At 34.4% G+C, this 121,896-nt stretch overlaps 2 protein-coding genes across 6 annotated transcripts; both read right to left on the bottom strand.

Annotated features, from left to right (window-relative positions):
• Positions 1–78,888: 78,888 nt before the first annotated feature.
• Positions 78,889–98,445, bottom strand: LOC129253703 (probable RNA-binding protein 19). Of its 5 annotated transcripts, none has more exons than XM_064106629.1 (15): positions 98,273–98,389; positions 97,834–97,986; positions 91,073–91,203; positions 90,568–90,683; positions 89,892–89,988; positions 89,262–89,372; positions 88,547–88,747; positions 87,842–87,998; positions 87,392–87,480; positions 86,235–86,301; positions 85,005–85,143; positions 84,365–84,481; positions 82,450–82,555; positions 82,094–82,217; positions 78,889–81,241 (listed from the first exon to the last, which is right to left on the bottom strand). In XM_064106629.1, exons 3-15 carry the CDS (start codon positions 91,127–91,129, stop codon positions 81,174–81,176), a joined length of 1,449 nt encoding a protein of 482 aa, XP_063962699.1. In that variant the 5' UTR covers positions 91,130–91,203; positions 97,834–97,986; positions 98,273–98,389; the 3' UTR covers positions 78,889–81,173. The 5 variants fall into 5 exon arrangements, with proteins under 5 accessions (XP_063962699.1, XP_063962705.1, XP_063962719.1 ...); XM_064106635.1 differs by having other exon boundaries at positions 97,834–97,911; positions 98,273–98,371; XM_064106649.1 differs by having other exon boundaries at positions 97,834–97,876; positions 98,273–98,368.
• Positions 98,446–102,434: 3,989 nt separating this feature from the next.
• LOC135153330 (probable RNA-binding protein 19) lies at positions 102,435–113,193 on the bottom strand. Its single transcript, XM_064095891.1, has 13 exons — positions 113,130–113,193; positions 111,727–111,938; positions 111,029–111,172; positions 110,673–110,726; positions 110,217–110,367; positions 109,830–109,975; positions 108,273–108,479; positions 106,916–107,008; positions 106,638–106,716; positions 106,254–106,325; positions 104,942–105,030; positions 104,271–104,309; positions 102,435–103,810 (listed from the first exon to the last, which is right to left on the bottom strand). The coding sequence occupies exons 1-13, from the start codon at positions 113,191–113,193 to the stop codon at positions 103,688–103,690; spliced, it is 1,473 nt and encodes a 490-aa protein (XP_063951961.1). The 3' UTR covers positions 102,435–103,687.
• Between the last annotated feature and the right edge of the window lie 8,703 nt (positions 113,194–121,896).

Here is a 121,896-nt window from a genome sequence, read left to right on the forward strand (position 1 = left end):
CACTCATAGCACACACAACCTGTGTGGTGTACCAATGAGAGAGCGATGATACCATACACTCATCAAATATGTGGATTCCCTTAAGCATGTTATTGGCATCATAAATCACCAGAAATTTGAAATATTCCAAATATGAAATTGTGTGACATTGACTCTTTTCTTGCATATCAGGTCTTTTAATTCACAGAACTCTTCTGTAAAACTCAGTGAAACCTAAGCATATTAAGTTCAATCATTTCCTTATTTATACTGATTTTCTGTTTTCGATGAAAGTGTCATCGTTTTACTTCGAATATTATTTCGATCGAATCAGTTTGCTTCTGGATGGAAAAAATTGGATGGCTAAAAAGTATAACAAAGTTATAAAGTATATAAAGTTGAAATTCATCAACATATTAAGATTCACTTTTGAAGGAATATCTGATGTGACAGCAATGACGTATCATAAAATACTGGAACCAACTCTCACATAATGTTGTGATGACATCAAGAATCTTTTAAAGATGTGATAACTTGAAAACAATAAAGAGGAAGAAAGAAAGCAGAAAAGGGGGTATGACTTGAAACATTGAAAGACAGGTGTTATCTTAACTGACCTTTCTTATTCTATTTGCAATAATATTCATTTTATATTATTGTGGGTATCAACAGAATGACAAGACATAATCGTAAATTCATAGTCATACACATCGTTCTGTGTAACGTTCTTCCCTGACCATGATAAATGTGGCGTCTCGGCATTGATCACGTGATATACTATCTCAGCAAATCAAACACGCATATACATGTAGGTACAAAATGAGGGCGTAATCCCAATTCATAGTCCGACTGATAGTGAAAACTAGAAGATATATTTAAAAATATTTCTTTGTTGTCTCAACGTAGAACCAACTGCAAGGAAGAGCCAAAATTACTTTTTAAAGAACAATAGACTTAAAAAGCAACAAAAAGATGATTTAAATGAAAAGAATAAAAATGAAATAAACAAGACGCTGGAAATTTCTTCCCAATTAAATGTAAATTAAGAAAGATAATGACATTTTGAAATTACGCTTATTATTTTCACATACCAGTTATATTCACAACATGGTGATATAGAAATATCTTTTGTTTTACAATGTTTGATCTGTACAATATTTATTTCTTTGCATATTTGATAGTAATGAGACCGTTGATCCAATCGCAATAAGTTACAACGTTTGCAATGCCACACATTCAGCGAGGAATCAAATATTATTATAGAAAGGAAAAAATGAATATTTTTTATTTTCTTGTAATTAAAAAAAAAAGGATAGTGAGTGGCTATTGTCATTGTATCTGTCATTTGTATACCGACCAGGGCTCCGAAACACAAAGTATAACGTTGATCGTACGCTTGATTTTTACGATTGATTGTACATTGTAGTCAATGATCGTGGAAATTTGTTCTACGATCATTGCTAAGCTTTGTGTTACGGCCTTCAGGATGTGCAAATACTACTTTGTGCTGAATCATAACTGCTACCGGTTTTGATAGTTCAGCGTTATGCCGAATGAATTTTTTTTTTCTTCTGATAAAAAACATCTTTTTGTTGGGGTGACTGACTTCACTTTAAAACTTGCAAAGAAGGCAAGACTGATGATAATGAATGTATTTTCCAAGAACTACATTCAGTGAATAAATTTGCATATTTGATACCATGAATTATCCCATCCGTAATACAATACTAGAAATGTCCATGATATTCACCATCCTTTTCATCGTATCTCAATACCATAATCTTCCATTTTATAAAGTCTCAAATTTATGGAATAATCTCCCCATCTCATTTAAATATATATATAGTAAGACACAATATCTCAAACACAGTACAGGCAATATTTTTTATCAAAATAATGCAATTCTTTCAATTCAATTCAATTCTTTATTCCATTTCCATTCAAAACATAATACAAAGTAATATAAAGTAATACAAATCAAGTACAATTTTACAGAAGGGCATTCTTACTTCGTAAAACAAAACAAAAAAGTATAATATTGAGCATAAATGGAAATGAGGGGGATCAAGGGGGATCCACACTTTACAAGCTTTGCTTTTTAGTGGACCCCCCCCCCTCATTTCCATTTATGCTCAAAATAATGCAATGATCTATAAAAAGCATTTTTCTTAAATATTTCATGTTTCCTTCATTCCTTCATTCTATCTTATGTATTTTGTACATTTTGTGCTTTTATTTGTACACGTATTTCCATTTGAATATACCATTAGTTTGATTCAAATTAATTTTATATGTTTGAGAGGATCATTTCCAGCTAGCCTTGTTTGTAGATAATATGTACGTACGTATGTATGAAACGTCGTTTTTAGCTTAAATTGTAAACAAAATAAAATGAAATGATCAAAATTATTAATTTGCTTTCATTCTTTGTAAATTGAATTCCATCCATATTGATTTTTAATTTACGAATCTAAAGAATAATTAATAGTGATCTAGATTTTCCACCATTTTTCATTTTCTAAAATAGTTTTTTGTCTGTTGTCTGTTACTAATTAAATATTCTCTTCCTATAAATAACAGCTTGATTTTAATACACGGCCTTTAAAAATGTGAAAACAACGACACAGACATTTAAAATAATTAAAGTTTCATCAGAATCCGATTTGAAATATACGAAAGGTATGACATTTCAAAGTCGTGAACCTCCTAAAGGCAACGACCGTAGTCTTATATCTATAGCAAAAGATGTAAGAGGTAACATGAACTTGATTGGATGAAACCAGAGGATGGGAATCAAAACAATGAACCCATCCCCCCGTCCCTCCCACATTCTCTCTCTCTCTCTCTCTTAACTCCATTTCCTTGTCCCCTTTTCCTTGAGTAGCTTCAATTTTATCTTATAAAAATCTAATAAGATATAGAAAGGAAGCAGTTTCTTCAATTCAAGCTTTTTTCACATTTCATAACTTGGAAATCTGAAAAGAAGCCCTATAACATGTCAAGTTCATTAACAATTGAAGAATAAAATAGTTAATAGTTTTGGTGGACCATGGCGTATATTTGGACCTAATCGCAAACAATTAAAGCGCTGATTTTTCTTTGATAGCCCATTTTGAAGGGGATTTAACAGTCAATTTACAGGACCAATTTTTAATAAAGGTTTACCCACCAAATAAAGAGAGCCCACAGTGATATGAGAAATACTGACGGGTCTATGGCATCCTCTAAATCCTCTTCACGTGCAATTAAGCATTATTGAAAAATACATATCAAACTCAAATTGGTCTAAATTAGTCGATCTGGGGGAGGTAATGAGGTTTCATTGTCTGTATGTCAAACATTTTTGTCAACAGTTAGATTTATGTCACAAACGAAAATTGAAATCCGAAAAATGTAATAGTTCTGTAAAAAGAAAAACAACAAAGCGAACTATTTATCATATAGCTCCGAATTTTATCGTTGATGCATTCAAAACTCTAATCCGAAGTATTAACTTATAGTACTTCAAACCCAAACCTGTTATTTGACTCAGAATTATTTTCAGAGGTTCTCCCTTCTCTTCTATCATAATAGTATTTTATTTTAGTCTAGAGTTATAGGAAGGCGATATTGTATTTTGAAAATCACAAAAGTTTCCATTAGTCGTAATTGGACGGTCTACAGATTCAAATCAAACTTTGCAACAGATGTGATGAAAAGTGAGACGTGTGCAAAATCTATTTGACTTTGGGACTAGTCGAATTTACTCTTCAAAAGTACGATAACTTTAGATCCTGATTAGTTTGCCTTGTATGACAAATAAGAATTTGAGGAATAATTTGAGGAATGACGAAGTATGGAAATTGCCTGCTTTATGATCTTAATTGCAATTTCTTTGAACAAAATTGCATCTTTCTTTACTATGTTGGAAAGGCAATTTATAGCTGAACGTCACATTGATGAAGATAAATAGATATCTTGTTATTGTTGTACATCTGGTTTAAGCCCTAGTACCGAACAATGTAACCAATCTCTTTATTCTATATCCTTACCCCACCCCTATCGCCACAAAATAGCTTCGAAAACCTTAGAAAATCAGAAATAAAAGTTATAGTCTTCATCTAATTGCATGGGACAATGAAACAAGTATGAGGGAAGTATCAAAACTATAACTTATATCGTCGAATCTTTGAACGTCGACGTTAAGTTGTTCATGTTAATATTGTAAAGTGAGGTTTATAGTTTGATCATTATTTTTTCATCCTATCTTGATATTTCAGTAACGAAATGAAAAATCAAGTTTTGAATGCCTTTTATCATTATATCCTACAAATCAAAGATCAATTTAGGGAGACACTGATATTATGTCAAGCATGGGTTAGAATGGGGGTAATGCTCTACTTGCAGCTGACTTGTGTGTGTATTCCCTGCTCTGATAAAATTTATTTTGGGTCAACGAAAAGTGTTGCTTTAAGTAGAAAAAATGCCTACCTAAAGATCTAGATACAGATTTAGATAAAATAATGCACACCTCAAATCTTAAGTCGCCCCCCCCAAAAAAAAAAAAAATGAAGTTAAATAGGGCACGGGAGTCATTCTGCAGATAATACAGAGCTTGAGAAAACGGAATAGCAAATAAAACCACATGCGCTTAATATTTAATCAACAGTATGTTCTATTTTCAGAATCTGTATTTAATTAGCATTTATCGGTCCATGGCCATGATGGTGTTGTAGCAAACGTCTGTAACCAGTATCAAGTCTTAATGAGGAGAAATGGCTCCCCATTGGGGATGTTTGGCAATCCGATAATCCTAGCAAAGAACCAATTTGTATCAAACCATTGAGTTATATTGGTTTGGGGTACCCCTCACCTGCCTCCTCATTGAATACAAGGCCGACAAAATAAAACTCATAATTCAAAATCTGAACTTGCTATTGAGCAAAAAAAATAGTTTCATATCATGTAGGCGGGCTAGGTTTATTGATAGTAGCTATGTGTTTATTAAAGCTCGTTAGTTATTGTGTCTTTTCGTTGCGCGCAGTTAGTCGCGCATAAGATCGTGTAACGAGTTCTCCACAATATAAACAAAATAGTAGGGGCGGGAGTCTTTGTGTGAATAATTGAAAAGATGATTATATTTTCTCCATTCACTATTTTATCTAAATCGTGCAAAAAGCAGCTCATTTTGTTTTGGGGCTTATTCTCCAAAGTTCATGGAAGTGCATTTCCAAAATGAAAAGACTGTGGCGTAGCCGTCGGAGAAAAGAGGGCTTAGGGACGCCCCTACTCCTTAATTCCCCTCCTCCCAAAAACATTTTTCAAACAATTGGGAAGAAATAAATGAAAGCAAAGTTGCGATAGCAAAATGAGAAGGCAGTTCAGCATACCAGTTCATGCTTTATTCGATATATAAACTAATAAGGTCCGGATGCCCCCCCCCCCACAGTGAACACATGCAATACGCTGGTTTTTCACCCTCTTTCTATCTCTCTTTTATAAAGGAGTGCAGTCTATCTTTCATGGTTAATGATTAAGTAACGGGTGTTGGTGTATAGTATCCACAATGCTCATACATAAGAGGTTATTTTTTGACAACCAAAGGATTCTAATGATTCAGAACCATCGGTTCATTTACGCAGTAAAATAAGATAATCAAAACTCATCATCAATGTAATGAGATTGGGAGGTGATCCAATCTTTCACAAACTTGATTAATATGATATACACACGACATCTGGTAAATAAAATATTGTATACAATTAAAAAATAATTTGCCAAAGTCACTTTTGATATCATCTAAGTACATTATCAAAATCAATGGTGCAACAAGCGTTGTTAAAGAGAGCATTGAAGTTATTTTTCTTTCTCATCATCTGAATCTTGTGTCTTAAAAACTATTTTTATATTCATTTGGATATATTTGTTTGATCACTAAAATATTTAACATATTGAAGGTGGGACGATGAGTTTTAACAATGTTCATTTGATGTCAAAATTTCCAAGCAGGTGCAACCAACACAATAACACAGCTTGAAAGGACAAGAGTTATTCTGCTTTGACAGTTTGGTAAGTAAAATTTGAATTATCTTATACGAAAGGAAAGTAAAGGAAATAAAAAATGTATTGCCATTTTTTTTATACAGAAACAACTATCTGTTGTTTTCTTTACAGCATCATTGTTTTCAAACGATATTTTATCTCACTTAGTTATAGTTGTGGTTATTGTATATATTATATTTCGAATGAAAATTAGAATAACCATTTACAATTGCATACATAAATTTTATTGTCCATTCTCAACATACAATTTACTGTCGAATAATGTTAAACATCGGGTTTTTTTTTACTAAGTTTTGTTTATTTTATTCTATTCAATCATAATATAATTTCTATTTGAAAAAAATAGAAGTATCTTTTCAAAATAAAGAGATAATAATCAATTAAATGGCAAGATCTTTGTCTTTTTTTACAAGAAACTTTCCTTTTTTTAAATAGAATTTATATAAAGTTGCAATCTGAAAAGATCTTGATAGAGACCAAACTAAAGAAGAAGTATTTAGATATGCAATTTCGTAGCATTAAATTCTATTTTATTTAAAGTACTCAGTTGACTGTTTCGAATTTGGAAAGATAATATCTTATGCAAACTTAGGATAATTTGAACCATGCATTATTCAAAGGTGCTTTGTTGTTATCTGTCTATGCTTCGGACTAATTTTAAGCACATCATTTCTGACTACGAAACTGCAGTGGAAAGCCGAAAAATTAAATGAAATGATAATTATTTGATTTTCACAATTTTGTCAATCCACAGTTTGATGACATTGTTATGCCGACTAATTTTCTTTGTTTGCAATTTTCATAATGATGTAAGAAAACTGTAAGCAAACTAGTGCTTTTGCCATTCTGTATGGATAGAAGATGGTCATAATGTATTGTACGACTGACATAAACTAAAACATTCGAATCCTAAATCCAGATCGAAAGAAGAACAAGTACACAAGAATTGGAAGTTTAGACTATAACATTATTAAAGAAAATAATCTTAATTCGAAATTATTTATTGCTCTGATAATTATGTATAAATGTATATTTTAAAGTAAGTTTGGAGTCTTTCTCATTTTGTCTGATTATTTCAAAATATTTACTTTAAGACAAAAAATAATGAAATTACTCTTTCAACGACATTTACATATGCCATATAGTTGTATAGTCTCATATAGCAATCATGGTATATACGTTCGGTATACACTGTTGGATAGATAGGAAGCTTAAATTTAAAATATGGTTTCTTAAAAATTGATAGAAAATGTATTCTGATATTGTTATATCCATGCACACATTGAAATACAGAACCTGCTCATTTTGTTGGCATTTTCATCACAACAAACATTAATTTTGAAGAAAATCACTAGAATTTTGAAATGATTGTGTCAGATAAACCATTAGAATAATTGATTTCTACCTCTCACCCCACTGTACTTTTCTTTCAAAGTTTCTTTTTCTCCTGTAAACGTGTCGGTAAATATTTGATCTTCGTTTCAAAACCCCGTCAGTTTCAATAGCTGTCATAAATCATAGCTTACAATATAATAAACAACTCGTAGTAAACATACGATATAAAGTCAACCAATTGTGGTCCTTTCCCAAGGTGAGAAGGAGGAAAACCGTGCTAAAAATGATACCAGACTTTAGAAGAAAGGCTCACATCATCTGTATGTATTTCTCAAATGATTAATCTTCTAGACGTTTACCCATAAGACATGTTCAAATTGTCTGCGGATTAGAACAAACGGTTGGTGCATACTAGTAATTCTTGTAAATTTGAAACACAATATAGATCACACCTGCGCATATCATGTAAGCGTAGTGATAAATGTTAGCGGGCCTGCCGACGCCGCTGGCGACGATACCAGCTAATATAAGGTAGGCTTCGACGGCACTCGATCTTACAAATACAGACGAATTTACATCTCTAATGTAAAGATTATCATCCTCAATATTCCATTATAAGAAATGGGAACGTGAAGAAATCGTTTCATGAAACGTTTCCCTTAGGAATTTCACGACCAGAGTTCTTTTAGACCATAGGGATCATTATTACTAAACATTAGCAAACCACAGTAAAATGTACATAAACATGGTATAAATAAAAAAGTAAGTTAAGTAGATAGCTTTATTTTGCTATGATGTTTGTGCAGACAGAAATGCCTTCTTATTAAATTATTTGTTATTTTCATGCAAAAACACCAAGAACAGTTCTTTTGTCAAAATGTTGGCATCAATCAAAATAATGTTCAACCAATTATTCCTCCCACAGATGTAATGTTCAGCGATTAATCATTTACATTTCATTTATTTGGTAAATCATCAGTGGTATTTAGCAGATGTTTTTGTTATAATCAATTTGAACTCTAATCATGAAAGGCACGGAGAAGGAATCACAGACATAATGTTGTCATCAATCAAACAATATCATAAGGCGAAACCAGAATATTAGTTGAACTTGAACTCATATTACTGATAGCAATCTTCGACATTGATTGTAATAAATCAGAATTAGCCATTCTAAACAACCCTCTTTTAAAGATTATTATAAGTGGTGAAATATCGAATGCGCGGCAGCATTAAAGATTACATTACTGACAAGTAGAAAGACTTGATTTTTTTTCACGTTTCCTTAATAAAACTGGGTAGTCAACTATTCTTACATGTTCGATCCATACGGTATGCTTGCTTTTCAAAAAGGTCTGGTGTTAAGTCAAATACAATAAAAACCAAATTAAAATCTAAAATATATTACCAATAGTGAAAAAGAACAGGAAAGTTCAAACAGAAACAAAGCACAAATCATGATATTGTTTTGTGAAAACAGGAATAATGATAACAATATTATAGCAAAATCTATAAACCTTCCATGTAATTGTAATTAAAATATGGCATATATAGTAATACGGAATTTCACATGAATCACAAGTAAATTTCACTAAATAGAGAGATTACTATAACTTTACACAATCACTATCAGTGAATGATGAAACATGGAGATAAAGGAATATTATTAATGCCAGGATTAATTTGAGTTTTCTTTCACTGCTGTTCATTTGGTTCCAATATCATTTTGCATGGGCTTTTATTTCGTCATCAAACCTTATATGCATGTAATGTTTATAACAATAGGTGCGCTTTTTAATTTGCATATTAACTCAGAGTACCATTATTGAATAGGCATACTCATACAAACATCGTAAACTGAACTTTTGGTACTTCCTAACAAACTAATAGAATAATTAACAATTAAAACTATTTAATGAAAATATTACTGTATTAAACAAAAATAAGCCTCCAAATTAACTGCAGTTGCACGCAAATATAATATATATATACACACAAAATATCGTAAAATGGATTAAAGATCAGTACAAACCTGATATTATATTGGGAAACCTGGGAAACAGTTGCTAACCTAATGACACGAACTTTGAAGTCTGGTTTAACTTAGACCATGGTAATTCTGTGCTATTATGGGAAACCAAACATGTCAAAAATGTTGTTTACATGTATGTTTACTGTGCTCTTTCATGATGTTATAATGGCAAAGAAAACTCCTTGTTTTATTATTCCCAGGCACTTATAAATGATCTGAATAACCATGGTAACAAATTATTTATAATTATTTTAACGACTTTCCTTCTTTGTTATCAGTGAATATAATCGATATCCATGTATAGATTAGTCAACTTAGAATGCCATACTTATAGACTATTGAAAATTCTGATGATATAGCAAGCAAAACGTGTAAACATTTGATTTTTATTAAACCATTAGAATAAAGAAAGAGAGAGAGAGAGAGAGAGAGAAAGAGAGATCATTTCACACCTGTATCTCAAAGCATAGCGTTAAGAATTACGGTTATACCCCTTTATGGGCCTATAGAGTACAATTTGCGTCGTTTCTGCTCAAAAACAAGTTTAAATTCACACGATTTGAGGAATATTAAGACACAACACCGCCTACTTGACTACTTTCTATGTGCATGACATAAGTGTGAATTCGTAGAACATTAATCATAAACGTGTATCATGAATATGGGCTAAATAAGACGCAGTTTTTTATGTTTTCCAATATTAAGTTGGCAATTTACCAATGATACAGGGTAAAGGGTCAAATTAATACACAGCACATAAGCCTATCACTTCCACCATTGATCATGTTGATAGTCATCAACTGGGATTAATTCATTGATTCTTCTTTCCTAATATTAAGAAGTGAATCTGCATCTCATTCGAAAGGTTGACTTGACTTGCACTCTTGATTGAGTTGAAATCTAATCTTGTTTGGGTAAGCATGGTAGGCATAATGGCGAGATCTTGAATTTGGAATTCTTTTCGCGTATTTGTTTCACTAACTAAACTTACAAATGTCACCCTTCTTTTACTCGAAAGGTGTCGATCCTCTTTAACTTATTTCGAAAAGACGGTAGGCTTGAATACGAAATCTGAAAGTATTTTTCCACCGAGAAATCTCGAAAGAAAAAAAACCCTACCATTATGAGTATCGATAATTATAGGCATGCAGGAAAAAAATATGAACTCAGTGTAATACTGTCTTTATTTTTTTATTTCTTATTTTCTTGTGAGGCGGGTTTAAGTGTAAAATAGCTGCATTTCGATGATTAATCATGTCATGTTAAATATTCCAAATAAGTGAGATAGAAGAGATAGAGGTATATGGCCTGCAGGAATAGGGGTGGGAACGACCCCCTGTAGCAAGGAGGAGCACCCCTATTAGACATCAAAGGTATGGTACCGGTGCGGCCCAATAAAACGATACTAACCATCCTTACAATTCAAAGACCGTGTATCAGTATTAAACACCATTGATCACAACCATAAATCATTTCTATTCATACTATTGTATATCAACGGCCTTGGTGTCATTTATGCGGTTCTTATGTATTAATAGTTATCATTGCACTCTCTTTAAAGACCAACTCCGATCGTGAACGCATCTGAATATTCAAAGAGATGAACACGTCGTTCTAAGCCGGAGTAGTTTATGAAATATTTCTTTTGACGGTTTAGTGCATTGGTCTTAATGTTGCCCTGCGGTATAGAGATGTCCAAAAGGACTGTACTTTAATCTATAATAGCTAGAGAGTTCATCCCTAACGTGACAAGCCACAATCAGACATAAGAAAGAAATATATTAACTTTCAAGTTTCTCTCATCAAAAAATGAGAAAACCACAGCTTCTTTCTAGAATATAAGGTGAAAAGAAAGACATAATAATCTCTTTATATTTTTCACAAGGTTGCCTTTTGATGGTATCACCATTCTTAGTATTACATGCTAAGTTAACAGATAATCCCCTAGCCTGGTTCAGAAACAGAGTTTGAACTCTGTATAACCTATTTCCTCCATTATCATCATTATCATACCCTAAATCAGCATCATCATGTAGCCCTAATTTTAAAATTAGCCAGTATAGGTTTACGTCGTGTCACCCCCCCCCCTTTATTTAGATGCGGCTCCCTCTTAACATTTCACTGAACTGTTGTGAACTGACCTTTTCATCTTTCTCTTGTAAGTGGCTTGGTCAAAGTAACATTTCTTTTAGTTATTACGTGTTTGATCTAATAAAAGTAAAGAATGTTCAAAGTCAAATAATTGATCGGGTAAAACCTACGAAAATTTTTGTTGATTTTTGCATTATTTTTGGTTAGACACACAAACATATTGGCTATTTTTACAAATCCATTTTAAGAGTAGGCCTATATTATGATATTTTTGGGCAAAATGGTGATAACAAGAATCATGCAAGCAGATCACAAGATGAAAACTATGGAACAATTGAAAACACAAGAATGTTAACCCGTAATTTATTACTATTTCTACTATACCCTATACTATGATTGTTGGACTGACGACTACTTTGATCAGTGGTATTCATTATCTGAGTCCCGTTACCATGGTAACACAAAGATTAGCATTTGATGGTTGGATTGATTTTAGTTATTTATAATTACAAACGTAGGCCTATCAATATTTTGAATACGATTCGTCGCTGACACTTGTATTGTATATATGATCCGGCTATGACACACTTGTTTATGTTTAGTTTGAATGTCAGTATCGTAGTTCACACATTAACAGTAAAGTTTGATTTAAACAATAGTCACCTAATCTAATATTATCCATATCCATTTCAAGAAATGTGTAAGTATCATATTTATATTTGTTTGGCGGTCAGTGTAGTGGTAATTGACCATGATGATGTTGTCTGTATTTGTATTCATACTCAGAGTATTGGTAATAGTTAGTAGTTAATCTGAACAACAGTTCACAATCAATATGGTTTTTATTATGATTCATAATTAATTTTTAAAATAATGCAACACATATATTAGTGACTTGTGTGTTTCCATTGGTTCCTGAATAACGACACGACTTCTCAACATCTACATTTCTATTTATATCTACCATGCTCCTGTTTCTCCCCCCCCCCCTCTCATCGCCCTCGTCTCTTCTACTTCAACCCCTCCCTACCTCCATTTTGTCATATATGCTTGTTGACAATATCTCTTTTAGTCCCTCACCCACTCCCCACGCCCCCACCCTCACCCACTCAAAATCCTCACTCCCAATCCCCACCCCTCACCTCCTTCAAATCCACACGCCCCATCCCTCACCACCTTCAAATCCCCACCCCCCCCCACCAAACCTCCTGATTTTCCTTCTCTATATTTTCACTTTCTTTCCTTATATCCATCTCGAGGGGGGGGGGGGGTTGCCCTCGTGTTACTTGCCTGCAGGTCATTAATAATTACGTATTCATAAGAAGAAAAAAAAAGAATTAGCTTATTCAATGCAGTTGTTACAGAGAGGAATATAACATATATATTGAAAATACACTATAAAGATCGCTTGGAAAAATGCGTCTTGGAAACATCTTTTGTAATACATCTTGAATCTTGAATCTTGAAAAAGTACTCTCCCAAAAGCGTACACGCTGTCCTGGAGAGGGTTATACATCGTCTGTATAAAGAAAAATAATCCCTTTTACAGGGGGACATTACAATAGAAATCTAAAAATGCATAACATTACGGGTTCAAAAAGTCTAGTAATTTTTCAAAATATTCTTTTAAGTGTATAGATTAAACTTTTATCGTATTCCTACATATTCATGTCTTAGTTTGCAGTGTTCGGGTAGAATATAGCAGTATCCCTGTTCATAGCAACGTGTATTGCCATAATACAACATTCCAGATGTAAACTTAGAATGTACATATTCATTACTTTGCCTTTATTCTTGCCCTGTAAATTTAGTCGACTGTGCAGTGTGTAAACAGAAGGTACGTTTCTTACTTTCAACAAAGCTCTTTCCAATCTCTTTCTTTCGTCTGCTCTTGAAATACATTTTTACCAAGATTTTCTTGCCAGTCAATAAGCGGTGGTGATCGGTCATGTTCGATTCAGTAAGCTGTCATCGCAAATCCACCGCCTTGGTACGGCCAAACGTCGGGCTCTTATTTAGCCTCGTATGCCGTGCTTGAAACCCGAGCTTCAGAGCGAGATTTCTGCATACAACAAAAATGCTTTGTCGGGATTTAGTTTCGCTATGCTATCTTGATGGATGCAGTAAGATCAGTAGCAATACTATCCATATGATCAATAAAAAAGAGAGTCACAATCACAGTGACCTGAAAAGACTTACGGAAATAGAGATCTCTGAATCTGTAAAAAGAAAAAGAAAAGGAGTTTTGACGGGTATAGGCAGATTGCATCTAAAATAACATTATAGAACATGCTTTGAATATATACTAATCAATCTTTGAATCGAAAAAAAATAATAATCTTGAACGCTATCATCATTATCATAAGGTCATTTTTTACTAAGAAAAAAAAAAACGCTTTGAAGCAAGCCATATGTAAAGCAACACATTCTTGCATCATATCAGGAAAGATGGTTTTACAAATATGAATTTCGGGCAAAAGGGAAAAGTGAGTTGCGATTTTTTTTAAAGAAAATTGTTAAAGCACGGTAAGGTATATATTAGTCTGTTCTTTATTTGTTAGTGCTCTAAGTATTTCTTTCTGACGGGGTGGTCTATGAATGAGATGAATCTCATATTGACATCTCACATACCTTCATGTCACTATCAGCAGACAAGTCATCTTTCCTCACTATCTATTCTTTCTAAAGGTTAGAAAGATGTCTAAATGATGAGACTTTCATGTGGAATTTCAACATTCCTTCACCTTTCATGTCAACGGATTGAGAAAAGGGAGAACGTTGAGTAAATATTTTCATATTTGCATTGTGATCATTTAGGAAAATGAAAAGAATGAAAATATATGTTGATTGAAGCTATGAAACTTTTAATACACCAATACAAATGATACATGTTTACTATAAAATATTTTGAAATTATGTGGAATGTGAACTTGGATTCAATTTTCTAATTGTTCATAATTCATTTTTTTAAATATGAAAATATACGCCCCCCATACAGACTGCCCTAATTTAAGAAAGACACAATACGTAACTACTTCTTACTAAATATTATCATTCGACATGGATTTTGAATATCATTACATAATTAGAAAAAATACGTGTGTGAGCATGAAGTATTCATTCTCTCTTTTTTTTTGCCAATTTCCCATTGAATTTTGTGTTTACGTCTCGACATTTTTAATTATCTGTCAGTATAATATATATATATTGTACTAATATGCTGAGAATAATAACAACAGAGGATGAAAAGCATTTTCTAAAATCGCAACGTTTGCATGGACAAATATTGTATAATCACAGCACAACGTTTCATCTTTAAGTTAAGGTAATCTGAGGTAAGTATAAAGAATCTACCTTTATTACTACTTGGTTATTCTAAATAATTTTCTTACCTCAAGAAATACATAAAATTAAAGAAAAATCCGTAGAAGCATAAGAGTGCTTGTAAGGAAGCCGTATTCTGAGATTTTTTGACGGGTGCAATTTGCCAATTGTAGACAGCTGAAATCCCATCGCGTCAAAGCTAGAAATTATTCCTCATGATGACAAGGAAAATCCTGATAGATTTATAATGGAGCTTAATCTTAGCTATGTCCTCACTCCCTAACGATACATAACATCACGACATTTTATTTCATTCTATTACTCTATAATATCTCATTCCGATAATACATACAAGCATTTGACTACTCAAATTTAGTTAAAGGTTCTTCATACTTCGAAGGAAAAAATAGGGGCAGCGTAAAGCATGTTAAAGGCCGTGAATGTTGTCGAGATATTTACACTTCTCATTTCAAGAACGACAAAATGTTGTATTCTAATTTACATTTATATAATTTTTTTTTTGTCGTACCATGGATTATCAAGACAGAAGAAATCGAAAGAACCTTTGAGTATAAAGAAAATCTTTTAAAGATGTGACCAGTCTGATAAGTATGATAACAGCAGAATCTTAGTATAGAAAATGTATCGCAATCTATATTTCGGTCAATGCATATTTTGAAAATAGTTATCTTATTATTTTGACTTATCCACTGAATTGTAAAAACAGCATGAATATAAAATTGATACAATAAATTCGAAATGAAATATGAAAACAGGCCTTATTGCAAATTATCCATTTTCATGTAACATTTAAAAGCTTAAAGTGAAAATGGGGACAAAAACGAGAAAAGAATTTCAGGAGAATAATCACATTGCATCTTTTCTTTACTTTTCGTTCTGTATCTCTTCATCAAGAAAAAATAAATTGTTTTGATAACCTTTGACACCTAACAACATTACAACTCCATGTTTAGACATTTTGATGTAAGCTTGTGTGTCCAATCACTGCATTGCATGGGATTTAGGTTTTTCAAGGAATATATTTATATATTTTTTTTCTTTATGTTCCATGTTATTTCTTTGCCAGAAATATTACCAAACAAGGGTAATTATGCATCGAGAAAGCATGTTTGAGATATCAATGTAAAAGCATCAACCTCGAAACTACTCAATTTCTTTGTGATTGTCATGATTGTCATCACAAGAAAAATAATAAGATGCTTTATTCCAGCAGGTAAATAGACAGAATCATTAAGTTGTTTTGTTATGAGCAGACTTTTCTGTAGATTATATCCAAGGTAATGATTAAATCCTGACATATCAGATCATACTAATACCAATTAGAAGCAAATAGTCATGCACATACATGGGCATGAACTTGCCTTAAAATTTGGAAACATCATATTTTACTAAAAAGCGAAAGTCATCATGAAAATGAACGATATAAAGATAATCCGAGGAGGAGGAGCAAAACAGGCGACGGAAAAGGCGATGATAGTGGTGATGATGACTATGAAAGTGATGATGATGACGATGTTAAAAATGTTAATGGTTCCTGTGTTACAAATATTTTAATGACTCCACTTTTGCATGCCTTTCTGTGTTCTAATATGTATGATTTATATAATGTTTTTACTTTGTATATTTTTATCACTTGTATATACATGTTTTGTTTTTATGCTTTTAGAGCCCCTTTTGATACCAGCTTTGCTTAAAGGGCATCCTATTGAAATATTGTTTAATACATAAATAAATGACTATGATGGTGATGATGACTATGATGATAATGATGACTATGATGATGATGATCGTGGTGGTGGTGGTGATGATGATGATGATGAGGAGGAGGATGATGAGGAGGATGATGATGATGATGATGATGAATATGATGTTGATGACGATGATGATTATTATGATGATGATGATGATGATTATATGGCGGTATGTCACGTTATTTTTTTTATCGGTGGTATGGTCTAAAATTGCCAAGAACAGTCTTAGTTTTGGCATATAAGTTCTTTAACAGAGACTGTATTGTGAGGCCATTCTATCTTTAAAATGCGACGGAATGCCGGCTTTGCGCACGGCGCGTGTGTGCGAGGGTTGTGTATTTGAGTTTTTCAGACGTGCATCAATCAGATATGATTATTTACGTCTGGAACCCACCTTTAACGTCACCATCCGAAAGATGTGACCAGGGCTCGAACCTCTGCATCAATTTGTAACTTCCCCACAGCTTGGATTACAGGCGCACGCCACAATGACTTAAGACCATACATATATTTTGACCCGATTAAAATGAATGCCATGTTTGCATTAAAAGTTGTTTTCTGGCGAAAACAGTCATTTTTGGAAGAAAAATGAACAAAGTCTTCATTTAGTTGATCTATGTGTATGGATAAAATAAGAAAATAAATATTTAGGCCTTATATCAAAATTGTCGATATGATTAGACGTGTTGTGGATCAGTCTTTGGACTTTCAACCATAAGGTCCGGGGTTCGAATCCCGCTATGGCACTCGCATCCATTGGCAAGATCTTTATCTCCGACAAGATGAACAGTACGCTTCGAAAACATTGTATTAAGCGCTTATATAAATATTCAGTGGCGTACCGTGGGTCACGGCATTGGGAGGGGGGGGGGGCACCAGCAACAATTTTGAGTCATTTAGTGAGCTCGCAAAGCGCGCTGTTACCAGGTATACTGACCTAATAGAGACATTTTAAGGACAGTGCCATTAAACGAATATGTATCTCACTAATCAAATAATGTGAGCGCGAAGCGCGAGCTGAAAATTTTTGATATGTCAGACACAAGAAGGGACATTATAAGCAAATATTTGTAATCATGATCCGTACCTGTCTCGCTAAACAAACAATGCGAGAGCTGAAATTTTTGTATATATTGACCCCACAGGGACATTTTAAGGACTATGTTTTAGGAATCCATTAAAAGTATACATATCTCACCATAGTCATCTATTGCGAGTGCCATGTGCTTGCTGATTTTGTTAGAATTACATCTAAACACATGAAGCAATTGTAATCGTGATTAACAAACGCATCTCACTAATCAAATATTGCGAGCGCGAATTTTATGAAATTCAGACCTGAAGAGGGGCATTTTAAGGCTTGTTTGTAGGAATTCACGAAGACCATACGTATTTCCCCAATCAAATGATGCGAGCGCGAAGCGCGAGCTGAAATTTTTTTATATTCAGATCAGAAAAAGGGACATTTTAAGGACTGATTTTAGGAATTCATGAAGAGCAGTCATATCTCACCAATCCACTAATGCGAACGTAAGCACGGACAGGAAATGTTTTATATTAAGACCTTAAAATGGGGCAATCACTTTAAGTAGTCGTGAAAAAGAAGTAAATGTCACTACATAAAACAATAATAACTAGAAGTGCGAGGAAATATATTTGGTGTATATTGACTTGAAAACGGGAGGTTTTACTACAATTATATAACATGATTATATATCTCGTTAAACAGACAATGTGAGCACCAGGAACAATGGAGACATAGGCAATGAGCAAATAATGTTTCATAAAGTTATGAAACAAATATTTATTATGTTATATAACATAATTATTATATAATATAACATTATAATGAGCAATAATTTCTTCTTTCCCACTACGTTTCTCTTCCTTTCTTCCTCTTTTTCTCCTATTCCCCGTTTTTTTTTTTTTTGGCCAGCCGATTGGGGGGCACGTGCCCCCCCATGCCCCCCCGTAGTTACGCCACTGTAAATATTGCATATTATTATTAGTAGTAGTAGTATTATAAAATATCATAAATATCGATCGTTTATTACATACACATATATTGATCCAAACAGAGGCCTAAACATACAAAGAAGTATAGCGCAAACGAGAAAATCTTGTTTGAACTTTGAAAAACTTTTATGAATGCACAACTCATCTTAAACACAGAATACTATACGATCTTAGGATTCAAGAAGGGTATTCGTCATCAAAACATCTGGAACAAAAACTGACATAGCAATTCTTTATTACGTGTATCGAAACTAAGAGCCAAATTGAAGTAATGGAAATCGGTTTCTCTTTGCACAGAAGTTTATGATTGGTCGAGAGTACGACGCGTTCGCTCATTTTGATATAGAACGTCTCTCTCATTCTCTTTCCCTGGATTTGTAGATGGAGAAAGACGGCTCTTCGCAAATTAGACAATACTTTGCACTTTTCTGACTTTTCGAATGAAACAAAACCAAGCGAACATTGACCTGGGAGGTCGGTAAGAGTGCACATGTCTTGTCATTGTTACAGACTGAAAAAAGGATTTAAATATCAACCTGACCAACTGTCAACCGACTTCAAGTTTAAGAGTTGAGGCGTACTATACTCCATATACTCGAGCCTCCTGCGACTGCCTATACAAGAGTAAAAAAAAATGAATTAGAGTCGTTACGTATAGCTTTGCTGTAATCACGATCAAGTATGACAAGGTCCTTTATGGTAATTTCAAATGTCGTATCTTATATGGTAAAAAACACACACTATGATATCTAACCTTTCGGGAAGTTAGATTCGATTAGGTCATGATCATGTTAGTTACACTTTTACTCTTCATCTCCTTTTTTTAAATCTTTCTTATAAAACATTTTATTCTTGTCTTTTCTTATGGCAAATCAAAAACACAAGTTAAATCACATAATTTGAAAAACCTATTGAGTTATGTTAGAATTTCACGCAGATTTTAAGAATTAGAACTCCGCGAGAGAAAACAAACTCGATTTACTTCTTATTTCCGTGAAAGTGCAAACTGAAATCATAATGGCATGCAATTCAGCTTTAATGGTAATGTAAATTCTTCTGTTTTTCTCCATCTAAATGTTTTATTCTAAAACTTCGATCTAAAAATGAGAGATTGGTGTATTTTTCCGCTAGACTTTAGTTGTAAAGATATATTACAACAGTTTGAATTAGATCATAATGGTACAAGACGTTTTATCCTACTGCTTTTGAGCTTTGAAATATCAATGTATTTTCTGAATCATATCGCCGTTTATGCTTTTAGGAAATTTCCTTCGTTGATTATAATGACTTCCCAAACAAAACATCATTTAAAATTATCAATAGGGATCTATATATTTCATGTATTTCCTGATATTTCATCTCACATATTTAATCATTTTATGTTATTTTTTAATCTGACGGCTTTCTCCGTCTATCAACATGATCGTTCCATTGAATTATTTTTATTTTCCCCTCTGTTAATGGTTGTGAAGTATAACTACTTGGTTTATCTACCATTGGCCTTTGCATGCATCCAATTATTTATAGTTTATACAAAATAACAGGGGTATAGCATGATATTACTATGCATTCAGCATCACCTTTATTTTCGAGGGGCGATCTCCTATCTCGCTATTATTTGAAGTCTTTGTGACACATTGTTATTTTCATATACAGTTTATGTTCACAACATTATGCTAGTAATTACCTAGAGTAAAAGAGGGATGAAACAAATCTTTTTGATTATTCAGTTTCGGTGTCGCCGACAAAGTGATGATTTTACCATCTAGCCTAGAATCTATAGTTATTTATTTTACATTGCCTATGTGACAGAATCTTATTATAGATAGGTAATGGGGCTAATTTCTCTGTGAGAAAAATACACCAAAACATATTTTATTTTGTGTATATTTTTGTGACACAGTTGATGAAAGCTGTTAACTTGAGAGATCAACGAAACGCAGATTACCACACGTTTTCGACGTCATTATATATCATATCATTTCCTGTCACAATGTCAAATGTCAATTTATACATGTAAAAACTAAATTACTATGGTAACTTTGTAATAGTATGCTACCCCCCCCCCCCCCGGTCTACCGCGTTAAAAGGACAAGTTCACCTCAACAGAATGTTGATTTGAATAAAAAGAGAAAATCCAACAAGCATAACACTGAAAATTTCATCAAAATCGGTTGTAAAATAAGAATGTTATGACATTTCGAAGTTTTGCTTAATTTCACAAAACAGTTATATGCACATCCTGCTCAGTATATATGAAAATGAGGAGACTGATGATGTCATCAATCACTATTTCTCTTTTATCTTATTATATGAAATATTCTAATTTTATCCTCATTGTCAAGTGAAACAATAATTAATTCCTCCCTGAACCTGGAAATTCGCATTGTTTAAAACTGTATTATATTCAAATTCAAATTGTTTTATTCTCTCAGTAAAACTTTACATAAAAACAAATATAATACAAAGTTAAAATACATGTATTACAAATCGGTGTAAAAGACAGTCTAAAAATTGCATTATGGTTCAGAATCATACTGGGGGGTAGCAGCCAAAAAGGAAAAAAATCCTTATAATTAGGCCGACCCATTATTAAAACGAAAAGGTGACATAGAAAATGCAATAACAGGGATATAGCAAAAACATTTCTAAAAACAAACAAAATAACTTAAAAATGCACATAAACAATGAATTAAGATATCTAAAAGTGCCATGCCCTAACATAATATTACAATCATTATAATAATACAAGTGCAATACATAATTCATACATCATTCAGCCACTGTATTTCTCAAGAAGGTATCTTTTGAACTTTGTTTTGAATAAATTAAGTGTTTTTGCATTACGTATTTCATCTGTTAGTGAATTCCAAACTACAGAAATTATGGACTACAGGTCAATATGGTTCAGTCAAGGTGGTCCTTATTGTAAAATATGTAAAAAAATGAAATACTCTATAATTCAAACAATAAAAAACAAAAGAAATAGTGAGTGAGTGATATCATCGACTGTCTCATTTGCATGTCACTGAGTTGTGCATATCACTGTTTTGTGAAAAGTAAGCGAAACTTTAAAATGTCATAACTTTCTTATTTTACATCGGATTTTGATGAAATTTTCAGCGTGAAGCTAGTTTGATTTTTCTCTTTTTATTCAAATCAACATTTTCTGGGGTGACTTGACCTAAATAGAAACCAACAAAAATCATGGTTACCATCGCCCATAAGGACAAAGTTACCAGTAGCAATAAGTTTGTTATATAGAGACACACAAATATAAAAGACGAAGGTCACTGCACCTCAGCAAAGAATGTTGGTTGATAGGAACAACGTAAATTTGTATAATAACCCTTTAACAACATTGAAACAACCGCAAACGGAACTTAATGTGTGCAGCTAAACATGATAGATATAAATGTGTCAAAATATTTGTTAATGTTCCCAAACGAATGTTCTCATAAGCGTTCCGAAAACAGCATTGAGAACCTATGACTCATCATCGCTATCATTCATACTCACTGTTTTGTGTGTAATAATGTAGTTGAGGTCAAGAATATTCATGGGGCCCCGTCTTACAAAGAGTTACGATTGATCCAATCAATCATAACTCTATGGAAATCCATCAGTGTCATATTTTTTTCCAAAGGAAATTTGCACAGTGTCCTTTGTAAACAAAGAGAAGCACAGGGAATTTTAAAGAAAACACTGACTGCATGAATATACATCATAGATAGAAAATATTTTGAACAAACATGCATAATAGATGTTGACCTTGCTGGCCGTCCATAGTTGCGACTGATCAGATCAATCGCAACTTTGTAAGACGGGCCCCTGGTATCTTTTCGTATTCATTAAAACGCGGGAGGGGAGGGGCTCAATTAAAGCTCAAATCAATTTTAAGACGTGTGTCCTATCACGTTTCATACAATTATTTCAATCTCACTCAAAATTGATTTTATGGAACTATAAAACATATAAGAATTACTACGCAAGCCGTACGAACGATTTTTTTAAATATCGTTTCGTAAGATTTTCTAAAGAACACTGTTCGAAATCAGCGTTCGCACACCGTTCGCATAGACCGTTGGTAAGTTTGGTTACAGCATAGTCGATGGTCGTGTTTGCTATCTTTTAACGTCGTACGAAAAATTATTTTCGTAATGCGGCCGTACGCACGTTGTAAGAACATCGTAACAGCAACGCAATATTTTGTAGGTTCGAGAGACAATTCAAGAAGCCTTTAATTCTTACAACGATCGTTAGAACATCTGTATGCTATATACGGTCAGAAATACCTTTACGATCACCGTTTGAACCATTTCATACCATATATTGCTCTGTACAACAATTGTCAATAAGGGGATTGTAAAGGTATTTGTGACCGTAGCATAGAACACCTTGCACACATAACAAAGGTTCGTACGGAGCTTTTACGAACGACTCTTGGCCACTGTAAGGCGTGAGTAAGGGACTCGTAATGCGTAGGTACGAATGACTTGAGATTACCGTGAATTGCACGAATGACCATGTTGCGACAACTGAAATCGAAAGATTGCCGTAAGTCTAAGAAAAGAATTACCCGAGGCATTCTTACGAAAAACATAAGAATATCTGTACTGCCATAGCCCTTTCTATCATACCTTTCTCTGTACAAGTTATTAACTTGATCTCCTCTTTACTATATCTGTATAGTTTTCTTTAGACATAACCCTAATATTGATTGAACAGCGGTAATCTATTTTCTTTCCTGGATGAAATCTAAAAACCCTTTTTCAGGAATTGATGATTTTCATCATTTAAAAAAAATCAAGTATACACAGTTAGTTTGCTTTTGCTATTAAGTAAAATAATCACAGATTTCTCTATTCTAATTCAAAAAGACTTCCTTTTTTTTTTTTACTTTGATGGTCCGATTTAATTAGGTTAGAAGCTAAATTTACTAGTTCAAAGGCTGCAAACTAGTACCTGGCTCTAAATCTGTTTCTAATTTATTTTCTTTACGGCTTCCACATGTGATGATTATTAATGAGTTTCGTTTGGTTTCTAGGTTAATGCCTACTAGTATTTATCTTATTGGAGTAAATGGGGCTTCTGGACTCATCCCACTATGGACACAATTACAATTTTAAAAGTTGTTCTTCTATTCATAGAAAGAAAAATCGTAAACCTTATAACAATGGAGGGAGGATGTTTTAATAATCATTTGAGGCGTTTTATATATATTTTTGACAAATTCTGAAGAATCAATACATATGTTTTATTCATCCTTTATTCAAGCCATTGCTTAACATGTTTAATGAAGGATTTTAAACTTCAATTCGGTTTGACTTACATAATTCCTTTTGAGTAAAAGTTCTTTTAAAGCTATTCTATGATTACGGGGAAAATTATTTCACAAATACCACATAACATAACATAAGATAAACCTTATCTATTATACATGATTTCCTCTGATTTCATTAACCCTTCTATTGCCTAGTTTTTCAAAACTGATATAGTGTGTTTTTCTTATTGATATTTACCACAGTTTTCATATTTATTTTTATATTCTTATATAATGTGCCATTGAATAGGCAACTAGACAATCGGAGCCTTATAAATGCTATAGATTTTTATTATTACTTCATATTCATATTACATGTACAACGAAATCATTAAATTACATTGAACTTACTTGTATTTTCAACAATCAACACACTTTTTCCTTCCCCATGTTCCCCCTTATTGAGTCAACTAAGTCTCTTTTGCTTTTTGGCTTTCACATCGAGTGTTCACGAGTGGTTTACTGTCATGATATTATACAACATCTTTGGCAACTCTGTTTTTATATTGTAAGCATAAATGCAAGCACACAACTATAACTATATACAATATATTCATTTTTTTCTACATATTTATGCTTGCTCTCTTTACCCTTACAATCGCTATTCTGCGTTATTTCATTTTGTTCTCAATCCCATTATCTACAGGGAATGGAGTTGCATCGTTATTCAAAACAGGGCAGTAAAAGGCAATCTAAAAATCTCATCTGATAGTAATGAAGGAACCATCTCAATATAGATGGAGAAAACTCACTACCAAAGGACGAGACAAGACAGATATCCCAATAATACATCTTCATTTCCATCTGGCAGCGTAGCCCCATTATTTAACTAAGTTGTCAATTTTGGAGATAGAGAGGGGCCCCGCGTAAGAAAATTAAAGAATGATTTGGTTATGCCACTGGCCAATTTGTGGTATAAATGGGGTTTGATTTTCTCTCATATTTCTTGCAGTAGTGTGTGGTTTGGTCGAGTAAGACTGGCAGCTGTCATACACATTGAAGATGTATGACTTACACGTTAGACTGTTGCAAACCACTCTCCTTGATATTTCGATTTCAAACTTCAATAGGTAAAATAGGCTTAAAAGTATGAAGTAAAAGATATTGGCTGGGCGGGAAATCACCAATACGGATCTACCTTCAGTGTATATTCGAAATTGAAATACGGTAGCGTATAATATTTTGGCGATACAATAAAAATATAATCAGATCAATCTTCTTACAAAAGAGACGTGAAAGGGAAGAGTGATAAATAGGGAGGTAGAAAGAGAAAGAAAGAGAGAGAGGGAAGGGAGAGGGGAGATAGGGATGTAAATGGTGCCTAATACGGTAGACGGCGAGATGATAAATTTCAGCAAGAAATTTATCCACACTGTGCTGCGCTCAACCCAGGTGATGTAGATGGGTACCGGCAGGAAATAATTCCTCAAAAAGCTGTGTGCACCTGAATCGGTAACCTAGCTTAGCCGGGGTAATGATAATAGCAGGGCCGCTGGACGAACAGTTTTCGGAACTATACCCTGGGTAAATATTCCGTTATTATTATTATTATGAAGAGAGAGAAAAAGTAACACGAAAAGCTTTGATATTGCGACTTTTTGCTATCTCGGATTCCGCACCCCCATCTCCCCCTCCCCTCCTCTTGATGTATCTCTTTCGTTGTCCCCCTCTCTCTCCCTCTCTTCACCTTCCTCTTATTCAATTCGAAGTGACATGAACTATCCACAACACGCTGAATCATAAGTATTTGAAACAAACACAAAATTGCTCGACCAAGTGAAGGAAAAAACATGAAATATTACCAAATCAAGGTTATCCAGAAAAGGACTAGAAAAAGAAAGAAGAGGTCTGGTTTGTGAATGTTTTAAGAAGGGCATGTTAGCTACTCACTCAGCCGAGAACGAGGAGGAGCGACCGGCAAGATGCGATGTTCATGCCCCGACGCCTCGGCGGCGACGAGTTTGCTCTGTGCGACCGACCATCTCCCGTTCCAGTTCCCGAAAGGAAAATGCACACTGAAAAAACACATAAATGCCTTGAATTAAGTATTTGTGCATGTTCTGTCACACATACCTTCTATTCCCTCTTCAATGCCACATCTTATGGCAAATTTTCATAATCACTTTTTCAGTGATCTCAGTGATTTTTTTTTAATAGATTTTTGCCATCATCGACAAAATAATATTTCCATTTACCATTCGTACCTGTTACTAAAATTTGTTTTTATCAGAAGAGATAAATACATATGACCTGATATAAAATGAAAGAGAAAATATTTAGTGTTATCATATTTCTATAACTTTTTTTTAGATTTATAATTTAGACGTTTATAATGAAAAGTATTTTACTTTAAAATGAATTAAATCTATAGATTGTCTTTTTTTCAGGAGTGTGCACTAAATAATTATATTTAAATGATATTTGAGTATAAATTCCATGAAAATAAAAGTAAAATAAAGTTTAAAAAATGTATATTAAAGAAGAAAGAAACGGTTTCACGGGGATCCTGATAATAATTCGATTCATGGTTCGTTTTTGACCTAGACTGTGGCTTACTATACCTTCAGTTGATACTCTCATCATTATAGAGCTCACTTTCTTGGTTTCATTCAGTCTTTTGTTAGTCTGACATTCTCTATACTGTTCGTCATTCTAATTATATCATGGATTTCTGTTCAGTCAGTTATCTAAAACCACTGTGCTTCCATCCTAGACTCCGAACAACAAAAGACTAACACAGACGATGGTAAGATGAGATGGCGCCCTACACAATACACACTCCATAGAAAAAACAGAGAGAGAGAGAGAGAAAGGGAGACGGAAAGAATTTTAGGCTTGGAAAAGAAAGACGGAGGAAGAAAAGAGCGCCAAGATTTCCGCCAGAAATTCGATCTAATGTCTCACATGGCAGGCGACATGCAACACAAAAACTACGCCAACTCAAATCTGCCTAAGTCGCGTTGATTTCTGAGCAACGGGGTAACACATCGCTGTCGGGCAGGCTTGGCCAAGGAGAAGGGGCGAAACAGAAGAACCGACAAGACTATTGTCAGAAAAGTCTCACAAAGAAGTCAAGAAAAAATAAAAATAACCCCCTTACCTCCCTCAAATGAGACATTTTTTTTTGTTTCCTTGGGTCGAAATTTCTCTAAAAATGAGAAAGAAGGGAATGTGATCAGCCTCCTCTCCCAATTCTTTTGAATCTTTTTCTTGCATTCCGTCTGATATGGTGTCGTCTACAAGGCAAGGTGGTCTTGTACTGGCGGCATGCATGATGACGTTTAATAGGCGCCAGGGTTACTACAAAACGAGGGTCGAATGTGTTGGGTTTTGGTACACTCCTTGAAGTAACAAAATGTAGACACATAACAATCACAAAAGTGGCAAAGAAATATGTGTGAAGGGGCTAGGATACCTACGATTTGACATTAATTTCAATGTGTGTATATAAGATAATCAAGTTGAAACGTTACTAATTAAATTCGATGTAAAGCACGTTAGCATATATGACTGAAACGTAGAGCTATGAAGAGATATGAGAACAGGCGCACCGGGACCGTCTAATGGGAGGAGGCAAAAATTATGGAGGGGGGGGGGGCGCAATTCTGAGACAGTGTGTGATCTTCAGAAATGGTTGTTGGGCGATACCCTTCTCCCAAGATAGGGACTTTGTGTAAAAATTGAGGACCAAAGACGCGTTCAAAACAACTTACTCTGGAATTAAACATACTTAAAAGTCACTGCGATTAGATAGGTATAAAAATGGTGCAAACGACTTAAATCATAACTTATCAAAACTAATGCTTTTAATTATTTAACGCAAAATAATGTAAACAGGCGCTGGCAGGGGTATGGACAATATGATGGAAGGAGCAATACGAGAATGGGTACTTACTCTTCTGATACTAAATTGGTTGATACTAAATTGGTTGTAAGTGTAAGTGCCCCGTAGGGGACCAAAATTTCTTATTTTTAATTTTATGAAATTGACAATTTTTTAGACTAGAAAAGTACCTACATTGTTTATTTTTGTCTTTAAATGATTAATTACTATTATTATTATTAGTTTTATAGGGGAACATGGAGGTAAATGCCCCATCTGCACCGGTGCCCTTGGATCAGAAATATCTATTTTTCATCTGAGAAACGGTGCCCCTAAAATGGGGATGTGTGAGGGTGTGTGTGTGTTTTTTTTTATATTAAAGTATAAAAGTATTTTTAAGGCATTTCATTCCATCCTTATTTGCTTCAGTTTTAGGAAAATGTTTTTGCATATTCTTGTTGATATAAATTAAGATTTGCAATTCTATTTGTATTTATCTTGAAATTATGTAATCATTTGAATGAAATCCTTAATAAAAACATGTTTAAAAAAAGGTGTGTGTGTGTGTGTGTTAGAGAGAGAGAGAGAGAGAGAGAAACAGAAAGAGAGAGTGAGGGGAAATTTGGAGAGTGAGGGGAAATTTGTAGAGACAGAGGAGAGGGAGAAGGGAAAGAGAGAGTAAGAGAAGAAAATGAAATGAAATAAAAAGAGCTCAAGAGGGGGAGAGAGATGGGGGAGATGAATTTATTTTTCTTGGTCGTGGAATTTATCTGAAGGATAAGTCCACCCCAAAAAAAAGTTGGTTTGAATATAAGGAGGAAAATCAAACAAGCATAACATTAAAAATTTCATCAAAATCGGATGTAAAATAAGAAAGTTATGACATTTTAAATTTCGCTTAATTTCGCAAAACAGGTATATGCACATCCTGATCGGTATGCAAATGAGCAGACTGATGACGTCACCCACTCACTATGACTTTTGTATTTTATTATATGATATATGAAAAGTTATAAGTTTCTCCTCATTGTCATGTGAAACGAATTTCATTTCCCACTAAACATGTAGAATGAGCATCATTTTAACAGTTTATGATAAAGTCAAGTTGATCCTTGTTGTCAAATCTGTAAAAATTGAAATATTGTATAATTCAAACAATAAAAACAAAATAAATAGTGAGTGAGGGACATCATCGACTTTCTCATTTGCATATCACTGAGTTGTGCATATAAATATTTTGTGATAAATAAGCGAAACTCAAAAAATTCATAACTTTCTTATATTTACATCAAATTTTGATGAAATTTTCAGGGTTATGCCTGTTTGATCTTTCTCTATCATTCCAGTCAATAATTTTCTGGGGTGGACTTGACCTTTAATGTTATTTGTATTTTTGGGTAAAGCAAGTACCACAAGCCCCTTCCCCTCTCCCTCTTTACTATGTAACAGACAGAGAAAAAGAATCAGCGAGCGAGAGAGAGCGACAGTATGCCATTTATTTGTGTCTGTATGTGATGTCTCGTTTCATCATGTTAAAAGGTAAAATTTAGTATGCGATTGATAATGATTATTGTTTTTTTCAAATAGACCTTTTGTACTTGTTGGACAAAAAAAAGATGACCATGATTATCTTCCTAAAATAGGTAGAAACCATACGAAATATATTTCTTGGGTTATTTGTAGGTTTTTATACCAAATATTCACCTTTCAGTTAATAGAAAGGAACACGACGAAGAAAGCTTGTGGCTTAGATACGCGTAGATATGTTGATAAAAAAGGTCAATGCAAACTTTTAAGAAAGAAAAATCGATCACATTATTTCTTCAAACACAGAAGAAAAAAAAATATTTTCTGCAAGACTTCAAATACCATATTTTTGGGGTGTGTTTTGTGTGTCTTTATTAACAATTGGACAAAGAAATTTCCTTGTGTGATGAATAAGCAAAATAGGGACGAAACGATAAAAGAATCAGAAATAGAAAAAAAATCTCATCAATTATTGATATCTTTGTCTCATGGACAAGAGCGTTTTGAAGAGCACTCCCGGAAAATGTAAAGCCCGAATCTTGCATCAAAAGCCTGCCAAAATGACTTTCTGGCTACATAAGAGTGGTGGAAACTATAGATTCTGGAGAAAACTGGGAGAAAAATATTGAAAAAAAGAAGAAGAGAGATTTCCATTCGTGCATTGAGAGGTTTGAAAAGGAGAAAACAGTTCTCGAGTGAGTAGCTGGAGGCAGTGGATTAAAAACTATCATTTTACAGACTTATCGAGACTGATTCTATAGGTAAAGCCATGTCACGCCATTGTATCATTCGAAAGGTTCTCCATACACACTGACATCCCATCGACATCGAAACATGAGACCAAATAGAGGCATAGCAAGGGATGTGTGGGGAGGGGTAAATGACATCGAAACAAGAGACTAAAAAGAAGCATGGCAAGGGGTGTAAGGGGGAGGGGTAAAAGACATCGAAACACGAGACTAAAAAGAAGCATAGCAAGGGATGTAAGGGGGAGGGGTAAAAGACATCGAACACGAGACTAAAAAGAAGCATAGCAAGGGATGTAAGGGGGAGGGGTAAAAGACATCGAAACACGAGACTAAAAAGAAGCATAGCAAGGGATGTAAGGGGGAGGGGTAAAAGACATCGAAACACGAGACTAAGAATAAGCATAGCAAGGGATGTAAGGGGGAGGGGTAAAAGACATCGAAACACGAGACTAAAAAGAAGCATAGCAAGGGATGTAAGGGGGAGGGGTAAAAGACATCGAAACACGAGACTAAAAAGAAGCATAGCAAGGGATGTAAGGGGGAGGAGTAAATGAAATCGAAACAAAAGAACAGGAAAGTCATAATAAGGGAAATTAGCAGTGGCGTACCGATTGAGGCGCTTAGAGGTGCTTGGGGGCGCTTGCCCCCTCCCCAAATGTTTTACGACCAAGAAAAAAAAAGAAGAAAATGAAAGAGAGAAGGGTGAAATAATGTGGAATTTTTTTTATGTTATGTCAAATCTATCACAAAATTTGATATTTGTATTACAAATTTCGAGCTTTTTGCTCGCTCGCAGCTTTTTAATAAATTTTGCCCCATACGCCATATCTAGCACGTTCGAAAATTTAGTTCATTATGCGACTGGATATTAGAGAGAATGGGAGTGGTTAAAGAATTTACCATTCTGAAATAATTTTCTGTTACTTTGTTATATAATTCTTTATCTTATTTCAAACAAAATTCAAAATCACAGCAGGTAGATCTTTGTAGACAATATATTTATATTTATATTTATATATATATATATATATATATATATATATATATATATATATATATATATATATATATATATGTGAGAAAACTGGCTCGATAATTCGTTACACAAAACTCTTTGTCTTTCACACTTTCAGCGAAAAATGAACAAATAAAACTGTTACGATTTTGACAATGCACATAAGTTATGATAATAACGGTTATTATCAGCGATATAAGTTCAGAAATTCAGAATATAAAATTTGATACTATATGTGTCGTTTAATATATGACTATGTCAGTGTATGTATTATATATTAATATCACCTGTTAATCTACAACATAATAATGCATGCCAAACGAGAATATTGAATACAGTACGAAACCGTTTATGTAATAGATGTTTTGGATAACCACGAATCATCCTTTAAATTCTCACTGTTCATGATTTAAGCTTGAAAGAAGCAGATAAACTGTGGGAAAATTTCAAAATTTTCTACGCAAAGGATTACTTATGATAAGCCGATTTGAGAAAAGATCGCTTATTTCGCCGACAGCGTTATATCAAGATAGATATGAAAAGCGCTTGTAATCACACATTTACTGACAACTCAAGACAATATTCAAATTTGCAATAGATACTTCACTGGAAGGTCACTTGATATTTAACAAAACAATGCTTAGAATGCAGTAGTACAAAATTACTTATTCTCGTCATTATCTTTCTGTATGATTTATCTATGTTTTACCACAATGCCCTTCTTTACTAAAATCTACTTATTTTGTATGGATTTTTTTCCGTCTGATATTGAACCGAAAAAAAAATCAAAGTCGACTTGTTTTGAAATACGTACATCTTTTTAATTCCTTTACCTATAAAAAGTAAACGATTCTTCTTTACAGGAAGTAACCAAAAAATGGAAAATGCTGTTCAGGTTTAAAAATGAATAAAGAATATAGATACATTAAGATTGTATAGTCATTGAATTCAAAATATAAACAATCATTTTAATATTGAAAGATATCCACTGCATTGAACATGGTTAATAAACGGAAGAACAACAATGCTGAATATAATGAAAATGAGAAATAAAAAAAAACCCACACAATTAATAGTATGTGAATTGTATAAACTACAAAAGTATGACTTATATCCACATTATTTTAATCGTGGTTTAGTAAACAAAATTACTTACTTTCAAAAATTATAATGCTGACTACATTATTATTCCAAAATAATGCCCCAGTGTTACAATACAAAAATACAAAAGGCTATAATATTCTGTCCTTTTGACACCGTTTAAGGGATCGTAATTTCCCTCCGCTAATCCGTCCTCTCAGTTTTGCTTATTTTGGCACTCCTATGCTGAGAGTGAACACCAACATGAGATGACTAGAGGGTGGCAAAATCAAGACCAAGTGTCCCCCTTCTTCCATCATCTTTTTCATTTATCTTAAAGGTTGTCATGGCAACGATAGCACCGATCCACCTGAGACTATCGTGTCGTCTGCACACAACCTACATCTGTTGACTGAAAAAAGAAGATACTAGATCCTCACCAAATTTATCCCGGCTACGGTTGCCCTTTTATCTTCCATTAAAAGAGGGAGAGAGAGGGAGATAGATAGATGGAGGGAGAGGAAGAGAAGGGGGTGTCCATTCATGATGGTGGTTAAGACACAGATGCCATGTTGCGAAACAAGTCTCTTCTAATAAGCTCTTGCTTTGAAGCTACGCTTTTGGATTTTGCGTACATGGTCTCCTCAAGGCATGAACGCATTCATTTTTTTAAGCCGACTTACTAATGGTCGCTAATTACCACCATTACGAGCACACAGCCAGTGCGCCCCTATACAAATTCCCCCGAGCTGTTATATAGAAGTGATAAAATCTTGACATTTATTCGTTCCAGAAAATAATAGAAGAGCGAGAAAGAGAGAAACAGTGTTGTCATTTTCTTAGTGTCCTTTTTAACAAGAAGGAATATATAAACTGATTATTAAGTTTAAAAGAAAAGGCGGATGGGTAGATAGATAGATAGATAAAAGAAAATTAAATTAAGAATACAGCTTTTTCAATGATAAATGATAATCATCATTTTGGATCACACTAAAAAACTCGTTCAGGATATATCCCTTGATGTTGCATTAAAATTAATGATGTACATTTTCCTCTTAAACTCTGAGAAATAAGGTTACAGGATTTGATATAATTTTTGTTTCTTGAACCCCCCCCCCCCCCAAAAAAAAAAAAAAATGTGTATTGATGCATTTTTTTAGGATGATACATTTTCGGACTATAATCTACTTATAGATATAAAGAACATTACCAACATTGTCAAAGAATATCCTATACTGACGTTATAAAAAAATATAACTTAAAATAATCTCTCACCATAACTCATCCCCCCCCCTCCCTCTTTGTCTGTCTCTCTCTCTCATTATATCTTCCTTCATCCCGGTCTCTCACAATCAATCTATTTCTTTCTCTGTATTTTCTTTCTTTCCATATTTTCTTTATTTCTCGCTTCCCCCGTCTCTCTCTCTCTCTCTCCCTACTATTTCCATCCCTGTTTAATCATGTTGGACATTGGAAAGACCAAAAATCAAGATTCTAATTTCTTATGATTTGAATCAAAATAATTAGTCAGTTTGTGGTTTAACCACAATTACCACATTATAAAATCATCATGGAATAAATTATGATACGAGGACATGTCGTTGAGTTCCCTTGCAATGTTTTTAACAAGATATTTATAATTTCATTAGTATTACGTACAAATGAAAATCAGTATATTCTTTACCTCTCGGGTAGTAAACAATAAATCATATTCTGTCTAAACCAATAATATATATGATAGCCTATAATAGACTGATTTAACTCCCGCATGGAGTAAAAAGCACCAATACAAAACCGTGCAGGAGACAATCATGATATACCGTTCACCAACATAACCACGGCAGCGATGAGGTGACAAACACACCTCTTAAGTCCTTTTTAAATCCTTGTTGGTATAATGCCTCGATATTCAACAAAGCAGCTCATTTGGGTCCTAACACTATGAGGGATTTCATCCATCTGTCGTTATTCTTTTTTATATTCATGTTTTAACAAGTTCACACCCAAAACAGAACGTAAACTATATTACGTAATATCATGTGATAAAGCTGGCACTAACTAATTAACAGGCCAACTTGTATGTAGGTGGTCTAAACACGTCATAAAACACATATTCATTTATTTTCACATCTCTTCAAAAATTGGAAGCAAAGAAAACGGATCTCCAAAATAAAGTTTGTCAGATTTTAAATACTGTAAAAAAGAAAATCGACCTTTGAATTTTGTTTCATGAATGATATATATCCCCATGGACCTTGGAAGAGGGGGAGGTGCCTATGTTATACATCATTTAAGAATTAGGTTGCTATGGTAAACTGCAGAGAACTGACCCTAATCTCCTTCATTTTGAACCCCCCCCCCCTCCTTTTTACTTTTTTGTTGTGTTTTTGCTTGTCAATTTTTTTGAGGCGGCGCCAAAACCACCTTTATTTATGAGTGAAACCTTTAAAAAAAAATGGTTCCAAGGCCCCTGATATCCCTCTTTTTATCTACCACCCCCTCCACTTCCCCTCTCTGCCGCGGCCCCCCTCTCTCTATCCATTTTCTTGCTTGAAGAAATTGAATAATAAACTTGATGTGACGAAATGAATATAATGAACGAAAAAAATGCTGGGTGTTATTATATCAAGAGTGATAATGGCAAAACATAATCGTTCACGTTGCCCAGGTAATCTGTATCTCGATAATGAAAAACGCTAATTTATTCACCTAGTTCATAATTACTATATCCTAAAGTAATCAAGAATTTGCTTAAACTGAAATACGTGTAGAAATAGGTTAACATCTAAGGTAGATGACATTTCATCTAACAAATCATAATCTGATCATGTACATAAATAATAAATGCCTAATATAAAGCATTTGAACCTTCAATCTCTGGAAGAAGGAATGAAATTAAGGTCATTTAGTTTAAATGATAAATTGTGCAGTTATATAGGCCTACACAGTCATAATTCATCGATTTAAATGTTTGAACGTCAGCAATGAAATGTGCAAAATGAAATCTTCAAGAAAAGGCCATTCATATTTTGCTCCAATATTTAGGGAAAGGTGTGGACCGGTTTCACTATTTTTAATTCACTAGAATCGAAATATGAATATAATATAATCCTTCGCCAATTCAGATTATCTTTCACATGACTTGGTGGCAAACAAGACCATTTCGTTCGTCAAAACAATCTAATTTCCATGTGACATAAAGGTAAGGCGTATACTAGACGGTTAGGATAACCTTGCAACCATTACATGCCTTGATGTAAATGAGATAAGTTACACGATATGATTGTCTCGAAGCCACCACACCGCCAGTCATCTCTTACCCTGATCATTCCCGCATCATAGTGTCAGCTTGCACCCCAAGCGAAGCAGTCGGGATTGGAAGTGGGACCCGATTAGCACGTAAATTGGGTACAATCGGCAGAGACTTAACGTTCAAACTATATCCTTTATCTTTCTTAGTGCGAGTTTCGGCTCGCCTCAACTCAGATAAATTCCATATTTGCATCACGGGGGCTTAGCATTCGTCTAACCCTTTCATCATATTTCTTACCATTTTCCTCCTCTCTCTATCCATCTCTACCCCTCCATCTCTCTCTCTCTCTCCCATGCATGCTAATACTGCCTAAGGACCCTCTTCTCCTCCTGGTTTCAACATTTCTCCTACTTTAAGAGTCATGATGTTGATACCAGTATCTTAAGTGAGTACGTGCATCACCTTGGAAACGAGTCAAAGGGATGGACGATGAGAATGTCCCAATATAAGCACAGAATAACCAAGAAAATAGAAAAGTAGTATGATAAATGAAAAGATGAAGATCGTAAATGTAGGTGAATTTTTTTCCACGTCGGGTTCATGAGATTAATAACCAGTGCATGGTGTTTCACAAAGAGCTAATCATTGTTGAGTTTACAAATGTTACTTAAAAGAGTGAGAAAAATTGAGTAGGAAAATGGGTGAAGAGATTTGAAAAGGGGGAGGAAGAGGTGAGGATAGAGAAGATAGGGAAGACAAACGAAAATAAGAAAGAATTAATTGATTTGTGGGGTGTGATGAGAAATAGCAATAAGAAGCTTTTTGTGTTTTCATTTATTTTTTGTTTGCATCATCTTTCTATTGTTTACCCGTGAGGTTTCCTTTATTTCATTTAATCATGCAAAAGATATTCATGCTTTTTAACACAAGGATTGGTGTGGGTGAATTTATTCCAAAGGTGTGGCACAAAAAGAATGAAACACAATAAATATACATATCATGAGAGTGGAGTTAGTGACCAAGCTATTTGATAGAACGAAGGAGGGATGGGCCGATAGGAAAATGGAAGTAAACAGATGTGGGATAGAGTAGATATATATATATATATAGTGAGAGAGAGGGGGAGAAAGAAAGAAGATAAGACAGACAGAAAGATAGCAAAAAGAAAGAGAGAGATAGATACAGTAGGTAGACTATGAGGATAGACTATCAGTAGGTGTGAATAATGTATGAGATGATACGAAGTCAGCAGAACCAACGGCAGTAAACGTGTACGTATCATGCGCCTCTAACCCACTAGGGAGATAAGAGTAGGTGTCTTACTACTGCTACTCCAATCCCCTCTATCCGCTGTGCGTGCCTACCAACCCCTTTGATGCTCCGCTACTTTCCACGCCATGGATTCAGGGAGCGCCAACTGGCAGATGTGTTGCTAAATTACCTGGAGGGTGACAAACCTGAAACGTGCCACACGCAACTTGCCTGGCCCACTATTAAGTCTCTCATATTTTACCTTTCTGAATTCCATCCTTTCTCTCTATCTTCTATTTATCATCCTCTTTCAAAGAAGTTTTCATATTTTGCACTCTTATCTCCTGTAACTCTATCATTTTTTCTACATTCCCAAAGAAACCGGTTTCTTTATTAGTCATTTTGTAAACACTCAATTTCAGGCATCCACTACTTCCTATAGCTTCATCACTTCCTTTCCTAAATCACTGAGATTTCCTTTTAAACACCTCATTCAACTTGATATTAATCTCTTTCTTGGTTTATAAGAAAAATCAAAGACTTGCCACAAATCTTCTGTTAAAGTGTTGAGAAAATATCGAAACTCTAAATCAACTGTTCTATCCTCTTATTTTTGTATTAGTCTAATATTTGATACATTCCAATACATTCTTAGAAACTAAAATTGGGGGAAAAATATTCATTTAGTCTTTCCTATTTTCTCTTTTCCCATTTTTACTCAAAATGCACTCTATCAAGCACCAATCTTCTTTACACTTACAAGCTCATTTATATTACTCCTTGGGTGACAATTTAATTTATTTGATATTCTAAAAAGAAATGACACAAAAACGACATGTTAATTCGTCGTAGCCATTGCCTGATATATTATTAATGATATCACATGCATATTTAAGTGTTGTAATATCAAACATTAATTATTCATGTCACACCAAAATACCACAAAGCTCACATATTTTAGGGGAGAAAACAGACATTTCTATTTCTGATACATAATAATGACTGTCATGTTGCCATATTATTACATTTTATAATTTGAATAAAAAATCACTTCCACAAAACAAAATAAAACTCCTGTAGATGTACTCCCTTAGCAATTGTTTAATTAACACAAAGACCACACTCTTATGAAGTGCCAGTTGAAAACTCAAATCCAAAGACCACTTTTATGGAGTGCCAGTTGAAAACTTAATCACAAAGACAAAATGATTATATAACAAATTTCCACATGAATATCAAAGAATGAAGATGAACCAAGTATTTCATAGAACTATGAACTAAAAGCTAGAATATCATCCATGAAGTCCGAGTCATTTCAAATTCTTGAGAAGATTCCACTTGATTACATAATATAATGTGCATTTAATTGTGTTAATGTTTACAATAACAGGGACAACAAATACTATAATTCTCCAATAAAAAACATGCCAAAAGATGTATTACACAAACAAAAATCATGTTTTAGCATACAGAGTTTAGAAAAGGGACATTTACTTGTTTGCTTTCACATGCAATTCTTCCTGATTTAAGGGAGTCTCTTATAATGGGAATAGTGACAAAAATTACTGTTAGTTTCAAGTTGTTTTAATGTCAATCAGAAAAAAGATTATGGTATTATGGTAAAACGTTACAAACAAAAAGAGTTGTTCTTCAGTTACCTTTACATTAAAAATATTACAATAAAAAAACAACAAAACAAAACAAACATTAAAACATCTAGTAAATGCCTTGCAATGCATCTACAAGAATCTAAAAGAATAGTTGTTATATAATGTTCCATTTCTACAGTTCAGTTTGATAGTAATATTAAGGTTGTTAAAATACAGTGTACCTTATTTTCTAGTTCATGAGGTGGTGGTAGTACATATTGCATTTGAAGCTAGTTGATATACAGTCCAGTTTATACTTGATAATCATAATATCTCAGATAGAATGCTTTTAGCTTAACAAGTGTGTTAGTACACCATAAATAAAGAAAGTGAAGAAAAACATTGTAAAATCTACAGGATGAGCTCTAGAGTGACTCTAAAAATCATCTTGGCTTTGTGAGATGGTGAGGAAGAATCACATTTCTGAATTTTGAGAGGTGAACGGTGAAGGATTATGAATAAAAGCATGCATGCAGGAAAGAAAAGTCAATGTTGACTGAAGCATAGGAGGCTAATAACAAGCACTTAATGGCATTGAAAAGAGAGAAACATAGTAAAGTGTGTTTAGCCAAGCAAACAGAAGTAGAGAGTGGGTATGTAGATGGTCCATTCTAGGGTGTAGTCTCCCAAGAGAACAGCTATCACTAGCCCTCCTTTTTCCTATCCTACTTTTGCCATTAACCTTAAACGTCGTCGTTTGCTGAAAAACAAACCCCCTTGCATGCCCCCTGGCTTCCGATCCCAACATCCCATCCGGTCTCCATTCTAGGGCTCTCCTCGTTTGCTAGCCAGCCTTACATCCCCGGGATCCGAGCCTTCAACGCGTGAGTAATGCCCCACAATCCCTTCCAAATTGGGATTTCAATAATTAATGCACTCTGCGTCCATCAAACTGTGTAGTCAGGATTTCTTTCCACCCGATCCCTTCAATCTTCCCCTCTCTCTTTCTCCCTCTCATCCCGCTCAAACCATCAACCATCCCACTTCTCTCCCTCCCCATACTCCCCCGAGACCTTGCGTAACATAGATGGCCGACTAGTCTAATCCACAACGATGTTTATTCTACCCTTCCGTTTTGCTCTCCCTTTTCTCTCCTCCCTTTCCCCCCTCCCGAATGGCTGACGGTTAGGGCACGAGCTCGCTCTCTACCTCAAGCAAACTGGAAGCAGATTACACGCCATTCCTTTGTCGGTCTTAAATGGCTACATTGAATGCACACTATCGCTCGCATGCAAATTGTCATAAGTACCAATTCCCTCTAGAGATGCTGCATCTTCCCACACACAGAAGGGAAGACGATTAAAGGCTTTTGATCAATCTACAATAGAAGCATTCTTTATAATCATTGCCCATTTCAAGCCTGTCCTTCTTGTTTCCTCTCCATCCTCTTGACATGGTGGATGCTTGGTTTGTCTCAAGTAGTCTAAAGTACTTGGTGAACCAATGGAGTCTAAGAGGAGTCTCCTACACCCCACTTCATTCCAAGCTCTCTCAGAACATCCTATAGAGAAAAAGAGAATTACAGAGAGGGTTAATACCAAGATACTCAAACAGGGATATGATACAAATGGCATGTCTGTAAATGATATTCATTTCTATAACAGAATAAATTATTTACATCAAGCTATGCAAGAAATACTGCACTTCACTTTGGATCACATCAGGTTTTATTTGTGTTTCTATATAATCATTACTGATATTTCATCAAAGAAAGAAACCATCATTTACATATTTACCCACTTTGTTAACACTGTGAAAAAGACATCAACATACGAATATAGAAACAATAACATAAATTAATAATTCATGCAATATGTAGTTGACACGCATACAGGAAAGTGAGAGGAATGGTGAACCCAAAATTCCATCTCGGAAATATATCTGTATTGGGTCTTTTAGCAGTGCATTAAAATGCATATTTTGGTCTGCATGACTTGCCAGTGCAGCATCAGAGCATACTGCATGATGCATTGAAATTTGATGAATTTGCATTGGAAAGTATACAAAACTTATTGTGCAATATCATACCATATTCCAAATTTATTAATAATAATAATAATAATATAGGTATATTTACCCAGGGAAGCCGCTTCAGTTCTGAAAACTATTCTCCCAGCGGTCCCTGCTCTTATTGAATAATGGCCATTAAAAATTATGATACTGGATGGCATTTTATTCATGGTATTACAAAAAATATTTCACTTATTTGGGCAAATACTACAATCATCTCCGATTCATGTAATATTCCCTAACCAATGGAATATTTTTGATATATCATTTCTAGCCATCCAATATGATATAAATGTCTACCATCTTCAACATATTCAAGGTAGATTATACATAGAGTATACCATGACCACCAAATATGTCCATGGTAGCAGGTGGCTGGTTGACCTTATACCGGTAGAGAAGGGACACCTACCTACCCCTGTCTGGCACCCCTACTTGTTACAACTACATTTCAAGATGCTCATTAGCATTAATTGACATATTGACCATGAAATATTGACATGTCATCAAGTTGACATTGTTCTACCACCACTTGTCTCAACCAGCATAACCAGTAGCATTAAGAAAAGCAAAAGCAGTCCCGGAAGTGTGTTTAGATTCTAATTTAAAGGCTGAGTTCACCCTAATTAAAAGTTTGCTATATAAACACCCATAAAATTGTAAAAAGTATTGGTGAAGATTTGAGGAAAATCCATCAAACATTAAGAAAGTTATTAGAATTTTTTTTTTAATTCATGACATCATATATGGGCAGCTGATCCATATAATCTAAAATGCACAAATGTCATATTTATTATGGTTCATAACATTTTTTTTTTCAGAAGAAAGTGTGAAATTATTTGTCTGTTGATATACTGAAGGTACAATGAAATGACATTTGATTGACTTCTTTACTACATGATATATGGTCAAGCTGCTTGGATACTCATAAAAAATATTCAAAAAATAAAAATTAGAATTATATTTTTTATTGTTTGATGAATTTTCTTCAAACCTGGACCAAACCTGAGCCAACACCGGTGTGGGGGCTCAGTTGGTAGAGTGTCCGTCTCACAACTGGGAGGTTCAAACCCTGGCCGCGTCAGACCACAAGACGTTAAAAGATGGGAGTTGCTGCTACCCTGTTTGGCGTTCAACGATTAAAGGGATAGAGCCTCGTCGATCTGGCGCTGCACAGCGGCTGCCGGGCCCACAAACAATTGGTCAAAGCAAATTTTTGGAGTATTTCATTTCATGCCTATTTCGAACAATGAAATATGGATTTTCATCCTCATTTTTTTTTCATATTTCTTATCATTTCTTAAGCTAATTTTACCATTAACCTTTTGTCAGGGTGAACTTCCCCTTTAATTCAACCATTTTAGTTCTTGTGGGAGATGCTTTCATTTGGGGTTATACATTACAACTTGAAAACCACTGAAGAAAGTGTAACGTATGGCACACTATTGGGTTTAGCTATATATACAGTAAGCATAAAGAGGTCAATGGTAAGCTTGAATTTTGGTTGTAGTAGTCACCACCACCCCTCCCCCCCCCCCCCCCCGAGTGCCAATACTATCCCAATTGATTACTGATTATATGAATGTGGATGCCGTAAAACTGTATATAATGATGTTCAGGAGTGTTTTATAGATAGATAAATACTGCGATTGTACACAGGCAATTAGTTTTTTGTCAGGTGCCACATCAAAATAAAATATCTGTTTACTTTTTTTTTGGGGGGGGGGTGGGGGATATGTCAACCTATTTTCCACACAATGTCAGGTCTGAATAAATACTGGTGGTGTATGAGGCTATATTGGCATCACCAACATCAACTGCATAATAGAATGGTAAGAAACACAGCTTAGAAAATGAAAGTTTGGAGGAAAAAGCCTTCAATCTACCTCTGCAGTGGTATAACTCCATGAAAAGTGCCAACAATATCATGCTGTTAATGTTTGCTTTACTCTTCATATTATAAACATATCATACCTTGTATCACAGAGTGAATACATCAACACACATGGTCTGGAGGAAGAGAGGGGTTGGATACCCTCTTGAGATCACAGTAGGGGTACATCAACACACCCAGTAGGAAGGACAAGGGTGATGTTTCCTTTACTTCTATCAACAAGATCAATTCAATTCATTTTGATTTTATTAGTCAATATACACATAAACATTTCATCCACTGGAATGCTAATTATGGGCCCCTTCCATGAAAGAAGGGGTAGGATCACTTGTCTTGTTATCCTGTATTGTATCATGATATTTGGTACATTTGTTATTCTTCTTTTCCTTGAAGAAGGGGGGGGGGAAGTAGTGTTAGAAATAGGAGGAAGAGAAGAAGAAGAATAACAAGGCATAAGCGATGTTGTGTCTCGCCCACTTGTGAAAATGACCAGAAAAATCACGATTTGCAACGGCACGCAACAGAATTGTATCAAAAGTTCATTGTGAAATAACTGGGATGAAATGACATTTGTCAAAAGAGAGTCTTGCACGTAAACTTTAACGTTGACCTCAGAATTAATTACCTTTGACCTTACCATGTGACCTCCAATTGCTGCATAACATGCAGGTCTCCTAAGTTCATCTACAACCCAAGTTTGGGTGAAAAGTGACTTATGGTTGCGCAGTTAGGTGTCATAAGAGAGTCTTGCATGTAAACTTTAACATTGACCTGAACGTAAACTTTAACGTTTACCTCAAAATGACCTTTGATCTTACCATGTGACCTGCAACTGCACCATAACTTGCAGGTCCCCTAAGTACATCTATAATCCAAGTTTGGTTGAAAAGTGACTTGTTTCAAAGTAATGTGTCATGTTTGGATCCCTTAGTCTCGCTTCACCTCTGGTGGGCGAGACAAAAAGGAGGAGGGCGGGAGGGTAGGAGAGAGATGGTGAAGAAGAAGAATACAAAGTGGAAGGAGGAGGAAAAGATTAGGATTAAAAAAAAAGAGAATACAAAGAAGTAGGAGAAAAAGATGAACAACAATAAGAATAAGAGGAGGAGGAAGAAGAAGAAGAAAAAAAAAGAAGGAGAAGAAGAAGAAACTTATCATTATTATTATCATTATCACTGTTGTTAGTGTTTTATTGTTGTTGTTGTTATTACACTCATCATTGATATGATATAGTGTTTTTCTTTCATATAATTATTATGCTAATGGTTCAAATTTCATTCCCTCATTCTATATAGAGAGTTTATTTAATTCTTTTTTTATAATTGCAAATTATATTCATTCAATTAAATGAATATCCATCAGTCATTACAATTATCGATAAAAAGGCTAATTATTTTTAGTTTCCTTTAAGAAATTCACTATGCCACTCATAAGTGTGCTTTAATAATATAGAAAATCAAAATATATTAATTGGCTGTCAAAAAGAAATAAGAAAATGAAAAATACTTAGTCTCAATTTCCAAATCTACTGTTGATGTGAAACTAGTACTTGTATACGATATAAAGAGAAATTTGTGATTGGCTTGATAATCTTCACTGTCTTAGATAAATATTGGTTTCAGAAGTTTGAAAGATGGGAAACTTGTAATTATATCTTCACTAATTCAAAATAATCACTGACCTGATTTCATTTATCCTTTTATGCAAATAAAAATATTTCAAAAATAAGATAAATCTACCAGAATACCAGATCAGCTCTTTGAGTTATCCAGTATATTAGTCCACTATCTAGGTTATGGTTTGACTTATATCTATTCAATCATTAAAATTAGTGCCTCTTTCTTTCTGTCTGTCTTTTGCTCTCTCTCTCTTTTCTCCTTTACACTTGTACTTACTCTTAGCTTTTACACTTTGTTCTCATTTCTCTGCATTGGAATAACCCATTCTCTTTCCACAAGAACTGTATATTGATATCTTAAATCAAACACTTTATTTTCTAAATCATTCTTTTCTGTTACTTTGTTTATTCCCTGTCTCCTTTCTTCTGAACTCTTACAATTCTTTCTTTCTATCATATATCATCCCTTCTTTCATCACTCCTATTCATCCATTCAATCATCAGACTTCATTATCAATAATTGCTTTCACATCCAGTACCCATAGTATTAAATTCAATGATCTAAAAACAAACATATTTTCAATCTGAATTTTTTTTTACATTAATCTATCACGCTTTTCCTCCATCTCTATTTTTTTTCTTTCAGAGAGGATATTCTACTCCTCACTCCTCCTTCTCCTTGGTCATCTATATCCCTCCATTCTACATCCCTTCTGTCTTCACATATCTAGTCATGATTGAGTAGCCAGTTGCTGGAATCAACAGACCTTAACCTCGGCTAATGGCCTTATGAATATTCATGACCACCTGGTTATGTAGGTAGGGTATGAAGTCATGTTGGAATACCCCTTCTCTGTCCCGCTACATCACCAAACACCCATATATCAAGTTATAACTACTCCTAAAAACATCATCGTTCTTCTTCTCCTGTCACTGGAAAACCATTAGGATTAGCAATGTATTCACCACAACAGAATAGGAGTTAAAGGATGGAGGTACATTTCCATTCATTGTTAATCTAGCAAAATAATACAGGTACATCATAATTTTGACACTATATCAGTTTTGTATATTTTGTAGTTTCCAAGATAAATATAAATCGATTGCATACTTGATATTTTGTACATAGAAGTTTTGAGGAGAAAATAGAAGCAAACACAAAAAACAAACAAAAAACTGGACATCAACTTTGAAAAATGAATTTCAATGTATGAGCTTCCATTTTAAGAATACAGTACATTGACAGTTTTTATCAGCATATACATAATGCTGATGCATGTATCAAATATATATCTTTTTTATATATCTCAGTGCAGAGTTGATTAATCCTACTACGTTTCCTTGTTATTAGAATAAATAAAAACCCACTGCACTATTCGTAAAAGAGTAGGGGGAAACCCCGGTGTAGTGGTCCACCTGCACTCCCCCCAATCAGTTATATCGGGAGGAGAGACTTGAGGGTCATAGTGATTCAGTTTGCTTTTCGCCTCCCAGGCACAGGTGATGCCAAACAAATAATAATAATAATAATAAAATGCATTTATTTGTACTTGTGCAAGAATGTGACCGCAATCCTTATACATGCAATTGTGTCTTCCCTTCTTGAAAACTGTAACAATCTCTTGTATGGAGCCCAAGACAAGGATATAGCAAAGCTCCAAAGAATTCAAAATTTACCAGCAAGACTTGTTTCCAGGTCCAAGAAACACAACCATATCGCACCAATCCTCACAGAACTTCACTGGCTACCCATGAATATATTTCAAAGTCCTCATAATACTATTCAATGCTATCTTAAGTCTTGCCCCCTTTCTACATACAAGCCCTCAACCTGATAACTTCTCTTCAAGCACCAAGCACTATGACGCAAGTCCTTCACCTATACAGGCCACACCCTTTGGAATTCTCTCCCTAGCACTCTTTGATCCAAAATAATCCTAAACTTTTCAAAACTTAACTTAAGACATATCTCTTTAATGAGGCTTTAATATAATTCCTGTAGTTTAGCTACAATTTACTTGATTATTATTGTTGTTTAATTGTAGAATAAAGTTATGTTCACTTTTGTAATTTTATCATGTATGATTTCAATTTTGTTTATATTTAGCCCATTGACAGTCCTTACAGATCTAAAATGCACCAAATAAAAACATTATTATTTCTATTATTATTATCCAACAACCAACCTATTTATCTATCTATCTATCTGTCTATCTATCTATCTGTCTATCTATCTATCTATCTGTCTATCTATCTATCTGTCTATCTATCTATCTATCTATCTATCTATCTATCTATCTATCTATCTATCTATCTATCTATCTATCTATCTATCTGTCTGTCTGTCTGTCTACCTATATATCTATCTATCTATATATCTATCTATCTATCTGTCTGTCTGTCTGTCTATCTGTCTATCTATCTTTCTATCTATCTATCTTTCTATCTATCTATCTATCTATCTATCTATCTTACTATCTACCTATCTATATTCACATTTCTTTTCACCCTCTCACCTTCAGTGTTTAATGAATGACCACAAGTAAACATCTGATCCCATCCAGCATATAACATACATAAGCTAACCTTACCCTCTCCTCCCCATTCATTCTCTTTCTATCCCTCATACCTATATCTTTAACTAACATATACTCTCATCCATTTCTATTCTCTCTATCTCCATCTTTCCTTTTCTTAATGCCCCTCTTTTTATCTAATTAATACCATTATTCTTACTGCTTTTTTTTAAATCCCCTCTCTCCTCTCTTTCTCTCTCACTATATCTCATTTTACTTCCCTACCTCTCATTCCATCTCTCTTGTCTCTATCTCTTTGGCTTCTTTAATCTACCTGTTACTCCTTATAATTTCATGGTTTACAGCTTAACCAATTTGGTTTAGGTGCTGTTTTAATGGTAATGCCTCCCTAGCAAATGTTAACTTATGCACTGATATAGCACCAGAACTAAATAATTGCAAAACCCATTGAAAGTAATTGTTCTCATTTGTAAGCCCCCCCCCCCCACATCACAGCCACCATATGTGACAGTGCTATGGAGTAAGATTTATCTACAACATACATCATATCTCCCATAGTTTATAATTTCTTGATATATTCTGGTTGATGGTTCCCCTTGAAAACCTATGCATACTGATCAATATGGATTCATCAAAATAGTGTAAGGTATTAAGCCCATCATTCACTAGAGTATATTCAAAGATTGTACGGTATTAACATGAATCTGTTTATTGATCGCATGCATACATATAACGATATAAAAAAGATTAATGATGTTATAATCAAAATGCATGAAAAACCTGCTGGTAGATAAGATGGAATTGGAAGCTTAAGTGTTCATTTAGCAATTATTTGCTCTGACACAATAGTTAATATCAGCCTAATCTGTTTCATGGAAAGAAAAACTATACACCAATGATGAAAATAAAAGACTCAAGATTTACAGAGTTAAATCTCTTTACCAAAACCCACTACTATAACAATACGAAATGAGCATGACATTTTCAGATTCTTCCTTGCTGTCAATATCTTGTCAGATGAGTAAAGCAAGGGAATAGTTTTGGTGAGGAAGGGGTGAAATCACTGAAAATATTTAGGTATTTTGAGATGGTAAGAGGCACTTTAGAGAGTGAGAGCATGCACTCATGAGGGTAACAGATTACAAGTTTTAATTACACCTAGGTTCTCCTTCAAGCCATAGCTGTCCCAAGATGGTTGGATGGTAGAACGGATTGCATCCCCGCGCTGAGCTCACCTAAATGCCTCTCTAAGATGCACTAATTGACACCCCTAACCAAATACCCATTTCAGCTCTCTATTCCTCCTCTCGCTTACCATCCTCACACTCTTCCAATTTCTCACTCATCATCTTTCTCCCTACTACTATCTCTCTTCTAATTGTCATTCTCCAAGATTTTATTCTTCCATGCAAAAACGGGTATCCATAACGTACTCTGTGCTTTTCACCTGTAACAATTCTCCTTCCTCTCACTTCAGGCTCTCACTGGTTTTTTTTTTCTGTCTCTCTATGACATTTTTTCAAAGAACTATTAAACTAATATTTTTTATCTATGCTTTTTATCATTATTCATTTTTTAGGGCATGCATATCACCATAAATTCAAGTAAAACAAAAGGAAAGTGGGTTAGGAAACTTGCCATTTCCTTCTTCTAATTTCAACATTTTCCAACTCTTTTACTTTTCTTAAGAAAACAGTGGAGCGTGACTCTCAGTTCCTAGCACATTTTATATCTTCTAAACAAAACATTCTTTTAAAAAATACCTCCTCCCCTCTCCTCTTTCTCCTACCTCTTTCCCCTTAAACTCTCCCTGAATTCAAATTTGAGTTTTGAATTTATTGGTTTATTTCAGTACTATATCCATTTTTCAACATGCAAATCAGAAATACAGAAATACAAATCAACTATAAACAACAATCTAATACAATGAGCTTACAAACACACATTCTCTCTCTCTATCTTTATGTTTGTAGCATTACTCATTATCATCTCTCCAATCCATACCAAACCTCAACTTTTCTCTCCATCTTCTCTGTCTCTCTCAATTCCTCTCTCTCTTTTGATGTCCAAGTTCTATCATATCATTCTTCCCTCTATCCATTTCCAGTCCTTAATGGGAAAGCTAACACCTTCTACATTGGCCTCGCCCCGTTGAATTATGCCACTCTCATCTTAACACCTCCCTTTCTCTCTTGACTTCCAGCTAAATCCAGCATCTGTTCCATTTCACTGCTTAACCCTCTCCCTCTCATCACCCCACCTCCCAACATACATTACACACTATCAATTGATGCATGGGTGTTACAGACCTCACACTGTCTTATATTGTTTTGCGTACATGTTAAGAAGAGGAAACCTGTCTGCTTTCAAAATCTGACTCTTGAAAGTGTCTTATTGAGCCCTCAAAGGCTTTTAACAGCTCGTCACCTAACATGCCATTAGATGTAATTCTGTCAAAATGCCCCCAACATGGAAACATTGACTGGTATATTACTGCAGTATTGATTAAGATTACAGATTGCGTAAAAATCTGTGTCCAATTACTCTTACTGGTATATTACTCTAACATTGATTAGAATGCATGTTGTTGTTGTTGTTTTTGTTATTGAATACATTACAACATTCTTTACTTCATAAACTACTGATTGAAATTGCTGTTATTCCATTAAGTTGAATGAGTAGGTAACATAAACTTGTAAGCAAGTTTACTTTTTCTATGTAGTTTATTAAATTATCTCCCAATTTATATCAGTTCATATTTTGTAGTTTCATTTTGTGTTCCAAAAGAAAAAAAAATCTAACTGTAAATACTGTTGTTTGACATAAAAAAACAAATGGGTGATGAATACAAGAGGTCACATTCTACGGTTAATAACAAACAATTAAATGGCAATTTCAATTTTCATCAGTGACCTCAAGCTAATGAGGGTAAGAGGAGTGCAATAAACATATTAATGGCATCCATAATAATTACTATCAAGCAATCATTTCACTGTACACATAGATTTCTTCTTAACAAGTGATGGGATAACTGTCATTGTAGTCTATAAATCTGGACTAAAATACACATCAGACGGTCCATTATAAACAACTGATGACAATTATTAGGATAGAGCAGACATACGCTCCAATGACATCCCCAGACTGGTTGAGTAATATGATGAGGGGTAATAAGACGAGGGATGGTAGGATAGTATATGAGGATAACAGTGAGATCCTAAAGCTTTCTACTTCTCTCTACTTTGACATGATACTGACGGTATCTTGTCCTCTTCCTCTCCCCCTTGCACAGTTGCCTTTCTTCATCTTAAAAGAAAAATCCCTTTCTATTCTTCTATTATCTTTAGTTACAGGGCACCTCTTTTAGTCATTTTATTGATGCTAAATTACACAACTGTGAAGAGTAATAAAAATATTTTTGTTGATGTAAATCTAAGACAGAATCAGAAATGATTATAATTTTGGTTTTAATTTCTTGAGTCTGTTATACTTGAAAATACCATCTTGTTTGTGATGTTTTTGTTTTTTTTTCATTTTGTAATACATGCACATTTTTTAATGTTATAAAGGGTCACAGGAATATTCAAATCAATTTAACTATTCATTTTCAGATGAATATAAAATGTATATAGATCAACAAATGAGCAGCACCTCAAGAAGCTTATGCTTGTCGAGCAAGGTTCTCTCTTGCAGAAAACAACAACAAAAAAGTAACATAACAAAATAAGTTAATTGCATAGAAATTAAGACACAGAAGACAATCAATAAAATGCATTAATTGAAATAGTATTTTATGCATTATATAAACCAATTGTATGATAAGAATACATGTCAGTATATGGGAACAAGATGGGCATGAGGATAGATTTCTTGAGGCATTTAAAAAAAATTATTGAGATATGAATGGATTTCCAAATGTTTATATCATTGTTCATTACTTATTAATTCATTAAGAAGTATACTTGAAACATTTAGGTCAGTACTCATTATTTTACCTTGTTTTTTTATGAATTGACCTGCAATATAAATTGGAGTAAAGTAAATGATTATTTGAACAAGTAACAAATAGCAAGAGGAAATATGAAAATACAACAAAAAAAAAACAGAAATATGATAGAGAGAAAGAGAGGTTAGAGAAACACATAATTTTTTTTCTCTCACCTCTCTTTCTCTCCGATGGAGAAATTAGATAAAACATTAGTGCTATTATTAACCCATTGAACAAAAATACTTTTTGTATAAAAACAATATACACAAGAATGGTCCACCCAATACTTAATCTATAAGAAATTATAGGGCATTATGCAATAGTGCATTGATTACATGAATTCCTTTTACTATACTCCAGACATTAAAACCTATAGAGAAGTTTTTTGAAATGCCATCCACAGTCAGCATAGAAGATACAATAGAAGAGTTTAGCAGTCAGACAATCAATGAAAGAGAGTCATGGTTAAACATCATATCCTGAATAAATCTCTCACCAGAACCCAGGGACACACTATGGGAATCAATCACAGCAGGAAGAGGTTACGCATCACTGCTCTCTGTTTAATCATTTAATAACTAAAACTATCAAGACGACCAACAAGGGAACAATAATTGATATCTGATATGAAGGGAGAGGAGTCTGTTTACATTTTGGTGGCAAGAGATGGCCAAGACGCGGTGGTGGTACGAGGGATGCGTAAGATCGGTCAAGCACAGCTTAGCAAAGAGGCTAATGAGAGATAGATGGCAACCATACAGAGAAGAACCTGTGACAGCTGTGACTCCTATACATCCACTGTTTGAAATCAAAATCCAATTCTTCTGAAAAAATCTATTGACATCAATTTTCTACTACTATATAATAAATCATTACATTCAATTCTAGCCCACTCTCATGTTTAAGCAATGGTTTTATCTAACAAATTAATTTGACTAATTGATGAATTTTTTATCTCTAATTACTATTCATTCACGATTAAAATCCCTTCATGGTCTATATTTTGATAATATATCATAATCAACCATCATTCATACTATTGAAACCTGTAAGCAATCAAGATGTTTAAAATATAATAAACAGGACTTGATTGAGTGAATTGATTTTATTTTCAGGTATTTATAACTCAAGAAATACAATGATTGGAGTATTAAATACCTTGGCAGGATAGCCTATAAAATCATCGATGGGTTATATCTAGTTGGGTCATTATACCTAAGTACTAATCATCTTACTAGAAATCTAAAATATAAAAATACCTAGAAAAAAATGTGTTAACATCTTCATTAGATAGCAAGGGTCTATTCAAAGAAGATAATGCTCAATTTATTTGGATTATTTTACTTGATACATAGGATATCAACCTTGATATTTATGGATGCTATGAAGCAGCAAATTGGCCACTAAATCTGACCAATCACGTGACCATTAATCTTAAAATAGGAATCTATTACTTAGCTAATGATAGAATTTCTTATTTAGCTATTGAAAGGATCTCTTATTAAGCCATTGACAGAATTTCTTATTTAGCTATTTAAAGAATCTCTTATTAAGCCATTGACAGAATTTCTTATTTAGCTCATTTACTATCAGTGTGGTAAGAATAATAATATGAATATTGTATATTGAATTCTACTTTATGATATCAAATAACACGATGATTGCTGAAATAAATCACATAACCAACATTGATCATTCGGGTTTAAGTCTATTAGTATGTACACTTGCACCTTCTTACTTATATTATTCAATCAATGATTAATATTATAACATCACATTTTTTTCCTGCTGCTCTATTTTCACTATCCAGTATGAGAGAGAATGCTTCAATGTAAAAAGGAGCTCATAGTGTTGTCAATGAAGCAGTAATGACTACCCAATGGTATGCAGAATGGATGATAACAGAACTCTTTTATTATTCACTATGGGAGGAGAAAGACGTGATTTTCTCGCCTTTCTAGTCAATTCACACTGCTCTCAAAGATCTGGCATATTCAGAATTTCCAGGTAACAGTAAAGTTAAGAACTTAAGAACCTTTATCTGTTATTTTATTCATCATTAAATTTAAGACAATAAATTCTAGTTGGGGTAAGCATTATATTCATTTTGGGAGCAAATTAGTTTCAATGATAAGGGGCTCATAACTGAAATTATATCTACGTTACTTTCACCGAGTGAAAGGTTACTGTCAATAAAGTAAATTTTAAAAGTCTTACATCCAAGCTCTGCCTGTTGTATTGAAAATAATAAAGGCCATTGTAAATACTTGTTGTCAGGAATACAATTAAGGAATTCAAAAATAGAAGAAAAAAATCAGACATGATAAGCCTCCACTGGTTGCCTATAAAGGATTGCATAGTTTTCAAAATTCTACTTCTGGTTTATCATATCATCAATGGATCCGCACCCGATTACAACAAGTCTCTTATACACCACTATCAACCTGCACGCACACTTTGATCATTCCAATCAAGTCTCTTACAAATCCTGGGGTGATCAAACCTTTGTTCATGCTGGACTAGCCCTGTAGAATTCACTACCACAGGAGCTGAAGAACTCAAACTCTGCAACATCCTTTAAGGGCAACCTAAAATTGCATTTGTTCACCAGCAAGTACTAGGTTTAAAGACAGACATTTTTCTTCATTCATAATGTACCTATTGTTGTGTTTCTCTAAGTTCTCTTTACTTTTATGTTTTGCTCTCTTCTAAGCGCCTTGAACATTTAATCAAAATGGAAAAGATGTTATATAAAACCTATATATTATTATTATCATTATTATTAAAATACAAAGTATAATAGTTATTAGATAATATCTAACTTGAATTCTTAGGTTTTGCATATATTTATAATCTTTGCAGGGCTACTATTTCATACAGCATGAGAATGAATGTTCCTGCCATCAGCATGGTAATGAGAATAAGCCTTCCAAGACAAGATTCATCTTTTCTTACCTGGTTTTACTCAAAGTAAAAAATGGATGAGTTGAGGATAATTTATGATCAGTCCTCCATGAGTGATTTGAAGTCTATAGCCCAATGGAGGCAACTGAACACTACCTGTGAGAAAACTAAACTAATATCAACTAGGAAAGCTGGTAGAATACAAACATTGCTTTTTCTTGAGTAATTTGTTTCTGACATGGCTTGATATAAAACAATTTACCATGCCTACATGATTAAAGGGAATTTTGAAGCTTGATTCAGTCACAAATTATAAAATAAGATACTGGACAGGCCAATGCATATATTTAGTGTAATGGGAAACAGTGGACCAATTATGTATTATGTGGAAGACATATATCATCACTGTTACAAGAAATAAGGGTGACTGTTGTCTGTTTACTACTTTTATGGTTCACAGTGACTAAATTGATAAAATGGATGGTTAAACTGTGAGGAACAGAGACGTGCTTAATAGAAAAAATAATTTGGACACTTAAAGATTATGTTCTTTTTATAATAGAATATGCTCCTTTTTATAATAAAGCATATGCATGCTTCATATGTAGTTAAGGGTTTTTATCATATTTATTATGATATAATAATGCCTATGCAAGCTTGCTGGTTCTTGGAGCTATCACAAATGATACAGGAGCCTATACATGTTTTGACCAAATATTTTCTTCTAAGAAAACCAAAACAAATCAGGTCCCCAACCTACAAACAGTTGAAACTGATTTGAATAATCGCAACTATAAAACGCTATCAATGCATCATTTACAATGCATACATCAATACAAAGTGTTGTTTAATATGATGTATACTTACATATCCACCATTGTCTTGACAAGTTGTAGTGTTTTTCATTGTTACTGAAGTGACCATGAGAACATTTATTAGATAAAGAATCATGATTGTGATGAATTTCCATTGTTGAGTTTCATTTGAAACTCTTTGTATACAGGACTCAGTAATTTCACATTCTGACTGAATATTTTCATTATTTTCTCACAAAAAGCCCAACACATCAGGAAAAATTATAAAAAATTAGGATCCTACAAATAGTTGCGATACATAAAATTCAACTAAAATTGCTATTTATCTTAAATCTTTTTAAAGTATTTTAGATTACTTTTAATTTGAGTTTGATTCGAGTCAAATCTATTAAAATTCTTTGTATGATGAGGCCCAGGAGACTTTGGATGAAGAATTATCTAAGACCAATCTACAAATTGCACATATTTACATTGCAAATAAACTTATCTACTTCTATCTCCAATATCACTCCCCAGATTATTGTCATAATACACTTTGTCATTAAGGCTCTTTATTTTCATGAGACTGTTAATGATTTTTATTGAGATAATTCAAGTGTCAAGTTTACTGATAACAGACCTCATCTTAAAAATATCACTACACAAAATTTCAACTAAAGTGTAGATGCACTTTTAGGTCCATGACAATTCATAATTTCTTTTCCCTAGGTTGATGAATATTAAATGCAGGAAATAAAATAGCATCAGCAGACCCTGACTTGGACTTTACATCTCAGAGCAGAGATGCACAACAAAATAAAAAAGTGCAAATATCTGGAATAAAGATGAGGAGAAAGGTGTGAAACCCAGAGGAGAGGATGAGGGTGTCTGGTCTTTTGTCTTTCTACCCCTTTGGGATAGCATCACCAAAAATTATAAAATCATTCATTTCTCGAAGAGATGATGAGTTCTGACCTGCTAATGATTAATCCCTAATGAGGTAGAGAAGGACTGAGAGGGGGGCAGAGAGAGAGAGAGAGAGGGGGGGGGGGGTTAGAATGGGAGAAGGGGAAGAGAAAGCTGTAGAAGAAAGGTGAGTATGAATATTAAACATAAAGGGTTTAACACAATAAAAGAAAATTAAAAAGTTTTTAAAAAGCAAAAGCTAAAGATACAATAAAGTATTAAAATGCATTAATGAGAGAAAGGAAGGGGAACAGAGAGTTTGGGCAATGGGAACTTCTATCAAGTAATACTATAGAGATGAGTTCAACATAAATAAACACTAGAAACATAAAAGGAAAAAACATACAATTAATTTTTAAAATAGTAATTAAATAGGAAAATAGATCGAATATGCAACTATTTTATCATAATTATGTTGTATTTATTTATTTTCTTTCTGTTTTTTTTACTTTCTTTTTCTATTTCTATTTTATTTTATTTATTAATTTTTATTTTTTGTATTTATTTATTATCATTACTTATTTTTTTCTTTAATTATTTATTTATTTATTATTATTATTATTATTATTTTTTTTTTTTTGGGGGGGGGGGCAATCAGTAAAATGCATATACTTAGAGTTCATTTGCTTATGCTGTCTTTCCCATTATCTGTACCTTTATCACTTATAATTGTAAACAGTGGCATAATGAGCCTTTTCACTTTTATGATAATTTTTTTGTTGTTTTTGTTTAGACTTTCCATAATATTTAAAAGTTGATTGAATATTTCACTCTTTCCATTTCTTTCCTTTTCTTCTTTTTTTAAAAATCAGTCGTGAAAGTATTTGGGGCAGCCCCCCCCCCCCATCTGTACACCAGTGCTTGTATATATCACTTAATATTAGAATGTGCTCAGTCTTCTATTTTGATTTACTTGTTCTTTATTTTTCATGAGAATTTGAAATGAATGAACAAAATTTAAAAAAAATCCTGATAATTCATCAATATAAACAAATTAAGCATTCAATTTCCTATCTTTCTCTCATTAGTATAATACGCCCTCATAATTAGTCAATCAATGCTAAATTATAAATACAGTTTATTTTTTAAACTTTATATGCTCACCTCCATGCACACAAGACATCATAAAGTTGTAGTTCTGACTCTGGCATCTCAATATAGGATCATTAGTTCAAATCCCAAGCTAACTTTTTCACCAAATGTATTTATCATTAGTGAGGCCTATATTTAAATGGGTATCTGGAGTGATCATTTCTTCAATGTACTAAAGAGTTTTATACCAGCTGATGGAGCCAAATCCACATGTGATAACCAATTTCTTCGGAATCAAATCATAATGTTATGAAGAATAAAATGTCATTATTCATGTTACCCCTTTTCCTCATCATGCACTTCTCACCAGTGACAAGGGTCTTCTAAACCGCCCATTTCTATCTCTTCCTCTCTCCTCTCCACTCTCTCTCTCTCTCTCTCCCACCCTCTCTTAAATAAGAGTCTTACTTGCTGTTATTTAGAAGCCTACCAGTCATCAGTGATCAAGTTCTTGGCTAGTGGCTCACAAAGTGCAGTTAACACCCTACTTCCATTGATACAGTTGGTCTTCTTCCAGATGTCAACAAGACCAATTAATACTCCACTTTCTTTATTTACTCCCTACACTCAACCAACCTTGAATAGTTATCACCCTGCTTAGAGCTACCTCTTTGCTTTACCCCTACACGCTGTCAAATGCCTTTGCAGAAGCTTCCCGCCCGCCCCAACATAAACACGGCATGCTTTTGCCCCGGACTAAACACAAACTATCCAAAAGTATTCCTTGTGTTTCTTGAGAGAGCCGAGAGTGGGAGGGAGTTAAGCCGAACCATTTAAGACCTTCTAGTAAAGGTTTATCCAGTCTGTCATTGGTCTCTGTGTTGACATTGGTATGTCTGTAACAGGAGAAGACAAGCGTTGGACTACTACATGATAGACACGATCATATCTCATGATCCTCACAAATTTAAGGGATGAATTCTTTTTTTAAGCTGCAAATATTTAAAGAATGACTTTGATATGATTCCTTGAATCATTAATTTATTATACATACAAGGAGATGGAGTAAACAACTTAAAAAGTCCCTGGGGGGGGGGGGCAGTCAAATGCATTGATGAACACATGCGTGACCAAATTATTTCCAAACACCACCTAAACCAGTTTTTCTCTGTGTGCAAAATAACCACCTAAACAAGATTTCACAGGCTTCATTTACACATTTTGGCCCAGAAACAAGTTGTTGACTGGACAGAGAGGTGACAAATTTCATGACCGTTTTCTCGTTTCCCAGGCCCGTTCCGAGGGTTGTTGCTTACAATCGGGAAGAACCCGAACACTTTTCAAAAATGAGGAGGAAAAAGCCCCGGGAAAAAAGCTTGGGGAAAACAAACCCTAAACACGTTTGGCTAGTCTTAAAAAAAAGCTTTGGATAAAAAACATACCCTTAATACGTTTGACCCCACGACTGACCATTGACCCGTCTTTCAAAACCACCCCTTTTTTTGAAAATCTGAGTTTTTGATACCCTTAATGAGTGCACGCCGACCCGCGTCCAAAACTGAAAAACACCCATTTAAACGCGTTTGGTCACGCATGTGTACAGCAATATATTTGACTGGCCCCCCTGGAACAGTCCTTAGAAACATATGAGTTAATGTTTGATTCAATGATTCAATTTTTCCTTATTTTGTTAATACTTTATACAAAAAATCCCCACCTGATTACTCCATAATCATACCAAAATTTTCATAATTTCTACAACATTAAAGCGGATTCTTGTTTTTGATTTTGTAAAATGAACAAACTTGTCGCTTTAAATTTGAAGCAGACACCAATTTTTCAGGGCTCTCTCAAGAAGCAGTTTGTATGTACTGAAGAGACCACCTTGTCTAAAGAAAACAGAAATAAATAAATAAATAAATAAGTTACTACCAATTATTATCCCTAATAACATGAACAATAAAGTGAAATTTTATGTTTCATTGAACTTTAAGGCTTCCTGGCTTTTCTGTTTTCATGTTAAGGCCACAGTGTGATTGTCTGATTTGTAAACTTAAACATTGATTTCACTTTGATTCAAATAATGCTTCATAGGTTTACATCTGAAGACTTAATTCTGGATCCCAAAATGGAAAGGTTTAAAACTGAAAGTATTGGAGTCAGTTCCACAAAGAAGGGGAGGGGTCTACAAAGGCCCACTCTAAGCAAAGAAGGGGAGGGATCTACAAAGACCCACCCTAAACAAAGAAGGGAAGGGGTCTAAAAAGACCCACTCTAAGCAAAGAAGGGGAGGGGTCTACAAAGACCCACTCTAAGCAAAGAAGGGGAGGAGTCTACAAAGACCCACTCTAAGCAAAGAAGGGGAGGGGCCAACAAAGACCCACTCTAAGCAAAGAAGGGGAGGAGTCTACAAAGACCCACTATAAGCAAAGAAGGGGAGGGGCCAACAAAGAACCACTCTAAGCAAAGAAGGGGAGGAGTCTACAAAGACCCACTCTAAGCAAAGAAGGGGAGGGGTCTACAAAGACTAGAACACCACCCATCCATCATGGCATGAGAGTTAATGCTTATCACTTGGCTTGAGAACATCAAAAGCAGTGGATGAAAATTTGTACTCTAAAGATATAAGTTGGTAGAAGCTGATTATCCCCAACTGATTTAAGTGTTGTTGAACTGTTCCAATAAACACTTGTCATACTTGAATTTCAAGATACAGACTAATTCATGATCCAAGTTTATGGTGTACTGACTTATATTTCAAGATTATTAGCATAGGTATTAAGCAAAATACTGAGAACTGAATCATTTCCTGACTATTTCACCTTAAGGTTTGAGAAGTCTTAATTGTAAAAGAAAGATATTATTATTTTTTGACTATTTCAACTTAATATCTGAGAAGACTTTAAAAAAGAGATCTTACTATTTTGTTGCTATCTCATTTTTAAAGTTTGAGCAGTCCAAGTTGTAAAAGAGACATCTATTTTCTGGCTATTTCACCTTTAAAGTTTGAACAATCCGAAATGTAAAAGAAAATCTGTTTCCTGGCTATTTCACTTTTAAAGTTTGAGCTAATGTGAGTTGTAAAAGAGACATCTATTTCCTGGCTATTTCACCTTTAAAGTTTGAGCAGTCCGAGTTGTAAAAGAGAGATCAAAGTCCTTGAACCTGACCAAGATCTTGTGCTAATGCACTTTTTGATGTCATCATGAAGCAGTTGAGAGAGATATCAAAATAGAACAGGAGCTGACTTGAGTTGAACACTCTCTTAGAATATAAAGTCTGTTAATGGCAATTTAAACAGAACCATGTTCACACACCTGCTCTGTGTTTAAACTAGCCAGTCTATATCAATTCTCAGGGGAAAAACATTGTATCACCAATAGAGTATCTCTTTCAACTTTCAGTTGATAAACATTGTAATTTACTCAGTTACAAAAAACAACATCCAATGAATCAGGGTACTTAAATTTCCGCTATATCTTATTGTTATTAGGGCTAGGTAATCAGGACTGATATGAATTAAGATAATGAGTTATGCATTGTAAGCATATAGTAGATATATATATTTTTTTATTTTTTTTGGGGGGGGGGCTCTAACTGCAGAAGAATTAAGACTGTAATAAGAAGAATTTGAGTTGTACGTTTCTTGGCTAAGCTGAAAGATCACAAATCAAATAAACAGATAGCAATAACAACAAGGATCATAACAACAACAACTATCGGCAAATGATTGGAGTCCCTACTAGTATATCAATTTTATTGAAAAATAATTCTTGACTTTAAAATGTGTACTGGCTTAGAATCAAAGGAAGGTGGAAGAAGAATGTTGATAAAGATTTGGGTCATAGGGATCAAGATGAAGTGCTTTAAGGGTCATTTCACACCCTTCAAAGGATGTATTAGATTTCCCTTTCAGGTAGTCAAAATCCTCCCATATCCTTTACAAGACCCCCCAAACAACAATATCTTTCAAGGAATTCAATCATATAATAATTTTAGTAAAAATTCAACAAAACATGAATTGTTATTATATTTGCTATGTTGTGATGTAAATCTAACGAGGATAACATAAAAATAAGTCATCAGAGAAACTGAACATTTTGACAATGTCAACCTCTGGAGAAAATATAGAACATTAAAATTATTTAAATTTACTATGCAGAATAATGTAAAATCCAAAATGGCTGAATATGAAAATGAAAAATACATCAGGATCTGACCACAGTCATTTGCAGTGGTACGGATATCAATATTATGTTCATATAGATTTGGAAAAGAATATATTAGAAGCATTGCAATGTGATATCAACAGGAGCTTTTAGAGATAATCTAAAACTTGACATCTATTAATACTTGTTAATGATGAAAGCAATAATTCTCATTTTCCCAGGGTAGCCACGTCAGCTGAAATGAACTACTCTCTCTGCAGGTTCAGCATATGTCAATTGCCTGACAAGAAGGCAGAAGGTCCCATTTTAGTGTTTGGTAACAATTGGCTAAGGATTGAACCCACAACCTCCCATTCAAGAGGTGGGAGCTCTACCACCGAGTCATCATGTTATTTCATAAAGCCCAATCCGATACAAGAAAATGGTTAGACAAATGAGTTGTAGCTGAATATTCCGAAAATGTCAAATCTGAGCCAATGTTTCATATTACATTTTAACTCTTGGTCTTGTGACACACATTTCCTCATCAGATTTGAAAAAAATAACTTCATTATCAAAGAACTGTGTATATTCATACCAGTTATGGTTTTAAACAACAATATGAATGTCTCAAACTTTAAAAGTAATGAGAAATATTTTCAAATCCTGAAAATGTAGTCCCAATAACACAAAAGTTTGATTGCTAAATGGTAATGACCTATAAAGATCATAGTTACATGCAGAGTTAGGATAAGTAAGAAACCATTCAAAATTGTTCTTTCAGTTTTACTATCCATTGCAAACCTTTCTGAAACAGAGCCAAAACTTAATGTTTGGAAATAATATCTAAAATTCAATTGTTCTAAAAACTATTTTAAATCACTTCTCATATTGATAATATACATTCAACACTTCATATCCAAAGCATTTTGTTATTGTTTGTAGGTTCAAAAATCACTAAATTTGTCCCAGTCATGTACTGTATCTTAGCAATAGCTTTGATCCAGCTGAGGCATGGCGGCTTGTCATTGTTCAAAACTCACCCACACCCGACAAAGGAAATTTAATTGGTGGTGTCAAAGATCTGTTTATCTGACGGTCAATATGATCGGGGTCGCCAGAGTCACTAACCCGTCTATGTGGTCTAGTGGTTAAGGCACTGGTGTTCAAAGCTGGGGGCCTGGGTTTGATTCCCAGCAGAGACATTTTTCAACATCACCAGTTTTTCCAAAGGGCAGATAGGTCTGAGGAACCTTGATTTAAGCTACGCCTACCATTGTTCTCTTCATTCATTTCTTTCACAATATATATATATACAAACAGTGCTTCCCACAAAAAAGGAAACCTGTTTTCAAAGATAGATTTCACAATTATTAAACATGTTTTAACTATAGATTTGATACTCATGGCAAGAGTGGAATCTCATCTCTTATTTGAAACCAAAAGCTTAGCAAATTGTTCACACATGGCAGATTACAAACAATAAATATTGAGGCATATCATAAACGATTTGCGCAGAAACTTATGTGTGAATTTGAATCAACTCTCATTTCAGGGATCAGTGAGAGAAGCTTAACAAAGAATACAAAATTCTAATGAGCCAATCGTCGAATATGCACGGTCGTCATATCATGAACCAATCTTGTCAAATTTTTCTGCGAAACCTGGTTTTGACATTGAAATATCAAACTTGTCTTGCACATTAATGCGTGAAATGTTTGTCTCATATTAGGTATCAAAATAAAGAGGAATAATTGAATTGTAATAATGAAATATCATAATTCATTTGCCTTTGAATTAAAAAAGACATGGGAATCTCGGTTTCCTTTTTTCTGGGACGCACTGTATAGAATGTACGCTACATTTTACATCTTGATTGGGATTTCCTTAAATTGTATGTTCACAATATTCACTTGTGTATTTAAGCCCTTCTTAGAAACAAAGAATAGAACTGAAATACCAAGACAGTTAGGGAAAGATATAGGTCTATGAGATGAACAAACCTTGGTCAGATTAGTTGAGATGTATTCCCTTCTAGGTGCTGATACAAGGTAATTACACAATTTTAGAGCAACACAGACTTGTTATGCTTTCAATCTCCCTGTGGACACCAATCTTTTAAGTCCAATTATTCTACCATCAAAAGAAACAAGAGACAAGATTTTTGCCAACAGCTAATCCATACAATACTTGATCCAACATGCATCCTTCCTCCATCCACCCTTGCATGGATCATATGTAAATGATGTCTTATAACACCTCTGGCAAACCCTCAAAAAGGAAAGATAATACTCTCAAAAATTGATCCAACTATTTTGAAATCATCCCCATCTAGTCTTTTTAGAAAGAGATTAGAAATCAAAATAGGATTTCTTCTTCCCTTCTCAAGATCAGAATATGATACATTTTCTCCAGAAAAATAATTGAGAAAAAGAATTTTCAAAATATTTTGTGACATTGAATAACAAACAAAATAAAAGCAATAAATCATCTTCCATCTAGTGGCCTTTACCTGACATTTAATTAACAATTTCAAGATAGTATGCACACAAACATCTTTAAATCCATCGAGGGAATGACAGAGTGTGCGTGTTATAAGGATGTAACAGACATACGTCAATCAGATTATTCAGATATGATTATTCATGTCTGGGAACCAATATTAACAGGTGATCACTGATCAGAACCTTTAGGCTGCGAATTCACTTTCCTCAAGAAAAAAGGTTTGCACCTCAAATGTAAAAAAAAACAAGTCAGTTTATAAGTTACACATGCAGCAGGATAAAAGGTGCATGTCACAACACTTAGTCACCTTAATGCTCTTTAAACAGTTTAAAAAACAAGTTATCAGTTTCATATTTAAACATTACTTCATAGTAATATCATCTTTGAAAAATTACCCTCTGACATGAATTTCATATCTGTTTTTGCTTTCACCAAATTATTTAGAATTAAACTTTAAAATAAATATAATTAATCTCTCTTTTATCATACCAACAAAAATATCCTAAATCATAAGAGGTAAGGAAAGAAGTGTTTATCCAATAGAGTGCTTTAATAATCCTTAAAAATTCAAAGAAAATAGAGTTTTTTTACATACCACCCACCATCCCTCGGTACATTTGCAATCTTGCAATTCAAAAATAAGATTTAATGTTGTTACTATATAACAATATTTCAGCATTCTTATAACTTCCTGCTGTTAATATACTTCATAAGAAAAGGCTATACATATCAACTGATTTAATGTACATAATGCATGTATAATACACAACAAAAAAAGTAAGTCCCCCCTAAATCGAATTGCTGTAACTTTTGAACGGAATAATTTTGAAATATGATATTTCACAAGTGGCTTTCTACACTTATTATGCGACTCCTGCTTAAAAATGAGATTGATCGGTTGAATCATGCATGAGTAATCAAAGATTGAATTAAAATGACCATTTTTGAAAGTCACAAGAGTCGTTTCTCAGATTGTGTAAATACAAAGTTGGGCAAAGGTTGTTTTTTGGTGAATTTTATGGTGTTAATGCTGTTTTACTGTCCATCATTTAGCCACTTCACACAAAATTTTGATATTGTATGTTTATGGTTGAGTGAGCACAATGTTTTGTGACGTATTATCATAGGGGTTTATGGCAGTACCCCCTACAACTTGTTAAAACATGTTAAAATTGTTGGTGGCTCCTCAAATTACTCGGCCCCTCCCCATTTTAAAATTCTGGATCCACCACTGATTTGTCCATAAATTCAACTGATCCTGAGAAATTGTTAGGAAAAGAATACATTTATGCAGTATAAAGAGTATTCAATCCCAAATTTTCGAATGTGCTCACTTAACCATGAAAATGTAAAGTTCAGAAAGTGTGTGGTGATAAAACTGATGAATGATAAAAACAAAAGCAAATAAGTCACATTTGAAACCGAATTTGCCCCCATTATTCACTTTATTACCCCTCGAAATGTGTCTGTGACATTGAAAATGCCCCTTTTCCCACTTTTGATGCATGCTCACTCATCCATGAATAAACATATCGATTTCATTTTTGCACAGAATTCTGCCTGTAGGTTGATAAACATAACTGCCAAATGACATTGCTAAAGACAGCCTTGAAAAAAAGTTCCACCTTATTGAATAAGGGGTCACTTATTCTTAAACATATGCAACCATAGTGTACACAATGTCTATGAGAGAGGAATTCAAAATTTTAACAAACATGAAATGAAGGTTTGTTTCACGGACGGTTTCTGTTACTTCTGCCAACAATTTTTTCATGAAACTTCGCACATCGCTTCAGATTAACACTATTCAAAAGGCGCGCACATCAAAATAATCATTCGATACGGCATAGAGTGGAGCCAAGGCCTTAAACTTTCTTCTCATTTGCATAATTGTCAAATATTGCGTGCTCACTGAAGCATTAAACATCGGGATTTTCATCAAAATCAAATCAAATGAACTATGCAAGGAGGTTAGTGACAGATATCCAAAGTTATCAATTGCATTTTTTCCAATAACGTACAAAAGAGCTAATCACATTCCACATGTTCATTCAAGCATGAATGTTTATTTAAATGCATTTAAATCATTGAAGCATGTTAATTGGTCGTGAACAATAACATAACGAAATAAGTTGAGAAAAGATCATTTCAGTTACCAAAATGAAACAATACTTGCCTATGACATTTGAAATTCATATTTTTTTTTCATTAAATGTTCATTGATCCATGAAACGATGAATATTGTTAAAGACACTCTTCCCAACAATAACTGTCATCATATTTAATCATTTTTATCATTAGAAATGTGTAAAAAATCCAATTATAGCAAATTTTAACTTGTGTTTATTCAACCGTTAAATTTATCCAAAAAACTTGCATCATCTTTTAGAAAGTACCTTTTACAAGCCTTCTGACTATTTTCCATGAGAATTTGGAATTCGTTCCAATAAAGTGGAATCAAAATCATGATATTTGGCTTGTGACTTTTGAAAAGTGACAATTTTGCCTTCTGGCGGTGCCACTGAAGCGTGACATAAAATACGTCCATAACGTTTACTCAGAGGGTAGCTTATAAAATTACCTACACGCTCATGTAAAAATATATTAAAAACTCTCATTGGTTTGGAAATTATGGATGTTTGTTTAAGGGGGGACTTACTTTTTTTGTTGTGTATACATCAGATGACTGAAATATGACAATGTCATCAAACAACAATAAATATGCAAAGATTATTATGGTTAGATGTGACTATACATATATTTCCTTTGAAGTATACCTTGAGTGAACAATCAAGATTGATCACTCAAAAAGGGTAAACAAGATTTAGTCCATGTATGGATTTCAAAGTTAAAGTCTATTTTTGCCATGTAGAATGTGGGAGACCTTTCCTTCCAAAGTAGTTGGCTGTAAACTTCGCCAGAACAGCTAAAAACCCCAGATCTGGGTAATTTTCTGAGCTAGCTTTTATCCAAATCCTATTTTCATCCGTTGATCTTGCTTTGCTAGATGCCGATGGCAACATCAAAGAAAAGCTCTGAGAAGCTTACTAAGTCTTCTCTATCTCTCAATCATACTCAGAGATCAGAAGAAATTATGATTATCAACCACTTCAAAGAAACCATTAAAATTCACAATCTCTGAATTTATGCAAATTAGAAGATACTGTAGTAGAATTGGCCCCAAAGCATATTGCATACAGTCAAAACTATACACACATTTTGTGATGATAGTAGAATTGGCCCTAAGGCATATAGTCAAAATGATACACACATTTGTAATGATTTTAGCCCCACATGAAGGATATATTACCTTGCTCTCTCTCTCTCTCAAAGAAAATAGTTATCAATGAACATAATCCAAATTGCAGGATGAATTAAAAAAAATCACAAATGTGGAAATCTCTTATCCTCTCAGAATAAAATCTGCAAAATGATAATGTATCTGAATTGCCTTTGAAATTTGGTCCAGTCAATTTTGTTCAGTATTGAATAAGCACGCAGAAAAAGAAGAGTGTGACAAAAAGAAACTCCATGACTAAATACTATGGTAACATATTGATCAAGATAAAGGAAAGGAATACATTTTTTTTTAAATGTGCTAAATTTTCAAATCTGGACAGTGACTGGATATTATACAGAAAACTTAGAAATGCTTTTACCGATATGATACGAAAGGCAAAAAAGCAATATATTTTAGAGATCATCTTGAACAACAAAGGAAATTGTTCTGCTATGCGGAAATTTCTACGACGTATGCTTCCTAATAAAATCACATGAAGTTAATCCAAAAGCTGTCCTTTAATGGTGAAGATATCTGGGGATTTAAGGAAATTGTCACATGCTTAATAGCACTATGCAAGTATACTCCAATAATAATGACCATAAAGCATATTATACAGAACCTTGCCAAGGTGTAATTGTATTTCTAGTTTTAAAAGGATCTTTTAATATCTGACTGCTGTGGGTAAGTAAATATCCCTATTATGACTATCATGGAGTATACAAATCAGATTACCTGAGGCAAGGCATATAGTAAATTGGGAGATTCTAAGAGTTGTACAAATTGTTTCCAATATCTTCGTAACACACAACAAAGTTGTTTTTATAATGCTATCATGGAGTAGAAAGAAGGTAAAGCCACAATTCATATATTTTTTTTCTTTCTATAATTTGTTACAGAAGGAAGAAACTTTGAATATTGCAGATATAAGATAGAATAAGACAAGAATTTCTATTTTCCAATTCCATTGCTTAATTTTGATAAAAACATATTATATTGACTTACAAGAATATGAAAACATAAATAATTACGATACATTTTCAAAACAAAGTGTTTTGTTGTTACATGATGATTAAAAAGGCTTGAACAAAAACAAACAAAAGCTTTTAAGGAAAGTAAATAAGTACAGGTTCAGCATATAACTGGAGTTGCAAGTTATTTCGAATGTCATGCTCTACCCTTGCATATATTTCCTTACTTTTATCATCTGTTAATCCCTTTGCTATTCTACTTTCTTTAATCCCTACCTGTAGCCAGTTCATAATATTTTATTTTCCCATTTACATTTTCTACATTTTCCTTTATATATTACTCTACTTCTTTGATCTTTCATTTTGAACAGTATTTTTGATGATCCAACTTTTCCATTCATTCTTTATGCCTATCTTTCCTCAGCCTACCCTCAATCTCATTTTCTCTCCTTTTTTGTCATGTATCCTGATTTCTATTCTCTTTTTTCACCCATCTCTCAAATTGCACAAAGAAAATCATAAGGATCTTCTTGTGAGAAGTTTGCAGAATTAGAGTCGCCTCACTCGGGGCTTGCGAGAGGCCGATGGGGGAATTAGCACCGTGCCTTCAAGAAGTTAGACCTGAGGACAAATTCTATGAATACAATTATGCTGATGAGTTGTGTGGTGATCGTTGTTTAGGCCACAGGGCATTCCAGCCTTGATCCATCTTTTCAAGGCATCTAACCATCCAAGAAATCTGCCTGAACGACACAAGTTAGATTTACTTAGAATTTCTTCTTTTTGAAAATTATTGAATAGACATCTGCAGTAGATTTGGGTTAAAAGGAGCAAACATCAGAAGGTGAGTCAATATAATACTAATCCTTCAAATCATATCCTTATCTGCCTCAAACATCTCTAATCACAATTCATGAAAAGAATCAACTTGTAAAAAAAAATTAAAAGAAAATAATGTTATTTGTCATCTCCTCCTCCTTCTTCTTTTCTCCTCCTCCTTCTTCTTTTTCTTCTTCTTCTTCTTCTTTTCCGTTTTCTTCTTCTTCTTCTCTATTCTTCTTCTTCTACTCTTATTATTATTATTCTCCTCCTTCCTATTCTTCTCTTCCTCCTACTCCTTCTAATAACTTCCCCTTCTTCTTAAAGAAAAAGAATATTACAAAGATACCAAATTCCTGATACAACACAGACAAAGATCACATGAGACTTTCCAAATGGAAGTAAAAAAAAGAAAAAAAAATAGCTTGAAGGTTAACACAATCAAAAGAAGTTATTCAATATTTCAATCATTGTTTTTCAGCATCATGAAAATAACTATTTGTTAGAAAAAAAGTGTTTGTTCTGCAGGCTCTTAAGCCTTCTTGTCTTGCAATTTAAAAGCTATGTTTCTATTACATCCCCTCATTAGCACTTGGAACTAAGATCTTACACACAAATAGATAAGATACAAACAGATTTCTTTTAACCCCTCATCTTATGGTCAAGGAGACTACACCCGTGGTAAAAAAGACAAAAGATTCATTTTCTCACATTTCCAACAATACTTCATCAGTTGCCATCATCATCTTCAGATTATCAAGTGCAAATGAGATTTTCAGTAGGTCTTTTTTTTCCACTGTAATATAACACTTTAAGTAACACCACATTCATTGGTACAAATCACCATGGCACTTTTTTTGCAAGTATAATTTCATGAATTTTTTTTTTAGTTCATGAGACATTGAAAATATTTATTCTCATTTGATTTTAGATACATACAGAACATGTCAATATACAAATATAAATTTATCATTGCACATTTGCAGTAACAGAGTTAGATTAGAAGAAAAAGCATTAAAAAGAAATTGCAGGTTTAAAAGAAGAAATTAGACAGATCAATACACTATTTACAAATTATAAAATAAAACATTAAAGATTGTCTGCAGTATGAATTAATCATAATAAGAAGGTTGGAATTAAGGTTGCACTCAATGCATTGCAATAAGAATAGAATCAGAAAATGAAAACTGGGTTGTCATCTCCATTTTAATCTCATCAGATCTCCAAAGTAAAGAAGAGTAAATATTAATAGGTGTCCATTACAAATGCAGGAGTAGAAATTTGAAGGAAAAGGATGACTATGATGAGCAACATTGGACATTCCTATTCACAAGCTGATGGGTGATTCCATGCTAGACAAATCAGCTGTTTGCACAACACTTTTCAACCTGCTGTCCAAATAAATGAGAAACTTCAATTTTTTGTGGTAATATTAAAGTACTACTGATAAGTCATGTAAAAAAATGACAACCAACAAAAATATGTTTTCCATTGATGAATTACGGGTAAAAATGTTGTGTGTCGTACGGGACATTTCTGAGTCCTGTACAACACACATTTTCACCTTTATTTCACCCGTACTCAAACATTTTTTGTTATCATTTTTTCACATCACTAACCGTTTTAACTTTATTATTGACAAAAATAGAAAGTTTTATTGCTCAAGCATTCAGCTAAGAGACAATAAATTATCAAAATGTCCTGAAAGACACATACGGAACTGCCCCAATACTGCTAAATATTAAAAAAAATTACTTATGAATTTTATCATTTACAATTGTCTATCAGCAACATAAGACTATAAAACCTACTCAAATGGGAAAAAAGCCTTCTAAATTTTAGTCTTTGTAGTAAAATAGATTAAAGGGGAAGTTTACGCTGACAAAAAGTTTATTGTAAAAATAGCAGAAAATTACAAAAAAATATTGGTGAAGGTTTGAGGAAAATCCATCAAGACTTAACAAGTTATTAGAATTTCATTTTTTTATTTGTGACATCATATAATGAGCATAGCTTTCAATGTATCGTGAATTTAAAATAAATCAATGAAATGTCAGTTTCTCAGAAAAATTTAAATGGATTTCATTGTATCTTCAATATATCAAAAGACAATTTTTTTTCACACCCACTCCTGAAACAGGAAACAATTCATGAACCATTAACATAGCAACCATTTTATATTACATAATAAATGAACCATTAACATAGCAACCATTTTATATTACATAATAAATGGGGAAGCTGCTAACATATGACGTCACAAATCAACAACTTTAAATTCAAATAACTTTCTTAATATTTGACGGATTTTCCCCAAACCTTCACCAATATATATATATATGTATATTTTTTGTTTTAAGTTTTACAGCAAACTTTTTGTCAGGGTGAACTTCCCCTTTAATCACACAAAACATTTTTTCTTAGCATATTAATAATCTTAAAGTAAAAATATTGTAGGCAGTGGGTTAACCTGTTGAATATTGAATTATGTGATTCAAAAAGGCTTTATACAGGGGTGAACAGGTTCCAGTATGCAGAGAATTAATTAAATAAATAGTCAATTACTGATATATGAATCATGTATCACTTTTGTGCTAAATACTGAGTTTCTATGCGACCAATGGTATCTTGAATATCATTTTTGTTACAAAAATATCATAGTTGAGATAAAAATATGCTTTTAAACTTATTTTGTTTCAAATAATTTTTGAGAATAGCCTTAGGGTTTTCCTGGCAAGATAAAGCCAACTGAATCATCTCTCTCTTGCTCTAATGTCCTTTACTCTTCTTCTTTTTGTGGATTAGATCTAATGCTCCTTCCCCCAGTATTATATTTCTTTCATTATTAGTACAACATGTTTGGCATTCCCATTCTGAAAATATTTTCTTTTATTAGAAAAGGTATACAAAAAAATTTCATCATTATTGTTAACTATTTCACCAAATCAGATATCTGCTACACATGGTCTAATACAGTTGGATGTAAAGGATTTAAGACCTACTTTCAACAATGCCTTATATGCCTACATTGGAGATATAAATCCTTGATCACTTGCAATCTTTTAATCTAGGATCTCGTACTGAGAGAGATGATCTTCAAGGTATCAGAATGCTTGAAAGGAACCACCCAGGATTATTAGAAATCTTCTTCCAAGATCTAGAGTACTTTAAGTGAAATAAATAACTTTCATCACACCACTTCAATCTTACCAGGATTACTTTCTTCAACCGTTCTGATACTGAAGAACCACAAACCTTTTATGGACTTGTAAAATTCAAATTGCATTTAATTATCCACACCACTTGAAATCTATGAATTTATTATAAAACATATTTCATATACCTATATAAGCTTTGACTTAACTATTCATTTAATTTTCATGATTATACAAGTATATATAAATAAACGTATCTGCTTCTCACGCCTCTCAATTTTCACAAAATATTTAAATTCAAATTTTTTTTTTTATTCAGGTCATACTGTTTGCTGATTTCATAATGCTAGTTTATGCTTTCAATAGTAATACTTGTACAATTCTTTTTTTTTTAATACCTCAATAATTAATTTCAAGAAATCTATCAAGACCCACCTATTTTCATTGTAGTTTCATGATGTAATAGTACATGTATGATACTTTGTATTGATATGTCATGTAATGTATATTTAATGTAAGCAAAATGTAAAATGTAGAAGAATTTTGTAATTTATGTTTATGTAATGAATAATTCATCTAATTAATCATGCAAAACGCTTCGAGATCTTGATATTAAGTGCTATATAAATACCATATTATTATTATGATTATTAAAGGAAATTGAATGAAATCAACTTTGCCATCATGGATTCATATCATTTTTTACTCATCTTCTATTGAGTAAACAATTTTCCACAATTTACATACAGAATACATCTGAATCTTCAAAGCAGTTCTAGGGTTCTTGTTTGGGATTAGTAAAGACATATTTCTGCTATTAAAATGATGGCTTGAGACACAGCCTTGGATTAAATCATCCTCTGTAACAAGTCTCAGAGTTTAATCAAATTAATCCTAAACTGCATTGGAATCAGGCTGATTGGATATCTTCCGTGAAAACAAAATATGAAAGTTTATTGAATATAAGTATACCACAAATTAAATTTAAATCTATTACTCATTATTCCATTTCACTAGTTTTGAACCGATCCAACTTAAAATATATGCAACCAATGCTGGCATTCAATGATTATATTTTTAATATCATATCCCAAAATGAAGTCTTACTGACTTCTTTCCATTTAGAGCCTCACCATTTTCTTTTTCGTCAGAACAGTTAGTCCCACAATAAAACTAAAACTCATACTTTCTGAATTAATTATAAAGTTAAACTCTTAGTCTAAATATAACACTGTAACACTTAAGATATAATTCCCCTTGAGTAAGTCTTGAAATGAAAATAATCAACGACCGAATTAATTCAAACTTTATGATACTATACATCCGCACAAGAATTTGCAAGCCACAGGACACACAAAAGTGAGAAATAACCTCATTCTAAACTTTCACAAAATGCAAATGCAATTGGCATAAAGTTCCATCTAGGAATTCAATTGACGAAGATATATATAAATACTATTTTTGAAACATACAAAATTGTCAGTTTTTTTCGCCTTTCACACACAAAATTCTGTATTTTGCACGCAGAGTGCACAAAAAATATCTCAAACACTTTATCCCCAACAATCCAAATCATCATCAACAGCCCTGCTAACCATCCATTCACCCATTCAATCAATCTTGTAAGCATCAAATCATATAAATTATATGCTTTTGTAAACATTCTGGTAGTAGAAGAGTTAAACTTTATAACACCATTTCGATTTCACAAATAATTTCTCATCACCTACACACCACAAACCACATATAAATTACCATGGAATCGGATTGCAACCAACCATATAATTGGTATTTGTTTTGATCCTCCAAGTAATTGGAACTTGTAATATATTAAATTGGTTGTTTTCCATTGTGTGTAAGAAAAAGATCACCCTATTGATCTCAACACTGAATGTATAACTTTCAATAGGATGAGTCAATTGAGTATATGATTCTAATTCCCCTGTTCTACTTCTTGTCAAATGGTCTTTCCAATAAAAAAAGCCTTGTCTCCTAGAAGGTTGTCTTCTTAATTAGGTTAAGTAGCAAAATACCAATCAATGCAACTATTTCTAAAACTGATACAAGACATTTCCACTAAAGACAATCATGTTACAGGAATCTTTGCAATCCACAAGGCCATATTTGATTCTAATGCACTGAAACAATGAAACCATCATCATCATGAGATAGTTTTCACTACCGTATCTCATGCCTTGATCGGTTTATATTAATTGTATGCATCATTGGTTTCCAGTCTGAATGAGCTAGTATCGTGTACTAACAGTATGCTCTGATAGTCCTAAGCTAATATCATTCTTTCCGCTCTAAAGAATAATCACTTTCATATTTTCCTATGAGATCATGTTTTTAGCCTTGCATCTGTTTTCATATTGGTGATGAATAGAATAACTATGTTTGAATCCCTTAGTTGTAACATGATGCTATGACTACCGCTCAAGCATTACAGAAATAAATATTACCACAAGGACACACCCATTTTTATAAACAAAAATAATATCAAAAAGCAAAGTTAAAATCAATTTATACACTCAATAAAAAGGAAATTCTTAGACCAAAATAAAATGTAACATTAATTACTTAATTTATCAATAGTGTATGGACAGATTAGTAAGATTGTAAGATACATGATGTGCTCAACCTTTATTGGTAAAGAAAAGGTTTTAGCATTTGGCACATAAAATTTGATGATATCAAATCTATTGATTGATGTAGATCAATATCTATAGCAGGATCACCCGAATTGCAATCTGAATCATGTCATTGCATTTTCTTTCTGACCAACAATTAAATACCACTAAAATAAGTTTTCTCTTTGATATAACTCTTTACACCTATCTTAATATGAATACTGCTTCTTTTGTAGTGACCTCATTCAAACAGATATATCACACCCATTCTCTTTTCAGACCCATTAAAAGACCAAAAATTCTTGTTATTTTTAGAGATATTCTAAGGACTGTGCCATCAAACGGATATGTATCTCAATGATAAAAAAATGCCAGCGTGAAGTGCGAGCTGAACATTTTTGATATTCAGACCTAAAAAGGGACATTTTGAGAAAATTTTGTAATCATGATACGTTCCTGTCTCGCTAAACAAACAATGTGAGCGCGAGCTGAAATTTTTGTATATATATTGATCCCAAAGAGGGACATTTTAAGGACTATTTTTAGCAATCCCATTAAGAGTATACATATCTCACCATAGTCATCTAATGCGAGTGCCAATCGCTTGCTGATTTTGTTAGAATTACATCTAAACACATGAAGCACTTTTTTGTAGTCATTGTAATCATGATTATCATACACATCTCACTAATCAAATATTGCGAGCGTGAAGTGCGAGCTGAAAATTTAGGAAATTCAGACCTGAAGAGGGGCATTCTAAAGCTTATTTGTAGACCATACATATTTCACTTACCAATTGATGTGAGTGCAAAGCCGAGCTGAACATTTTTTATATTCAGATCAGAAAAAGGGACATTTGAAGGACTGATTTTAGGAATTCATGAAGAGCAGACATATCTCACCAATGCACTAATGTGAACGTAAGCATGGACTGGAAATGTTTTATATTAAGACATTAAAAGGGGGCAATCACTTTAAGTAGTCTCGAAAAATAAGCATATGTCACTACATAAAACAATATTAACTCAAAGTGCAAGGAAATATATTTGGTGTATATTGACTTGAAAAAAGGATGTTTTAATACTCTCTTAGTACATCAGGATTATATATCTCATTAAACAGACAATGCGAGCACCATGAACAATGAACACATAGGCCCTGAACAAATTATGTTTCATAACGTTATGAAAAAAAATATTTATGTAATATAATATATATAATATAACATATTATAATGTACCATAATTTCTTCTTTCCCACTATGTTTGTCTTCCTTTATCCCTCTTTTTCTCCTTTTCCCACATTTTTTTTTGCAAACCAATTGGAGGGTTTCAAATAGAGATATCACACCCATTCACAACCACTCCCATGCTTACCAAGACATTATCATATAAATTATTTTATTGTTTACCTCAATCAATCTATGGTACTGCTCCACAAAGTACATCTTATTTTTATCAGATCCCACACAGATCTGGATAAACCTGATTAATGAGGAAAGTCATATTCTTTAAAATGATAAGCCTTAATTTGAAGAAAATTGAAAGAATGATTTAAAAAGTTTACTCTTAATGTGCTGGCCTGCTCTATGGGATATATGCATATTATTTGTGCCAATTGGCAACAGCAACATGTCAATAACATACTTATTGATGCTTCTGAATGCAGTCTAAGACTCTGTATTCAGCTCCAAATTCTGTCTCCTCTTTAGGTTGGCCTGAACATGAAGTTTGTCTCCACTACGCTGCACTTAACCAAGAGGAAGTAAATAAGTACCAAGTCAGATTCATTCCTTGGAAGTATTTTGGATGATCAGGCTAAAGCTAATGTAATGATATCCCAATGATTTTGTGAAAGACATGACTCATATAAAGAACGACAATATATTATCATTAGTACACGTCATCTTTATCCTGAATGGTAATAGTAATCACACATGATATATGATAAGAAAGAGAAACATGTACTGAAAAGTTAATACCACATTTTGTGCAGTATGTAGTGACTTTCCTGAATCAAAATTGTTTTATACAACTTGCTGGTCAAGACCAGCTGCAGGCAAAGTCGTAAAATTTTGAGTTTATGAATGCCGTGTGCTAAAATAGCCTGTGCCAGACCAGTGCTATTTTGATGCTGCTAATACCAGACCAGCGCCAATATGTGCCCAAAGTATTTGAATGGGTGATCATAAATGTAGCACCGCTCTGCTATGTAGTTACTGAATGCTTGCGGTGCAAACTAGTTTAGTGCGGGCCTGGTGCAGACAAAAAAATCATGAGTTACTGAAAACGGTATTACTTAGACTAATCATTAAACATTCTCAATTACCAATGAAATGAAAGAACCAAATCAATGTTTGAAATCTTGAATCGGTAACTTTGTGATAAAATCTTACTATCATCATTCATTTTGTTTACTGTTATATCCATATTTAACCTTTACAAAGTAAAAGATGAATAGAAAATTCAGATTCAGATTCATTTATTTCACACCTCTTTAAAATACCAACAACAACAAAAAATACATAAATACAAATAAAATTCTTATACAACAGAACAGATATTGACAAGTATATAGTCATAAACAGATAGTAAAACACAGTAAATAAAAACAATGATTTCCGCTGTAGAAAATTAATAATTGTTGCCAATTTGGGGATCAATTTTTATCTTATGAAAGCTGTGTACCTGAAAGTTATCAACTTATAGTCACAAGGGTCTTTGCTTCTCTTGAAAAAAAAAGTGAAAATCTAATCCAAAACTACAAAAAAAAATAATAATAATAAATGTGATTTGTAATGCGCCAAATCCACTCTGCAGAGTGTTCAAGGCGCAGTGAAAGAAAGAGAGAGAGAGAGAGAGAGAGAGAGAGAGAATAGTACAAATACAGAGATAAATTGAAGAACAATTAAGAATAGGAAGCATTGAACAGACGCGTCTTAAGGTAGTGTTTAAATGTTTCAATGGAAGAGCAGTCATGGATAACCAGGGGAAGGTCATTCCAGTGAACAGGGCCAGCGTGAGCAAAAGCCCGTGCCTTTTGGGAACAATGAACGGAGGGACCTGACAGGAGTGTATTTGTTAATTAAATTAGTATTGTATTGTGGAGCAGAACAATTAATTGCATAGAATACAAGAAGGATTTTGAAGATGATGCGATCGTTGACCTTTAACCAATGTAGAGATTTCAGAATGGATGTGATATGAACATGTTTTTTGGAAAGGGTGACTATGCGTGCTGCAGCGTATTGGAGCTTTTGGAGTTTAGATAACTGGGTGTTGGGTAAATTGTAAAGCAAGGCATTCCCAAATTAAGTCGTGTAGAAATCAGTGCATGAACTAATTTTTCAGTTGCAGACTTTGACAAGTACTTCCTGATGAACCCAATATTGCAGAGCTGATACCTTACAGATCTACAGATGTTGTTGGTTATTTGATTTAATGAATTGAATTGAAAGTAAAGTAAAGAATATATGTATGTCATCACGCCTTGTGGTCTATTTTGTCATCGTTGTAATCTATAAAAGTGGGTAGAAAGTTAACTATGTGATCTTGTATTAACTGACAGAATTCATTTTAGAAAACAAAAAATTTTCTACAAACATAGCATAAAGACAAAAAGAAAATATGGAAATGTATACAATACTGGTACCACTATAATCTGCAAAAATATAAATTAGTTTATTCTCACTTTGATTTAATGTAAAATTTTTATGAATAATTGAAAAGAAAACCGAAAACATAGCAGAGTACAAAAAGAGAAAGACTTCTGTCTACTTCAAGATTATCATCGTTGATTCATATTTTCCCCAGGTGACATGGGATCCAATTTGTCTAGAAGTAGAATTCTGTGGGGCTTAGTCAATGACACGGTTTATGAACTATATAGGGTGTTAATTATAATATATGTTCTGTTTCTTGTATCGCTTGCTCTATGGGGGTAGGCTAGGTTAAATTAAACATGTACATGAAAACTCTTTACTTGGACTAAGGGTAGCTCCAAGAAATGGGTCACTGTTGATTTGATAACAAATTTGTAAGTGTACTTTTTGTGAACAGTTCTCCTTTTTTCATTGTTTTGCTGACAAGGGAATACTCTATTTTTCGCTTATTTGATATAAGATTATGCTTTGATCATTTATACATTTTGTGGAAAGGAATAAAATGAAACTATCACTTATCAAAGAAAGGCCTGAAAAAAAGGAATGTCATTATGTATAAAGATGAATGGATGCAAATAGAAACAAGTTTTCAATTGCCTAATAAAATGAAATCTGCACAAATGATTTTACATCTAGACATGCCAAGTATGGTAATGTTTTTAAATATTTTAATTATATAATCAGAAGCAAAGAAAACATAAATATGAATTTAAATGTAATACAGAACACAGTAACTCCATCATTCTATAATGTGATTCAATAAACAAGCGTCTTGACATCTCTTATATAGTACATCTCTGTGAATTCATGAGTATCAATTAAATTGGAAAAAATAAGGTGTCTAATTATTTATTACTTTGTGCTCATATTGAGAGTGCTTGATCTCAATTTTCTTCCTCATTGTAGACTTTCGCATATCACCTATTTCCAAGAAGGGTGAATAGCTATAAATGTAATTAACATGGTCTGTCTATCACACTATTCCTACCATATGGTCTTTTCAATTACAAAACACGAATTGCACTGGTACCGAGGGTGATGTGGTGTGATGAGAAACACCAAAGATGGCAAGAAATAACATGAACCAATTTATATGATGATCATCCTGAATTTCATCATACTGTATGTCATGGTTATTTTTTTCCCCTTTCATTTACTTAAGAAATATTTTGTGAGTGAACATAGTAAATAAGTATTATTTTCCCACATAACTATTGTGGTGCAAAACAAGGCTACTGGCAGTCGCATCTGTCTTACTAAAAAGTGATTTTTATCGTAATTGGTTTTAAATTTAAAACAAAACAAAACAAGGAAATTTAATGGAGGTATAGAGGGGGCAACCGTTCTTTCTCTTCTTTCACTGGGTCACAACCCTCGCCCCCCCCCCCATGGCTTCTTGAATGTTATACCCTCATTCATACACCCTCTACTGGGTGCAAGCAAAGAATGTATTAACATTTACTCTCTGTCCTCTCTCTTTATCTATCCCTCTCTCTCTCTAACTGTATCTATCTATCTGTCTGTCTGTCTATCTATCTATCTATCCCTCTCTCTCGCATTCTCTCTATCTCTCTGTCCTCTCTTTAAGCCACTCTCTTTTTGAAACTGTCCCTCCCAACCACTTCTTTCTATTCCCTTCATCATTCTTCTCTATCACACATACATCCCCATCTCTCCCCTCTATACACGATTACTTCTCATTTATACAAGAGGAAATGTACTTTGATAAATTGTTTTTTTTTAATGGGAATACAATATATAAAAAAATTATCATAGATTTTGACATTTAAATATGCATAGGTATATGAATTTAATATTATGCAGGTATTTAGAATATATTTATTAAATAATACAAAATGAAATTTTTTAGAAGGAAAATATCTCTTTCAGTGAGAACCCCCCCCCCCCCCCCACAGAATTCATAACTAAATATATCTTCCCACTAGAGGGTAGCATGCCATCAATTTCATGATGCAAACAAACTGAATCATGCATATGTTTTTACACATATGGATATGTTCATAACTTTCTATTTCCTACCAATAGAGGGGAGCATTGCATTCTATCATCCATGAAGGAGTGTGAATTTCCAAGTCGTGACAAAATCAGATGAATAAAGCAGTAATTATATGGCACAATAGTGAAGGGACCACCAAATGACAGGTTCAATTCCTGCTGCAATCTTATTCATTGGTTGAATTTGATCATTCAATTAGTGAATGGAATTAACAGCAGAGCAAATTGTCAGCAAAGCACATGTTATGGAACCGTTTTAAGGCATATAATGACCTCTGTGACCTTGAAACTTTGACCTCCATTTCATAAAAACCTATCAGGTCATTGTAACTCCACACACATACATGATTCAAATATGAAGTTAATCCAAAAGGTTTCTTGAGTTATTGTAAGAACAGAGCGTTTTAAGGTGTATAATGATCTCTGTGTCCTTCCTTGAATGTTTGACCTCCATACCTCAAAGGCTACTCCATTCACTCCTAGAGGCGTACATGATCCAAATATGAAGTCAATCTGTCAAATAGTTCTTCAGTTATTAAAAAAAAAAAAACTGGACAGAGAGACAACTTGAAATATAATTCCTCTGGCCCTACCTATGGTGGATGGAGTGAAAGCCAGCCTCGGCTCAATTCCCAATTCATCAAAAATAGAGAACACATTTTGAACTTCCAAAAGTCTTCTATGAGACAACTCCATGACTTTTTCTCTCCTTGTCAAAAATTAAAGACAGAAAATATTTTGTTTTTAAATAAGAATGCATTAAAATATTGAAATGAATGTAAGAAAAAAATATTATATCTACTCACTACAAAGCTATCATAAAAGGTTCTTCTTGTATGTTTTCATTTTATACTTTAAGAACATATGAATGATTTAATAAAACTGCCTCTTTTCTCTTGAAGTTATTAGAAAAGCTCTCAACTTTTATTTTTACTTTCATCATTCTTGTTCTACTACAAGAACCAACACAGTCAATATATCCAATAATAATCATTTTTACTTATTACCAATCTAGGGTGATTATTATGCATCGAATCTCAAACTCGGTGCTTGACAAACCTTCAATAAAGCAAAATGGAGATGAATGGAGAATATTTATGACAATTTGGTACAAACATTATTAGACAATTAATATGGTAAGGTGCTGAAAGTGTATGCAGCACCCCTTGTTTGTGCACACGCGTATATGTGTGGTTGTAATTAAAGAAGATACGAAATGACCACATACTTTACACCTGAAATACTTAGACAGATATTCAATAAAAAATCAGACTCAAAATGGTGGAAAATATTTCAGGCATTTCATGCGACGGCCTCAAAATGCAGCCTTTCTCATCAATGCCTCGAATCATGTGAAAAGTGAATGGGTGTGCAGACATGGGGCACCATCTTTTTGTTCAATCTGAAAATGACTGGCAGAGACTTTTCCCAAGAAAATAAAATTTCTCTCAAATTTTTCGCACACTTACTCATAAGAACATAGGAACATTATCAACTGAAAAATTTTGTGGAATAAAACATAAATTAATATTTAATCTTAAGCTTAAGTTTTAGGTGCCCAGACATTGGGCCCCCTTCATACATCAAACGGAAGACATTGCACAAGGACAGACAAAACATCTTGAAATAGTAAATTAAATTCATGATTTATCAGAGCATAGTTTATCTAAATTTAATTTTAAAGCAACTACATTGCAAAAGGTGTATCTTAGAGTAGTAGTAAAAAGTCATTTGTTAATAGCATCACTCGATATAGTATCTAAACAGGCCGACCACTGATAACATCTATGCTAACAGAGAAAAATGATGTGAAACTTAATGTCTTCAATCTTCAAGCCCTGAAAGCTAACCAACTTTTGTCTCTCTGAACCCCTGTGTGAATGTTATAATAATAATAAACCCATTGACGTATACAAAGCATGCATTACATTGAGGTTGAACCTTACCCCTAATCTACATACAGGAAGGGAAGGGAATTGTGGGAGTGCTATTCAACTGTTGATAATGTCAGATGATCCATCAGGTCTGATTTCTTCAGCTTCTTACTGCTTGAACCTGGGGAAATATCAATGAAAGATAGAAGGAGAATGATATGCTACTGATGTCAAGACAAAATGGCATCAATTATCATAAAATATGATTCAAACTAAAACACAATTTTTAAAATCCCTTTATGTGGATGTATGCTTTATGTAACTTATTCAAATCGCATTATTCCTCTTGCGTAAATATATCTACACAGATTTGGGTACATCAATGCTTAATATAATAATCGGTTTTCATTCATAAAAATATGTTACTTCTCCAATTTCTTTCTACTTCATATATTTCATTTATCATATCTTGACAAAGATAAATTCATTAATATCTTAAATGTTCATCAAATAGCCAACTCACTTCAGAAAGCATGAAATGATATAACGGATTATAAGAAATTAATAATTGAAATCATATGTGCTTCTACAACATCTATCTCAAATGTCCCAACAACTTCTATCTCAAATTTCCCTGAGCACTCTCAAATGACACAGCATAATTACCCTGACATTTCAAGGAATATATCCCTGCCAGGTCCCAATGATATTATTCTATTAAACAAATTCCACTAATCAACTTCACAATGCAATGCAAATCTCAAGATAAGTTTTGATTTAATGGATGAGTAAAAGAAAGAACAAATATTAGATGGAAAGATATAGTGAAGAAATAAAGTGGTAAGGTTGGAAGGTAGGAGTATCATCATGGCTCAAAACTCTTGGTATGAGTAAAATGCAAAGTTTCCTTTGCCTATGATCTTATCTTTCTTATAATTTCAATGATGTAGAATTCTGAATAAAACAATGCAATATGATCAAATATATATATACCAACAATCCTAATAGCAAACTTGTTTAAACAAAAACATACCATCTGAGAAGTGATCGGCAGTCTTCTTTCTGAGTTGATCAATTGATTGCTCACTCTCTGCCCATTCTAAGACAAGGCGTCTCCCATATAAATGACTGCTATGACATAAGGAGTCAAACGCTCTCTGAAAACAAGTCATGGAATAACCAAATTACTGTCAGTTAACTGTTATATAACAAAATTATAAATCAAAGTTGTGCGAATAGCAGATTTGTATATATTCATTCAATACACAAAGTAGAAGCATGTTCGAGAAGTAAATCTCTCATTATTTTAATACTTTACACATGTTAGAAAATACCCGGTCTCTGAATCTGTAATCTAAATTAGTAAAATTCAGAGAATTATGAATATACCTTTGCATCTTGTTTTGAAAGGAAATCCACAAAGCCAAAGCCTCGATGAGATCCAGTCCCACTCATCTTCTTGGGCAAGCGGACTGTCTTTACTTCACTAAATGTTCTGAAGGTGGAGAAGAACATGACATGATGAGATATAATAATCTTCATCTTAACCCTAAATAGAAGACTGGGGGGGGGGCTGATTCAGCCCCCCCTTATGATCTCGGCCGTCGATCGCGCGATTGCGATGAAAATTGGCACGCGCGTTACCCATGGCATTATCTACAAAACTATAATATCAAATTCTGCGAAATATCTCATTGCTCATTAATTATGCTAATTTATGCGTAAAATCATAAGTTTGCTCTAATTAATAAAATAATGCCCCTAAAATGCTAATTTTTGTTTCACATACTCTAGATAGGCATCTGATCAAATTTATTTTTCAAAATTTTCAACATCACATTTATTTTCTTATGTATTCTATTGTTTTCTAAAATTCTTATGTATTTCTTTGTTTTTCGACTTTTTGTTTTTTATTGTTTTTTCAATGGAAATTGTCGGGGACTTTATTTTGACCATAAAAAAGATAAAATTAATTGATTTTAAGCAGTAAAAGGAAAAATAATGATACATGTATGAATTTTGACTAAAAACACTATTTGCATTGGATTTGTACACAAATTCACGTTTTTGAGTAATTTTGGGTCTGCATGCACTTACGAAATGTTGCGTAATTTCAGAACCGCGTACCCGGGGGTCACAATTTTGGTCTCAAAAGTTGCGCGAGACTTGAAGGTAAAAAGTCAGCGAGCGACGTGGTCAAAAAATTTCGCGCGGCGGATTTATCGCGAAAAATGTCGAGGGGGGGGCTGAATCAGCCCCCCCAGTCTTTTTAGGGTTAATCATCATTACCATCATCATTTTTATCATTATAATTGTATCAGCATCATCTTTATGATCATTATCATCATCATCATCGTCGACGTTGTTGTCGTCATCATCATCATCAGTATCCCCATCATCTTTATCATCTGTCAGCATTTCCCTTTTCCTCCATTTCTGTGAGCCTCATGACTAAAATCATATTCTTTACTATTAAAACATTAGAAACACAGACATATACGAAACATAATACAGTCCGACCTCTCTTATCCGAACACGTTGGGACCAGCACCAATCCGGATAAGGGATTTATCCGAAACTGGGAGACCCAATCTTAAATACACACAGCTGCCTCCCCAATAGTAGCTACACGTAATCTATAGTAGTGGGCATACACAGACAGTATTTCACTGCTGTCAGTGCAAATTACAGGCAGTTTTTTTAAGGAAATGACATCGATTGGTTGCCAAAACTCTTTGATAATTTACCTGCTGAAATTAATACATCAAGCATACCTCGAATGAAAGAGAATGACCAATGAATTGGATCATCGCAGCTTTGCAAATCAGCCATTGTTATACTGACTGAAGGCTCAAACATGATAGATGCCGCTGTCCATGTAAGACGAGGCCTGAGCGAGACACATGTTGTTGTTTTTCCCCCCCAAAAAAAAATGCGCTGTGCCCTCATTTCCGGGACAATTATCCTGTCCAAGTTCTTTCAGTGATTTGGGTGGGATAATTTAATAAAATAATGTGGTTATAGGAAGACTCTATTGGAAAATGCATGTAATCAAAGTGAGTTTGCATAGGAATTTTTTATTTTAGATGCACTAGATTGAAAAAATAAATAAATAAATCTCGGCAAGTGTGCGTTCAGATAATAGAAAGATCTGGATAAGGGGAGGCCGGACAAGAGAGGTCGGACTGTATGTAAACAAAGTTTTGATATTTTGAGATCTCCATTATTTTACCACAAACTTTGGACCATGGCTTATTAAACTAAGAGTTCAGAATATCGGTCATGATGTGTATTGTCTACTCACATGAAGAGTTCCCTTATTTCCTTTGATGATGCTTCAAATGGAATGTTACGGACAAGAATCTTGGTCGATGTTTGCTTCTTGGTTTTCTGTTTCTTCCTGGATGAAGTCTGTTGAGTTCTGTAAGGAGGAAAAACATGAACAGGGAAGTAGTGATTGCAATGTTTTTAATAATTATATGAAATGAATTTGTCTGCAGAATACCCTTTATTGGTAAATGTTTGGTAAAAGTTTGGTAAAAATTTGTGTTCATCATCAGCACCATGTAGCAGCACTCAAACTGGAAGAAATAGTTAATATTTGCGTATTGAAACTTTGAAATCTAAATCTGTTATCATACTTACCGGACAGTAGCTCTGTTTGATATTTTAAGATCAAGTTTATGACTTTCCACCTCTACATGTTGGTATTCTTTGCAAGGAAACATGAACAGGGAAGCAGTGATTGCAATGTTTTTAATAATTATATGAAATGAATTTGTCTGCAGAATACCCTTTATTGGTAAAAGTTTGGTAAAAGATTGGTAAATGTTTGGTAAAAATTTGTGTTCATCATCAGCACCATGTAGCAGCACTCAAACTGGAAGAAATAGTTTATATTTGTGTATTGAAACTTTGAAATCTAAATCTGTTATCATACTTACTGGACAGTAGCTCTGTTTGATATTTTAAGATCAAGTTTATGACTTTCCACCTCTACATGTTGGTATTCTTTGAGTGCTTTCTGGGCCCATTCTGGTTTCTCAAACTCAATGAAGCCATATCCCATGGATAGCAGCTGCCCTGCAAGAGATATAGCACATTTGATTTCCATTATAAATATCAAATATGTTGTTTTAGTGCCTTATGATACTCAGAGGCCCAAGTTTCACAAAAACATAAGTCCAACTTTGTGGAATAGAAGATAGTATGTGATATTTGTCTTTAACCCTCAATCTCCCGAGGTATTTTGATTCTTGTCATTCCCGGGGGGGGGGGGGGGGGGCCCATTATGGCCCCCCCTTAAGATCTCGGCCGCTGATCGCTCGAGCGACGCAAAAATTTGCACGCTGGTTGTGTGCGATGTAATCTACAAGGCTGTATGGTAAAATTTTCCAAAATAATGAGATTTTATTTTATATGAATTAATTATGCTAATTTATGCATAAATCATACTTTTTGCTCTAATTCACTAAATAAAGCTCCTAGAATGCTAATTTTTGGTTAAAATATTCTTTGTAGCATTCTTAACAATCGCAATTAAAAAAAAAATTCAGTTTGGAAATCAATTTCTTATGTATTTTATTGTTTTATGAATTTCTTATGTATTTCCTTGTTTTTTTAACTTTTTGTTTTTTTATTGTTTTTTCAATGGAAATCGTTCCAGACTTAATTCTGATCATAAGCAAGGCAAAATTAATTAAATTCAATCAGTAAAAGTAGAAATAATGATACATTTATGAATTTTGGCTAAATACACAATTTGCATTGGATTTGTACATGAAATCACGTTTGTGAGCAATTTTGGGTCTGACATGCACTTACATAATGTTGCGTAATGTCGTAACCGCGTATCCGGTCGTCACAAATTTGGTCTCAAAATTTGCGCGAGACTTGAAAGTAAAAAGTCAGTGAGCGGCGAGGTCAAAAAAATTTGCGCAGCGGATATATCGCGAAAATTGTCGAGGGGGGGCCATTATGGCCCCCCCCCCCCGGGAGAATCAGAGTAGAGATCTCGGACAGATTATATGATTATTGAATGTTCAGTATATTTGAATGGTAATTTCTACAGACATCAATCTGCTTCAAATGAGCAAGTTGCCATGAACATCATCTATCAAGATACTTATTTTAGATTAAACCAACAAGAAAATAAAAATCAAAACAATAATTACCTTGGTTCTTTGTATCCTTCTTTCTTGCAATTGTCACATTCCTGATAGAACCACACTTCTTAAATACCTGAAAAAAAAAAAAAAACATTGCTTTTGATGATGATGATGATGCACAGCATTTGTATAGCGCCATATATCTGTCAAAGACATTCAAAGGCGCATTGAAGGAGCCAGCCAATCTGGGTCGCCAAGAAGGGCGCGCACACAGAACTGTGACCCGCAGGTCTCTCGCAGGTTGGGGAATGCAGGTGGACCACTCCACCGGGGTTTCCCCCTACTCTTATTCGAATAGTGCAGTGGGTTCTTAAGGTGGTGATTCTCCTCTACACGGGGCCTCCATTTAACGTCCTATCCGAGGGACGGAGTGTTTTCCACTGTAATATAGCCTGCAACTATGGAACAGGGGAGAGACGTTTACACACAACGCACTGGCTTCAGTCATCCGCCTGGGTTGGACTCGAACCCACGATCTTTGGTTCGACGCGCAGACGCTTTACCGACTGAGCCAACTTCGCTTTTGCCATTCAGGTATACAGTAATGAAACGTTTTTAATCTAACACTATAGGTGCCATAAAATAATGATTTCAGAACTTTAAAGGAGAATGAAACACTTGAAACTAATTAAATTGAATAAAAAAGAAAAATCAAAGAACAGGTAAATGACAATATGAGAAAAACTGAATTGATGAAAGAATATATATGAACATTTGAATATTGTAGAAATCACTGGTGTTATGGACATCTTCCTATTGGCATTATGACAAGGATCTGAGTTGTCACACACACAAAAACTTCACCATAACTTTTATATTAAATTGTCTTTTTTATCAAGTGTTTTTGTAGATCAGGTATTTTTTGTAGGACATGTTGTACAAATTTAACAAAAAAAAACAAAAAAAAAACAGAGCAATGATACAGGTAACATAAATCAAAATCTGTTCAACATTTTAAAATTGATGGGTATATGCATTTATCTGTTCAAGTTTGGAAGCACTTTTCATCCATTGTTACAACTGAACTTGTTCAGTACCAACTTTTGTCATGTCAACAGGCTTTGTCCAGGGGACAACAATTTCCATTAGGCAATGAGTAAGGATGGCACATTCCTGACCCAATTCTTTAAATTTGCTTAATTTAACTTTGATATTGAACAAACCTTTTTAAGTATACTTTCATCGGTGCTAAAGTTCAGATTCTTGACAAAGAGTACACTGCCTTCTTGAACTTGATAATCTTCATCAGATTCTGAAAAATAGACATAATAAAAAATGCATATAAGTTATTCGTAGAAACAAGCATTATAATGAAACATTCACGAGATAAATTTGACATAATGCAGTTTAAAACTGTCAAAACCCTCAATTACATTCTTCTATTTCATACACATTTATTTTCTTAAAGGCTATAAAGCAAAGCTCTTCACAGAAATGTTGTTAAAGCTGTATTACAATTATCATTCCCTGAAAATAAAGTGTAATTAGTTTTCTCCTTTTCTACAGTTTTACAGAATACAGAATAACTTGTCTTTAAGACATCAGTGCCAGAGGTCTAGTAAGCATTATCTTCTTTATAGGCATATCAAATGCATATCAAATTAAAAAAATACCTGATTCATCCTGAGCTTCCCCTTTCTTATCTTCTTCCTTCTCTTCTTTCTTCTCCTCCTTTGTTTCTTCAACACTTGTATCCTTCTCAAAGCTTTTTGTAGATGTTCCAAACACGTCCATAGGAGCCCATTCCAAGTACAGTGGAACATGCTTGAACTACATTGTATGGACAGTAATCATAAAAGAGTTTGTCACTTATATGCCATTTTGGAAGTTATCAAAATTATGGAAGTTGAATATTAATAAGAGTAATATTTATAGAACAGTTCTTGTATAGCGCATTATACCTTACAAAGGTCTCAATGTGCTTAAAGATGAGGGAATGCTACTGGTAATGCTATGATGATATTATCAGTTAAAGATTATTATAGATATATGTTTGGTAGATTTACTAGATATCTGTCTCTCTATTAAAATGTGATTCATAATCTAAATGAACTTCTCTATGGAACATTAAGAATGTTGAATTCGAGTCAAATTTGCCAAACTTGATTAGAATGGAAATGTATTACAGATCACCACTGGTGATTGACAGTGATATTGTTTGTAATAGCTGAAGGCACTCATATGTACATGGAGATGAAGTACCAATAGGTACTGAAGTCTTTATGAAACAATTGTAAATTACATTCGTATTAGGAATTTCACATATCAACCCCAAAACTCATTGAAATAATCTAACTTAGAAAAAGAACTTTACAAACCTTAGTATAAGCCAGTTTGTAGAAAGCAGCTTTGGCTTCTGATGGTTCTAAGAACTCGACGATGGCCGTCACCCCTGCAGGGGGCAGTAGTACCCTTCCCAGCATGCCATGCTGTCCGAATGCCTCTCTAAGCTCATCAGGTGTAGTACTTGCTGGAAGATTCTTCACAAGGAATACTGATTTACTTCTTGCCGCAGCAGCCTTGGAAAGAACATAGTGGCCAGTATACAAGTTTGAATACTAAGAAACAAACATTTCAAGGCCTAGCAGCAGAAAGTAGTTATTTTATTTCAGATTTCAGGATATCAGACATTGGGTAATTTCAAGTCCGGTGTTGGCCTTGGTGTTGGTGTTGAAATTGGATTTCTCCCCCTAGCTCTAAAACTTATTCAGAGTTTGTAAAACTGATCCAGATCACATTACTGACATCCCAACAACTAGTGAGGGGTTTTTTCGGGACCATCATCATTTTATGTTTGGTGTTATAATCGTGTAAAAATTGACCTAACACCAACACCAAAAGGTCAACACTTAACTTGAAATCACCCATTGAAATATGAGTTTACACCTTTGGTTAAGTATACCATACCACTAACTTTGCTGTACCATTACGGAATATTAGGGGATGGAAAAAAGGAGTCTCACAACAAAACAAGGTGCATTGTTTTTAATAGGAGGCTGTTCAAAATTCAGAAAATTAAAAATGATGACATACCTGGCTGAAAGAGTCTAATGCAACCCCATTTTCTAAGAGAAATTGTCTTGTTTCAGCTACAATCTGTGTCTCCCCAAGGGCCATACGCACCCCAAGACTTCTACTAGATTCCTGTGAAGGAGATATGAAAGGCAGATTAATACAAATATATATATATATATACATGTATGCATACATCCTACGTAAGGGCAAAGTCTATAATGAATGGGTTTATTCCATCATAATAGACATTTGGACATTAAGTCGAAGGTAGAGGGCGTTAAGGCATATTGCAAATATTGAAAGAAGACAAAGAAATTCGCCTAAACTGCAGATGTAGTTATATATATATACATATATACATATATATATATATATATATATATATACAAATCTTACTGCAATATGTTCAATTAATTTCCCTTCAATCTTTTAGAATGTAATCATACAGACAGTATTAATATTTATTTCTAAATATATAAACAGGGTGATTTTACTACTTTTTCTGTCTATATAATTTCTGAAGTGTAGTTTTCTTATTATCAGCACTAGAAAATATCACTTTGACACCTGATAAAATATCATATGTACCTGTAAAAGGTCAAACTTTAAATAAAAGAATGGAAAAGAAATCAAAGGAAGCTAACTTACAGTATCTAAGACATCACTTTTTGAAGTCTGATATTTGGCTGCCATGACATCAGCTACGGCATTTGAAGAGATGAATAAAGTATTCCAGTTGTGTGAACTAAAGAGAGAGAAACAGACCACATCAATATCATCATCATTAAAACAATTGTTGTCGTCATCCTCAAAATTATCATTATCAGCAGAGTTATCATCATCACTGCCATCATCATCATCCATCACCATTGTCATCATCACCATCATCATCCATCACCGAAATCATCACAAACCACTGACACCATAACCACCACTACCATCACTCCCATCACCACCATCAACAGAACCATCATCATCATCACCATTACCATCACCATCATCATCATCACCATCATCACCATCAACACCATCATCACCATTTCTATCACCATCACTACCATCAACAGAACCATCATCATCACCACCATCACCACCACCATCATCACCACCATCATCACCCTCACCATCACTATCCACACCTTTAACATCACTATCATTACCATCACCATCATTCACATCATCACTGCCATCATTACCCTCACAATCACAATCGCCATCATTCCCATCACCGCCTTCATCCCCATCCAAACCTTAAACATCATCACCATCACTACCACCATCATACCATCATCACCACCATTGTAATGTTGACAAGGATGATTACCTTCCACTCTGTGCTTTGGTTTTTGCTGCTTTTTTATTTTTGAAAGAAGAACCTTCTTTGTGCGTCTCTTCCTCCATCTTCTTCTCCTTCCCTGGTAAGATGTGAAGCATCCGACCCTGACAAACACAATCAAATCAATTCAAATCATACTACTATCAAGTCATCTCTAATTATTGTACACAAGTTGTGCCCTTATTGTCACATCACTCTTAATGTTCATCTAGTGAGATTGGTTGACAACAGAGTAGTCAGCACCTTCAATGTGTTCATCTCCTACAAATGATTACAAACCTTTGTAAGTAGTTTCCCTGGGATCTAACTTATATTTCTACTGATTGATTATATTCTTCCATACCCTTGATATTCATCATTCAGTTAGATATATCTCACTCGTTGCATACACTATCGTGGAAAATTTTGCTAACCTGTAAGGAAATGTGGGCCTCTCCTTGATAAAGAACATTGGTTGCATATTGATGTGACCCTACCCTACTTATACACCTACCTGAAAGCTGGTTCCATCTAGTTCTGTATAAGCTTTGACAGCATGTTCTGGCATCATGTAAGTAATGAAAGCAAAGCCTTTGATCTTCTTGGTGAATGTATCTATAGGAAGATTCACTTCAGTAAGAGGACCTAAGGGGAAAGCAAATATTTAATTCTTCAATCTTATACTTTTATATTTATATGAACACATATTTTACTATTTTGTTTATTGCTTATATATTTACATATTTATATGTTCAGGAATTATAAGACTTTGTCTTCTTAGCATACCCTCATTCTTAATCTGAAATATTTTTTGTCTTCATTTTATTTGCTTTTTGTATTTTTATCTTTGAGGCTCTTGTTTTTGTATTTTTATGATGAATGAAATAAAATTGAAGACAATAGCAGTGATTGAATGTATGAAGCAACAACTCTCAGATAATTTTTTTTTCAAATGAATACGACTCGAGTCTATTTTCTTTTGTCTATTCAAAGTCAATGTGAATGGTATGATAATAAAATAATGTGCATTTTCATTCAGACATTTAATCTGAACATACAACAATTTGTAAAATTCATATAATGTTCACAGTGACTTCTTGGAATTCTTTATTCTACTAGTTGGAACCCACCCATACATTATACAGAGGAATCATCTAAGTTATACAAGATGTTTAAACAGGAGACTCAAAGCTTCACAACTATAGGTCATTTGTCTATCGCATTTGTGATTAAGTGAATAAATGATTGATATTTCTCAGTTTCATTTTTTTGTGGGACGCACTGTACATTGGAATTTTTTTTAAATGACTTGTCTCTGCTTTGTGCTTCATAAAAGTGCTGCTCAAATCATCACGGCTGGAGTATTAATTAAGTGAAGTTAAAATTGAGAAATATTGGGGTTGGATGTACAAAGAGGGTTCAATTCATTAAAAGGGATAAATAAAATGTAATGTTTTATATGGTTTTATTAATATTGGATCTCAAAAAAAGATTGGTCAAAAAATATATCAAATCTGTAATAGGATCTTACCAAAATGAGGTGCCTAATTCACATTTCAAACTACATTTATAAACATTTCACCATATCAAGACTAGAAGTTAGTTTCATGTTGGTATTTTTTTACACAATAACCCATCATTTCCTATGATATTTTTAAGATAATATATTTTAATCAATTAAGGCGTGTTGTCAAAAGGGTGTGTGCGTCTTTACCTTTATATTCCACGGCGAAACCGCTGAGCGTGACATTGTCCATTTTCTTACCTACGGGTCAGTGCTCTTGCCATTCAAGACGCCACCGTGCACTTTTGCAGCGAAAACGGAAGCGTGCGCTTTTATCTTTTCTTTTGACGCCCCCCGGTTGGCTCTCCGATAAAATGTTTTTGCATGAGCGCCCTCTATGTCCACGATATCGGCATTTTAGGCAAACTATTCAATACCCGATCTCTATTCACTGATCTGAATATCGTAATTGTGTCCTTGTATCGGTGTGCCTAGTCCAGTGGGGTATATATCTTCCAAAGATACGCTTTCACAATTTATTTTGATAATTTTCCGTTTCGGGTTTCAGCATATGACAAAGTTCAATTAGATTTAGATTTCATTTCTTTAATAGAAAAATAAAGCTTTAGCCCTTTAGCACGAGCATGTTGTTTTATTTTGAAGAATATACCGTTAAGATATTGACTTTCTAAAAGTAAGTATTCAGGCGCGGGTAAGATTTTTTTCATCACACTGAGCCCACACAGTCAGCATTGTCGGGTGAAAAGGAAAAATATGGAATTGTCCTTAACATCGAAATGCAAAACCCTTCGCAAAAGATGCAATATAAATCATACATGGGTCCCAAAATGATGGCATTTAAATTTCTACATTGAAACGCTACTGTGACAAAAAATAATAAACGCATAAAATGCAAGCGTTTTTTATGGGGAAAAAAAGAAAACTAAGGGCATCGTTGAAATTCATATTTTAGCTAAACATAGGCCTATATCTAATTTAGCTACAGTGCCCAACAATTTTACTCTTATTATACATATGTTTAAACATTAAGTTATGTTAGAAACTTATATATTCACACATAATACAGATGCCGTGCAAAACAAACGAATAAAGTATCATTAATTTGAACTTTAAAAATTAAATTGGATGTTCAACACTAGCTTACCTACGGGGGGAGCGGCACTCTGCCCCCCCTGATGAGCCACAACCCATACTAAAGATATATACATGCCCCCCTGATGAGCTTAAAAGACCTTTTTTGCTCCCCCCCCCCCCTGACGAGCTTGAAGACCCTTTTTTTTTTTTTTTTGCTTGTCAATTTTTTTTGTTACGAAAACCTAACATTTTTTATTGAAGACCTTTTTTTTAAAATTTATTTATTTATTTTAATTATTTTTTTTTGCTTGTCAACTTTTTGGCCGGCCGATTTTGCCCCCCCCCCCCTGTGGAAAATCCTAGGTACGCCACTGATGTTCAAGCAGTCATATCGGTCATTGTAGCTTAAATGCATTATTCTTGAGTTTCATTGCCCGAAATTCAGAACAAAAAGAACTTTCGTTACCGTTACAAACATCTTTACCTTCGAACGAAATCAAAAGCACTTAAAAATCAAATATTGAAATTATCAAAATTGAGGTAGTCTTGACCATGAATTAAGTTTAGTGTTTATAGAGAAATTATAACGTCTTCTAATGAATCTTATTCTAAACTTTGAATGACCGATGAAAAATATTGCGTGCATTAAAATGCAAATTAACACATTTAAGTGACTCCGACATGATATTGGACAGGAAAACCTATATTATCTTTTTACCTGGGATCCGTCTTTATTCTCTTACATAAATTTCCCCTGTGATGTCGAGTACTGTGTGACCTAGTGTTCTTGATTACCATCCAGGAGCCACAGAACCGAAGGGGGTCTGGGGCTCAGGCCTTCACAAGTACCATGATTTTATGCATGGTGATCCCCTCTTTCATTTTTCCAGTTCTACATCTTTCCAGTTTTTAAATCTTTTCTAAGCCTATTCTTTTTTTAACATTCACGTTTGACTTGTACAATACGTGTATATTGCCGTCGATTTCTTCTTCCTATCAAATATCTGAATTAATCTTCAATGTGTGTGTGTGTCAAAATATTGCAAATTAGATTCCCAGTGTCTAAGGTAAACATATTTTACCGACGTAAAGTTAGTAATACGAAAGCCTTGTTGGTCTAGTTTCCTTCCAACTTTGTACTTCACCTCTTAATCGTATATAGCTGCATTCTGTATAGCTCGCATATTTAAATATGCACAAAAAATCAATAAACGTAAAGGAAATGGTAATACCTCGGTCACATTTGCTCTACGGCGGCCATACGGCGAGTCGAAAACAGCCATTTTATTCATTTTATTCAAACCTCCTATATTTAGCTGGTACAAAAACTGTTAAAACGACTGTTTTCGACTCGCCTTAGAATAAACGCGACCGAGGTATTTGGCATACTAGATCAACAAGGATGAAGTGCATGCTGGTGCGGATCCTGCCGGAGTAACACAATACAATCCAATTTAGGCGCCGTATTTATTTTGAACAATAGTTAGGCTCTCAAAAGTATTGTGGTCTATTTTGTGACATCTACTGAAAGAAGTCAGTGGGTCTATATTCTGCACCTTGAGGGTACAGTTATGTAGTGAATCCGGGGGGGGGGGGGATCCGGCCCGTGCGCCCCACCCCCTTGAGAGCCATTATCAATTTTGTTAATGTAAATATGCCATTTTTAAACAAAATGTGCCCCTTTGAAACTCACAGCATGTATTTTAATGAGAATATGTCGTTCTTACACAAGTGAGGACCTTCATGTTAGCCTGGTAAACACCCCTTTTCCAAATATATTTGGTTATTAAAATGCACAGAGAGATGGTAGGCAAAGAATATAACTCGAATGTTCACATTAAGAGTAAACCTATAAAGAGGGAAGTTAAATGGTTAATTAAAAATGTGTTGATAAAATATCAGTCGAACGTTATGTTATAATCTGCTTCGCCAAACAGGTTTTATGTAATATTGCTCTTTATAAAGGCAAGTATTAAACTACATTAAATGTCGAAATGTTGAGAAATATAATGGAAACCATATCAAAATGCACATTACGAAAAGAAACAAAATCAAGGTTCTAGTATGGGGACAAAACGAGAACAAGAAAACTACCCATTTGATGCTCATTTTAATTCCCGAAAGCCGGACATTAAAAATGGCATGGGCCAGCGCATTGCAAGCTGTATTTAACGGCTTACCACATTATCAAGGTAGATTTAAATTACCCCATTCTTACCCCATTCTTGATTGGGGAGATTACCCTATATTCTTGAACATAGAGGTGGTCTGACTGGTGGCGGATTTCAATAGAAAGATGACCTCTTGATTCGTGGGGGTATTTCAATGGGAGATTATCACTTTGTCAGCGCGGGTGACTGTCTTCATACTTGTATCTTCCCCGTTGTGTCTTCTATTCAAAAACCGTGTTTGCAACTAATCCCCATTATGAGACTATTTGGCATCAAAATGAAAGCCTAACTGTACCCTTTTCATAGATTTCGTTTGAAAATGAAATACTTACGTTTAAGGTAAATTGGAATATGAGAAGGCGCTTTATAATATGTAAACCAAATATGATTTGTTCATAAGCATCTTTAATATAAATGTTACAATATCACGTTTCATAGAACAGATGTTATACTCGATTTAGTTACAGCCAAAATATTTAAAAGTCATCGAGAGGGTAAGTATCAGACTAGCGTGAATTACGAGCTTTAAAAGGGGATCGTTTTTATCAGGGCGGATCCAGCTTTCGTCAATACAGAGAGAGGACGCGAAATGTCCCCCCCCCAAAAAAAAAAAAAAAAAAAAAAAAAAAAAAACTACCGCGCAAAGCTTATTTTTGTTGGTTTCTTTCAAGGGGGAGTCCAAGCAGTGAAAATTGTTGGAAGCTTCTTTTTTGGGCTCTGGAAATTAAACTATATTTCAAAGTGAATTTGTGATAAAAAAAGATATGCGTATACATAATTTTCTTTTATTGGCGTGATCGTTGGCGTAACCCATTTGGCACTGATATTCGAGCGCGTAGGGTTTAAGGTTTAGATTTCTGAAAAGTTTAGACTTGTAGTAAAGCGCTGTAATAATAAGCATTTATTAGGACTAGATTCAAACTGAAATGTAACAAAAAATATAATACACCTTAAACAATTTTTGTAATCATGAAAAAGTTAGATATAAAACTAAACAATTAAAGCGAGCGCGAAGCGCAAGCAGAAAATTTGAGATTTGTAGGAAAATTGTGAGTGGATATTGATCAAAGTTAAAAAGGAGATGACATGTTTCATTATTATTTCTTTAAGTTTTAACATAGAACCGGAACATTTTAAGGACATTATTCCATCATATGAAAATTATGATTGTCTTCCTATTTCTCTTCCTATCAAAGCGCGAGATGAAACTTTTCGATATTCCATTCTGAAAAAAGGGACAATTTATCATTAAATTAATTTATTAATCAAATAAGCCTAATCAGAGCGCGAATTAATTAATTAATATTAAAATTTTCATAACTCACCAATCAAAATGCGAGCGTGCAGTGCTAGCTAATACGTTTTTACAATCTGACATGAATAGGGATATTTTGATAACTTAAATAGAATACAGGAAAATAATAGGTACCTGACAAATCAAATTTTGTGAGCGCGCAGCGAGAGCAGAAAATGTTAATCTTCAGACAATAAAAAGAAAATTACAGAACACTTACAAATGAAAGTTCGATTTCCGAGTTGAAATATGTTAAGAATTGACTTCAAAATTTGATATTTTAAGTTCCATATGTGTAAATCACCTAAAAGGCAATGCGAGCGCGAAGCATGAGCGAAAATTTTATATAATGACATGAAAGATTTAAAAAAAAATTGTTTTCGAATTCTTTCCCTCATCTTATTTATTCAATCGTTTTCCTCCTCCTATGTTTTTTCTCCTCTCTTTTCCCTTTTTTTGGTCTTTCTTTCCCCCTTTTTTGCTCCGCCAATAGAGGGAGGGGGAGGGGGCGGGCCCCTAGCCCCCCCCCCCTTGGATCCAACTCTGGAACAATCTACCAGAAAGTATTAAACAAGCAGATTCAAGAGAGAAATTCAAATCCATGTTAAAACTTTTTTGGGGTTAAATAGCCTTTCCCGCAGCATGCGAAGCCCCTCTATTGTTTTCAGCCTACTGTGAACTGTGCAACTACTCTAATTTTTGGTGAAATTCCTTCTCTCTTTATATTTTTTTCCTTAGCGTTTAGATACATATTTTGTGCTTCACTTGTAAGTGGTATACAAATAATGTGAATTACTATCAATGGCGTACATTTCCCGATCTCCTTATCGAAATCAATATTAATGAGAGAGCACAATACTGTGCATAAGTTCATATCATTGGTGTAATGATAAAGAACCTGATGAATTCTGTTTTTGTATGTCGACGTTATTATAAAGTTAATACAAAGGACAATCAATATCAGGGATGCCACTAGGTGTCCTCCAAAAATACTGAAACTTATCGCGGGCCGGGATAGCGTCCAAGAAATTTTTTTTTAGGGGGGTCAACTTTTAATTTTGGGATGGACACATGTCACAGGTAAAAAATTGGACAAGCAAAAAAAAAAAAAAAAAAAAAAAAAAAAAAAAAAAAAAAAAAAAATTAGGAGGGGGGGGGGGGGGGGGTCCGCCCCCACCTCAAATTTAGGGGAGGACCAAGTGGCTTCTTACCTTGTTGTGATCGATGACTTTGAAGTCAATTAGGTTTGAAAAACTGACGGTAGTTAGTTGTGTGTTTCTCATAGAACGCTAGACCAAAAGCTTCAGTCTCTGTATTTTGGTTGTTCAGCTGAACCGCGTTGGCTCAACTCACCAATACATAGACTGAAGAGTTGTTGGCCCATACATAAAGACAACGTATCAGCTAACCCAGGGAGCTCCGGCCCGCTTTGCGGGCCGGGGCTAGCTGATACGTAACCCAAGGAGCTCCGGCCCGCTTTCCGGGCCGGAGCTCCCTGGGTTCCGTATCAGCATGCAGCAGTAACGTTAGATCTAACATTCGGCGGAAACCCGATTTTCGGATCGTTTTTGGTACATAAAATGTCACATTATAAAAAAATAATTAAATCCAAACTTACGAGAAAATATATAAAATTCAGAAACATCGTACCTTATACCGCAGTTACCGCTAATTCCTTTCAAATGATGATCAAAACTTAGTCATCTTCGATTCCTTCGTTGGTCATCGTAAGTTGCCATCTTGGATGACGTCATCATCTGTACAGACGTATTTACCAGTCGTTATTATACCGCGATTCGTGCCGCTACTTTGCGCTTGTCTATGTGCGTGCGTTCGGAACTTGTCGCTCGCATTGATTGGCCAGGATGTCGATAATTCTAATCAGAAAGCCTTGATAAAAGCATAACTCAATGAACGTAGTTTAGGCAGTGCGCGCGTTTATAAATTATGTACTGTATAAAAGCAAATATCTCGGGGAATTATCTCTCACTCGGTCGATCGACATGCATCGCAATCGGGAGAGATAGGGGGAAAGAAGGAGGACTTTCCGTTTTTTTTAATACACAGAAAACAGGAAAAGTCGGAAATACGGAAATAAGACAGATGGCAGGAAAAAAGCCGGAATTCCGTATAAATACGGAAAAGTGGCATCCCTGCAATATGATTCAGGCATACACCGCTTTAACTGCATGGTAACATGCATCCAGAAATCAAAATGAATTCAAAACGTACGTAGCAGGAATAGCATGCAGTTCGGATGTTACATCACTCTAAAATTAGAATAATCTCGTATTACAAATGTCAATTTTGCTAAAAATGCACACAAAATCATAACTTGATAGACTGTGGGGGTCGGGATGATGTCGTTGATATAAAAATCGCATCGACCTCGATATGCAATCATTTTTGATACTGCATCGGACTTGATAACCCGCAAAATATTTTCCGACATTAGATGGCAATCCATTCTCTCTCTTTTTAATCTAAATATAATCTATGTATTTCAGGATCATGATATGAAAACCCTTTTATAACAAACACGATAAAAAAACGCGTCTCAAGTTATACATGGTTGATTGCCGCAAAATATACCAATCATCTTCATTTGTTAATATTTAATCATTATCACTGATCATTATTATTCGTATTATTATGTCCGTTAATATCACTTCAAAGTTATGATTATCGCTATCATCACCACTGTTATCATCATCATCATCATCACCATCATCATTCAATCATTATCTATTTCCAATCGTTCTCCAGTATTAATTATATATTTTATATGATTAAAAATATATGAAAGATCATGGTGATGCTGGTAATCATGAATATTAGATCGTTATGTGAGATAATTTATGCGACTTTACACGCTAATCGCTACTCGATGATGTTGAAAGAATCTTTTAAATAGCACAAATAAAGTCGGGACGGTAGTTACTGCATACACGTACTTTAATACACTCTCATTATTACAAAAGATTCCCCATCGGACGGGTCAACGGTCTTTTGAAGTAGGTTCATCTATTGAAATTACGACAATAATCACAACAGCGGATATGGGGAATTAAAATCTTGAGCGTGTCTCCCATTGTTTTCTGTGGCGAACCCGCTGAGCATGCTATTGTCAATGATTCTCTACTATACGGGTGAGTGATCTTGCTTTTTCATGATCATAGGCCTGGGCAATGACTAAGAACAGTTCGATGAGTATCAATGCCAAGCAATCCTTAAAGGACAATAATGTCCAATTCTCCTGATGGAGAAGACTATATCATGGCCCTATTTGCGTTTGCTTTTAGGCCAGTAAGTGTACTAACTAATATTAATAATAAATAATTATATCCCATCTATTTTAGAGTAATGATCTAATGTTAATATTATTTTACATATCTCCCTGCAGCTATTACAGCCCCATATCTTTACCCGTGAAATACTGAATTTTGAAGCTTTTTTATTGAACATCATGGCATCCTAGTATTGAAATGATGTTTACCATCACTCCAATATAGATAAAAACATTAATTTAATTATACTCACATTGATTTTACTTTAGAACAAACTCACCCCTTCCCGCTACAACCTTTCTCTAATTTTTATTATTTCCTTACCCAAATTATCCGAATTTCATTAACTATGACATAGATGGTTCTGTTGACATAATTGACTATAATGATCCTGCTGATGATAGTGATGATAATTAACACTGATGATGGTGGTGGCGGTGGTAGTGAATGTGGTAGCCTTGATGATTATAATAAATGAAAATACTGAAAGTTACGAAAGTCACACATTCAATGAATAATACCAAGAAACATAATTTTTGATGATATAAAATTCACACACAATGTATGCTTCTTATAGGCCTCCTATTTAATCTATTCTTATTTAAAAAAACTGCAGTGTATCCGCTGATATTCCTTCTTTATGATTTAAAGCTTTTAAGTTTATAATTATATTGGTAAATCCCGATCAAAAAAGTTCATGTCACCATTTGATTCCCTATTACTACATTATATGAGCATGGCCCTAAAATGATTGTGATGTGATAAGTATGAAATCAAATGTGTTTTATTGGAAAATGTAGCCATTTTCATTTTTTTCAAACAACAAGAAAAGATGAATATTAATTAAGACAGTCGTTTTTAACACAATCGCACATTGACGTCGAGGGACATGGAATCGCTCATCTGGAGAACACTTTTGCAATTGGCGAAACGCTATCTGTAAAAGCACCGTCTACTGGTGGCTACGGCCACCATTCGGTGGCCAGGGGGGGGGGCAAGAGCAAAAAAATTCCCGGTCGTATCATGGTATGAACAGGCATAGTGGTGTAATGAGGCGTCTATTTTGAGAAGGCCAGATATTGCGTATCGGGCAGAATTTATCTTGTAAAAAAAAAGATGCGAGCGAGCGAAGCGAGCGAGCAAAATTTTAGACCTTTTTAATACAAAAATCCAATTTTGTGATGAAATTTGACATGATATCCAAAAAATAATATATTTCACTCTTCTCTCTTTAGATTCTTTTTTGTGGTCTGTACACCACTGTAAACAGGATTCTCTGCGGTAGTCATGGTAGTAGCGAGATCAAAATTTAAAAAAAAACCGAGGGGTATAGAATAGCACATGTATTGTGCTAAAAAGCTGCTTTATATATGTCCCGAGAGAGCGAAGCGAGCGAAAAAAAATCACCTTTTCATGAGAATCTAACTTTGAGCTATTTTTGACATATTCAGTAAATAAAATCATATCCTACACTTTTCGTTTGCTTTTCTTTCCTCCGTTTTTTGTTCTTATTTATAGAACTTTTGGGAGTCATAGCCCCATCCTTCCATACACAGTGCTGAGCGGTTGGGGTCCGGGGCGGAGCCCCCGAAACTTCTTGATATCAAAGTCATTTAAACCTCGCAGATTGCCGCTATTTTAATAAATGTTGTATGCAGTCTATCTTTTTTCCGCTCTTTAATTTCAATCATCGGCAGCCCGGTCGTGTTTTTTTTTTCTTGACCTTTTTCTTCGTTTTCCAATTAAGCTTTTTATTAATTAAATTTTACCTTCGTTTCCCGCTATTGTTACAATTTTGTCATCTTTTAATTTATTTCCCATCGTGCTTTTGCATTACATAGGCCTAGTTCGGAATGATTTGTTCTTTCTCAAATGTTCTTCTTTCGTACATTTTCCCGCTTTCCTTCCTTTTCAATTAAACTTTTTTTTCTTCGTTTTCTTTTCCCTTTCCTCCTTTCCTTTCCCCTTTCCCTTTCTTTCTACCTCCCTTTTTTCTTTTCCCCGTTTTTTTATTTTCCCGATGAAATCCGCCAGGGGGGGCAACTTGCCCCCCCCCCCCGCCTGTTACGCCACTGGCTACGGCATGGTCTTCTGATGCATGTGAAATTAAATCGACGGGTTGGTTCCCCCACAGTCATTCCAATCGGGCGGAACGGGTTATTATCATAGGTCCAAGAACTCATGGGCAATGGCAGAGCTAGGGAAGCCTGTTTGCAATTCTCCCACTCCATTTTTGTCACTTGTATTTCTTATTAATCTTTTTACCTCCTCATTTCTTTATCCCTTCCCCTTGTCATGTTTCCTTGCATTAATTCTTCTTCCTTTCATCTTTGAATCTTTAATCCATTTTTTCCGTCGCCGCAAATAGGAACCCGCTTCAACCCCTATAATCATGATGCTTTTGTTATCTTTCCTATCCTGATAATAACTGATGTGGTATAAGTGCATTAGGTTCCTACATTAGCAATTCGATTACTATATTTCTTCGGTACACAATTTTTCTTTCTCTTTCTCATATTTTTCTTAAATCTTAGTAGTTATAATTTGTTTTCTTGTCTCAATTTCTTTTCACTCATTTTCCTTTTTTATTCATTAATTTGCTCTGTATATCTTTTCATGAAATATTACTAGAAGGGGTTCGCAATCAGATTAAAGTTGCGGCCAATTTAACTCCTTGTTACCTGAATGAACAAAGAATAAAGAACCGTTTCAGCATGGCCACTTCATGTCTAATTCCCCTCTGTTGCATGCCCTTTCACTCTTTCCCTTCCCCCCTTCATTTCTCCCCCATCGTCCACCAGCCCTCTTTACTTCTTTCCCCTTATTTTCTGTCTCTATCCATTTCCATATTATTTTGTCCCCCCTCTCCCGTTGATTCACGATCGTAAATTTCTTCCCCTCTCAAATTTCCTTTTTCTCTCTCTTTCAACCGTTTTCCTCCCTATTTTTGTTCACCCTTCCTCTTCTTCCATCCCAATATTATTTTCCTATTTCTCTCTGTTTCCCCTTCCTTTTCTTTCCCTATGATTTATTAGTTTTCTTCTTCCTCTTTTCACCTTCCCTTTTGGTCCCGCTTCTTTAAAACAAGGAGATAAAGAAATTATCCCGGGGAAATGGTTGCCCGACCAAAAATTGAACAAACTATTAAAAACAGTTTCTAATAAATCGTAATAGTGTCAAGCTGTTCCGGTCATATTTATTTTATCATTCTATTTCCTTCTGTCTTTTTTTTTTTTTTTGGGGGGGGGGGGCTCCCGACATTTGTTTCAGATGCGAGTTATAATGAACATTACAAATTGACGTGAATTCTACGAATGGCTTGGGCCTACGAAACGAAAATACGCGGAATCTTATTTTCCCACCTAAAACATAATGAATTGACTCTCTTCCAATTGCAAAAAAAGAGAGGTTTTCATGGTTATTGCAACAAATTCGAAAGATCCGTAACGATTTATGAAACGTGCGTGATTTTTTATTAAGCTACCGTGGCTTAATGCACCCGAACTTCCATTACAGACATGATAGATGCGAATCACAGTTCAGAACAGTGACCCGAACTCTCCGATCCGACAGTCAATATGAAGGCACGCATTTGTTTTTGTCGTAGAGGGAGCTATTTAGAATAGATTCTTCGGTATTTCGACAGAAATTAAGACTTGCAGGAAAGACGAACAAAAGAACGGTGGCATCAATGGCCCTTTGATGGCGGCCGTTCCTTTGAAGAGAAGGGAACGTTGGGCAGGAAAGCCGAAGCGAAAACCCGGATGCAGTAAAGACGCTATAGAACGGTGCATGGACTTTTGACAAGCTCCCTAACTGTCTTACCATATTGACTAAACAAAAGTTCTAAGTCTTCCTCTTTACAGATGTAGGCAAGATTTCTGACAAAAAGACGCCCAGTCTACAGAAGAAACAAGAAGATACAGATAACATAAACATGAAAATAAAATGAAATACAAGAGGGATACATTGACTCAACTGAAACAAAATGTAAAAGCTTTCCTTTCCATGAATCAGCACAGTATGCCTCTAACTGATAAAAAATATTTGAAAAGCTGCCAACCTAATTGGACCAAAAATAAATACCATCTTAGCATGGGTATTCCTTCTCTTGATCTCTGTCTTACATACATGATCCAACAGACGTCACCCTCAAGGATATGTTAATCACCAAGCATAATTCTGTGTGTAGCTTTCTTAGGAAATTCATGCTCAATGTATTTAACCAAGGTATCATGTTCTGTCTTCTATATTCATTAATTATTCTTTTAAGTTCAACAAGTCTTTAGGTGATCAGTTCTGCTGAAAAGTTTGCACTATAAATGTGAAAGGTGTACTCATTTCTCTTGGATACTACATACCTCAGCAATAGTATCTTCTGAATTTTCCAACTCAGCAGCCTGTTCAAAGAGATTGATAGAAATCATATAAAATGATACTTCATAAAAAATTACCAAAATGTCTAGATATCAACTTTGTTAACAATAGAAGTGATATTTGCAATTTCTATTTCTTTTTTTTGACATGCTACTTTAAAATTACCACAATAAATCAAATGTAAAGTGACCAAATGATCAAGAAAGAAAATAGTCTATATACTTTATGAACAGGTCACAATACACCTGAGCAATACTATTATGTTATAACACTTTTATAGTTTGCATGCCTGTAATGAATCTTGCTTTCCCTTTTATCATTTGATGGGGAGAGATATTGCTTGTTTCTTAATCACTACATGAGCGCAAGAACACCATTAGCAGCGCACTTAAGTGCATTGCGTAAGGATGTTTCTGCACCGATGCGGTGCACAAAATTGTTTTGCTAAGGGCATTCTAGCACTGACATGACGACTTGGTGTTATCTCAGGGTTGGAGCAGCTACAGTGCACAATCCCATTTCTCTCTTCTATAGTCTTCAAACTCAGACTGCTGGTCTGCTGTAGCATTTTTTTTATGAGCCGGGTCATGGCACTTGCACGCAGAGAGATATATCAGAAATGGGATACTATCCTAGCACATGGGAATAAACCAACCTGTTTAGCCCATGGAGGATCTTCTTGATGTTTAGTATATGCATTCTTATTCCAAGCTTCTTCACGAAATAACTCAACATATCTCCTTCCTAGGTGATCAAAGAACACAATGAAACAAACAAATGAGTTCAGAGTCAAGGGATAAAGGAATCTGTACTGCGGACGGTACAATGGCAATTGAAAAATACTTGATTTCATTATTTAGCATCAAGCTTCATTATGCATTACTAAAATTGACACACAAAGATTGGCAAGTAAGGCCCCCCCAAAAAAAAAAAATTTGTTGTATTGGAGTAAAGGGTCACTGAAAAATAGGGTAGGTAGAGCAGGTTTTTTTTCCTTCTTCCAATCTGCACATATACCACTATTTATACCGACACACACACCCAATATTCACACTCATACATGTACATACATGCATTCATACAAACATAAACTCACTGGAGGGTCATTTTGCTATAAACTAAACAAGATTTTAGGCCCAAGTTCGCCCATGACCTTCACAGCGTAAGACACCAAGTTGACGTAAACAGCTTGCCAGCAAAATGTCTAGCAATATCCAGGCCATGCGCAAGGCTGCGGTTAGCGCTCGGGTCTACTAACTAGAGAGAGCTGCAAATACAGTGAAACAGAGAAGGGGCTCTAGACAAGTCACCCTCAAGACAGGTCGCTCTATTACAACGTACTTGAGAGCATCTCCTCTCACAAGTAGGAAAACAAGTCAAGTCACCCTCACAAACGTGAGGGTGACCTGTCATAGGGCGACCTGTCTTGAGGGCGAATTGACCCGGATCCGGGCGTAGATATCGTCCCAATAGCGGTATTGGGCGTGCTCACGAAGAATACTCTCGCTGAAGCCGCTCGAAACAAATATTTTGGCAGGAAAATAGGTATTCTGTCTGCAATACTTTCAGATTTTCAAAACGGCAAATTCGATCGCGAATTCAATTCGAGCACAATACACGATATCGATAGCAATAGAAAAAAAAAGTAGGGTCGGGCGGGTTACGCCAATACAACAATTTTTTTTTGGGGGGGCCTAATAGAGATATTTCTCATGAGAGACAAGAATGTAGAAACATTTAAGAAAAATTCGTCTTTCATAAAAATTACACATCATTTTTTTTTATTGACATGCCTCTTTACATTGCCATTTTTTTTCAAATAAAAAATTAATCATCATTAAAGTAAGAATATAGTCTCAGCTGCAGAGTGAAATACTTCAAACTTTGGCATAAGTATTATAGTGAATACCAGCCCTGATCATCACATAAAGTATTTTCTATTGAATGGTATGACTGAATGAACTCACCCATATATTCTCTATTTCTTTTCATAGCTTTTGTGATGTCTTCTTCACACGAAAACTCAACAAATATTACACCTAGGATTCAAAGAATTTACATATAGTTATACATTTAGAAGAAAAGAAATACTCTTGACAAATCACGTATTAGAATCTAAGGTTCAAGTATCCAGGTTACTTCCAATCATTTCAAAGTTGCAATTGCAAAATATGAAATAAATACACAGTACAGTTTTTTAAATGCAATCATGAGCTTGTCCAGAAAACATAAAATATGAATAAGAGGTAAACAAAAGGTACTTATTTGAACACCATTCTAACATAGTGAATCCTATACATTTACAGCATTTACATTATAATAGCATTATAATAGAACTTAGAATTAGTTACCAGTCCTTTGTCCTCTCTCATTCAGAGGTGCTCGAATGGCCGTTATCTTCAGCGGAGCAAAGAATTTCACCACATCTTCCTAAAATAAAAATGAAATTGTAAGAGCAAATACAAAATAAGATATCAAAATTAGACAAGCTTTCAAGAAAATATGTAGCTTTTTAAATTTTAATTAATATTAGAGTACACAAACAGAAGAAATATCACTTCAATATACAATACTGAAATCAATCAATATAAATTGTTCAAGGTTTCAAATAACCATAAATCAGTTTTACCTCTTTAACATTGAAAGGCACCCCTCGTACTTTAATAGTGAAGTCTCCTCTCTCATATTTTTCATCTTTTCTGACACTTCTCATCAGTTTCACCTGCAAAAACAAAAAACGAAGAGCAGTATTCTATAGTGTAATATGGTCATAATCCATGCAGCAAGCAACAGCTAAATAGAATGATCTAGGTGGTCTTCAATATCAACCCTAAGAAGACGGGGGGGGCTGATTCAGCCCCCCCTCGACATTTTTCGTGATAAATCTGCCGCAGGAAATTTTTTTACCGCGTCGCTCCCTGACTTTTTTCATTCAAGTCTCGCGCAACTTTTGAGACCAAAGTTGCGACCCCCGGGTACGAGATTCCGAAATTACGCAACATTTCGTAAGTGCATGCAGACCCAAAATTGCAAAAAAATGTTAATTTGTGTACAAATCAAATGCAAATAGTGTTTTTAGCCAAAATTCAGAAATGTATCATTATTTTTCCTTTTCCTGATTGAAATCAATTAATTCCATCTTATTTATGGTCCAAATAAAGTCCCCGACAATTTCCATTGAAAAAACAATAAAAAACAGAAAGTCGAAAAACAAGGAAATACATAAGAAATTTAGAAAACAATGAAATACATAAGAAAATAAATGTGATTTTGAAATGTTTTGTTAGTACATTTGATCAGATTCATATAAAGTGTCTGTTTACCAAAAATTAGCATTTTAGGGGCATTATTTAGTTAATTAAAGCAAACTTTTGATTTACGCATAGATTAGCATAATCAATTAGCAATGAGATTTTTTCGCAGAATTTGATCTTGCAGTTTGTAGATTATGCCATGGGTAACGCGCGTGCCAAGTTTTGTCGCAATCGGGCGATCGACGGCCGAGATCCCCCCCAGTCTTCTTAGGCATCGAAATAGCCCAGTCTATTTAGGGTTAAGAGCTCCTGTGAAGCATGAACCAACTTAGCTTTCTGCTTTAGATCTTTTTTTAGAATCAGAGTTGAATGGTGCAGCAGAAGAGTACAATGCCTCAAAACATGAAGAGGGAAATAACAATGATGGTGCAAATATCTTTAACTTTGTTTGTTAAGTACTACAATATATTAAGAAATGTCATACAGAACTGTTGTTGGGCTAGCAGCATGGGCTGTAATTTTTTACTCATGATTTTGACTTCATTACAAACATCATATAACACAATCTTTAATAAACCATTATAATATGAAACATCTTTTCAAGAGATCAAGAGGAACTCATTACTTCTGAAATACAAAATTTTCCACAAAAAAAAACTTCAAAGTACATGTCCAATGAAAATCATCCCAGACAGTAATTATGGTGTCGAGCACTATTGAAAAGCAACATACCTTATTCTTCCTGACTCTTTCATTAACAGGTGATGTCTTGGCTTTAGGAACTTCTTTTATCTCTGTTTTTACTTGCTTCTTATCCTGCTTTTCTTCCTCTTCTTCTTCGTCACTTTCCTCATCTGATGACGATGACTCGTCTTCACTGCTTCCATCTTGAATTCCTTCATCTTCTGTCTGAATTTTTACCATCTTTGATTTTAGGTACTGAAAACAGCATAAGAAAAGGGAAATACATATCATGAACAAATGTAAAGACCCCTTCAATATCAGTTTTATTACAAAGGCCCTGGCCTAGCTGTCTTCATAACGGTTCCACAAGAAATCTAAAACAAAAATCAAAATCAAAAAGAAAATATTGGATTTCATAAGTTAGCGGGCCCTAGTATTCATGGATTTTGTGTCATGAAATATGGAACCAGAACATAGATATTTTCCGTATTTAGCGAACAATATTACTGTTACTCTACTAGCATTAATTAAATGTTTGGTGTTACAGAGAACATATGACAACACTGTTCACAAAATTGTTACATGGCAAAATCTTCAAGATTTTTCCCATTTGTTTGTGTCTTTAGGCAATGAAATGAATGCAGAGCTGCCAACATTGGAAAGATAGAATCCAGTAGATTTCGCGGAGGTATGATTTTGTGAGGGAGCGGCGAAATGAGTTTCCTGTGAAAATTGTCACACAGTCCCATTCCGCTTGAAAATTATCTTTATACTTCGAAAAGTATTTTGTCATCTTGGTCTTGGATGACTCCATCTCCAAGATCTCCATGGGCATGGTCACTGACGATGCGATTGTAGTGTGGATGAATCGGGATGGGGCGTGCTTCGCACAGCTCAGCCGGCCAGCGCCAGGGTAGCTCACTCACGAAAGAGAAAATGTTCGAATCCGATCAACCCAAGTGAAAGTAGGCGAAAAAATCTCCACTTTGCTTCTGGTTCTTCAGGATTGTCAATAAAATTATTCCTGAAACTGAAAGTCGGGGTGTAAAAGTAATTCACTTGTTAATCCCATCGTTGATCCACAGTTTCAGCTCGAATAAAGCGCACACAAGCTTACGAGAAATGACTCGCAGTGCTCGTGAACGTCCCTTCTCGTAGCTTCCTGGCGCAGCGCGGCCGGCCGGCTGGAGCTAGCCGCGCCGGGGCGCATCGGGGGCCATGTGCATGGAGTACCGCTGAAGTGTTTTCATCACACACATCGCAGAACCCGGAAATAAAATGGCTTGTTAGACTACTTCACCAGTCGTTCAGTTTAATTATCGTCATTTACATTGGAAATCAATGTACGATTATACAAAAACTGGTAAAAGTTACTGGGTAAAATGAAAATGTGATAAAGAGGTTCCACGTGGGTGTTAGGGAGTTGAACATGCTAGAATCGTAAAACAGTCGTTTGTATGAATTTTACAATTTAACAGCTAACAATCCTGATTATCCGGGAGATTTTGGCATGGGGTCGGGAGAACGGGAGATTGGATCGCAATCCAGTATTCTCCCGCAGGATCCGGGAGACTTGGAAGCTCTGTGAATGTAGTAAATACTCACATCCATATCTGAGAGATTTTTCTTATTTGCTTCTTTTCCAGTCTGATCATCCTCGACATCATCTTCCATCTCCTCTCCCTCATCATCGTCCTCATTATCAGCATCATCACTAACTTCCTCCTCGTTCACAGTCTTCTTGCCAGAAGCTATAAATAAAACATTTTGAATCAGAATCATTTTCAAATCGCTTTTGACTTTTGAAGATTGTTTCGTTATTTTCAAATGGCACAAAATTCTAACAATGGCATTTTGCCAGTGTTTTTAAGTAAGCTTTTGCCAGTAATGATACAAGCTTCATCATTTAAAAAACAAGTTTAAAAATTTACCAGTTTCAGATGATTATTTGGTCAACAGAAGATATATGCTTCAATAATTATCAAATATTACCTGTGACTAGCTTATTTTTTGATGGGATCACATCCAATCCACCTTCTGTCTTATCTTTCTTAGAGATTCCTGCATCGTTATCCCAGATCCCTTTATCTGTCTGTACATTGTGAGCTTCTAAAAACTCTTGAAATTTGGGATCATCTTCCAACTGAAATAAGAAAATACCAATATAAAACAAATAATACAAAGAGGGAAAGAGAGAGAGAGAGAGAGAGAGAGAGAACGAGATGTGAGACATGGAACAATTTATTAAAGGAATTAGATAACATAATAGATTGAATTATATATAATTACATTCTTAGGACCAAATTGACATACCATAAGGCAATCAAAATATATTACAAACCATCAAACTAGAGTCATTTAAACATTGGTATCATATCATTAAACAAAGAATTAACAAAACACAGTATGCCACTATCAATTCTTGTATCATTCTGAGACAATACTTACATCATCTAGGCCTTCTAACCCCTTCTTCTTTTTCCGTTTGTTGCTCAAAATATCCTGGAAAAAAAAAAAAAAAAAAAATTAGTTATTCAAAAAACAATTTCTGAAAAATAATAAAATAGTGATGATGAAATATAAATTAACCTGGAAACATATATCTTCATTATTCATCTGTAATAACAAGAATTTCAAATTATAATAATAGTCCAACAGACCAACAACATTTGTTCATTTGATGGTTATGACTGAAGAACATCTGAGAATTTTACTACTTTTACACTAATGAATACCTAAATGCAAACAGTTTTAACAATAATAGATTATTTTGAGGCAATCAGAAGATTACACTTCTTTCTTACATTTGTATCCGAGGTTTTCTTGCCATCTTTGCTTTCTTGTTCCTCCTTGGCTTTCTGCTTCTTCTGATATGCCGAGCTCTTCTCTGAATATTTGCTCCAAGGACGAGCAAGGTTGGCATCTCCTAGATTTTTTGCAAGTTCAACCTTTTTCAGGATGAAACAATATTTCATTTAATAAAAGTAAATTCAAATCTGGAATATAGCATACTGGTACTTGGAAAAAGAAAATCATTTGGGAAAATGGAAAATGTTTGTTTTTGTTTTGTTTGATATTGACTGTATACTTCATAATATTGCATCAAAGTTAAAAGTTGATTTCCACACTTCCATAAAAATAACTTAAAATCATAGCAAATATAATGAATATACAAAGGACAAATATAGAGAATACAAAATACATTATTAAAATTTGTCGGGTCAAAAGAAGTTTTAAAATTCCTGTAGTATTCTTATCTAATGTATCTAGATTATAGTTTAGTACCTAAGAACCTTTACAGACGTCAATTTTGTCCAACAGATATTTACAATCCCAGTACATCCTTTTCATAATATTTAGTGATTTATGATTTCTTATATCAGAAGAGGAGCTCCATATAAATGAATCCTGATAGATTATATTTTTTAATCAAAATTTACAGTACATGGTAAATGAAAATAATCAAAATGACAATTTTTTAATATGAAATCCTGATCGTCACCTGAATTCTTGATGAATCAAGGAAAGACTTATTAAAGAAGTCTACAGCATTCTGAGCTTCTACTTCAGTCTTGAATCCGATGAAAGCAAACTTTCGGAAGACGCCACCTTTAGTGAACTTAAGCTGTATGTCTGTCACATCACCTTTACTTGAAAATGTGTTTCTTAGTTTATCTTCCTTTATCTGTGATGGAGAAAATAAAGAAAGTGTGTCTGACAATACATGGAGAGATACATTTTTGGTTGTAGCTTACTTCTGTAGCTCAGCCAAAGCAGAAAACATTTTTATAGCAGTTCATGTGTCAGGAGGTCACTAATAAAAAAGGGTGGAGCTTTTACACATGATTTATTCATAGAGTTTTTGCTAATTATTTTAAAAATCAAGGAGACTACATGTATTCCAATGAATTTGGTATCAATTTAAAGCTGAATTGATAAACTAATGATGTTGAAAGTTTAATGGCTGAAGGGTCTATAGAGCTTGATTTGCATGCCCTAAAAGATGGAGCAACCAAGGGTGGTTAATAGGGATTCTCAGTATTTTATGCTATTTGGGGTAAAATGTTCATATTTTTGTCAAAACCTAACCCCCAAATACATGTACGATTTTGGTATGAAATTTAAGCTAATACATTGTTCTTTACTAGATAATAATTGAAAATTAAGTTTTGCAATGACATTGACAAGTTAAAATGACATACAAGGTTAAACAATTTAAAAAATATATATATTGCAATTTCCTTACTTTTCACACTTCTGCTATATGACACATATTTTCTTTAGTTATTCTCTATTTCAATGTAACTAGTGTCAAAACATATGAAATTTGATTTCTATAGTTCTGTAAGGATTAAAATATACTTGGTTTAGCACAAGTCTTAACCCTAACCAGACCAGGGTCTATAGTGTGTTCTATTATTTAACGAATAATAAAATTAGAAACTTAATTATAAATAATCATTATTACAATAATAATTATTAATAATCAAATTTCACATTTCATTATTAGTTAAATAATATTTTTTATTATTTAAATTATTATTTCACAAATACTAAAATTTAATCCGTGATTATAAATAACTAGTATAATACTACTAATTATTTATAATCACGTATCAAATTTTAGTATTTGTGAAATAATAATTTTTATTTATAAATTGTTCTTCAAAACGGCATTGCTACTCGGATGTACGTCATAACAAAGCGGTTCAAGGGTCTATGGAGATCGTGGCTGGATCGTGGGCGCACGCATGGTACGTTAGGTCGTGACCTCAATAGTGCCGCGACGGACCATGCGTGCGACCACGCGATAAGTATAAAAGCCCCGATCTCCGAGTGATTGTAGTTAGAGTTTCCAAGTTAGTTTCCCAGTTTATAAAGTTCAGTCAGTCAGTTTCAGAGTACAGAGTTTATCTTGTGAGAATACACGTCGAGTCAAAGGACATCTATTGGTAGCCATCGCCCGCATCGCGTATCGGTCATCATCAGCAGCTTCGTCATGGATACTTCGAGGACATTACCAGGCTCGGATCCTAAGAAGGACTGAACGACGGGTCAAGGTAAACCCTCGTATCTATGTCTATACCTAAGGCGGGCCAAAGGTTACTACATTGGCGCTACGTCTAAATTCGAACCTGCGCTGATTAAATAATTTTATAACAGTAATTCAGCGCTTAAATTAGCTTTCCTAAACATAGATTTAAGTATATATCACTTCCAAAAAAGGAAAGGAAAAGGAAGGAAATATCGTAGGTTTATAAGATGATTGTAGTTTACACATATAGGTCATTTTGAGTGGGACCCGCCGCCACCGTAACGATAAGCTTTTTACACAACAACTATGCCAAAAAGACTAGTGTTTTAGGGTTTTAATTTGCCGTTTTGTGCACCGTTTTACCCTTACACAGTTCTCTTAATAGATATCTGGGTGTGTCGGGACGCCACGTTAGGCACGCGGAGTTTAACAATCCAAGCATATTTTCTTTTGTCCGTCGCTCCCCGCGTCTATTGTTCGTTAGTTGGGAGTGCATGCCTTGCCTGATTGTTGCTTGTGGCTAATTGCGGTAGATAAATCTACCCACCCCTATTATCCATGACCTTTATCTTAAATAGTTGCGGTTTGATTAAAATAATAGTTAGGATTTAATTGAATTAATCTTTAGAACTGTAATAAATAAATCAATAGCTAACTTTTGCTGTTGGTGATTTTTGTGATTCTTGGTGAAAGATTAATTGCGTTTACCTTGCCTGTATTTTCTCTTAAACTGGCTGGCGATATAGGGCTTTATTGCCAGCTGATTATATCTTGACGGATAATAAATTCAAGCGGATTTTCCACACAGTTAATTGCTGTCTTTAACTCTTACGATTGGAAATTAGTTCACGGGCAAAAGCGAGTTTGTATTGTACATTTGATATTTGTTTTTGGCGCCGTATACTGTTGCCAATCTGAAGAGTAGGGAGAGGGATATCTCTGATTTTTATTATATTGTGAAGGATTTGTTTTTGCGCTATATGGCTACCAAAAATTTAATAAATATTGCCGTGCAAAGACTTAAATTTTGTAATATAGTTGGTCTTTTACACATCTTTATTCCCATCCCGTACGTGTTACTTTTCAGATTTGAGTAACTCATTCGCCTTGAATAAATGAATTTGTTATAGTTTGAAAAGTGTGTTGACTAAAAGCGGTGTTGCCCTCTTGCAAATAAGACGGGTTTCTCGCGCTGGATAATTTCTTAAATTATTTTGTTGTGATTCCAAAAAAGAAAGGAATTATTTGGCAAACCCTGTTATAACTGCGTCGTTGTTTATTTTACAGATTTAAAAGACGGAGTTTCTTGGAATCTAATTTTAACACCCGCGATCATATACTTTGTCATCAGCAATCAATTGTGGTATCGTTTTTAGTTAAGTCCATTATCACAGGCTTAACATTAAATCACAATTATATCGGATACATGTTCGCGCGTTTATTTTTCTGGGAATTATATAGCTTGTCAGGAGTTTGTATTTTTTCATATATTCAGGCACTCATAGTTCTCATATACACGCGCCCCTCTACCATTTTATTTAGAAAAAAAAAGGAAAAGGAGAGTGGAGTGAGTCAGAATTATTTATTATCTCGAAAGGTTCATCGACTTGTTCTAATTTAGATTGTGCATTTGCCCCTGATTGTAAGGTTGGGCTTTTCACTCTAGTTGGACTTGTTTAATTCGCAGACTCTCAACCAAAGATATTAAACCTTCCCCTAATTAAAATTATTAAGCATAGTTTTAGTAAATGATTTTGGTTAGGGATTTGTTTAATACTTAATATTGCTTTACTGTTTAAACTTGTTCGTGAAGTCAATTTCGTACTTGCCTCTCTACATTTTTGATAGCTGTGGGCTCCGCTCATTAGCAAGTTTGAAGTATAGTAATAGCAATCTTATAGCTATAACTGAGTAATGACAAGTTGGATTTTGGAGTTTGTCCACTGAATTATTAGGGCGTAATAGCGCATTTAGTATTTAATTTTCAGTTTGGACTTAGCTTAATTTCCACTATAGTCAATTCCTGCGGTGACACTTAAAATGCACCCGCTTGTTTCAATAATAATGTATTTTGAAGCTTAATTAGCTTAGGCGGTGACACTTGATATTGTAATACACATTTTTCCATTGTTTTATGGATAATTGCCTTATAGAATTTTACAGAGTCTAATAAGTGTTAAGAATTATCTACTTTTTTATTGGGATCACAAATTGGTTCCATAGCTCTCACTCCCTCACTCCCATTGATATTTAAACTTGGGTATTTTTATCGAAGTTAACCAAGTAATTATAGAAATTATCAGGATTATACTTGTTTTGTATTTTGAATTTCAGGATCCTTTTTGTAAATAAATTCTGAAAAGTGATATACGACAAATTGACAAGTGTTATTGTTACACTGCTTAGGAATTTCGGCAGCAATAAAAGTGTAATCATTTGTTCGATAAAAATATTCATTGCTTATACAGTTATACAGTCAAGTAGACTGAGTGTTCAATACTTTATGATTATTTGGCGAGAAGACGCCTGAAACGAAGCCAATTGGGCTCCTTGATTTTGATTTAGCTCATTTATTTGTTGCTCATTGTCTATTTATTTCTGTATAACTTGTAGATATTACAATTTGTGCAATTTGCAAGAACGAACAGGCATTCAAGATATTATAGTGCAAAAATCTGTGCATGAACATTAATCAATTTGTAACTTTGTATACACATTGATATTTTTGGTTGTGCACTTGTGCAAACGGGATCCTGAGTAATTCTGCATCCCGAGTGCTAATATTACATTTTAAATATTTGTAAATATTTTCAGATTGAAATTCACAAATCATCGTATGCATGAGTACACTTAAGAGTCCAAATTGCGTGCGTTTGTCCAAATTAGATCGCCCAAAATTTACTTATCTGAGTTTCAGGTTTGTAAGCTTATTTACGCGACGCGCGTTGCATAAACTATAAGCATTTCAAGTACTAATGTTATTGTGTACTCAAATTCACAGGTTGGACATAATATTTGTAAATTTTATAAATATTACAATTTGTGACTTGTGAATTTCCTTTTGCGAATTGTATCTATTCAATACAATTCGTAAACAATTTGCGCCTTGTATTTTTCCAATTCGCAGTTTGTTCATTTGAACTCCTGGTAACTTACCCTATAGTTTGTAGAGTACACTGTATAATATATCGTAGTGTAGGTATATCAGTAGTATTGTAGGTGTAATTGTAATCTGTACACATTATCTCCGAGAGACTTGAATTATCTTTTATTATTCGTGTAATCATTTTGAATGATAATTGAAATGATATGTCTGGGACACGGGACTATGAATATTATAGTTCAAGTTCCTCCAGCGATGAATCTTCCCATACAATTGACAGGTACCATCGCTAAGGGGAGTGAACGTAAAGTCTCTCGTAGATACAATAATTGTTTGGATTCCTCTGAAAGAAGGGATCCTAGGTTGATGGAAGATCGTAATCATTCCCCTCAACGTTCACGGCATTACCGCAGTGCTCGTGGCGATGCGGTAAGTCATGACGACAGGCAAGGGGAAGAAAATAATCATAGCCGAAATAGGGATTATATTGACAGATCCCATTCGCGCCGCAATCGGAGAGATCGCTCTATTTCCCCACGACACGATTATAGGGGAAATAATTGCTATTCTAGCGAGACTCCATTGCGAGGCGAATGCGATCGTCATCGCTATGACTCATCAAGAAGCGATCATCATCATAGGTTTCCCCTCCGTCGCAGTGGTAGGTCACGTCGTGAGTCCCCATCAAAACATCGGGATCATCATTATAAATATTATGATAATCAATACAATCCTCCACTGCGGGGCCGAGGTGATTACCATGATTTTGATTACCGAAGACACGATCCGTCTCCTCCACGTCGTGGGAGACGTTACGAATCCCCACACTACTATAGGGATGATTATGATTATTACGATCGTAACGAATCTCCACACCGACGTAGGGGCGATGTACGCGAATCCCATTCTCATAGATACCGAAATCGATCTCCATCACCTTATGAAGAAAGACGGAGAGGTGAAGGTTACAGGCGGGATCCCCCTAGGGAATCATTTTATGATTCAAGGATGCGAGGATGGGATACTCGCTCCCCTTCACCTATTCGTCGTTCTCGATCACCATATGAAGAACGGAAGGATGGCGTTTTTAGTCGGTATCCTCCTCGAGAATCATTTTATGATTCAAGTAGGTGGGATGCTCGCTCTCCTTCATCCGTTCGTTACTCAGAATGGAAGGGTAAAGACCACAGGCAGTCTTCCCCTCGAAGATCATTTCGTGATCCTCATCGGCGGAATACTCCCTCTCCTTCACCCGTCCATTCTCGAGTAAACACTGAATACCCTAGCACATCTTATTCCCGGGTACGATCGAGAGATGAAGGAATCCAAAGTTCACCCCCTCGATCCTCTTATGATCATCGAAGGCGTGAGTCTAGGTCCCCTTCATCTTCTCGTCATTCAAACAGCGATGGGTACCCAAGTGTTTCTTCATCTTCTGAAGAATGGACACTTGAAGATTATAAACGGCTAACCCCGCAATCATTCCATGAGCGTTCGAGGGATACTCGTTCATCTTCATCTGTCCATCTTCAAGATATGAATGATGGATACCGGAGTGATAGTTGCAGATTAGTGGCATCTTCTCCAACCTATGAAAATTGTAAAACCACAAACAATATGCCCTCTGCCGCTAATACTTTCTCACTCGAGCATATCAGGGTTACCCCAGATTCAGTAGAATATAAGGGACCTAGCGGGGAAAACTTTCCCCCTCCCTTTGAGGCTCCTACCGAAGCTACTGAGGAATCTAAAGTAGAAGTTACTGCTCATTCTCTTAAACATAGGTCCATTGAACAATGAATTCATGTTTTGGAAGACAAGATGGACTTCGTGCTTAATCGCCTACAAATCATTAATGCACTGGAGTCCTCTGTCGAAGACCTAGCCACTCAGATTTCCAAACTTGAGCAACTAACAAGAACTTCACAAGAATCAAGGGGTTCCCCTGAAAATACTCCTGAGGCCACAAAGTATCAGACCTCTCTCAGCCACCCTAACTCCTCCACAGTCTTGATAAAATCCTCAGAGGAGAGTATTTCATATAAGGGGTGTAAGAGGCTTGATCCTTTTGAACTCAGTGACCTACATGCTGATAAAGTATCCATTGAAACTGAAGAATATCAGGGAAACGATCTGGGATCGGAGGAATGGGTCCGACCCCGATCCCAATATGTAAGGACCAACACCCACTCTCTCCCCCTGTTTCAAGTTCACACCACATAAGATCTGTCCGAAATAATAATTCTTCCTGTTCAGGTAGAAGCTTTGATCTATCATTATTTCCATCGGTTGATTGTGATGAGTTGAAACAGTTGGGCCAGCAGACGACTAGGGATGCACTGGGCAAGCAAAGCAATCCCCCATCTCACGAGGAAGGGACTCCTCTGCATGTCCATCTATTCTCCTATGGAGATACTCCATCATTAATGTGCACCCCTTGGCTGCTTCCTCCTTGGCCTCCACCTTTAAAAACAAAGAAAAGGAGATGAGAGGGAGAGGGTGAAGTAGAGTAAAGTAGACAGGGATTTTATTGCAATATTACATAATTATTGTATTATTACAATCATTATATTGCCAGTTATTTTTGTATTAGTGCTCAAAGTTATATGAATTACATCATTTATATATTTGAAGTCTGTTAAATTCTGGCACATACATATTTCATAAAACTTCCCTCTTGCCACAAATTCCAGAATACAGTTTGAGGGAAAGGTTCTTCTGATTAGAATATAAATTTATGCTACAGATTCATGACTCTATAATTAATGTAATTCATGGTAAACATTTCAAGATTCTTATATACACAGATACCTTTTTGTAATTAATATAATTCATAGGAAATATTTGAAATGTTGCAATGAGATCCCTAACTCACTTTATAAGAAACGTGCAGTAATATGCTGATTTTGTAAACAAGGACTTGCCGTTTGTTGTGGCAACAATATTGTCAGCAATGTAATCTGTATACATGGGATTGGACTTTATTTTTATGTAATATACAATATGCACATTCATCTTTTAATCAAACAGTCATACTTTGACCTTCAATACAGTCAAGGAAAATTGTTTAAACGATATTATGAACGATGTGCAGGTACCAGAAGTAGACTGTCCCACGTACCTCTTTTAAAGAATTAAACTATTAAAGAATACTGGAGCTAAAAGTCTGCTGACAATATAAACATTCTAATCATAAACCATGTTGCGAAATCCAGTCTGACAGCACGTTTGATTCCAAGAGGTTTTGGGTCGTCTGCTCAAGTGCATCCTCTACTGGTTTCGATCTTTTTAATACAAACCTGCTTGAGAAGAGAACAAGAAAACAGGTTTGATTTGCTGAATATGCATGTATATAAAAAGGTCCTTTCTCTGTTTTTACTATTGTCCTTTTTTGCGTAGGTTTACCCTACGAGGTTCACTATTTACGTCATATTGCCATTCTGGGTATTCCCAAACATATATTGCGATAAGTTGGAATCGTATTGGAGAGGTTTACATGAAATCATGTTAATCTGACCTATTTAAATAAAAACCTTCTAAACAAATATCAATATGACAGAATTAGAATAGACCCCAAACAGTGACTTTTGGAAAATATAATTTTCATTTATATGACCGTTGTTGAACCTCATTGGGTAATCCCAAGGTAACATTGTAGGCTTTCCTATACTGTCCATCTGCAACTATTATCCACACGATTATGAATGCCCTCCGGTGAGATTATGGAATATATACTTGTACTAGGGCATATATATATATATATATATACTTTACTCATATACTGACAGATACCTAATATGTTTTCGTCAGTCAATAGTTTATTCAGGTGGACACATTATTTACATGCCAAATGGAGTAGAGGTTTTAATGGATGACACCGTGTTTAGTAATGTCATATTTTATACCTTTTTAAATTAAATTTGATGTGTGTTTTGTTGATCGGGGATCTTTATTGGCATCATTGATTTGTAACAGGCCAAAACAAAGGTGATGTTTAATTCCCCTTTTAATCTTTTAATCTCCCCTTGGTTTTTTATGGTTGGGAGGAATATGGAGATCGTGGCTGGATCGTGGGCGCACGCATGGTACGTTAGGTCGTGACCTCAATAGTGCCGCGACGGACCATGCGTGCGACCACGCGATAAGTATAAAAGCCCCGATCTCCGTGTGATTGTAGTTAGAGTTTCCAAGTTAGTTTCCCAGTTTATAAAGTTCAGTCAGTCAGTTTCAGAGTACAGAGTTTATCTTGTGAGAATACACGTCGAGTCAAAGGACATCTAGTGGTAGCCATCGCCCGCATCGCGTATCGGTCATCATCAGCAGCTTCGTCATGGATACTTCGAGGACATTACCAGGCTCGGATCCTAAGAAGGACTGAACGACGGGTCAAGGTAAACCCTCGTATCTATGTCTATACCTAAGGCGGGCCAAAGGTTACTACAGGTCATCCCTATTGTATTTGCTTTGTTGACAAACGGATCGAGGGATCTACACGAGATCGGTCTTGTAAGAAACGTCTCATTTTTACCATTTATAGTGAAATAATTTTTATCCCTTTATATGCATTAGGCGCATGAAGGTTCATAGATAAGTAAAATTCACCCCTACAAACCGATTTCACCCTTTAACTATGGATTTCCTGGGGAAATCCATCCGGGTGTGTAAGTCTCGCTTATGCATCTATGGATAGAGTGTCAAGGCTCCATGATGAAGAAGTATATGTCAAAATATAAAAAATAAAAAAACATCATCATGGAGTCCTCTACCTCGGGCAAAGTTCGTGCAGGCTCCACTCCACTTCACTACCGCTACACTACGCTCCACCTACCCGAACTTCGGGACATTGAACTCGATCGGATATACCGAGTGACAAAGGTGGGATCAAACAGGGGTTTATTGTAAAAATCAAAGAAAAAAAATATAACGAGAAAGAAAAATAGCTTAATTTCTTACTCTTCACCTGTATTTCACTCCGTGTCCATCCTCCGGTTATCCTCAATATTGGTGATTTAGGGCCAGTATCTAATTCCAAGAAAAATATTCCAAGAATCAGTGGAATATTTTCCCAAACTCTTAGAATATTTCTGGTATTTTCTGAGCCATCCAATATAATATAAATATTTATGCTGTTTGACCTGCGACTGATCGCATGCGATGTTTTGAAATCGGCCGTGAATAATACGTGTGAGGAATTAGTGTAGTGGTAGTGAAGTGGAGCCTGCACGAACTTCGCCCGAGGTAGGAGTAGGGTGTCTGGACGTTTTTCAGAAATCACCTATTTTGTGAATTTAATCACTGTCACGTAGCAGAAAGTGAAGAGAATATCTGAAATAATATGTAAATCAAGTTTCATAACTCACAAGCATTTAAATCCAGAGATTTTTGCTGCTAAAGTTTGGCAAATTTTCAGCTTAAAACGTAAGCGATATCACACCGATAGTGGCACATTCTGCTTGACCGAAAACACACACAGAGCTGCTATACGCCGCATTGAAGGGGCGGAGTTGAAAGGGCGCGCGATACATTCATTACCG

The sequence above is a fragment of the Lytechinus pictus genome, chromosome 2 (genome assembly GCF_037042905.1).
Source record: "Lytechinus pictus isolate F3 Inbred chromosome 2, Lp3.0, whole genome shotgun sequence".
In the NCBI taxonomy this organism is placed as follows: domain Eukaryota; kingdom Metazoa; phylum Echinodermata; class Echinoidea; order Temnopleuroida; family Toxopneustidae; genus Lytechinus; species Lytechinus pictus.

What these genes read in the sequence shown, in the direction of transcription:
- LOC135153330 (XM_064095891.1), bottom strand. Translation starts at nt 113,193, where the DNA reads ATGCGGGCGATGGCTACCAATAGATGTCCTTTGACTCGACGTGTATTC. An exon ending in AAAAAATAAGCTAGTCACAG is followed by an intron (nt 109,976 to 110,216) that starts GTAATATTTGAT and finishes TTTTATTTATAG; the next exon opens with CTTCTGGCAAGAAGACTGTG. An exon ending in TGAGAGAGGACAAAGGACTG is followed by an intron (nt 106,326 to 106,637) that starts GTAACTAATTCT and finishes TTTGAATCCTAG; the next exon opens with GTGTAATATTTGTTGAGTTT.
- LOC129253703 (XM_064106642.1), bottom strand. Translation starts at nt 91,129, where the DNA reads ATGATGCCAGAACATGCTGTCAAAGCTTATACAGAACTAGATGGAACC. An exon ending in TAGATGGAACCAGCTTTCAG is followed by an intron (nt 90,684 to 91,072) that starts GTAGGTGTATAA and finishes TGTGTTTGTCAG; the next exon opens with GGTCGGATGCTTCACATCTT. An exon ending in ACAAACTGGCTTATACTAAG is followed by an intron (nt 87,999 to 88,546) that starts GTTTGTAAAGTT and finishes CATACAATGTAG; the next exon opens with TTCAAGCATGTTCCACTGTA.